Here is a 121789-nt window from a genome sequence, read left to right as displayed (position 1 = left end):
CAAAACCACAGAGCTGAAGGGAAAACTTGCTGTTAATCCAGTGATAAAAAGAAATGTTTCTGTGTCTTTCTATTTGGAAAGATAATACCAGACTAAACAGTGAAGGGCTTAAGACACTAGAAGTCATTGTTGTTTTTGTGGAAGCCTTAAAACTCCACTTTTCACTGAATAGGATGTTGATGCCTTTCGTAGTGGTTAAAATGTCAGCGGTACAATGTGAAACAATGAGATTTAAACCTTTAAACTGAAATGTTGGACACTTGGCGGCAGGCTGTGAACACACTGAAAGCATAGCTTAGCTTAGCACAAGATTGAAAGCAGCGGAAAGAGCTAGCTTAGCTCCATCAGAAGCTTCAACAGTTAAGAAAGATTGAGCATTTCTATTTCTTAATTGTAACTTAGAAATAGAGACATCCCTATAAAAAAAGCTTACTTGTGGTCTGTTCAGTAGTGAGCAATAGAGTTGCTTCTAAGCACATTATTGCAAAAAACAGGGAGTCTGTAAATCCACATAGTATTGGTGAAAGGAAAGACAACTGAATCAACTAGTTTTTCCCTGCTCTACAAAGCAAAGAAGGCAACATCATTACAAGAATGTCTGTAATGTTTTTTGCTTATTTGACATTAATCTAGAGTACACATTCCACGTATCGTGCAATAGAGTTGCTTCTAAGCACATTATTGCACTCTTGGAGAGACCCTGGCTAGCTGTAGCAGGTTTTTTGCTAAGCTAATTGGCTGCTAGTTGTAGCATCATATTTAAAAGAACGACAATAGAGCAGCATCAATCTTCTTCTAACTGTTTGGCAGAAAGCAAATCATGCTACTTCCCCTTGTACAACATTTGCTTCAAATACAGATGCTCACTGGTTAAAACTGTCACCTCTCAGTAAGAGCTGTATTGTAATTGTGCAAGTTCACCTCCAGTTTCCTCACCATGCTCCAGTGCCGCTCAGGCGGGCTGGAGTAAACTAACCTCAGCTTTAAATGTTAGTTTGTCCTTCTTCCTCCATATGCAGTTCAAATGGGGAGATCCGGCCACAAGTGACCCTTAATTACTTTAACACGGGTATAAAAGTGAAAACAATAATTAGCGAGTAAAGTGAGGTAACAAAGGGGAAAGAATGTGACATTAGTATGAAGGTTTCACAATACAAAAGAGACTGAGGGAAAACTATATTTCTTTGTGCCAAATTATCTCTTGACTTAAAAGTGCTTGAGAATTAACTACGAGACAGAAATAGAAACAACTGTGACTTTGATGGATATACTATTTTTCAGATGCACTGCTCTTAAGTTCTGGCTGTCAGAATGAAGTGGTTATGTCACCACATGAATCAGACATTTATTTTGCGAAGGCTCCCTCTGGAGGACGCACACAGAACATTAACATAATCACTGCACTCTGGCCTTTGTTCTTACAGTAAGTCTATTGAATATTAAAGCTAGCCTGGGCTGTTTTGTTAAGTTTAATCTTACTGCTATAAATAAAATGTTATTGGTGCAAAGTGTCCTAGCTTCAGCTTCGTTTTAGCTAGTTTTACCCAGTTTAACAATCCCTCTGTGACATTAATTAGCAATCGTCAACACAGGTAGTATTATCTTTTTTTGCGATTCACATAATGTCTATTAAATAATTACTGATGTCTCAGAAATAAGACAATAAGACCACATGGACACAACGATTTCTCTGCTCCTTAGTCTCTTTAGTTATTTATAGAAAGTGAAACGAAACAGGAACATCTTACAGTAAGTAAGCCAAGCAAAGCATAACACTGTCTTACATTTTATCAGTCATAAATATGAATAAAAACACTTTTAAATCACATCATAAAAGTTGGCTACTGATTTATTTTTGGTCCAATAGACTGCATGCTGTAACAGATCTGAACAGATTTGAGGCAAAACATTTCATGTTGGTAAGGCTGCTTGAACTATCCAATATTTGTTCATATTACTGATAAAAAAAAAGTAAATAATAAATCATAGAATTTTTTAAGATGTGATTAATGGAAAGTGAAGCTCAGTGCAGAGAGGAATGCAGATCTTGACAGACAGACCATGGGTCTAAATAGAAGCGGCCTGTAAGGAGAAGCGTTTGAGTCACGCAGCGTAAAGACCAGTCGACCGGAGAAGTAGCTCTCGGCTGCTCAGGCCGACCGTCCCGCCACTCGCCTCCAGCCACACTTTGTGCCCCGCCCCGAGCCCAGAGCAGCATGTCCCCTGCTGAATATGTGCAGACCTCCCAGAAAAACCTGAAGCTGCGCAGCGCCACCTTGTTGTTACGAATCAGGTATACATTTCTGAAACTGAGGAAAGATTTGCAGAGGAAAGCTGAATTGATAAACACCGGGGATTGACGCAGGTGAACTGCCCTTCTCTGTGCTGTATTGGCCCGGTTTGTTGTAGATGACCTCTTGGAAACGGATGACTCTCTCTGAGGAGGGGCTGTACTCGCCCAGGCGGACGGAGAAGGCAGAGTTTGACAGTGAAGCATTGCTGGGGAAGAGCTGGCAGCTGGTCTTTTTTGATGTTTGATTGTTAATGGATCTGCAGAGGAACAAGTATAGATTACTCTGCTTCCTTGGTGAATACATTTATGATCTGCTGCTATGTTATGAACTATCCAGAGGTGAATTGAAACATAGCCCCATGTATTCAAAACCTGTACTTAATTACCCTTTCGAGATACTTGAGTATTGCATTTGTCTACTACCTTAATACTTTTTAAAACGTTTGAATAAATGTACTTTTTATAATTTGTTGTAGTAGTTTTTTTGAAGATCATCTTATAAAACATGACACACAGTTCAGTTAAAGAAATCTCTCATAAAGACTTGAGATGTTTCTTCGTTGTCTTTTAGAATAGCTAAAGAACAATTACACCTTTTTAAATAAAAATGACAAAAAAAGAGGTAATTCACAGTCTCCTTTCTTTGCTGTGGCACTGTTGTTTCACTGGTAGCACATGCTGCGGGATTTCCTTCCTTTAAAGCCGATTTCTTTCATCAATAAATACAAATGTTCCTGACTTCCAAACATTGGCTGATCTGGGGCTGATAATTCAGTTCAGCCGTCAGAACTAAATTGAAAACGGCTGAGGATTTGTCTGTGCACAAGAATGTTTAACTCGACCACTGCCTGGGAAATGGTTTTAAATTGATCAGTCACGGATTGAATTGTTGAAATTTCAATGAAGATACTGAGGTTAAGTTTATTTATTTTTAAATGTGTTGGGTAAATATGTGTTATTTTCATTTATTTTGACTTGATGAGTATTACAAAGTAAAAATAAACAAAATAGACTACCTCGTTGTCCTGGAGTCCCCTCACATCCTGATGTGCCTGGGCAGACGGGGTATTTGAGGGTTCCTGGATACCTGGGCTCTGAGGTTCCTGATGTGCCTGGGGAGACTGGGGTACTTGAGGTTCCTGGGAAACCTGGGACTCTTGAGGTTCCTGATGTGCCTGGGAGGACTGGGTACTTGAGGTTCCTGGGAAACCTGGACTCTGAGGTTCCTGAGTGCCTGGGGAGACTGGGGTACTTGAGGTTCCTGGGAAACCTGGGACTCTTGAGGTTCCTGATGTGGCTGGGGAGACTTGGCTCTTGAGGTTCCTGATGTGCCTGGGGAGACTTTGGCTCTTGAGGTTCCTGGGGTTCCCGGGGTTCCCTGGGTTTCCTCTAGGTCGTTTTTACAGCCTGAACATCCAGACAATTTAGAAGTTAAACAAATATAACAGCATTAACATTTAAGGAGTTTTTTATTTATTTGCAAATGTCAGTAAACCCTGAATGTTTTTAGTTTTTTTGGAGTATAACACCTTCACCAAGATGTCAAAAAGTTAAGAACTACAGGTGTTTGCTTGATCTGAATGTGAACTTTCATTTGGCTTCATTCTGCTCTATAAAATATGACTGCAACATGTTAGTGCTTAAAACCAACCTCTTCTTCCCCGACACCTCTACAGTTATCACCCGGACCTGCAGGACCAACACCACATATGAAGAAGGTTAAGACAGAGTCAAGAAGAAGAAAAAAAAACACCTGGTTATAAAGCGGAATGAAAAAAATACAGTTAGGAGAAATGTCTTAATTCAGATTAGTAATTTGGACCCCGTGGTTGTTTCACCTCTGCACCTCTCCCTCCAGGCGGACAGGTTCAGGCGTCGGATGCTGGAGCAGCTGACACCTCTGTTGCGGTTTGAGATGACGCTGAAGGCGTCGGTGGTGACAGTCGAGATGCCGGTGTTGTCGCAGATGATCCTGGACATGGTGGAGGTGGACAGAGCAGCTCTCTGAGCCGGGGTGAACACGCCCTGGTTCTCGTACCACAGCCTGATGATATCAAACAACAGACTACGGTCAGCAGATCATGTGTTTGTAAAGCATTTATTTTCATGACATTTGATATAAATATATAATACAATTTATTATGTCAGACACATTTTTTTTATATGTATACATTTTGAAAATCTAATGCTCAACATAGGCATGAATTTAAGTACATGTACCAATTGAAACAGTTCATCAACAAAACAAAAATACTGTAACCTGTGACACTATATATACATGTAGATTGTTAGAAATCAGAACTAAATGTGATTCACATGTTATTATCTACATGGAACACTGACCTGTCCCCCTGGCGGATCCTCTGGAACTGTGTTGCGATGAGGCAGGCGAAACAGAGGCCCCACCCGGCCGCCACGGACAAACGGCTCCGCCACGCCTCCCATCCAGACGTCGATGTTGGCGGGGGTCCCGTAGAGTGAGCAGCTTACGGGCCAGGTCGGCGTTGTTCAAACCCGAGCGAGCTCTGCCTGGTTCCCTGGCTGAGACAGGCCACATAACTTGCGCCAGGCGTTGTAGCCTAGAAGGAGAAAACATCGGGTAAGCAAATAGTGGATGAGGACAATAAGAAAGAAAGAAACATCAGAGAAGGATGATATTCAATAGTGAGGGATTGTACCAGGCAAGCCGTGGTCAGCCCCCTCTCCATGTTGAGAGAACGAGATCCAAAGCCAGATGCTTCACAAACTGGACACAAGCGCTCCCTCAGAGCGTCCACCATCATGTGATCCTGAGTGTTCAGTTAGCAGGACGTCCAACCAGACCACGGAGCAGGGGGTCAATGCCCCCTGGAGATATTTAAATAGAAGTTTAGGGTGACAGATTGACAGGTTTGAGAAGCTGAAAACAGCATTCTCCGCCATTATTGCATGAAAAAGTACTTTAGCAGTAAATTGACAGTATTTTTCGGTCCTTTAGACACTTTTTTTTGGTTGACTTATAGTTGCATTTCTATTTGATAAGTTACTCCAATGCTCTCTGTAAAACTCACCCTCGAAGACGACCCTCCAGGGGTGTGAAGAAGGCCTCGTACAAAGGCACGCTGGGTAAGCGGGAGTTCTCCCTGTAGTTTTGATCCAGACGGTATACGAGTGGCGGATGGCCAAGTGGGCGAAGCGGGGTATAAGCTGCTGTAGCGAAGACGTTGGCGATGCTGGGGTCCACGTTAGCATTGTAGCCGGGGGTGGTAAACGGCCAAGCTGTCTACGCATTATAACAGGACCCACAATGTGAGGCAGATAGTCCCTGAACACAAACAACTGGGAGAGACAGAGGTCGACTTTTCAGTAAACATGTTGTTGTAAGGATAGGAATATATAATCATGAGTGACCATCAGGTTTTGCTACCTGTGTGTAAGCCCCCATGATTTTGCGGGCACTCCCTGGTAGAGCGTCTCGCTGTCCCACTGCGGGTTTATTCTCTTCAGCTGCCGACGCCAGGCGGTTGTGCTCACGCCATGAACAGAGTGTGAATAGATGTGAGAGCGATGTTCTCGTCCACGCGGGGCGTCACCTTACAGACAGAAATGTACCCATTAGATAGTTGATCAGAGGTGTTTATGTCCTTTTAAAAATATTGGCTTTATAAATGATTCACTCATGGTCCTAATAGTTCATAACATGGGCATGAAGAGGTTAAAAAAAGGGAACATTATTTACCTCTACTATAAATGACTTTCTATTTTTCTTAGCTCAGTTATTATATCTTTAATATAGTGAAACAATCTATGTTCTTTTTCTTTGATACTAGAAATTATTTAAATGCACACATGATGCATTGTTGTATAGTGAATACTTTATTTGTTAAGTCTTCAAGATACTTATACAGTATATTTATATATACCTTACTTATATGGACACTTAATTACAAGATAAGACACCCACCTCTGCATTACAATTATAAGTATTGAAAAAAAATTTATAAGACATTTATATCACCCTTAATGCGGTTGGTGATATGGAAAAGTGTTAACTAAGCTATTATAGTGTAGCTATTAAGCCATTAAAATGTCGCCTCTTTAGAGCCATTAGTGACAGGAAGAGACTTACCTGCGAGGAGGAAACAGGGGACCTCTATGGCTGTTGGTGTCGTTGGGTGACCCTATTGCGAGTGGGCGCATATATTCGCCTCCCATAGGGTGGAAGGGCAAGCAGCTCACGTCTGTTGTCTCTGAAACTCGGTTGTTGACGCGCAGCAAAACCGCCGTCAACTGTCGAGATCTCGGAGATTCTTGGCGAGCTGCTCATCAGAGCCGTTTATACCTGGCCCAGATCCAGGAAGGGCCGTCAGCGCGTTGATCTGCTCTCTCTTTTTAGGTTCCCCGCCAAAATTGTAGGCGGCAGTATCCTGAACCGCAAACAGAGGCCGATCTGAACGCAGGGATGCAGCTGTTTCGGCCGGTGGGCAAGCGGGGGTCGCCGGGAGGAATCTGATTGTAGGAAAGAGTCCAAGAGTTATGGTTGGAAGCTTTTTAAGTGAAAACAACATGTATATATTTATTTTTGAGCATTCAAACCAACCGGGATGGGTATGCATGGCTCGGTTAGCTCACAGCTCTCGTCACAGTTGATGCCGTTGCTGAAGGAGCGGATGCTGGGGGAGGAGGGCGTGGAGGTGAGATCGTGGTCGTTCCATTGACCAAATGTGGTCACCAGTGAGTGTATTCTCGGTCGTTGACCACGGCCTGCGTTCTGTTGTGCTCAGGATGTTGTTGGACACCTGTCGCACCTGAAGGTGGAGGACAACTTGGTTTTAATTTAAATCTGCATTTACGTATATTAATCAAGGTGAGTGTTTGCGATTTTGAGGTCGTACCAGTGGGAGCAAGAAGTTGTTGAATCTTCGAGTTCTGTCCCTGCCCTTCGGTTGGGAGATGGCGTCGTCCTACTCAGCAGGAAAGCCAGCGGGCGAAAGGGGTGTTGGAGGATCCGTGGCGCGGGTTTTTTCTAAAAGCAAACAGAAACGGTCATGGTTTGGAAACGCTGCTTGAGAAATCCTAGGTTTACACATCTCCTGTGGTGTATGGCTCAAGATGTTTAGGTTGTATTTTCAAAGAATTTCCTCTTAAAAGTAAGCCACAATTGCTCTCATAGACCTTGCAAGTTTCCACTAAATCAACACAGATTGCTTTTTGGAATGAAAAATACCATTCTCTTTTACATACATTGACAATGTATTTTTGTCCCCAATATGTGTTGTTTCAGAAGTCAAAATAAATTAAAATGGTTCTTAGATTAAAAGTGCATTTTTTCAAAAACATTTATGTTTCTCTTACATGTGTTGCAGACGCCGGTGGCTGTGCGATACGTTGTTGAGGTTTGGTGTTGTGCGGCATGAAGGAAAGTGACTTGACTTGCACATCCAGTTATTTTTTGACAGCTTATTCAGGTCCTCTTCAGAGAGCAAATCTGTACAAAATATATATTTAATAGAGTCACATGTCTGGTTCATAATTGCAGCCTCAGAAACTCAACAAAGACCAGGAAAAGTTGTGAGAAAACAATGTGATCTCTGTGTGTGTCTGCAGGTGTTCTCTTTGTTTGGTGCCACATGTCTGACCTGTCACGTTGAGTGAGCGTTTGTGCACATGATGCACCCTCTCCTGTAGCAGGCGGAGGGTTTGTGCCATGTAGTCTGCAGATCTCGCAGCCGAGCGCGTTCGACCGCGAGGCTGCTTCAGCAGGCGGAGAGCATCGTGAGGACGCACCACCTCTTTACGGAACCCGTCTCAGACTCCTGGAGGAGAAAAAGTCACAAAATCAAACAATGAAATTTAGTTATTTTTGGGAGAATCCGTAACTTTTCCCATACATTTTCTGAAATAATGCAAATAAATGGCTCTTGCATGCAAATGAAAAACTTCTTTAGTGTACTCATGATCGCAGAATTATATTAAATATAAATTACTATTTTAAAATGAACTCACTCTTCTCTTGAGTACTTGTAAGCATCGTCAACAATTTTCTTTGCCTCTCTCAAAACAGTGTTTGAAGAAGAGGACTGCCGAGTGTTCCCCTGCGAAGAACACATTTGTCAAATATCGCAATCATTTGGAATTAGCCAGTAATGTACACAAATGGAGAAATTGAAAAAACGCTGATTACGATGTAGCTTACCTGCTGGTTTGGAGTGAGCAGGAATCAGGCAGACGCCCAGCACAAGAAGGGCAGAGAGAAGCATCTCTAATAGAAAATAAGAAAAAGTCAATACAAAAACTAAATCTAATGTGGTTGTGAAAAGCTATGTTTTAGCATAACGTTACACCAAAATATCAAAACATCCCAATAAAACACAAATGTTCTTACCTGTGTCTGTGAAGACTCCTGTGAAGATTTGAGTTGCTCTTGAAAATGTGAAGTGTGTGATGCTGTGTCCTTCTTATACTCAGCGTGAGGCCTCGATTGCCATCGCCCCCCGCACTGATTAAGTGAAGATAATGTCGTAAAATGCAGTTCCTTCTTCCTTCTCTCTGTGTTGCAGCAAACCCTTTACCTTTATCAGTTATTGTTTCTGGTCAACTTAAAGCAAGGCAAGGCAAAGGCAATTTATTTGTATAACCCAATTCAAAGTGCTCTACAGGATCAAACAGATCAAAACACAATACATTTGAATATGGTCAAAGTGAGAAGAAATACATAACACACCAAAACAATTAAAAGAAAGAAAACCATGTTTAACAGTTCAAAAAATAGAACATTAAAAAGCCATGTTAAGAAGAAATGTTTTTAGACCTGATTTAAATGATTCTAAAGTGCTAGCCATTCTTAGATGTTCTGGGAGTTTGTTCCATGCATTAGGAGCATGAATGCAGAAAGCTGCTTCCCCACGCTTTGATCTCACAAATGGAACGTGAGCCGGCCTGCGCCTGAAGACCTGAGTGGGTCTGCTGGGTTCGTACCGGCTGAAAGAGGTCCTTGATATATTTGGGTCCTAGCCCTTTAGTGCTTTATATGTGTGCAATAAATCTTAAAATCAATTTCTATCACTCACTGGAAGCCAATGCAGCTATCTCAGCACTGGAGTATGTGATCTGTTTTCTTTTCTTCGCGGTTAACACTCTGCATCAGCATTTTGAATTAGTTGGAGTTGACGGGAGTGATTTTTTTTGTGAGGCCTGGTGAAGATGCTGTTGCAGTCAAGCTTGCTAAAAACAAATGCATGGACCATTTTTTTCAAGGTCCTGCATGGACATAAGGTCTTTAATACGCAAAAATATCTTTTAGATGGTAGTAGGCTGATTTGTGATTGCTTTGATGTGACATGTTAAAATTGAGGTCAGAGGTCTAAAATATACCTAGGTTCTTGCTTGACTTTTGGGTTCGAGTGATTCCAGGTGTGCAGTGACTTTATAACTCTCTCTTCTTTGGTTTCCAAAAACACTTACTTCGTTTTTTTCGTATTGAGCTGTAAGAAATTACGGCACATCCAGTCATGTTATTGTTTTAAACCTGTGATCAATAAATCAGTAGGACAGTATTCATCTATAGAAAGTGATATGTTAGATTTGGGTGTTCATACTGCGTAATTATTGATTGAAATGTTGTTATTTTCAATTATTTGAGCAAGTGGCAGCATGTAACAAGTTGAATAGAGAGGCCCGAGGATTACTGTATGTGAAAACTGTAATGTTTAATAAGTAACTGCATTATATTATACTAGCCATTTACAGTATTTTAAGTGGGAAGGTAAGTAAGTAAGCTGTTGAATACATTATTTTCTTATTTTGCATCGTTTTTTGTTTTTAAAGCATTTTTATATTCATTGGGAAAAAAGAGAAAGTCACTTTTTGACATTCTGTGGGCACATTTTTTTATTTTTTTATTTGGATCCAGTCTTTTTTTTGAACAGAGAAATATTTGTATCCCAAATGTTGGAAAAAATGTTTACAACTTTTTACATATTTTTGATCCAACAGTAAACATATTAGCAGCACTTGACAGTTTTTCTTTGTATCGCTTGTTTACTGATGTTGCCCATTTTGTGGCTGATGGCCCTCAGTGTTACCACACATCAACTGACTTCATTTCTCAGGAGTCTTTAAAAAGAGGAAGGATGAATCGACAAAAGATAACTAATTGCCATCTATTTTTTAGTAGTTGCAGTAAGTAGTTTTCCATTCAAAATAGTCACACGAGAGGATCGGAGGTAAATATTTTGTTGCGTGAGACGTTGTGTAATGTTCACTTTTCAACTGTATGTGTTGGGTTGTGTGAGAAGCCACAAGATTGCTATAGGTACAAAAGCCCTTTCATACTGTAGTTGTCACTCAAAACTTTAAAAACAAAGAACAAATGCTGGAGAAAGCCGTCGACCCGTGAAGAGACATTGCTAAACAATAACTTACTGACTGCACTGATTAATGTGATTTGCAGGGTGTTATATCAGGAACTATTTTAGTCCAAAAACACATCTTTAAAAAAATCTTTAAAATGATTCTATTCCAAGAACCTATTTTTATTTAAAGAAATATTTCACTTTGTATGGCCGTCAGTGCTACAGCAGACTGAGTTGTAGGTCCATGCAAAAAAGTTCAAATTTCAGTTTTCAATTTCAACCCAACATGTTATTTTATCCGACATTTGAGTTGTCATAATTAGAATAAAAATGGACAGAGACCTATAACACCAATATTGGTTGATCCTTAAGTAAACGTATGTGGCAAATTGAATAAAACATTTCATAACAATGGGACATTTCATAACAATGGGACATTTCATAACAATGGGACATTTCATAACAATGGGACATTTCATAACAATGGGACGTACAACCCCGGAAAGATTATTATCCTGCCGGAAAATGATTTGAAATAAAACTGTTAATCGATTACTAATGCCTCCTTTTTATTTGTCCGTTTACATTCTGTGTCACAATAATGTAATGTGAATCAAAATGTATTTATTGGCAAGTCTTTCCAGGCAAATATTAATGTATTCATTTCATTAATTACTCTATAAAATGTTGATCAATTGACAGATTTATCTTTGCACATCATGAATGAGCATCATTTCCCCCCCCCTTACTTTATAACGTTAAGGCAATGTGAAATAAGCAAATAGTCTTACCATGCAGGAGAAATAATATTTAAAAACCCTTTAATTTCATACATTTCAATGAGAGTTACATTTTAATGCTTTTTACCAAAGTAAAGGGTCACTTTTCTCTCAGAACATCATTGTGTTTGCAACATGCGCCACAGAGTTTGCTCTAATCATTAACAGTTCCCTCTTTGAAGGAAGTAAAAAGCAGAAATGTACAGCAATGCTTGAAACGCTATTAGTCAACTTGGGGGTGTGTTCAAGACCAAAGGGTGCTGTTTGGGAAATCCAGCATTTATTCATCAAGCAAAGACTCTGCACTGTCATGGAAAGAAATCGTAACTCAAATTGACAAAAGGCCAGGTTATGTATTTTCATCATTTAGTGAGCTGCAGCTTCAACAATGCCCCACAGTTTTCTTGGTTAATTCAGTGTAATTCCCCTAATCCAGGAAGCAGGAGTCCTCTCACGAAAAGTCACGATGTCACGGATGATTTATGATAACAATACAAAGAGATATAATACCAACCTCATAAGGAAGCTCTTGTATTTTGTACCGTGAGCAGTAAAATGATAGGTGTTTTTTAACAAGCCCGATTATGGTCAAAGGAGTTTCCACCTTGCAGAGAGGAAAACCTATTGCATATTAAAAAGCAAGCACATAACCTGCAGAAGCTTATGGTCCAACCATGTGCAAGGCTGAGGGCTTATTAACATAGATGCATTAGCACAAAACAAATTAATATGAAATAGTAGCTGTTCTTGACATATAAGATAAATGCAGCTTTCTCATTTTGAAGACATCCTGTCCAAAAACAATCCATGTTATCAACTATCAGCATCAGTTTCATCAGTAGAAAAGTTTCTGTTTCACTATAAAAAAAATGCATCTTATATGATCAGCTGTTTGTTATATGCACGACATCTCATGAGCTTACGAAAGCATTAAGAAATATTAAAGCCTTTCTTTTTATGACTCTAAAGAAACAGCAGCCAGTTCATTATATTTGACCCGACTGTAAGGTCAGCAACTGCGTGAGTTTAGTTTTGTAATTTCTTGCTAAACTTAAAGCCAGATTGAGGAACACAAGGTCAAATGTTGGTTTTCTCTCTATGTTCATTTCCTTTTTTCACAGAAAGCTTAATTCAGTTCAGTGAGGAATAAGCTTTACTGTATTTTTAAAATATAACATTTCACTAAAAAAGGACGACATATCTTGACTTTAACTTGCCCTATAGGCCCACTTCACCACTGTGTCGATTATGTGGATAAACACATGTAGTGAGGTCTTATAGTAGATATATGCGTTTCAGATTGGTTTTATATATTGTGCTGATTCGTGTTTTCAGCTAAGTCTAATAGACAACTAGGCTTGAGTATTTCCTTGTTGTTGGTGTATTATTTTTGGCAATAATTAATTAATAAATTAATAATTGTTCTTAAACGCGTAGTTTCTGTCTCAAATTCAGAGCCTGCAGGCAGCCGAAAAATGTTGCAAAATGCCAAAGCCATGACACAAGCTAAGCAGACACAAAGAAAAAGTACCAGGTGGGAAAGTTAGAAGGACAATAGGAACAAAATGTTGAAACACTGTCATGCAATCATGCCCATTACTCTTCCAGACAACTATTGTGACGCCAGGTGACAAACATACAAGATCACTCAACAGCACACAAATACAATTCCAGATCTTTCTATCCTCAGTCTCTTTCAGCACCTGTTTTACTTCCCCTGTGTGTTAAAGGCCGCTAACATCACTATATGCTCAACAGGAAGTACAATTCTATGTTGTATAATGTCTAAACAGTGGTAGAAGAAGTATTCTGACCTTACTTAATTAAATTACTAATACCATCCTGTAAAAAATGTTCTATTACTAGTATAAGTTCTCACTAACATGTTACTTAAGTAAAAGTAAGAAAATATAATTAGCAAAATGCAGTTATTAAACGGTAAAGTAAACAATACAGAAATATCTGAAATATATATATATTTTTAAAACACCTTATTCAATAAATTACTATTAACATTATTCAGATATTTATACTCGTAGATGCCAATTCAAAAAGCGGTTTACCATTTGGCTTTATAAACTTTTGTCTCAGATGAATAACAAAATATCATATTTTATAAACTATGCCAAAATCTTAATTTCTTAAGTAACTAGCAACTAAAGCTGAAATATTAAACAATATTAGAACAAATATTTGGATAGTAGTGGAGTAGACGTATAAGGTTTATAGTACAAGTACCTCAAACTTGCAATTCAGTAAAAATATTTGACTAAAGTAGTAGCACTACTAAGATCAATCTATCACCTGAAGCTTACTTATATCCCTGTAAAGAATACATTTCCAGTTAGGCACACTTATCTGAGGCGTGCTGCAGAGTTTTGAATTACTGGAATGACACACTGATACTCGCTACACCATAAACTGCTGTTTGTAAAGATAAGCCATGGGATATGTTTGGAAACCAGTTGAATGAAGATAAACGGTAAAAAGGCACAAATTGACAGTTCATCTTTCTATGGGGCAAAAATGATCCCTTTTGAACAAGTGACTGTACATCAAACATATTTAATCAGAGTTCACCATTAACCATGACCGCCAAGATACATCCGGTCTCTCTTGAGAATTGCAGACTTCAGACTTCACAACCAGTACGGCCCCTGGCAGACACACACAACAACAAAGACTAAAATACCCCTGTTGTACAATACCAATTGTCCTGGTTGCATCTGAACAATGTCAGCAGGCAGCAGGTAAAGGCGAGACAAAACAGAAAGGTGTCGAGGAAATAAAATGAGTCACTCACGCAAACAAGATTAACTTGAGACGGTTGACATTATGTTGGCAGCTTGGGTTTTTAATAACTACTGGCAACACCTTAGATACTGTAACTAGAAAATGCATTTCCTGCTGAAAATGCGTACGAATGCTGTAAACCAGGGGTGCCCAATACGTCGATCGCGATCGACCGGTCGATCGCAAGGGTAGTGTGGGTAGATCGCATGGCATTTAAAAAAAAAGAAGAAAAAAAACCATTTAAATTATTTTTAATTTTTTTAAAGTTAGCCTATCATCCATCCTTACTATGGCATTTGCCGCTTGATTGAAGTACAGGTAAGCCAGTCTGAGTGGTATTGTGCCATACGGGTTCATACAGTTATGAGGGGGCCTCACCTCCTCATCTGAAGCTCAAATGCGGCGCACTATTATTAGCTTATGCGGCGCAATTAGTGTAAACGCGCCACAGTTTATCCGCCGTGTAGTCCACTAGATAAAATATGTGGAACGTGTTGAAGTCAGTATGAAGTCTCCATCATTTAATTTAATTGTATATTTGAAGAGGGACAATGCACATTGATGAACATTTTTAACAATTAATGCTTCAAAATGTAAATATGCCGGATTTTAGCTTTTAGCTAATTTCCATCCGTAGTCCCTCACATACAACATTTAAGAACATGACATTTGTATACATAGCAAAAATAAAGACATGATATGCAGAAAGAGCATGAGCAGCAAATACAAGCATTAACCACATGGCAGTACAATGTAGCAGCTACGACATATAAAGTGCAAGAGAAGATACAAGAGCTACATAAAGTGCAAGAGGAGATACCCCTGTGTTAAAGTGCATTTAGCGGTGATTGCACGTTTGTCTGTTTCTCAACCATTCTTTGAGTTGACCTTTAAAACTGTTCAAAGTGGGACAATCCTGTATCTCAGTTGGGAGGCTATTCCACAATGAGCTGCCTTTAATTGATAGAACATTTTGACCGAAGGTGGTCCGTCTACGCTGGACTCCTCTGGTTTCTGACCTAGTGCAGCATCCAGTGTGTTTTTTGTGGATGAATTCCCCTAAGGGGGGGGGGGGGGGGCAGTCCATGTAAACATTTATTTAAAAAAGCACATACTTTTAAAAGACTTAAAATTGTCAAAACTCAAGAAATTGTGTTTTTCAAGGATGGTACAGTGGTGGTATGAATTTGGCTTTCTGTCAAACACCTTGATAGCTCTCTTGTACAGCTGTTCTATTGGTTTAAGGTGTGTGGCACAAGCAAACGACCAGTTTGTCAAACAGTATTCAATATGGGATAGAATCATACAGTGGAGGTATGACTTTGCAGCATTGACAGTTAAGAAAGGTCTAATTTGTTTAAGATTTTGCAAGTTGAATTTAATGGTGTTGGATACTTTCTTAATATGTTTCTTAAAAGTCAAGTTTGAGTCCAATATGACTCCAAGATACTTGAAGTGGGAGACTAGTTCTATTTCTGCTCCGTTTAAAAACACATTGGATCCTTCGATTTTGACTGGTCGTTTACTGAACATCATGCATACTGACAGAAAAGAATAGGCTGAGACAGTCTGTTAAGCTGGCTACACACCAACCCGATTTTGGGAGTCAGAGGCCGTCAGAGGCAGTCGGGCATTCGCGGCGCCTACTCAGGTTGGTGTGTCCCGCACCGTCGTCTCTTTACGGCACCTTTTCACACCTCCCGCGGCCGATTGAACCAACACACTCTCACTCCCTAAGCGTCCAGGAGCGACGCTTGGTCAGGGTCCCGTGGCGTCCAGTTGTGACGCGCCGAGGCTCCTTCAGCTTCATAAACGGATGCAAAGAGCTTTCAACTGATTGCAATGTATTCCCATCGGCGTCGGTATTTGACGCTTAGGGAAGCACGGCATTCGTTTGTGTCGGAGGCTGTTAAAGGCAATGTGAGCGTCCATTCCCATTGGATAACGGAGAATTGTACACCCGGAAGTAAGTATTCCCCTTACTGTCAATTGATTTGACAGTGATATCTCCACTACTCATCAACTCAAAAACACCAGATTATCCTTGTTAATTAAATAACATTGATAGGTACAATGCTTTTGTCACGTTTTCCCCTTCAATTCTGAGAAACAAGTCGTTTTCTATGAGTTTTGGATGGCCTCTCTACCAATTGGATCAAATATAAAAGTCAGCCGAATTAGTATTGATACTGCAAGGAGACGTATTGTGTGAAAAGAAATGTAAGATGTTGTTTAATTGCTTATATATTTAAGATCCACGTCAAGTTTTCAGTTTTGGCGGCAGTTCCTGTTTGTCTAGAAGTCTTGTCATCAGGGCAGAGTTAACTACGGCAGATATGTCATATTTAATGCAGCCGAAACGTGTATTACAATGCCGTTATGTGATGACTTTCAAAGAGAAAAGCAAGCACACTCGGAATAATGTATTATTTAATTGTTTTATACAGTCTATGGTTGCTACAGAGGATTGTGGGTAATGTCATGTCTTCGACCATCCAAAACTCATAGAAAACGACTTGTTTCTCAGAATTGAAGGGGAAAACGTGACAAAAGCATTGTACACACACTAAAACCTATCAATGTCGTTTAATTAACAAGGATAATCTGGTGTTTTTGAGTTGATGAGTAGTGGAGATATCACTGTCAAATCAATCGACAGTAAGGGGAATACTTACTTCCGGGTGTACAATTCTCCGTTATCCAATGGGAATGGACGCTCACATTGCCTTTAACAGCCTCCGACACAAACGAATGCCGTGCTTCCCTAAGCGTCAAATACCGACGCCGATGGGAATACATTGCAATCAGTTTGAAAGCTCTTTGCGTCCGTTTATGAAGCTGAAGGAGCCTCGGAGCGTCACAACTGGACGCCACGGGACCCTGACCAAGCGTCGCTCCTGGACGCTTAGGGAGTGAGAGTGTGTTGCTTCAACATGTTGAATCGGCCGAGGTCAGAGAAAGTCGGCCCAAGCAATCACTCTGATTGGCTGTTCACACTACCGCTGCCTGCTGGTAAGGACAGTTATTGCCACTCGTCAACTGAAGTATTTGCGGTGTGTTCGTAGGCGGGGGGCGTAGCCGACGCAGGCGACGTAGCTGACGTAAAAGTCGGGACGCCTTCGGTAGGCGTTCTTTGGTCTCAGGTGGGTGTGTAGCGGCCTTTAAACTCCAGTCTGTGTGTTTGTGTTTGAGGTGACGACGTTATCAAACACCTGTGTGTGAGCCCAGAGATCAAAGATTACCATGGAGATGTGCAGTGAATGGAGAGCCTTTCCATTGATCTGAATGAGAGATAAACCTCTTACATTTCTAACTATAGTTTAAAAATGGTAGCAGCTATCGGTAAAATGTCAACGTGTCAGGACCCTGACGAGCGTCTCAGTCTGCTTTTTGTGTACTTTCGGGTCAATAATGTGGCATTTTTGGCAGATTTACTAAAGGTGTGCAGCTGGTGCTCTGAGGAAAGATCAGGCTGAATTTACAATGGGCCTTAATGGAGACATGTTGAAAGTTTTTGTCACTTCATGCCCTCAAGAGGCATTTTGTTTAATTTTTTTGCTTATTTTATTTTATTTTTCAACGTAGGAGAGGTGTTCCTAAGTTGTTCATGAAAAATGATGTCCAAGGAGTGTCGGGTTCGGGAATTATGGCAGGTTTAAAAAAATGTAAGGAGAATTTCAAGCTCTGCTCCACTCTAGCTGTGACACCACGCACTCTAAGCCTTAACGAGCTGCGCAATTAATGTTAAAATCTGAAGAAGGCCTCTTTACCAAGCTCCAAACTAAGTTAAATATCTCAAAAAGTGTAAAATATATCAAAAATCTGAATACAATTTCAATAGCTGAATTTCTTGTGATCATTTTAAAGTTGGAATGAAGTCTCTAGCTGAAAGTATGTGGAAGGAGTAGCATTTGGCGCACAGTGTAGGTACAAGAGGATTTGAAGGTTCCTCCCATTGAGTTACATGTTAAAAAAAGAGTTTAAAAAGCTGAGTATTTCAAAAAGTATAACATATTTTGAAAAGGTTGAAAGTTTCCCATCATGTGCTGAAAAGGCTGAATATGTTGATATTTGAATCGTTTCTGTAGCTGAAGGTATGCTGAAGTTATTGAGAGCCAAACTATTTGGTGAAATAAGAAAAAGAAGATAAACAGCATTTGCACTAATTATCTGCAACAATGATGCTTAAATCTGTTATAATGAAATTATACCCTATGATGTCATTGCGTCTTCTTTTCCTGGATTCATGGCGACTAGGCAGTAGATGTGATTATTAAGAAGTTTTGTAATGTAAATTGCGTCTCTGGGACAATAAAGTTTAAATCTTCCACATACAATCCAGGACAAGTGTGTTCCAAAGATGTCGGATTTGAGGTGAAAGGGACGGCCTTACATGGTTTATTTTTATTATTTGCAGACACTACAGTTTCTGGAAAAAGTCGAGGGGATCATTTTTCAGCAGGGGGAGTATTTGTCTCACTTTAGGTTCTCCGACAACAACTAAGATTAGATCAGTATATGATGTACACTGTAAAGGAAATGTAAAGTAATGTAAATGCAGTATGAGATAATGTCGATATGTGCTGCTGTTTTCAGCCATTACAAGTCAAAGGAAACAACACCTTTTCACAACAACACCAACTCTGATTGTCCTGAGACCCACTTGACTTCAGTGAACGTTGGTCGTGGTTGATTTTTTTATGGACATTATAACTGCAAAATATATGGTAGAATACACAGCTAGAATAAACATACTATACTATAGTTGACAATGCAGCCTCGTACATTTGAATGTTGTAGCAGTACTTCTGTAAACACATCTGAGTTACGTACAAAACTATCTAAAGTCTGTACCCCTTTGTTTGAGGAACTGAATATGAAACTTCGCGAATGAAACTAATATTAGATTATTGAGCGGCCGAGAAAAAAACGGTTCTGCTTTGTTGATAACAAGTCTCATCACACTTACATGAAGTCTTAAAGCTGTTCGGGGGGGGCGGGGGCTACAGGTGCCCGATGGGCCCGGATAAATATAAGCTGCACTCACAGTTCCCCTGTGCAGACCTCAGGAGGGACATTCAGATAAACACCTGAAAATATCTGACGATGGCCATGCTCAAGATCGCTCTGCTTCTCGCCGTTTGTCTTGAAGGCTGTGGTGAGACTTATACTTTATTTTACTAAGATTATCCTAACAAAGTCAATCGTCAAAAAATGAGAGATAAGACATGTAACAATGAGGAAGATTAATTAAGAATATTTCCCCCTGCAGCTTTGGCTTCAGCTTTGCAAGTTGATGCTGTGCAAAGTGTTCCTGACGACCAGAGAGCAGTAAGTACATCATTTAAAAAACTTCTTGCAACAAAAATATAATTTGGAATTAAAACACACTTGATTATGATGTTGAGGTTTACAATATGTTTGCATTGCATATCCTACTGATTAAGAACTCTGAACACTCAGATATAGTTTATGCAAATACAAATTGTATTGTGTGGTTAAATTGTATGGTGTAATGCATTTAACAACCTTTTGCAGTGAATGAAGAAGTGTTCATATTATTGACATAAGTAAAAGTAATCAAAAATCAACAAAGTGATACTGTAATAGCAGAGTGAAAAACACTCAACAGAATAAATGTCCTTAAAGTATCGACGCAAAAGTATGTGTGTTGCCCCTAGGGCAGATATAGTAGTAAATAGGACATTAATAGTCAGTTAATACTGACGCATCAATACATAATCGTATAAGGTGGCAAATGTTGAGCTTATTATACCAGTATTAAAAACAGTTAGGTAGTTCAACCATGGCAGATTTTTAGAGTGATTATCATTCTTTAAAACAGGCCACAACTAGACACTGTCGAGTCACATGTAAAAGTTTTGATTTAAAAACTATACATTGTATTTCACTGACCTTAAAAAATGTAAAAAGAAATCTTAAAATGTAAAGTACTAATATGTATATCCACCAAATGAATGCTGTTGAGTAAAAGGTTAATTATTTCTCTGAATTGTAGTGGAATACAATTATTGAGGGTACAATAAAAAAGAAAAGTGTAAAGGAAAGTGCAAGTGCATCAACAATTGTACAGTACTTACATAAACATTAGTTACTTTTCAGCAATGCTATTTTGGAGGAGCTATGGTAGTGCTTCAGGAGGACAATATGATACTTCAAGGCCATCATTCCATTTTTAGCAAAAAATGTAGAATTAATGGAAATGTTCACATGAATTAAAAGCAATTAGACACATGTAAAGACGTGGTTGACTTCTTACTAAGAGAACTGAGATTTGCATTTCTTCAAAATCAGGAAGTCTCTTCATGGCTGAAGCTCCACAACTTTCACATGGTTTTATACTGTTTCGATTGTGACCATAGCGGAACTGATACAGCCATACACTAGTTATTTCCTTGTAAATCATACAAAAAACCTTAAAAATAACAAGAAGTGCCTTTCACAAATGTATCTCATGCTCACATCAACTTAGAATAAGGAACCTGGAATGTGTAAGTGTTCAAATCTATTTCAGATGTTTATATATTTTCATGAGGTGTCTTTACTTTATACTCAGACTGGGGATGTCTGCCAGGACTGCACTAAAATAATTGAACTCCTTGTTGACATGATCTCCAACGCAGACCTCCAGGTGAGTACACAAGTCAACTAAGCAGTACAAGTGTTCAAGAGGATTTAATTATATAATTGATATTAGTTTTGTCCATATTCAAGTCACGATTACACACAGTGCATCTCAAATGCTACATTTCACCCAATAATAAAACATTAACTTCCACCTGTTCTTTTATCAGTTGAAAATCATTCTTGACATTCAGAGATGCAAATCATTTGAGATCAGGCATGCATTACAGTGGTATTCAAGCATGCACAAAGTAAAGGTTCTCTTTTCTTTTTTTATGCAAAACCACTTCTCTTTTTTCTATTTCTACAAAAAGTTTAAATGAAATTTCACAGGTTTTTCTTGTTTCTCACCTGACCCCAAAGATCCTCTTTCCTCTGAGCTCGTTCTGGTCTTTGGAGATAAAACTGTAATTGTGAATAAAGAGTTCAGTTCAGTAATTATAAATACCCAGAAACATTTTGTTTACCAATATTGAAAATAATGCATAGTGCTTTATAAGGCAAAGTAAAGATGGAACAACAGGACGTGTACAAAATAGAACCTGTTACTTTGAGTGTCACATTGGAAAATTACATTTATAAGTCGAAAAACAATGTGAGACCTGTGGGGGAAACTTCTGAAGCAATTGGAAACAGGACTCAGAGAGCTGGAGCTTTGATGGCAAACACTGGTGGTTTATTTGGAGTTACAGCCGGAGAATTGACAAGACAGGTGGTGTGTCACGAGTTGACACAGCAGTTGCCAAACCAATTCTGAAGAACTCTTCTGCAGCTCGATGTTTTAACTAGTTCGGAGTGTGATAATCAACATTCTTTATCAGTGAGACTAAACAATTATGGACCCTGAATCTAACTAGAGCTCTCGTCCATAGAAAAGAATTTGTGCCAGGGAACCTACGTCCCTGAACAGTAAACTACCTCATGGCGGCTTGTGCTCTGTCATAGACTGGCAACAACAATGCGCCCAAGCTGCCCCTCCTTAAGAGAGATAGCAGCAATACCCAAGGCTGTAGACCTATGTAATGGAAAAGGAGACAGTGAGAAGAGAAAATGATGAACTGTGTCGAAGGTTGAATACCTAAGCAAATTATTCCCTAACAAGACCTTGCTGTAAACCAGGGGTGTCTAACTCAAATACACAGTGGGCTAACATTTATTGAAATGAACTTATTGCACATATTAAACCTGGAACTAACAAAGCTTAAATGATTGCCTATAAAAACAACATTAAACATTAAAGGGGACCTATCATGCAAAATGCACTTTTGTACGTCTTTTATACATGAATATGTGTCCCCGGTGTTCCAGGGAACTCACCAAGTGTCAGAAAACACAACCCTCTCTATTTTCCTCCATACCCAAATCTCTAAAAAAGGGGCTGCAACGGATCTGATAAAAACTGATCCAGATTTGAACACTTTACTGACGTCAGGAAAGTAGCGCTACGGCTATTGGGCCAACTCTCCACCTATCAGGGGAATGTGGGGTTGGGCCACGGCCGGCCATTGCCGCTCGAAAGCGCTGGAGACGCTGTAGTACATATGCCAGGCCTGTAAGTGGCGCTGTAGTCTGCCACAAAAGCAGCGAAGAAGACTTCCCGCGCATGGTTACCATGGTTACCCTTCTGTTTATTCTCCGCTGTGGTTTTTTTCTCCCTCCCATCTTCCGGACAAAATTAGAAAAGTGCCGGTCAAAGGTCTTCTTTGTTATTTATTGAGCTTTAAAACAAATGAATAACGACTCTATAGGCCTATAATAATATAATAAAACCATAGACTGTATATATAAATAAAACACGGAGGACGGAGATCTTTTTTTCTCCCCCTCTTGACTTGATCAGAGCACGGCTACCCTCTCCTGCAGGGGGGCGTGATCTCACAGAATCAGCCCCGTAGACAGCAAACAGCACATAGAGCGAAATGAGGCATGGCTAAAATGCATGATCTGTTTGGTATTTTGAAAACAGAAACGTATAAATATACCTTATATAGGTATGGCCCTACAATATATCATTTAAATATAGCATGATAGGTCTACTTTAAAGATGATACAAATGACAGTTGAAAAAATGTGGTGGTGTAAAAAGTTTTAAAAAATCGTAGAAGTAGTAAATAAGAGATACTCAAGTAAGTTGCATCAAGGTTTAACTTAAGTACAGTTGAGTAAAAATACTAGTTACTCTCCACCCCTTTTAAAGACCACACACCTAATGCAGAACTGTATTTCAGAAAAAGATGATGGATGGCATTGAACATGTGTGTGACCTCCTGCCTGGGCCAGCTACCACTGCCAAAGTCTGCAAAGACCAGGTGGAGAAGCTGTTCCCAGTGGCCCTCAACTTCATTGTTGGTTTTGTGGTAAGTAAACGTGTGTCATATAGTCTCTAGTTTGCCTTTAGTGTGTCTGATGCTAAAGAGAGGTTTATGTCTTGATCACATCTTTTGTAGAAACCAGCAGATGTCTGCAATGCGATCGGTCTCTGTGGCTCCGGTGACGAGCAGGAGAAGATGCGCAGCTTTTTGGTCAAGGAACTCCTTCAGTTGGCTCTGACAAACGAAAATGTCAGTAAAGTACAGCAAGTACTCCTCTAATAAACAGTATACGTTACATTAACACACATCTTGTTACATCTTCTGAGCCATTACTTATATGCAATAGTCTGAACCTTGCACATTTCTGCACAATCTTTAAAACAGCACAGCCCTGCTACATTGAAATTGTATTTTTTTGGACAATTTTTTCTTATTTTATCTCGTTTTAGATTTGTAAACAGTTTTTGTAACAATTCTCCAACTAAATTCCTTTTACTGTATTATGTCTGCACCATTATACACCAAAGATAATACCTTAAATGTGTAAACCTACTTGGCAAATATCCTAATTCTGATTCTGCTAGAATGGACACATTTGAAAAGATGATATCATATATGGACCATAGGTGTTGACAGGCTCTTTGGGCTTTACTCCCTCTGCTGTTTGTGTCAGGTGCAGCCCACAGTCACATGCCCCTTCTGCCTTCTACTCATCAAGACTTTGGAGGAAATGCTGCCAAAAGACAGGACTGAGGTGAGTCACGCTCATGCAGTCAAGGAACACACACAAACAATATCCCTTTGTTCTGCACACCCACACAGACATGCAGATAACTCTAGGCAGCACTGACGACTTTAGGACGTCTATGACTTTTGCAGGATGCTGTGATCAAGCTGCTGGGGGAGATCTGTCATATTTTGCCATCCAAGTTCAGACATCAGTGCGAGGACATCGTTGGCAAGTTTAGCAAGACTGTGCTGGATGCAATTGTGAGCCAAGCCACCCCTCAGACCATCTGCACTCTGCTCCATATGTGTGGCGGGCAGGAAGCTCCTGTTGTGGGTGAGTCTGGTTCCCCCCCAGGGATGTGTGCAGGGCTTCATCTTCAAACTTATTTTAACAAGGGTTCTCTAAATCAACCACATACAAGCTTGATGTTGGATAACTTAATATCAAAAAGTAGGGCCTGAATGCCTTATCTGGTTTTCAACGTAATGTCAAAAACGACCAACATCCTAAAAGTGTATCATAAAAATGTGGATAAAACTTGAAAAAGTCCAATTATGACACCTTCTTGCAGGAAACCAAAACACATGCAAAGGGGCTTTCAGGTGGCCAAATGAAACACACCATTACTTGACTTAAGTTTCCGATTTCCCATGTTTGACCATCTTTGGACACATTTGGTATAAGTAAGCACACAACTCAAGAACAAATACAACACATGTCTACTTATGTAGAGATTGCACATATTATATCTTTAAGTTATCCCAGTATTACATCTTACCCGTGGGAAAGCAGGAAAAAACCCAAACACAAATATTAACTTGATAAAGGATGACTAATCAATGATCAAAATTAATAGATTTTCTATCAACAAATAATTCAAATATCACATGTCCGTTTTTGTTGTCCCTCTCAGACCCATGCACTTTGGCAACATACAGGTGCAGAGACATGGAGACTGCCTTCAAATGTGGAGTAAGTCAAACAAAAACAAAACTCTCTCTAAACACGGTTAACTTCTGAATGCTAAGTAGTGATTACCTCTGCTTTCTCTACACCACAGACTGTTTTCTACTGTCAGAAATTTGCCTGGAATCGTTACAACACACTTTAAAATGTTAAAGTAAGTGGATTTCTACTAGAACTTACATTTGTGTTATTAAAAATAGAAAACACAGCAGCAGAAACATTTCTCCCTTTTCTCTTTTCAGGATTGGACTGATTTCAATGTTCCCATGGACGACCAAGATCTTTCACCAGCAAGCTGCAAATATTTCCCTTATTGCTCGGCCCGTGCCATTCTCTATGATAAATAACCTTTCCAGACACTGATCGATATCTTGTGCATTTTTTGATTTTGCATCGCCTGCCAGGACCTAGCTTGACCAAATATCATAAACAAGAAGGTGATTTGAATTGTAATGGCATTAAAAGTACTAACAAACAGATACAAAGCTCAACTCTAGGAAGAGAAAGTTGAATGATTAGGATATAAAAATGAAAGGTCTTCACAAATATTCTGTTTACTTGACAAGATTTTTGTACCAATCTTTATGTACATAGTTTCATTGCTTTGTCTGCTGTTTAGTTTATTTTCTTAATCCTTCATACAGTCAGATGATCGCAGGAGAATTATCTGAATAAATGTTTAAAATCACTTCATCCTTCTCCTCTTCTGCCAATAAACAGCTTAAAAAAAATGATGTTTCTACCGTAAATTATTTTGTCAGACTGTGAATGTATGGGCAGCTGTTTGGTGTAAATCAATAACTAGTAATACATGAAACCGAATGTAAGTACTGCAAAGTGCTTCACTTTCAAAGTGAAGTGAATTCTTTCATAAAACACAAATTATTTGTCTGAGTGTAAAGGTATGTATGGGTATTCATATGAAAGCCAGAATATTTCTACAATGCACCTCTGCCTCAGAAGGTGGTCCTCTTCGAAGCATCTGTATACTGTAGTTCATGTTTTAGTATATATACTTCAAACAACATTTTGTCATTTGTTGTTGTATGATCAATTCAATTGTTAAAGGATTATAAGAAAGTAAAGGTGAAGTCAGTGTAGAGTATGGTCTTAAAACTAAATGACCAGCATCCGTTTCATGATACAAAATAAAAAGCCAAAAGGACAGCAATTGAGCAATAGAGAAGAGTGCAGTTTATTTTTAAATGGTATTGAAAGAGGAACTCAACAACTCAGACTCATCAGTGTGAATTGTTGAAGCAGGAGATTTTACCACATCAGTTTAGAAGATCGGGCCGGATTTAATTAGGCAAGGAGTAGGATATTTTGGGGATAGGGATAAGGGCATTGCAGCAAAAGAGAAAAGGCACTTTTACACATCCAGCAACCGCAGTGAAACTTCATCAAGTTATACAAACGATTGAACAGTAAATAATGTTACCCAACCACAGGAGAGAACGTAAACAGGCTGGTTTCTCTGTACAACACCAACCAAGCATTTGTCTCGTCTGTGGAGGAGCAACAGGATGCAAACATATTGTTAACAAATATTTGAGAGGTAAAGTTATTACAGTGAATGATCACTTGGTTACAAGCTTAATTAGGAATGCTCTCAGCCCTTTCTGTGGTTCCTTTCTGTGTTGCAGTACACTCGAGGATCCACAAGGCGATGCTAGAGGAGCCAAACTGAATCAGTGACATCAGAGCAGAAAACAAATCTTTATGTCAGTATTATATGAGAAAACATTGCCACCTGGCTACACACTGAGGAAATTTTTTTTAGACACGCAGCTCAGACAAAATACCAAACGTGATGATCTAAAGTTGAAAACCGACTTCACTCGGGCTTGCAGCTGGCTTAGCAAATATATTGTGAAGATACTCATCCGAGAGTAAAGTCAAAGGGACGCATTGAAATGCATATACAGTGTATACACAACGTATTCGGGGTCAATCTGGCCAGGGTCCCTGGCACACATCACCCAACTTTATCTGCATTTCCGCACTAAACCCTCATTAAAGCCAGGACTTATTGGTTAGTTACTAGCTAATTAATAATTTTAAAAAAGAGACTTGTGCCATCCATAACGGTTTGGTATAAGAATGCCGTTTTAAAAACATAAATAATAAAGAAAAAGAAAAGCTGAATATTCATTTAGGAACTACTCTACAGTACACACAACATTGAAATAGAGGCCTTTTCCACTTTTGGTAACTCTAAGAACCAATGTGCTGTGCAATTCAAGTTAAACCGAACAGTAGCATATTCGGACCCCTGTCAGCATGAGTACAACACCAACTGCTGGGAAGACAAGAGCAGTAATGTAATGTCTTACATTCACTGTGCACTGTTTGTCTGTGGCCTCATCTTCCACCATACAAATCTACCTTTCACATTGTGTGCACGTGAGACTAAAGGTGTCGGGGAGCCATATATTTAGATAAAAAAAATATAATATTGTGGCACACATTAATCAGCTGTCCATCCTTACTGGTCCCACAGTAGTCAAAGCCATTTTATAAAACAAGATGCTGCCCTGGAATAAAGGCAGCTCCTGCCTGGAGGCGACTGAGCTGGGTTTCTCTGTAGCTACACCCAGAGTCGGCTCAGGCAAGGTGTGTAGTGTACCACGCCTTTATCTTGGAAACATTGACATGATGTGGAACATTCACATGAGATTTAAACCAAGAAAATAAATTACAAAAATGTAGTGATTTTATGGTGCAGTCCAACAAAACCACAAGGTCATTAGCAGCTTCTGACTTCTCTGTAAAACGTCAGAAAGACAATGGCCTGAAGGGACAGCACGAATGAGAAAATGATCTGATTTTATATCAAATCAAGTCATGTGATTGATCCTGTTTGTGTCAGCAGAATTACACAAACAAAGGGTGAGGTTATGAGGGGAACAGAGCAGAGATTTTTTGCAATACTTGACTGCTTGTTACCAAACACAGCAAGGGGAAATGACATGAAAAAAAAACTGAGCACGCCAACTGCCACTGATCACTTGTATGACTATACTACAGTGAGATCCAGTTTGAATAGATCCAGATAAAAGCTAGTAGTAAAAGAAATATCCTGCACACCATGAATACTAGCAAACACCCATATGGATCACTATGGAAATCTTCTAGAAATAAAGTTTAAATACATACCGCAGAGATTAAGTGATTCTATTCTTAACTAGCATTATCGGGGATATAGATGGCCATTATTGATTCAAAATGTGGCGAGCTGCCAGAATAAAAGATAAACAAAAGCTGGCAGCACTGCTCGAATCTGTACGCGCAATTCTTCCAGCATGGTTGTTCAACTTCATACATGCAACTCAAATACTCTTTATGTTTAATAGAGATGTGTACAATACTAACAGGTGGAGAAAGGGAATGGTTTTCATGACGTAGAAGCTGCGCTGATGTGGCTGTGTGTGTGAGGAGGAAGAGGGAGGAGGATGATAAAGGAGGATGAAGGAGGGAGTAGACGGGCACAGGTTTATCTGTAGTACACCTCGTGCCCGCTTAAAGATTAGAGGAAGGGGTTCAGTATTTCAGAGCCTTTGGCACCTCCCATGTAAAGAGGTCTCGACCAAAGTGCCCGTAAGCTGCTGTGCGCTGGTAGATCGGCATCTTCAGATCAAGATCCCTAAGGCAGAAATAAAAACATCGTTTTATAGAGACCAAAAGTATGTGTAAAATGGGATCTTAACTAAACGAGAAATTAAACACCACAGGATACCTCACGATAACTCCTGGACGAAGATCAAAGTTCTTCATCACAATTTCCAGCAGCTCCTTCTCGCTCTTCTCGGACGTCCCATAGTGGAAGATGGAGACGGAGAGTGGATGGGCAATCCCAATGGCATATGCTACCTAAAACAGATGAACCCATTAAGATGTTTTTGTGAAGCTGGAGAGACATTTTAGATACTACTAGATAATACTTTAGATTAGATGCTGAGACCACAGCATATACAATACGTTTTTACACAACAAGGTTTCTCACTTTTTATTACATTCTTTATGCATTAGCATTACTAGTACTACTAACAGGAACTCTGTGATGGGGTAATTGGAGTAAACGGAGTAAACCATTACGTATTTTATTCCACATGCCATAAGACCGTTTTTTGGGTGGGATTACTGTTATTGCATTTTTGGAAGCATCTATAAGCCTACATGTCTGATTCTGTAATAAATCGATTTGGGGCAAGATATCACTTTACTTTGCTGTACACTCACCTGGACCAACACCCGCTTGCAGAGCCCTGATTTCACCAGAGATTTGGCCACCCAGCGGGCAGCATAGGCTGCAGAGCGATCTACTTTGGTGTAGTCCTTCCCAGAAAAGGCTCCACCTCCATGGGCACCCCAGCCCCCGTAAGTATCCACAATGATTTTACGGCCAGTTAGACCAGCATCACCCTGTGGGAAGAAAAACAGGAGTTATGAACATTTATGACAAACACAACTTTCATGATTTTATTCAGTTTTAAAGTGCTCTTGTCTCACCTGTGGTCCTCCGATGACAAAGCGTCCGCTGGGCTGCATGTGGTATACCGTTTCCTCGTCCAGGTAGCCACTAGGAATGACCGCTTTTACCACCTGCTCCTTCAGACATCTGCGCATCTCGTCCAAAGCGATAGCCTCATCGTGCTGCACAGACACCACAACGGTGTGAACACGCAGCGGCTGCATGGCGCCTCGATCCTGTCTGTACTGAACAGTCACCTGAGGGGAACAACAAACACAATAAAGAATAAGATTAGATAATAATACATTTATTGGTTTACTATTTTATTGTCAATCTCAATCTGCAAAGTAAATTATCAAATATGTTAGCTGTTACAAAAATGTTAGGCTGTAAAAACGTGCATGTAGGACAAAATTCAACCATGGTGTTTTTTCAGGAGACGCAGTGCTTAAAACCAATTAGAGCCAATGGGATCATTTATAAAGTGCCATTTAGTGTTGACTAACCCTCGCACCCCTTTTACTCCCGGCAGCCCATCTTATCCCACCAAAGCAAACCTAGGGTACGCACTGCAAATGCATATATTAAGTCTATACCACATTTACCATAAGTAATGTAAACACACCATTGTAAATGATGTGTTATTTCTTTGTCCTACCTGAGTTTTGGAATCAGGCCGGAGCCACGGCAGCGTCCCATCTCGGCGCAGCTCAGCCATCTTGGCATTGAGTTTGTGAGCCAGGACGATGGTGAGCGGCATACACTCCTCAGTCTCATCAGTGGCATATCCGAACATCAGACCCTGTGAGAGGTGCAGTCACAAACCACAGCATTAATAGAGGTCAGAAAAACATCATAAACTTTGTAACACCACATTTATGGCTACAGTTACCCGGTTGTGGATCATGCTCAAACATAAATCTAAAAACCCTCTGACCTGGTCACCGGCTCCCACGTCCTCCTCTTTGCGATCCATGTGAACGCCCTGAGCAATGTCGGGGGACTGCTGCTCCAAAGCCACCAGCACATTGCAGGTCTTATAGTCAAAACCTGTAGAACAAGACCGTGAGCCTCAGTAAACTGTTTCACATGACAATCCTCAGCAAGGCCCTTTTAAATATTTACTTTTATTTAAAAACTCTGATCACTCATCATGTTGACCATATAATTGTGTACGTTTGTTTATTCAAAAATGTGTAATGTCAGGTAGTCAAACCTGTTTAAGACTATCAGTGTTTTCTTAGCTGCTATATTCAAATTCAGAAGTCATTCGCTCAATGTACCCTTTTTCAGTTTTCACGATGCAAAATTATAGTTTAGTATATAATATCACCGGTAGTGGACAATAGGGCTGTACCCGAATATTCTTTCGTTGGAGTACTATTCGGGTTTCAATTTCGTTATTCGGATATTCTTATTTTTTCGCAGCATATGTAGATATGACTTTTCTCCAATCTCCATCACGTTGTTTCCATAGCAACAACAACTTCCTGTCAACAGCGCTAACTCTCCTTCAAAATAAAAGCATGTCCATAAAAAATAGGAAGCCAAGCCAAATTACACTTAAGACATATGTGACCTGCTCTATCGAAATCAGTCGCATTGACCCGGAGACACATTTTGAGTTGTATACACTGTTGGAAAGAGGAGATTCCTAGCTTTCTAATGATATCAGGATTGTTTTTGTACTCCAAATATTAAGCAAAATATGTCACATTATATAATGACTGTCACCGAGTCATCATTTTGAGAAAAAGGCCTTTAAAGTTTCCTCTTCTCTGGAATCCATCGATCTGATTGATTATTAGCGGAGCAAATGATCAAAATAGTCCGGAGGGAAAATATTTCCGTTTGGATTACTGGTCTGGGGGAAGCTCGCGAGTGTGTGTGTGTGTGTGTGTGTATGTGTGTATGTGTGTGTGTGTTTGTGTATTTTTGCGTTTGTGTATATTGTGTTTATTTCCCGGGGAAAACACTCACGAGAAACACCGGCTGTTGTTATAACTGCTGTGACGTTAAATTACTCCGTTCTCCGCTTGTAATTATGCCGTTACAAGCTTCAAAGTTGTATTTATCATCTAAATTTGCCGAAACAAGTTTAATATTCTGAAAGCCAAGACTTTGTTTATTTGAAATCAGATGAAAACAAACTGTAACGGACCCTGCCGTGTTATCTATGATTACTATATGCCTTACATTCATAATTTCAGCCGGAGGGAGGGGGAGCGGCGCTGCGGAAGAGCAGATTGCGAGTGAGAGGTGCCTGTCATCTTCCCTTTACAAGCTTCACAAATGTATTTATCGTGTGATTTTGGAAATAAAAGTTTCATATTCTGAAAGCCAAGACTTTGTTTATTTAAAATCAAACAAAACACCCGAACCCCGAAAAAATATTTTTTTACGCAAATCCACGTTTATTTTGAAATGAGCCGTTGCGACTTCCGACTGATTTCGATAGAGCGGGTCACATATATACAACTGCAACGAAAGTAACAAACACAATGCGATATCCTTTTCAATTTCAAAGAACACAAATTGGGTTATATACATTAACAAATAACTATAAATACTGTAGAATAACAAAATGAATGCCGTGAATAAACCGAAATACACGTGAAGCGGTTTGCTGCTGATTATTACGCACCTCCTCCCGCGCGGGCCGAATATCCGAATATTCGCTGCTGATTACTACCGAATATCCGGAGCCCGAAAAATGGTATTCGGGACAGCGCTAGTGGACAATAACCAAGTACACTAAGTCAAGTACTGTACCTAAATACCATTTTTTTGTAGTTTTACAATTTTGCTGCTTATAATTGTTGACTTTTCACTTAAGTATGGATATTTGTCAGGGACTTTTACTTGTTGGAAAGTATTTCTAGACTGTAGTATTTATACTTTAAGTAGATCTGGATTTTTTGTACAATACTGAAAAGCATTCACTATGTGGGATGATTGCAGTCCAAAATAACTTTAATTCTCGCTACATATTCTGACAATACTGCTACTTCTTTGGAAACGAGGAAATCTTTAGGGTGAATTGATACAATCCTATGTGTAAATCTAAATACTCACATATTTTAAATAACTGCTATAGTTTGTATTTAGGAAAGAGGTTTTAACTGTTACTTTAAAACCATACCTTTGGAGGAGTCGTCATACCCAATGTGTTTGATTGTTTCCCTGACAATCTTCTGGTAGTCAACGCTGGCTCTGGAGGTGATCTCCCCAGCCAGCAGGATCATCCCCGTCTTAGCAACAGTCTCTGAGGACACAATGACATGCAGTGGATGAGAGTAAGACTAAGTAAAACGGATCATTAAGGACAAGGTGGTGAAGGTTGTCAAAGCCAACAAGGATTTCACTTTCGTACCACATGCTACTTTGGCATCAGGGTCTTGTCTGAGGTGTGCGTCCAACACAGCATCACTGATTTGGTCACAAATCTTATCTGTAAATAAACACAAAGACATTCAGTTTTATATGATACAAAACAGTAAAGCAGGAAACTCGTTTTGGCCTGAAAAATACTTTGATTGTTATTTCCTTATCAAACCAGTTAGCCAATTATGTTTCACTGAAAAGACTGATAAAATAATTGCTACAGCTGTACAAGGAATGTTTGCCTTTTTCCTTCCACAGCTCCCTAATTCCTAAACCCTTTGAGGCCTTCCCTCCCTGACATGTACTGCAATTATTACTGCAATTAATCCCCTAAAACCCAATTCAGGACTAGTGTGACAGCATTTCTAAGAGGATCGAAGCAGTTTGAATTTGTTCCAAATAAGTAAGCAGCTTTCTATTAATGCAGAGTAAATGTAAATGTACACTTAAACACACCTTTAGTAGAAATCTCTTTAGGTGCTTCTATGTTCCTGCAACTATAAACAATGTGTATGTGACTGTTACATCCACAGATGATCAGAAGCCCCTGCACTGCCTATAATTAGGACTACTGGTAAGCCTATTAACAATGAAGCTCGCCCAACTTAGGACGGAAACTGCAGCGTATTGTACAAGCTGCAGTAAAATGTTCTCAAATTGAAACGCAGTATGCTGAAGATGTACTGTACTGTTATTTGTTTAGTTTTTATGAACAGTTTCGAAGTTTAATGGATACTTTGGAGGCCGAAATGTGTATAAGTTAACATTTAGTTCAGCCTCACTGGCAGCACAGAACCACATACTAAAAGGTTTCCAAATTACCATAATGTTTAATAGAGTTCTAAAAAAAGGCTTCATCATAGAGAACATTGTTCACGTACGTTTTGTGGGTTTTGATGTGGACCTGGTTCTATTTAATCTAGATGTAGGCCTTTAAAAAGCAGTGAAATCTCCTTTTTTTTTTGCATGTTCACAAATACGACAAATACTTCACAAGTGGAACATGTATCTCTTGCTTATCTATGATAATATAGTTCAGTGAAAGTATGGACATTTTTGTAGGAGACCTCGTTCAATGTGGTCCAGGTTTTGGCAAAATAAAAAACACGTACTGACGTCTTCCCTTTTTTGCATTATTCATAACAGAATATAGGTTTGACAAAGTTGTAAGTGGGTTTCAGACAGCGTAAAGGCTTTACCTGCCTTTCTAACATGCTTTCACAACAGTATGAGACACAATGTAAGTCTCATTCAGTAAGTAAAGTTTACACTCTAGAGCAGGAGAACCAGAAGCTGGGAATCTGAACGAAACTTCAGCGTGTTAGCTTAAACAGTTAGCCACCGTTTGGTTAGCATTCAGCTACGACGCTCCAACTTAAATTTCATAAGCTGGCAACATTACCCCAGCATTTATGAAGTATGTTGTAACTTCAAGCCTCAATGACATGCAGCTGGGCTACTTTATAGACACTTGTTAACGGTGACGACACAGAGGAACAGAGATGATGCGCAGGGTACTTAATGGAGAGCTGACACACAACAACACGCTGAGCTACGTTAAGAGTAACAAGCAGCGTGACCTTGTTTGAGAGGCTAACAGGGTGCTATCAGGCTAATTATTATACAATAAAGGAAAACTACTTCCAGGAATGCAGTTAATATACATTACAAACTTACCGGGGTGTCCCTCTCCGACTGATTCAGACGTGAAGAGGAAGCAGTCTTCATCAATGTGCGAGTTGTTATGGAAACCGTTCTGATAGCCGTTCATTTTACCCAATAAGCAGGCGGGAAGCTAACAAGCTAGCCGTTCAGTTAGCAGTTTTAGTGAAGCCGTGCAGGGTTGTTAGAGCCTTTACCTGGATCTGCTGCTGTCAAACACTCAGTGAGCACGCTGCTTCACGTGTATCCTCAGCAGGGTGTAGTGCAGATTGAGTCAGACTGTTGCCTAAACAACTTCTTCAGGCCCTTCTAGTCAATTCTCTGCAGCCAATGTTGTTGTTGAGCACACACCATGTGGTGCAAATGGGCGTGCTCTAATTTAATAAAGTGAAAGTCCCTCGGAGTAAAAAAACTCCAGGAAGTGACGGTTAAGCATCCTTCTACCATGCCTTCTACCCATAGATATGCTTCTACCTTGACAGTGGTGTTCAATATTTGTACTTTTGCTTAAAGGTAGGGTAGGTAATTCACTTCAGAAACACTTGTTATATTCCATGGAATGCTCTTAACATCCCGATAGCAATACATTAAATGCTTTGACAATAAATACATAAGAAAAAATTCATCTGTGGAAGCCGTGGCGCTGTAAAAAGCACGACCAATCGTCTTTGTGGGATACGATCGGAGCCTGAATGCATGAATATTGCCGTTGTTTTCTTTGTACATCACCTCCTTTTATACTTTCCCAACAACAATAAATAACTAACACTGTGTTACCTTCTTGAATACAACTTTGTTTTTCTAACATGCCTCCACGAGGAACCAAGAATCTTATAACTGAGAAAAGTCTCAATTAATTGAAGTGAATAAGGGACGAATTTAAATACTACAAAACTATATCCGACTCAATTAATGCAAACATATGCATTTTCGCTCAAACCTTAAAAGCTTCCTCTATAAACAGCTTTTTATCCGTGCTCGTCTAAAGTGTATTAAATAATAAGGTTTTAGTTCAAATGCATGTGCTTGGGAAGTAGCCTAATGATCATACAGGATAAATAAGAATTATATTGCCGTTGTTTTCTTTGTACATAACCTCCTTTTAAATAAATACTTTCCCTACAAAACATGACCATTTGTAAATAAATAACTACTGTGTTACCTTCTTGAAAAAAACTTTGTTTTTCTAACATGCCTCCATGAGGAACCAATAATCTTATAACTGAGAAAAGTCCCAATTAATTGAAGTGAATAAGGGATGAATTTAAATACTACCAAACTATAATCTGACTCAATTCATGCAAACATGTGCATTTTAGCTCAAACCTTACTATTTAAAAGCTTCCTCTATAAACAGCTTTTTATCCGTGCGCGTCTAAAGTGTATTAGATAATAAGGTTTTAGTTCAAATGCATGTGCTTGGGAAGTAAATGATCATACAGGATAAATAAGAATTAGATTATACTGCACAAGTTGTTTGAGTATTTTTGTCAACGGAAATGTTGAAATAGTTTAGCTGTTAAAGTGTTTTAAACATTGTATCGTATTGGCTTATAAAAATGTATTTGGGACAAAGAGATGACTTAAAAGCAAAGTTACTATACATAAATAAATAAATAGAGGTAAATAATTTGAATAAGGTTTAAAGGTTAAGCTGATTAGCAGAGATTAACTCAAAGGTCTTAAAGTCAATACACTGAGTCCATGTTTAAACACAAATACACATCTTGTTGGAGTATTTGTCCAATAAACAGTATTGGCTCAGTTTACTCTTTTTGTTCTGGTTTTATTTGCACACTCACACAATTAAATGTCATTTCCATTAAGCAAAACAAACAAATGAGTACACCCACTCACTGACTCCGTAGAACAGGGGCTGTATTCACAAGGCTGCGAGGAAAAAGAGCATTGATCTAAGATTACTGTTCAAGTCACAAGGACACGTTTACATTTCATTACTCTGAGGACGTAAAATGCTCCTTTTTAGTTTACTTTTAAAATGTCAAGAATACAGACCAAGAACTACAGAGTTAAAAGTTTAAAACATCTGGTCCAAAAAAAATGCATGTTTCACACATTTCTGTTTTGAACACACAGGTCTGCACAAAGTCTCTCTCTCACATACACACACACAATCACACACTGATGTGAACTATGATACCATCTATGCTTCTGGTCAAGGGTCCTTATTTTCATAAAGGACTGTTTACATGGATCCATATTAGAGCTGCAAAGATTAAATGAAATGCCAACTATTATGATAATCAATTATTTGGTTTTAGAAGATTTCTAAGGAAAGATAATTCCGGTTTGTTTACTCTATGAGTTGCGGACAGAATAAGACATTTTAAGACGTCATCTTGGGCTTTGGAAAACACTCATTAACGTTTTTCACTGTTTTCGGACATTTAATAGATTAAACAACTATTTGATTGATCAAGAAAATAATCTACAAATTAACAAACAATAAAAAATAATATCTAGTTGCAGCCCCAAATCGTATTGCTGTAATTAACAACCGGTCACATTCATCACAGGTTTACTCTGACTTTGGTTTCACATTCAATATGTTTGTTAACCTATGATATAGCTTATGAATCTATAAATAAAAGCACTTGTCTTGAGGAGTCAGGACACATCTTTGACTCCAGGATACACATAGTGTATGAGGTGATGGTAGATTCAGAGACAGAGTACTGCAGTGCTACAACGGGAATGTTTGCAAACTACATTAGGAGTCACCGAATGTGCTGCTTCTACGAGCACTGCCACTTTGTGGGATATGATCGGACCCTGAATGCATGAATATTGCCGTTGTTTTCTTTGTACATCACCTCCTTTTAAAGGAATACTTTCCCAAAAAAATGACCATTTGTACATAAATAACTAACAATGTGTTACTTTGGGTTCTTGAATAAAACTTTGTTTTTCTCTCATGCCTCCACGAGGAACCAAGAATCTTATAACTGAGAAAATTCTCAATGAATTTAAGTGAATAAGAGGTATGCAAAACTATATGAAAAAGAAATATCTTTACAAACTCTGACTCAATTCATGCAAACATGCATTTTCGCTCAAACCTTACTATTTAAAAGCTTCCTCTATAAACAGCTTTTTATCCGTTCGTGTCTAGAGTCTTTTAAATAATAAGGTTTAGTTAAAATGCATGCGCTTGGGAAGTAGTGATCATACAGGATAAATAATAATTAGATTATACTGCACAAGTTGTTTAAGTGTTTTTGTCAACGGAAATGTTGATATAGTTTTGCTGTGTTTTATTTATTAGTTCCTTCATGACTTTAAAAAATGTTTTTGAGGTTAATGTAAAGGCATGGAAGCGAAACATTGTCTTTAATAATTCAAAATAACATAGGGTGAAATATTGATACACAAATGGCCTTTCTTTGTGTGAAGTATCCCTTTAAAAATAGATGTTCATATTCTATGTGTCTGTTTTCCCTGTCTTTCCTATGTGTTTGACCCCTGTGGGGCTAACCTGAGCTGGTCTGTGTTCACCTAGGATGGCAGCGATCAGAGCCTCGGGTGCAGTCACCCCCCTGCCCGGAGACACCGGGCTGCGGGGGGTGAGCGGGCTGATGGTGGGGGACAACACAGTGTCGGGCGAGACCAGTCGCTCCTTCTTAGCAGCAGATGAGGGGGAGAGAGTCTGTCCTTCTTTGGAGCGAGGACAGAGGCTGAGGCCCTGCAGGGAGGGGAGGGGGTTGGAGGAGAGAGCAGGGGGGGGCGGGGCTTCGGCTGCGGCGATGGCGGTGGTGGTGTTTGCCGTTTTTGGGGCTGGGGCTGCGGGAGCACGGAGCCAGCAGGACCAGAGTGCTGTCGTCTTCTGAGCTGACCTCCGAGCTGCTGGAGCGACGCGCGGTGGGGCTGTGGATGGGGATCCTGATCTGTGCAGGTAAGGGATAAGGGCATTCAATAGGTTGCAGTAATGGAATATAGCCCTGAAGTATGTGGGCACACATCTACATATAATTTCCTAAGTAAAAGAAAAAAACCCTGCATTATAAAAATACTCTACTATAAGTAAAATTACTTAATTCAAACTTTTATTGAATTCAAAGTACAGAAAACAGATCTTATGAAGTACTAATTGTATGCCCTTTCAGTGTTATTGAATCATTTGTTTTTCATTTTGGAGCCACATTTTAATGTTTTACATCGTTTAGGTGTAGCTAATTTACTTAATGTACTGTTATTCTATAGCAATACATCACATTTTGTACACATAGCACATACAAAAATCAATAAACAATATTTATTTGCAACAAGTAGCAATGGATGTTAGATAAAGCAGTAAGAGGTACATTATTTCCTTATATGTAATAAAAACATATATAAGCAGAAATACTAAAGTACAGGAAAGTATCATGCTGGGTCATTTTAATCCAAGCTTATATTACATAACATACTTGTAATTGTATTTGAACTGATTCGAGTTAGTTTTGGTTCATGGGTTTGCCGTTTTAAGAACTTTGATGTGGTTTGCATAATTGTATTCTTTTAGTGCTTTGTTTTTATGTGTTTATGTTCTTTGATTGCTAAGGGATCCCAATTGTAACTTCGTTTTGAGAAGGGAAAATGTAATATAAGCGTTTTAGGAAAATAAATATATTATTATTAAATGAAATGATTGAAAACAATACATTTGTCAATCTAGTTGCTGAATTATTTTGTGTCCATTGATTAACTTTGTTGGAGTTTTGAGAAGGTCCTGTCCTGTTTAAACAGGATGATGCATTCAGGCACACTGGTTTATCCAGTTTGTGTGGAAAGAACAATATTAATGATAAACTAGAACAAAGATTGTGAATCGGCCTATCAGTGTCCCACTTCACTAATACTCTTTTCTCTGCACCCTGGGCTAAAGACTTATGGAAAAATGTTCTCAAAGTGTGGATTTAACATAAGCACAGTAACATGGCTGCGTGCCTGGGAGTACACATACTTATGGCCTTATACTCTATATGGGCATATTCATTCATAAACACATCATACCAAGCCGTGAGTGGCTAACCTTTTGTCCTCTGACTTTTGTTACCTGAATTGGCATTGACAGTCCAACAATGCTGTTCATGTTGTTACTGTAGTAGCCCAGGATGTATTCACCATCATCTCTCGGCAGATCCTCATCTGAAAATGTCACCTGGGGAACAAAAAGAACAGAAATACAGTTACAATTTAAATTCAGCTGCAGCTCAAAGTAAATGGCATTTGAGTGTCTGACACAAACCTGTGTTGCATGCTCTCCCTTGGCCCATATGTATGCCTGGTAATCTTTGTGATGTCTGAATCCAACCTGTTGCAGAATAACAAATGGGCATCATTTCAAATGCTGAAACTGGGCATTAAATAAAAATAGATTTTTTTTCATGAGCTTTTGACCAAAATCAAACTGCGTGTTACCTTGTATATTGCTACCCAGTCCCACGAGCTGCGCTGATAAGTCGATGCAACTGTGAATCGAACTGTAGCTTCTGAGACTTTACACCACTCCTTGTTTACCTGCAGCTCCACCAGGGGCATATCCACCTTGAATGGGAACTAGGAGAACGAGAACATAGACGTTAAAGGGACAGTTTGGGTTGTTTTGAAGTGGGGTCGAATTAGTTACTCATCCTCAGTAAGTGAATGAATGTTGGCACGCCCCAAGTTTGAAGAAATAGACAGCAGAACCAGTAGCATTGAAGTAACCATATCAGTTTAAGTTTAATCTATATTGAGAATTGTTTAATTATTTGTATATTATTGTTGACTTTAGTGTTTGAAACAGGTTTACACACACACACACACACACACACACACACACACACACACACACACACACACAGCACCCACACACACACACACACACACACACACACACACACACACACACACACCACACACACCACACACACACACACACACACACACACACACACACACACACACACACACACACACACACCACACACACACACACACACACACACACACACACACACACACACACACACACACACACACACCACACACACACACACACACACACACACACACACACACACACACACACCACACACACACACACACACACACACACACACACACACACACACACACACACACACACACACACACACACACACACACACACACACACACACACACACACCACACACACACACACACACACACACACACACACACACACACACACACACACACACACACACACACACACACACACACACACACACACACACACACACACACACACACACACACACACACACACACACACACACACACACACACACACACACACACACACACAGCGAGGTAAAATTACTGGCTTTGACAATGGTGGCTTTGAAAAGAGCATTGATGGATTTGAAGTCATGTTAAGATTGGGAAAAGGTATAAAAATAAGCTATACAAAGATATCATTAATGCATTTGTATTGCTGTATTTAAGATAAGATAACATTTGAGGGAATATCGTCTTACATGCAGTGAAAACACAGCAGAAACAGGCTTGTGGTCGCTGATGGTGTAGCCCATGTGACTTCGGTACACATGCTGTGTCACTTTAGTCGCTCCACCCAGCCAGGAGGTCAGACCCCGCTGCAGTGCTGCATTGTGGGTAGGAACTGGGGAGCCGGTGCGACGAGTGCGCCAGAGGATGCGATCTGTCCAGGCCGGTTTCCTCTTCTTCGCACTGAAAAAATAAGAGTCAAAGAGGGGCTGAATGTCAGAGTGGAGTTTTTACAGGACACTGCTTATAGAAAATAAAATGTATGGAGTAAGTTTGGCGACTGGACCAACCTGGTGTCGTACGTGTGAGTGCCCACATCAAACTTATAAGTAGGAGGGAAATGTAAAGGTCCCTCAAGGAAGCCTTCAAGGACAGACTCTGTGTTTTTAGCCATGTTTAGCTGTAGAGAAGACAAATGAGGGGAGAATCAGAGCAGAGCAGTGCCCTCTGTTGGTTGTCATTGGTTATTTAGAGACAAACAGGTGGTGTAAAGCCTTCTAAAATAATTCATATGTGTGGGGCGAAATATTTTACAATGCCTCACCTGATCTCGCTCCAACAGAAGAGGAAGTTTACTGCTCTCGATGGCACATTTCACCACATGGATGTCATAGTCCTCAATACGGAAATTTAAATCCCCAAACCAAAAAACGACACTGGGGACAGAAAAAACACAGAAAATACATTTTCATTTCAGCAGTTGTTTATTTTACTCTAAAAGGAAAATGTAAAGGTTCAATTGAATATCTAATTGATTTTATATTAGATGCTATCCCAAGAAAGCTGTAGCATTGTTTGTCAAATAAATGGTCTAACTTGAAACCAAAGACACATTCAAGGTCAAATAATGAGACTTTAAAGCTCCATCAGGGGTGGGGAACCTCCGGCCTCCGGGCCGTATATGGTGCGCAAGACCATTTGATACGGCCCTCGAGGTAATTTATAAACACACGCAAAAAAATAAATAATTAAAGAAATCTAGACCGCAAAATAATTAAACAAGCGAGTGACTGTTTTTCCTGGCCAAGGTCAGGTTCCTTGAACACAACACAAGCCTAACGTGTCGTTTCGTGGTATGTGTCTCGTCTGACAGGGGTGTAGTGCTGACGGAGAGCAGTGCTTTTGAAGTGCTCCGGCACATAAGGAGCTCTACACATGCCACAGTTTTTGCGTGGCTGTAGTTGTAAGCCCAGTGGCGATCTGTTCATCTGACATACTGATCATACAGTCAATCACGCCATAGAAAAGAATAGGATACATTACAGTATGTGTGTGTGTGTGTGTGTGTGTGTGTGTGTGTGTGTGTGTGTGTGTGTGTGTGTGTGTGTGTGTGTGTGTGTGTGTGTGTGTGTGTGTGTGTGTGTGTGTGTGTGTGGCACGAGCGCATTTTGTTTGAGCGAGAGAGAGAGAGCGGTACCGGGGATTGTTAGCATCTGGTTAGCTATATGCTAACGAATATAAGGAGCTTTTTCTACAACCAGGTGGAAGAGAGCTCTCTCCTGACAGACTGAGAGGTTCAGATAACCTCAGCTCAGTGAGGTAAAGGCACACGTTTATATGATCATTATAGTTATAAAAAAATAAGAGAATAAATGAAAAACAGGTATAAAATACTATAGCCTATGACAGTAAAAAAAAGTTGTTACTAATAAACAAGAATACAGTTTGAAAGGAGAGTGATTTGTAAAATATCCATAAAGAAAAAGAAAATCTGCTTACAGTTCTGTTTCATATGGGTGTTGAGAGATGTATCCATAGATCTCTTAATTTGGCTCTCAAATTGCACCAGATTGATGCTTTTAACTTCAACATTTAAAAAAAAATCTTCCTGGGGGAGTAGCACCCGGACCCCCCTAGAGGAGGTTAGGTCCATCCCCCACTTAAATCAAGTTCACATGGATAGGAAACTAAATACATTTGCACACATCTTGTGTCCATATCTTTCTGTTTTGGTGGTCATGCCACAACTGTGCACGTGCATGCATGCGCGAGTCATGGTAAGATATCTGGATTTCTTTGCACAGCATGAAAGAAAGGCGAAATGAATGGGCTGTGATTTTAGTTTTTTTAAGCAGAGGTGGAGTTCAATAATTTGTATGGCCCTCGGAGGATGTTGTAAAAATGTAAATGGCCCTTGAGAGGAAAAAGGTTCCCCACCCCTGCTCTATCATGTAATATGCCGCCCCGAATATGTATTTATTATTGGTGAGCAAATTTGGTGCAGATAAATCTATTTTGTGAATGAACGTGCACATTTGTTTTATGGATAATCAATCTTGAGCTACATTCATTAAACTCAAATGTCACCCACTCGTGGTCCAGCACCCCCGTGGCGGTGCCTCCTTCAAACTGCTGCTGCTGCAGGATGCTTTCAAAGTCCTCCATGCGCTGCTCCAGGTTCCTCATGTGAGCGGGCAGGTGACAGTTGAGGAAGCACACCGGGTGGCCGAACATCGTCATCCTCGCACTGACGCCCCCTTTATTCCCCTTAGAGGGAGGAAAAAAAGGGCAGAGAGAGGACACAATGAGAAATGGATCCCTTATGTGTTACATTTTTATTCTTCCCTGGATTGTATCTGTGTTCAGGGACAAAGTCAGGATGTTTTTCTGCCCCTGAATCAAAGCACCAGACAGCCAGACAGCCTGCTGCTGCTGCACTGACCTCAAAGAGAAGGAGACTGCAGCACGCAGGGGTGATGCTGACATCAACACACAGGAAGGTCACGCATGCATCCACGCAGAGGAGGGACCACACACACCACCTTTTAACATCCTACCCCCCCTTTGATAGAAACCCACCACCACCAACGTTTCAATGTAATAAATCTCAGAATTCAGAGCAGCGCCCTTTGAAGCACGTACCCAATATCCCCCAAGACCTGTGCGCGTACTCTCTGTCTGAACACCTCTGAGGAAGGGAAGATGGCACCATTTGGAAAAAACCAGCAGCAGCACTCCCTGCATACGCTGGGACGCCACCTAAACGGATGAAAAATAATATATCAATACGGTGAACTGGATTTTATAATGGTCAAAAGAGGATAAGAGTTAAAAAATATATACAGTTTAACTCATATATCAATAACAATATTCTGTGTAATATCAGTATTTCATAGGTGAAGTCATGTGAATTCAAGCATTAAGTTGATTCACTTTCTTATTTTGAATATTTACCGTTTACTTATCTATTATATCTATACTGTTTTTTATTAATTGTATCTAGATTTTTTTGACTGATGCCTCCTGTTGCACTGTCCACTTTGCTGCTGTTATTACAAATGTCCGCACTGTGGGACTAATAAAGGATTATCTTGTCTTATTATGAGCAGATTTACTGACCAAAACATATCCAAAAGGACTGAGTGTATCCATGCAACGCTCACTCCACTGGTCTGAAAAAAGAGCCTCCTTTAGCCGCTTGTTTATCATGGAGTTGACTTCCTGGAATCTGTGCGGTGCCAGAAAAGTAGAGAAATGTCATTAACAAGTGGAATACAACAGCAATAATCAAAAGGAGAGTGATGGGCACATCAAGATGAACACAGATAACTGAGTGGGCACAGGCTGTCTCTCTGGCAGCGCTGAGCCTGTCGGATAAACTTGCTTACCCGATGATAAACATGTCAACGCTCCCATCTGAAACATTTGGTCCGAACAGAGAAGTGATGTCATCTGGCGGGACAGCTGACCCCACATTCCACGTGACGATGTACACCCTTTCAGAGGATAGAAGCATGGGAAATGCCGCATTAGATCCAAGTACTATATATATTATATAATGTAGGGTGTAAGAGGACATCATCTGTGCTATAATCCTCAGAGAAAAAGCTTTCATCGGTGTTGCTGTATTTAGAAAAAAGATACGCACAATTAAGCACCCCTTGTACCTTGAAGATGACTAAGGTGTGTGTGTATGCGTGTGTGTTCGAAAAGAGAAAGAGATGGAAATAGCAACACCAGCAACACTTTTTTATCAAATAAACAAACATCTCACTAGGGTAGTACTGACATTTATATTAATTGATTTTAAAATGTCAACAAATTATGAAAAATGTCAAACACAGGTTCCCAAAATACCTGGTGGTGTCTACTAATGTCTAAAGTTCAAATCCCGCACAGATTCAGTTAATTATTGTAGAAGAAAAGCAACACACTGTGACATTTAATATCTGGCATATTCACTTGAAGTATGACTCAAACGTTTAATTAGTATTCAAATAGTTGCCAGTTTATTTTCTTCTGATTCGCTAAACAATTAATCAACTATATTATCCTTAAATCAGGCCTTAAATTGTGCTGCTCTCTATCCAGATTTATGATTTCTGCAGTCACATGAAAACAGTGCAAGCTAAATATATATATATATAGTTATTTTAAACAGGATTTTCTTAAAGGACAACATTGGTGTTTTGGGATGTTTTACCTAAATAAAATGTTCAAAGGCATATAACATCTAAGATTTTTTCCATTGATTTCAGTAGTCTATAACACGAAAGTTAATGTATTGTACAGTAAAAGGAAATTAGTTTTAGACTGAAACTATCAGAGGCAAAATGTACCCTTCTTACTCTCAAATGTTTTTAGCGTTGTATTTCATGCATTTATATCTTGTGAAATATTGTGTGGCCTTGGTTTAAAAACTGACACATGAAAAGGTGTATAATTATCTTAATTTTTGTTGTTGTTTTTGTTATTATTATTAGTTTTCATCAATGTTATCATCATGTTTTATTTCTGAATACAGGCTGCTTTAAAAACTGTAAAAACTCTCCCTGTTGGTGCATTCCCGCCCCCATCACTCTGTGTGACTTCCCAGTAACTGCTGTGAAGTCTTTCCGCTTCCTGGGCACCATCATCGCCCAGGACCTCAAATGGGAGCAGAACATCTGCTCCCTCATCAAAAAAGCACAGCAGAGGATGTTCTTCCTGAGGCAGCTGAAGAAATTCAACCTGCCAAAGACGATGATGGTGAACTTCTACACCTCCATCTTAGAGTCCATCCTCACCTCCTCCATCACCATCTGGTACGCTGCAGCCACAGCCAAGGATAAGGGCAGGCTGCAGCGTGTCATCCGCTCTGCAGAGAAGGTGATCGGCTGCAATCTGCCATCCCTCCACGACCTGCATGCATCCAGGACCCTGAGGCGGGCAGGGAAGATAGTGGCCGACCCCTCCCACCCTGGACACAAACTGTTCACCCCCCTCCCCTCTGGCAGGAGGCTGCGCTCCATCAGGACCAATACCTCTCGCCACCTGAACAGTTTCTTCCCCTCCGCTACCGGCCTCTTAAACAAGGCCCGGCCCCCCCCGCTGACACTTTACCTCTGCCACATCATAGACTATATGCATTACATTAATGCACACAATGTTCATACTCCTTACTGCACATATTCTTATTTCACATTTCATAGTTTATATTCTAAAATTCATTCATAGCATTCTATTTCCATGTAAATTACTGCTTTATTTGTATTTTTATTGCTATTTAACTATATTATATTACAGTGTAAAAGATTTTGTTTTATATTAGATTTCTTGTTTTTTATATTTTATGTATGCACCATGACATCAAGTCAAATTCCTAGTATGTGCAAACCTACCTGGCAATAAACCTGTTTCTGATTCTGATTCAAGGACACTTTGATATTTAGATCTGAGTGTTGGCTCTAGAACAACATTTATTGTCAAGAATGGCCTAATTTTGGCCTAATTTTTTTACTTTATAAAATGTTCTTGTTTTGTCCTTGTTTGTTAACAAACACACAACATAAATCATAGATATGCTTTTCAGCAGAAAACTCTCAAATCTTGACATTCTGTCTATTCAAGTAAAAACTCTCCCTACTTACATCCCTAATAACTGCTAACATGCACTTGAATGTAATGTACTTGTGTATTTCTATATAATGATACATGTTTTGAGACAGAATGACTGGCTGAATCTGAATACTAAATCTAAGCTGAGTTTACACAGGCAGCCACTGTTGCCCCTTTCACACCAACGCGGTTCCAGGGCCGGTTCGGAGCTAGAGCCTGATAAGCACCGGTTTTTCCTGTTCACACCGCAGCGGAGCCGGCTCTAAGCATCAAAAAATGGTCAGTCTAGAAGCAAGGACCGCATACGTCACGCTTACGTCGGAGGGGGCGAGATTAACCTGAGCTAACAGTTTATGGCGAGTACGGCATATAAAAGTTGTAACAAGCAGTAGCACTGAGCAAAGTGACAGTGAATACTTTACAGCGGCCGCTGCCGTGTGAGTTAACGGGAGAATAAACTCCGGTGGAAGAGCAGCACTGGAGCGGTCGGTAAATGCCGCTGAAACACATTAATAAACAATGAACCACGGCACTCTGGAGAAAAGTATAAGGTTGGAGAAGTCGTTATTTAATTTAATCTGGCTTCGTATGATTAAAAGTAACACGATCATCGACCCGACGCAGTCCCCCATTGTTGTTGTTGTGAGCGCCGTTGGGGAGAAAATCAGCGACGTAAACGGTGACGTCATGACGCAGCAGCGGCAGTACCAGTCGGGCTCTGGGCGGTGTGAACAAAACGGGGGGCTCAAAAGAAAAACCAATTCCGAACCAGAAGAGCACTAGCACGGAGCTAGAACGAGAACCGCGTTGGTGTGAAAGGGGCATGTGAGTGAGCGGGCATCACAACTAAAATATGCCTCTGGGAAGCCTGCCAATAAAATGTGGCCGTGTCACTCTGTCAGGTTCACAAAGCTCTTGGCAGCATTGATGCATGTGACATGGTCTGGGACACATCAGTTTCCTTCCAGCCGCTGACTGCAGCTGCATTTAGACACAACAGGGAACATTCACAGTACTCAATCCTTTCTAACCACTGGATGAAGAAATGTCTACCTGAAGTCATTGTTCTCTCCTGGCTTCTTGGGCTGCTCTTGGCTCGGTGAGGAGCCCCCAGGTGAGGGGGTTCTCTGTGGCTGAGGGCTGAGGGTGTTGGAGGAGCTCAGGTAAGGCTGGCTGGTGAAAGGCTGAGGGCTGCGGGGGCTCTGAGGACTGAGGCGGCAGAGGGAGGCCTCAGTCTGCGAATGCGACGTGTGGTTGGCACTCTGAGGTCCTGGGATACAAACTGGGATCAAATCTATTTCCTTGGAGAGGTCCTCTAAGATTCTGGGAGACTTATAAGCAGGTTTTGTTCCCAAAGCGGTGGGTCTCGGCCGGCTTATGCTCATCAGTGCAGTGGACCCAGACTTTGGGTACCCTGACTGCATTTCGTTAGTCACTCTGACAGCCTGCATGGGGCTCAATGAAGACTGTTTCTTGGGCTCCTCTGATTGGCTGAACAGCATTGGTTCCTGGGTTGTGAGCTGTGGAGGTAAACCAGGACCGAATCCGATCAACGCACAGGGTCCAGGCTGCATGTTGGGCCCAAAATGGTCGGTGCTGATTGGTTGCTGCTGCATGATCAACCTGCAACAGGAAGTATGAGAATAATTATAACAAGAGGTGGAAGAAGAACTCAGATTTTACAATTAAGTAAAAGTAGCAATACTACAGAACAGAAATTACAAGTAAAAGTCCTGCATTCAAAATGTTACAAAGAAAAGGGCATCAAGATTTACTTAAAGTGGACCTATCACGCTATATTTGAATAATATAGTGTAGGACCATACCTATATAAGGCATATTTATACTTTTTTTTTTTCAAAATACCAAACAGATCATGCATTTTAGCCATGCCTCATTTTGCTCAATTTGACAATTTCTAGCTCTGTTTTTGCAAGGGCAGATTCTGTGAGAACAGCACCATCTACTGGCCTGGCATATGTACTACAGCGTCTCCAGGGCTTTCGAACGGCAATGGCCGTGGCTGTCTCCTCCTGATTGGTGGAGTTGGCCCAATAGCCGTAGCGCCACTTTCCTGACAGGAAAGTGTTCAAATCTGGATCAGTTTTTATCAGATCCGTTGCAGCCCCTTTTTTAGAGATTTGGGTATGGAGGAAAATAGAGAGGGTTGTGTTTTCTGACACTTGGTGAGTTCCCTGGAACACCGGGGACACATATTCATGTATAAAAGATGTACAAAAGTGCATTTTGCATGATAGGTCCCCTTTAAGGTTCCAAAAGTAAAAGCATTCATTATACTGAATAGCCCATTATTATTAATGATTGATGCATTAATGTGTTTATCATATTGATTTTGCAGCTGGTAAAGGTCTTATTTAAATACAGATGGGTAGCTTGTTGATTTTGTCAACTGGGGATGAATAAAGTCTTATCTTAAGCTAATAGATCAGAGTTGATTTGTTGATTATTATCAATAATCTGAGTCTGCAAAGTAACATGTTACACATTAAGTATGAGAAACTGTAAAGGACAAAAAAGTACAATATTTGCCTCTGAGATGTAGTAGAGTATAAGGTTATATTTAAATTGTCAAATACAAGTACCTCCAAAAATCTACTAGATGTCACTTGACACTGCTGATTACAGACATTCTTCTCCAAAGGGTTGTAAGGAAAAGACACATTTGACATTCAAATTAGATAGTGTGGCTTGCAAAAAGCTCCTCAACATCAATCAGTGAGTTGTTATTGGGAAACAGGTGTAACAGCAGAGCGGAAGTGACGTAAATGTATCACATCATATTGAGCAGCTGTCCTCTCCACATCAAGCTGCCCAGACATCACCGATGACGTTATCATGAGTAAGCACTCGGGCTGAGGCGGTGACAGAAGAAGTGCTCGGATATAATAATAAAGTAAAAGTGTGAATAATTATCAGCGTATAAATAATCTGTGAGTATGTGAATACTTCTATGTATTCTCAAGGTAAAGTACACAACACGTATAAGCATCATATTGATGGCATTGGATTAAAATGAAAATGTACAATAATGTGCAAGCATTTCAATTATAACTGGTTAAGGTGTGGCTATTTCTAACCACTTTATATACTGCTTTATTAAATCATGATTGATTATATGTTATATTTTGAATCTGTAAGGAACTGGTTGCCACAGCTGTCAGATAATTATAGTGAATTAAATGCACTTAGTTATTATCCACCCCTGATCTGAGGAAATAACTTTGTACCTCCGACCTGGATTATATCCTTGTTGCCTGGCAACATTAATTAGCCTCCTGACCCTTTTACAGAGCAATAGACTTTGGGTGCTCATTATGGGATGCTATGGGAGTGTACATCGCGCCACAGCAGCTCACCAACCACAGAGCTGCTGATACCGGAGCACATCAGACAATGTCAACACTCTCTGTAGGTCACAAGGAGAAGGAAGACTCCCACCATTTTGTGTGTGTGCCCTCAGAAATTATACACCTCTGTAAATCATTCATGACATGCAAATGAGTATAACAGAGAATCTCATGTGACCACAGTAGTAACCTGGAAAACAGAGCTCTGGCTAATGGTGGTCAGAAGGGGTTATAATGAATTCACTTTAAAAGTAGAAACTTTGATAGATGAAGTGCCACCTCACACAGTGATCCAGTTTCACATCATAGTCCATGATCCTGCAAGTCAAGGGAATGACAGCTTCATAACACCAGGCTGGACTCATGGAAAACACCACATAGCACAATTTCTCATTCAAAATCAACACACACACGCAGCTGCAATAAAAACATCCTCATGAAAACCTCAGTCTTACCTTTCATGCGTTTTCCTTTTTTACTTTCTTATTTCCAAGGTGAACCGCGAAGGTGATTTCACAGAGGGGATCAGCATCAGTCTCCTTTGTTTTTTCACACGTCTATCAACGCGACAGGGCTGTCACATAAAAAGGTTTTGGATTTGAAGATGTTCGGTCCGGACCCAGCAGCAGCCCGCCTGCAGGACCGAGGCTCCCCGTCGGTACCGCGGGCAGCGAGCCTGTCCGTGTCGGTGCAAAGGACTCCGGCTGTCAGGACAGGGGGAGGCGGTCACGGTTGATGTTTCCGGTGTGTTTCATGTTTATGTATAAAACAACGACACGACGGCTGGTTATAACTCATCCTACTAATCACTGTCTCTACCGTCTACAGCTGGCCGGAGCAGATGAGCACTTCTCGGTCATCCACCTCCAGCACACCGGCCGTTCTGCCACCCATCTCTCTCTCCCTCCCTCGCTCTGTGCACTCTGGGTAAAATATGAGGGCACCTGAGGGGGCGGGCAGAGCATCAAAGGCAAAACAAAAATCAGCTGCCAAAAAGGGCATCAGGCCAGAAATGATTGAACATCTGTCCTTTCACTGACGCACGCATTAATCTGGCACCAGTGCGTCACTGGAGGGGGGAATTGATCAGCATGCCAATATCTAAATTTCAGTCTGTGCAATCTTTGGTATGCAATCAATTAATTTATTCTGCAATTAAAACTTTTGATCTTGCTGTTTATACAGGGACATTTCTGTAAAGACATATATTTTTTGATTCGATGTGGTGTTTTTTTTATTTCATTGAGTTTTTCTTAATATTTTCCTGATTTATAAAAAAATATATTTACACTGAAATACCATCACATTTTAAACAGAATATGACCATCAAGGCGAAATTATCCGTAAAAGACTGGACCTATTTACCTAGATGTATCTTTTTGTCTCTTTTCCCCCGCTACATCTTTACATTTTGAGCTATTTTTTCCAGTTTTGAAACAGAACATTTCCCTTGGAAGTTACAATGTAAAGTAAACATTATTTAGCACATGAACTGTGCAATTTGTCAAAATGCCCGTTGCAATTATGATTACTAGTGCAGTGCCTCTTCAGGAGGTGGCTGTTTGGAGGCCGTGCCCATTTTGAGTTGAGCCTATTGTTTGGACCCCGGAAGTGCTTGACAAGTTGCCATTAACCATTTATCCAATCGAGTTGGCACTCAACACTGCACTCCCTTGGGTAATCAGCATTAAACATGTTGATTGGATCATCGCTTTTTGAAAAATGCCAGGGACAGTGATACATATAGAGTGCACATCTGGAGAAAGAGATTCCTTCCTTTATATTTATACGATGCTGCTACAGCGCCACGTGTTGACAAAATGACACAGAATTGATCATAGTCGCTCAGACAACATACTGTATCTACACTCGTCTCATAAAAATGGTTGCAGTAGCGCAAAACGTATAGGATATATGACGTTTATGGTTATAAGGGCCAGCTAGCAAAACAGTCAGGAACATCAAAAACACGAAACGATGACTTTTCCTGGTTTGGTCAAAAGATGTCCTGCATCAAAACTGGTGACCATTGCTCAAGATTTAAAGAAGAAAATCTAGGTGGCAATAGGTTCAGGCGAGGCTTTCACGGATAGATTCAACTTGATGGACAGATTTTATTTTTGAAACTTACGGTCCAAAAGTTTCAGGCCAATTTTGTTGTTATAATTTTACCATCTGGCCAAAAAACACCACATCTGGCACTGCACTCCCTTGGGGCCCCGGCAACCAAGTGTGAAGTGGAACGGATGAATGTGATGCACCTACAAACACACAGATTCCTCACATAATAGTTAGATTAAGAGTTATTGTTGTATTAAAAAGGAGTATTCCAGCCATTTTAGTATTGCACCTCCATAATCAGGGGCCTCACAAAAGGCAGAGGATAGAAGAAGAAGTGAAATAGTCTCTAGTGTTTGTCAAGCTCATAAAACACTGGATCCTACAAATTAAATTTCTTGTCATTGAACGCCTCTTTTAAACTAATAGTCCTACATTTCTAACAGGTTAGCCATTATAAATGTAAAGTCTGAAGCCCAAGCCGAACATATATCAAAGCTATCTATTACAAATTAGAAGAGTCTTAAATAATACATGCGTACTTGCTGAATAACGTCTCAAGGCAAATAAAACACTTAGTATCTACAGTACAATTAAGTTTAGCCATCAGTTATTTAAAAAAAAAGAAGAACAAAGTGAATAATGGATGGATTTTTATTAAATGCGTTTTTAATACTCACACCCTCAGGCCCTCAACAGCATCATGATAAAAAGTGTTCCCAGAGTCTCCATAGCTGTGACTGGGATTAATGCAGATGTGTAATCTCAGAGGAATGCACTTATCCCAAGCGCCAGCTGTCCACTGAGAGCAAGAGTCCTACAACCACACAAAGGCTTCACATAAGGCACTGTGCATTTACATAAGCCAGACACATTAAATACGTAATATCAACTCAGACGAAACGTAAAAGGGCACTTGGTATTATCTTTTTGATCTCAGCTTGTGCGTGTTGGTTGTGTGAATTATAAAATCACAGCTGATTATCAAAGCCTTTCTGAGTCTACAGTCGCTTTTTGGTTTTGACCAGGCCTTTCTCCACCAGGCAGCGGTAAAACTCCTGGATGTACGTGTACACACACTTCCAGTCAGGCTCTTTCATCCGGATTAAGTCATCAGGGTCCAGCAGGGGGGGGCAGCCAGCCAGCTTCCTGCAGACAGACACAGAGACAAAACCACTTGAGACAAACTTAGATAAATAACTTTGTTTTGAACTGCAAGACAGGGCTGGACTGTGTATCAGACAAGATGCTCCTGCTTCTTCATATAAGGGAAGACGGCTCACTCTGCGGTGCTGAAGGCCAACTCAAAGTTTTCCTTAGGCTTGGTGGGGTTTAGGGTGTAGTACTCGAACGCATCGGGGAAGAAGTGGTGCACCAAGGCGCAGAAGGCTATGCCGTCCTTCCAACTTGAGGAGAAGTTTCGGATGTTCACTCCCTGGGTTGTTTCAGTTTAGGAGAAATAGTGACAGAGAATGAAACGTAAGGGGCAGAGCTATATTTAGCTCCACTGTGCAATCATTTACAGACAAAAAGACGTAGGGCATGTTTACCTCATATGGCTCTGTTTTGGCCCTGCACCAGTCCAGAAGCATCTGTTTGACATTTTTAAGGTTGGGTGCTGCAGCGGGAGAAGGACATTTCTGGGCTGAGGCTAAAGCGGGACTGGCCTTGCTAAGGAGAAATGAAGACAACAAATGCTTTGCTTAATAAATGTAATTTTGTCCTTTTTTGGGTGAAAAATTAGGATTGACCTCACAGTTAACATTCAACTCAACTTTATTTATTCAGCACTTTTCATACAAGCATGTAGACCATAGCTCTTCACAATGCAACATTAAAACAGCACAGAAAATAAGTAACGAATGCAAAAACTACAACAAAAAAATGTATCAAGCAAGACTAAAAATTGCAACATTTAATAACACAATGTAAGATATAAAAAAGACATTAGAATAAATAAAAACAAGGGATAACAATTGTTTAGTTACTTAAAATACAATTTCAGTTGAGTTTTTTGTTGTGATTTACCTATACTCCATGTGAATATGAGTTTATATTCTGAGCAAAGTGCATCTGTTAATGAAATAAGCCAATCATTTAAAAGTATTTAAAAAAAAAAAAAGGACTGAAAAACAAAGGCATCAAATAACAACTAAATAAATAATTAAGGTCAGACTAGAAAAGATGTGGTTCCTTTTATCATTATTTCCAAAACATCAAGTAACATTTTGTGGATCTGGGCACTTAAAGGTACAGTGGTTGGATTTCGTGGCCTCGTGAGTTTGCAGAAAGCAACCAGCTGAATTCCCCCTCCGCTCACCACTCCCTTTCCAGAAAAAAGAAAAAGTGTGTGTGTGTGTGTGTGTGTGTGTGTGTGTGTGTGTGTGTGTGTGTGTGTGTGTGTGTGTGTGTGTGTGTGTGTGTGTGTGTGTGTATGGGCATATCTGGGATTAAATAAGCGCTTTACTTGTTCCCAGACATTACAGTTAAAGACACCAAACATGTCAAACTGAAAACACATTTGACTCACCTGCCTGCTGATGGAGAGGCCTGGCCTGACGTCTCTAGCCAGATGCAGAGAATCAAAAGTCAAGAATCTTCATTGTTCAAACAAAACATAGAAGTACAGTATCACCGAGTGTCTGACATCTTTATAAGCTCACTGTTTGTTGGAGGCTGCTGGTTCATGGATGCTCTGCCGATGCTAACAGCCCCCCCGGTGGTCCCTCCTTTACTCAGCCCCTGCTGCCTCAAGTCCTGCTGCCTCGACCCTCGATCCTGCTCTCGCTTATCTGAGGAGAGAGGAGTGGTGGGACATTTAGTTATAGAGCAAAACATCAGAAGTTCATAGCAGATTCTATCATGGTCATTTGCATCAGATTGTACCTCTCTTTTTCTTGAGCAGGTCCCTTAATGCAGCACGTAAGATCTTTCTCTCTTCAAAATCTTTTGCATTATCCAGCTTAAAAGACAATTTGAGAAATGTCCAGAGTGTCAGAGGGGTGAATAAATATCATCAGCGCAGCAAATACAAAGGGCTGATTCATTTCATTCAACATGCAAGGTTTTCTGTGAGTTTTGTTCCCCTTTACACAAAAGATAACTCTCTCCTTTTTCTTCCAGCACTGTGTCACACATCGGCTCACCATCTTGTTGAGAACTTCTTCATCTTCAATAGCAGACAGTTCTACCGTGGCCACTAATCCATCATCAGTTTTTGATTCCATTTCTTGAGAAGCAAATCAACTGGTTGGGGCAAAAACACACTTAGGGTTTTGAGAAGAAAAAAAACATATTAATGCAAAAACTTGTTCTAAATAACTATTGACAAGGTTTGGATTTGTTCCACAGACGAGATACTTTGTATTGTCGCGTGCAAATGTCACGAGCAGAGCATAAAATCACACTGTGATCATTCAAATATAAACAGTTGTGTGAGTCACAAAGTGAGCAGCCTTGGAAGGAAATGTTTGTCTTACTGGAGAACCTCATCTCAGGCCCAGAGTGCACCAGAGAAGGGCCAAAAACAAGTACAAATATAGTAATGTGGCGGAACAAGACCCTAACTAGAAGAATCTGATAGCAGCGTACAACTATGTGCTCAGACACAGGGGGAAAAGGAGAGGCAGGAAGCGTAAAGCAAAACATGGGAAGAATAAAGCAATACAAATGTGAGAAATAGACCCTGATGATGTGTGTGATGAGGTGCAGTGTCACCCACCTGTTTCCAGGGTGCAAACCTTTGTGGCTCCTTAGAAAGTGTTCAGCCTGTCCTGGGTGTCTTCAGAGTTGACTGGAGAGCTGTGAGATCTCAGCCCTGACATCACACCTCACACCGCAGCGCTTCATAAGGATGCATGTTTGGAGAGCGAGTGGAGGCTGCTTACAGGAACCACCCAAGATGGGAAGGAGAACGAGGAGGAGGAGGGGAGATGATTCTGTCCCCCTCAGCAGTCTCTCCTCCTCTAGTCCCTGCATCCTCGATGATGTCATGTGAAATGTTGTGGGGCAAAACCTTTTTCTTTTCTTCACAGTTTTTACCGCTTCATCTGGAGGCTGCAGCGTGAAACTCCTGTGACTGGAAAACAACGGGTTAAAACGGTTGAAAAAAAATTGAGGAGCACTGCCTTATTCAGGCAAAAGTCTGAGCAGTGACCACTCTGTTTACAGAAACAGAGGAATCTGAGGACAGGGGCGTACACACACTAACACACACACACTGAAAGAAACACAGTTAGCAAGTGACACTTTTTAACTACATCAGTCAGTATTTAGTATTTAAATTCATGCAGATTTAGAGAATAATCTAATAAATCAGAATTAGACAAATTGCTCCACCTAGTGGTGAACATGCACAGCTGCTTAAAAATAACATTTGGATGTCTAACAACAAAATGTATTTAACAAAGAAAAAGTACTATGACAACTGTTAGTTAGGTTGAACTGCAGGAGATTTTTTCACGTTATAAAGATTGAAAGTTTAATCTGTAATAAAAATAACCTTAAATTGCAGCCGTAATTTGTACAGATTTCATCAACTCAATGTGGTAAATGTATGCAATTGAATAGTTTCACTTGTAAATGGCAAAAAAAAACGGAAATAATTAAAAGGTAAAATAGCATTTAACACCATCATGCCATACACATGTATTTAGAAGTTAGATATTTCATTGACATTTTTGAAAAACTAGGATAGAAATATGAATTTAAACTTTAACTGTAAAAAAGAAAGAATATTTGAGTCAAAGAGGTTGTTGGTTTGGTAATTGTTATTGTATTTTTATTTCAAGCATCTGCAGTGTTTATGAAACGCCCATTTCTTTACCCCTCAACAGAAGCACCAGCCGCTGTTGGCATTCAAAGTATGGATCAAAATGGCAAATCAAATAACTTCTGTCTTATCTACATAATGTCCAAATAAGGCATGAGGCAAACGCTTCATTCTTGAATCAGTTTAGCTTAAACCAGCCATATATGACTATAAAATACACTACTATCATAAAATAACTATGTACACCAAACTAGCTTTTCAAACAGTTTAAACCAGTATTTACACAGGAACCGTAGGCTTTGAAGGCAGCGTCTTCGTAACCTCTTTAAGTGCAACAGTTTCTTTGCCCCACACTCATAATCTACTCAACATGATGTACATGAAGACAAGCAGCCACACTCCCACAAGTTAGTGATTGTTAAAAGAGGTAAAACTAAAAGATGGAGTCCTTGGACACAACATTAGAGAGTTTTGAAATATGTTAACATCTGTGGCCTACTGGACACAGTGAAATCATTCACATGCTGCAGTTCTATTGTGGTGGGTGTCAAGCTGCTTGATCTCAGTCTAGTAGTTAATAATAAAAGAACACAGGGCATAATAATTCCTATTTAACATCTGAGGTATTCAATCATGTAAAACCAGTGAAATGATCTGCTGTACACAATCTTTTAACTAGTTTTGAAATATTACACCCACAAAACTATTCATCAAACTGCAAAAGAAAATCTTTTCATGTGTATTCTCCCAATAACTGACTGTGGAAAAAGTGTACATATGATGTTATGTAATTGCATGAATGGCACCCTTGACATTTTAAATATGCAATAGTAAAATATTTAAGCAAACAATGCTTCCTGCAGTTATTTGTTATGGCAAAATATAGAGAAAACGTGGCGGGTGTCATAAATAAAAAACCTTGACGTATGGCTTTGTTGTTGTTGTCGTCGTCTTGTGAGAAATCAAACTGCCAGTGAGCAATGATCGTGTTGGATTGATGACAGAACAAATATTTCGCACAGTGGTACCAGAAATCTTATGGAGACATTTGGCACAACGTACATGTCGGAGGGATCGTAACAGACTTCACTGTAATGTTAAAACCTATGCATGTGCAAGACACTTCAGGACCTAAATCTACAGCATCACAAAGCCAGCGACTGCTCTGGGCGTTCCAAAATACATATTTTCTTCCAAACAAATATTAAAAGCGGGATAAAATGTGTTTTGTCACAAAATAAAATAATGTCAGGAAAATGATTTTCAAATACTGAAAAAAACTAAAACATAACACTGTCCAGCAGAGGTCAGTTTTTCAGGAAGTGTTCCCAACTTTAAGAAGATGTCCCCGGCAGAGAGGGGAACATCAAACCTACAGTAACTGAAGATTGGATTTAAGAAGCAACCTTTAAAGGACATCTTAATTGTCTTTTCCCTTATCTCTTCCACAGGGACACGGCAGCTAAAGTTGAGTGACACTCCTTAGAGAACTCGTGAACCTAATTATTGAGGAAAGCTACAGCGAGGAACGCAGTGATGGAAATAATTGGACTTATTCTACAGAGACTGCCTGAGAACAAAATCTAGGCCTTAACTGCAGCCACACTGAGGGTGATATGTGAGAACAAGACATGCAGACCTCTTTAAGTTAAAATGTGCTTCAGTAGAGGAAAAGAGTTGTCTCATTGCACAATTATGTTGGCTTTGTCCATCGTTGTAGCTTCTGCCTCTGAATATAACGTTTAGTGTCCTTATCTAACAAGCTGCCTGCTTCACATAACAATAAAAAGAAAAAAGAAAAAAGCTGCCAAAACCCCAGTCCCTCACGTGACAGGTGAATGTCAGGTAACAGTACCATTCAAATATAGTTTTAGTACAAATTGTGCCGTTCAGATTTGACGGAGTGATACACACCAGGCTCTCTGCAGGATCCACGACCGCCGCCCAAAACACGCTCAGAGGGAGGACATGTTCACAGTGGAGGAGTATGAGTGACAGTGTGAATACCTCATGAGGTATCAGACAGTTTGGTGTGCTCATGCATGCATATACCGCTACAGGCTAGGGTTGAGTGATCTACAGATGAAGGAGAGAATTCAACCGTCACCATAAAGGCAAGCTCTTCCTCTCTAAAGACTCGTCTTCGGTGTGACCAGAGAAGAAATTAAAGGAGGATGTTAAGTAAAATAGAATAAATCTGTCACATCATCAGTGATTATGGCCTTATAAGGTCACACTCCCTCTGCTGCTGCTCTTGACCACTTACAGACACAAACGGTTAGACAACTACAGCAAGAGGCTTTTCATTTCATCCTTCAACTTGTTTTATTCTCTCCTTCATCCTCTCTGTTCAGTCTATCTTATCCTCCCGTTTCCCGTCTGCTCTCGGCTGAGGGTGTGTCGGTTCAGATTCACTCGTTTTGTCCACGTCCTCTCCGCTTGTCGTGTGAGAATCCACATGTTCAGACTTTTCAGCTTTGGCTTTGCGTGCGTCCATGAAGCTGACGATGTACTCTGAGTTCTGATAGATGAGCATGCCGGATAGCGTGAGCACGGCGCCGGCGCAGCTCAGGGCGGAGAGCTCGCTGCCGAAAAGCAGCTGAGACAGCAGCATGTTGCCCACCACGCTCAGGTTGCCCAGGATATGCAGAGTGACGGCGGAGGTGAGCGTGATGACGCAGCAGCTGGCCAGGTTGTACATGACTGAGCCCAGGCAGCTGAGCAGGATGAAGACCCACAGGTGGCAGTCGTAGTGAAACGGGGACTCCAGCACGGCCCAGTTCTCTAACGCCAGAGCGGCCACCGCCAGGATGCAGAAGCTGGGAATGGACATCAGGTAGAGCAGGAACACAGAGTTGATCTTCTCCTCCTGGAGTAAGATGCCTGAGGAAACAGAGACATGTTTTCAGCCATTACAAAACATGACAGTGTTGATTGACATTGACAGTGTCATGTGTAGACTTTGAACAACTCAAGGTCTGTTATTTTTTCCTCCCCTGCTATTGTGAGGGTTACTTTACATTTCTACTGGCCCCTGTTACTTCTAAAAATCTATGTAGAAAGCGTTTGATTGGACACAGTCAGTGGTAACATACAGTAGAAATAGGTAATACATGTATTTAATGAAGGTTTTTTTATCCAAGGTACTGTCTTATAAAATGGATATATAAAGAAAATGTATCTGCTGTGGTTGCAGGTGACCTATTTACCCGATAGTTAAATGTACACTGTATTTGACAGATGAGAGGCACTTATGTAATTCCTTTACAAAGAGTAGTTAACTAATAAGGTAAACTGTAACAACAAGTGTGAAAGAGGATTGCTAATATGCAATTTTCACAACCTTAGGTAAACACAGAAATAACTGTGGCGGTTAAAAACATGAACGTGTTTATTGACATGGACAGTGTCATGTGTAGATCAAGTCTGACTGTAAGATGTCCGTCATTCACTCAGGGTCTGAACTTAAGTTTTACCTCCACTGCCACTGTGGAGGTAACGGGTGTACAGGTGTGTGTGTGTATGTATATATACAAATATGTATATCTTGTTATTTAATTATATATATATATATATATATATATATATATATATATATATATATATATATATATATATATATATATATATTTGTATTCTTTTTATCTTCATGATTGTGGGAAACAGTATTTCGATCTCTCTGTCTTCACACACAAACTGAAAGATTCACAATAAAGTTGGCTTGACTTTGAACTGAACATTTCTCCTGGCCATTTCTTGTTTTTCATCTGGTGCTTCCAAAATCAATGTTGAAGGTTTTTGTTCTTTATACACATTATGACTTAAGTTTTTAATGTTTCTTTAAAAAATGACATTTGTAATTTAAGGATAACATATCAGCCATTGTGGAAGGTGACCTGACAGTCAAAATGTACAAGTGCTGATTATATTCTTATATTATAGGTTAATACATGTTACTTTATTTTTTATTTGACTTGTATTCTTTTTATTCTTGTGTATATTCCATGTGTAATATCTGTGTTTCTGTTTATTATGTTGCTGCCATGACAGGTGATTTCCCTGCGGGGATAAATAAAGGCCCATCTTATCTTATATTCCCTGCGTGCACTACAAAGCGTGCACTACAAAGCGTGCACTACAAAGTGTGCTCAAGAGAACTAAAATATAAGATATACTGTAAGAACAAAATGTCTTTTACAGAACCTTAGGTAAACACAAAAACATATGCAGCAGTTACAAAAATGATCCAAAAGACACAGAAAATGTCAAAGACAAAAGTATTTTTTCTTCAACTGCATTTCCTACTTCGAAGAAATTGTTAAGCCACTTAAAAGCCTGTAAAATACCCGAAATACCTATATTTTAGTGTAATAATTACAGAGGGTTCCAGTGTGCTTCTAGTCAAAACAACAAGGACAGACTCTTCTCTGTGAACTCAAGCCAAAGCTATGAAGTTGTCTGATAAGCAGGAAATGATGCAAATCCAGTTTGGAACCTTACATGTATCATGGGTCTGGACAAGTAGCACATCTATAAAACCTCTTTATGTTTCAGTAAGAACTCACGTCACTGTTAACACTTCGAAGTGTTCACAGCCAGTGGCAAACCTGGGGAATTGCGTTAAACAAAAACATGTGCACTATCAAAGTGCGTCAGAGAAAAGTAAACTTATAAGGGAAACAGTTACAACAACATGTGGAGATGGAAATAGATTTTGGAAACTTGAGACAACCTCTAGATCAGGGGTTTTCAAAGTGTGGGAAGGTGAGCCTCCCCCCAGAGAACATGAGAACAGTCGCGCCAATTAGTATTGCTATTATTATTATTATTGTCGTTGTTGCTATAATGCAGGGGTATTCAATTGCATTTCAAAGAGGTCCAGTAAGAGAACATGTCATTAAATGCTCTGTTTTCGCTGTCTACCTTCCTCTTTTTTGAGCACGCCATTTGAAATGACTCCGAGTGTTTCTCTCTTCTTGTCTCGTGAGTGTGTTTGAATCTATCGTGCTGACTCACTGACTGCACCCATTTGATAGGCCGAGTAGCGTCACCTCCTTAAAACATTAAACAATCACTTTTTCAAACCTTTTTATCTTTATGTTTTCGCCTGTCAGCGCAACTTAAATGATGCCGTTTCAAAACATAAAAAATAAAGAGCGGTGCCGGCCGTCAGCGAACCGAGCCGGCCGTCGACGGACCGCTGACGACCGGCCGTTCTGTGATTCTCCAGAACTCCAAAAGAGGTGAAGGGAATTGGCCAAAAGTGTGCACGTGACACTTTACTCATCTATTCCTCGTTATTATTTTCTCACGCTGCGCCTCCCCTGAAGCTCTTTGGCGCCCCCCCCCCCCCCCCCAGGGAGGCGCGCCTCACACTTTGAAAACCGCTGCTCTAGATAGTTTGGCAATTCAAATCAAAAGGTAATGTGCAGCAGCTTCAACCTGCTGGACCTTGTTTACACATTCTGCCTCCAAATCCAAAAGCAGGACCTCCTTTTTTAACTTTATTAACTTTTTTTGAAGGCAGAAGTTACATTGCCTGTTAGTGAAGCACATGTTTACAGTCTTGTACTGTGTGTCACTGAGCAGCTACACCGGATTATTTGAACTGATGACCCGATAGTCACAAGCCTGCCTCAGTAATCGTGACGCGAGGTGCCCCCCCCCGGCTCCTCGAGGTGCCCCCCCCCCCCCCCCGGCTCCTCGAGGTGCCCCCCCCCCCCGGCTCCTCGAGGTGCCCCCCCCCCCCCCCCGGCTCCTCGAGGTGCCCCCCCCCCCCGGCTCCTCGAGGTGCCGCCCCCCCGGCTCCTCGAGGTTCCCCCCCAGCTCCTCGAGGTACCAAGTATGTAGCCTTACAACCTTCTGGGAAAAACTGAATAACTGCTTTAGTGTTACATAACCATTTAATACAGGAGCTCTATATATACACCTTGATGTATGTTTAGAAACTCATTACTTCCTTTTTTTTCTCTGGTAACTACAATGTTATGGAGATTAATTACGTGAGAAAACCTTATCCTCTACAAACTAACTTTGAGGCAAAACCTGCTACAAAGGCTTTACTGAGAACACAGAACATTAGATACATTAGTACATTGGATAATTGGCACTACTCAGCCTTAATAACATTCGTTCAAGAAAGGAATCCTTTTCTTTTTCAAGAATCACCAAAGCTATTGACATACATGCAAGGTCAAAATGTTTGTTTAGTAATCAAAATCCTCTTTGTTTTTACCAGGATTATCCAGCAAGTAAAAATTAAACAAAAAAAAGATTATTAATTGACAATGAATAAATTGTCGAGAAATGTTAAAATGTTACCAGATCCTATACTCTACAGTGATTCTGTGCGTCTCTTCACCAAATGCAGTATGTAACAACAAATAGTGTCCAGAAATGTAGGGGACAAATAAATGAACCTCTATCTAAGCTTAAAGGGGACCTATCATGCAAAATGCACTTGTGTACGTCTTTTATACATGAATATGTGTCCCCGGTGTTCCAGGGAACTCACCAAGTGTCAGAAAACACAACCCTCTCTATTTTCCTCCATACCCAAATCTCTAAAAAAGGGGCTGCAACGGATCTGATAAAAACTGATCCAGATTTGAACACTGTCCTGACGTCAGGACGGTGGCGCTACGGCTATTGGGCCAACTCCACCAATCAGGAGGAGACAGCCACGGCCATTGCCGTTCGAAAGCGCTGGAGACGCTGTAGTACATATGCCAGGCCAGTAGGTGGTGCTGTTCTCACAGAATCAGCGCTTGCAAAAACAGAGCTAAAAAAGTGCAAATTGAGCAAAATGAGGCATGGCTAAAATGCATGATCTGTTTGGTATTTTGAAAAAAAAAAAAGTATAAATATGCCTTATATAGGTATGGTCCTACACTATATTATTATAATATAGCATGATAGGTCCACTTTAACTGAGCTTCCTTGAATTAAAACAGCTGATGATGACTGAAAAAGTTCTTCCATTTCTTTCATAAACCAGCAATGCCAGTCAGACCACGGATCAGCATGTACAGTCTGTCTATTGATGTTTGTATAACGTTCCCCAAGTAACCAGAAATTATGCCAGTGTGACTTTCCACTTTAATGTAAGGGTGTGTTACTGAACTGAGAAGTGAATCAAAAAAGTTCCAGGACCATGTAGGAGGGGGTGAGGCACTAAAATAACCTCTGATGTCTGTGGCATGAGATGAATTTTCCAGTATAAAAAGAGTATTAAAAGATGAAAAAGGAAACTTTCTATAGTGACAGGAAAAAACACAGAAAACTAAATGTTAACAGTCTGAGGCAGGAGAATGAAGAGGCTCAGTTGTACTTACTCTGCTGAATGGTCTTGACGCCCCTCAACATGGTGGCTGCAAACACAAAGAAGCAGCCGGTCCGGTCGTACTGGACCTCTCCCATGATGCTGAAGGAGGCCCCCAGGCAGATGGGCATCATGGCTGTGTACTTGAGGAAATGGTGTTGCTTGCCCAGGATCAGCGTAGAGATGGCCAAAGTAAAGATCGGGGTGGTGGTGTAGATCATTTGTGCAAACGACAGCTGGACATAGTTCAAACCCATGTTCCCAAAAGCGATACTCGCACAGAAAGTCAGACTCAACAGGAACACCTTACATTTTGCACTGTGGGTCAGCACCTGCACTCCAGACTCTTTATGGCGGATCACTTGCAGTTTGATCAGCCCATAGTCCACCACTATAGCTGTCAGCATGTGCAGCGCTGACAGCAGTAGAGGGTACCTGAAGTTGTACACGGCAAATATCCATTTGTTGAGGCTGGAGATGGTGGTTCCCGTCACAAGCCAAACAATAACAGCTGACAGCAGATGGAGCATCTCTGCGGGTGGCCTCTTCCTTGCTCCCTCTGGAAGAGTCGCCTCGCATTTTGAGAAGCCATCGGCGCTGATCATGTTCTTATCATTGTCCTCTCTGGAAGGAAAACACATGTCATATCCAATTAAAATTCATGATCAAACCGGCATGCTTGTGGCAGTAAAAACCGGTGAAATAACATGCGACACAGCTATTTGTCCGTCCTCTCGGGTGTGAGCCGGTCTTTGTTATTCAGTGAACCTGTATTTTTCAGCACCGCCTATAGACACGTGTTTCTATTTTGCATGACGGGGTGGTTGTGTAACTTACCCCGCGCAGGCAAAATGACATATGCCGGACCAGCAATGCAGACAGGGGGGAGGACTGAGGAGGGCGGGCTGGAAAACAGTACGTTCCGTCTCCCCATAAGAGGACCGAGGGATTGGTTACTATCCTGACATTCAGCAATGGACTGACGCGGACGATTTCACGGTGTTGCACCAAAAAACCCAGCACTGAAGTAAACACCATAGGCAAACTAATGCAATACATGTAGGAAATGTAATAAATACCAGACAGTGCCGCCGCCGCAGCTGACAGAGGTGATGGTTAAGGCTTTAAATAGCAGCTTACTTCATTGCCCAATGAGATCGTGTGATTCATTTCCCAGCACTGACTGTAGCAGAGGGAAACCCTGACAACTCACTGTTGTTGTTCATAAACACAGACTAGCTCGGGGTTTATTTTGACACAGCATAACATGTAGCTAGCGGTTTCCCGTTTGGCGCCTCAGTAACCGTTAACACAAGAGCACAACATTTTCTTTTTGAGACAGAATATGATAAACAAGGTTGATTAGGTTAGCTCACCTCTGCTACAGACTGTCACTGGACTCTAAACATGTATAAAGACAACTGGATACTGAGTCGGAGACGGGCTCTGTTCATTCCTATGAGAGTCGCTCAGTGGCGCATGAAGCCTAACATTGGAGCGACTTTAGATTCAGAAAGTACCCGGATAATCCGGGTACTTTTGTTTACAGAGCATGCTCACTTCAGTTTTCCTTAAACCCCTCCTCCGATCTCCCGCTCTCGGCTCAGTTCTTATTTATATACCCATGAGTCAAATGAATGGAGAGGTAAAATAACCATGGATTCAGCTTTTGGCGCATTTTAAACCCTAATCTTTTAAACAAGGGCCATGAAAGTGTTCATGCATGAAGTTTAATTGGCTTAAAAATAAATGTTAGACTGGGAACTAGTCTTTTTGGGCCAACATGACGTCACGTTAGTTGTAGTATCACCGTTTGGCCACAATGGCCATTCCAAAAATCGGCTTCAACGACCAGCGCACTTCTGAAGGCAGATGTATGACTGCGGCTAAAGCTTACAGCTAGCAGTAGGTTGCTACCACAAAACAACACCAACCTTCACTCTGGCTACCTGACACGGTGTTGGCTTACATTTGTATAGTCAACATTAGCAAAACTACAACTGCGGTCACTGACATTTTCTTAGAATATATGAGGTTTTTACCTTGTTCTTCGACGAGTACCTCCACAACACTGTCAGCAGCAGCATCCCTCATAAACCTCCGGCTGTGGGTCACCGTGCTGTCAGGCTGGTCGAGGCAGCGGACGCGCTTCAGTGTCATTGGATGTTCGTTTTAAAGGGCGATGCTGCTCACTTCGTTGCTCAACCGCAAAATGCAAATATCACCACAGAAAATGAAAACATACAGTAGCTAGCAACATCTGGGTTTAATTTACATAATGCTAATAATGACCTATAACAGATGCATGTGTTCTTTGTTTGTTTAAAGTAATAACAATAATAGGCTATGATAATTACCTAAACAAATTAGAGATATTAGTGTATTACCACACCATCCAATTCAATATTCCCTCAACTTTACACAGTGTAATGACTTTTAGGACATAGTTTGTTGAGGAAACAGGTTTGTTAATCATACTGTTCAGGGCGTTGAGTAAAGCTTAATGCAAATATATGTTCACAATTCAAATGTTCATGTCGTTTATGATACCAGTTCAGTCAAGTGAAAGTATAAATCATCACATAAACCACGATGAATGCAAAATGTGTTTACTTTTTCTTGCTAAAATTCACCAGATGATTAATTATAAAAGAAACAACTATTACAAAAGTTCAGAAAAACCTAAGTATGTCTGTAACATAATGGAGAACAAACCTGAGTTAACATTTATGGGATGTTTAGATATCCTTATATTCCTTTAGCATATCGTAAACATGAGTTAACACACATTTCTGGTGTCTTGTTTCTTTTTTTGTTGTCTGACATTTGACCTCATCCCAGAATAGTGACACTGTCCCAAGATAAATGGGTTGTTGTTCTTGATGCATCATGACAGACACAGTTTCTCTGGAAAGCTTCATTTACATGCACATGAACAACAGTGGTGTGACAGTATAACAACAGCACAGCTTTATGTTTTTATTGAGCTAAAAAATATAACATTTTTCAGGTCATTGGGCACAAAAGGTGAGTTCACATCATGTTTCAGTAAAGAGTCCAAACAATTAGCTAGGTGAAGAGGCTTCCACTACAGAAATGCACTCTAAAACCATGCATAGCTATATGTTGAGATGATGTAATATGTGTAATTACCATGATAATTACCTGCAAGGAAACATAACATTGTGCTTTATTTAAACAACACCTTATTTCTATCATCTTATTATATATATTATAATCATCATTGAATTCCTCCAACATCTCAGTATAACTGGTATACAATCCTGACTCCATTTAAGATACACAGATAGATTTTAAGAAGTGCCCAAAATGTAAATGTTCAAGTAATGTGAAACAATATTTCCTTACAGTGATTCTACATTAGGCTATTCTATTCTTGCTATATAAAGGCCAAAAGCAACCGGCTAAATGTACATGTGCATCATGCCCTATTATAGTACACCATTTGATGAAAACTATAAATACAGAGGTTAATATTGGTTATAGTATATATATTTACTACTAATGTACACACAAAAAAACTATTGCCAAGCCTACTTTAATAAGGTTTTCTGGTCCTGACCGATGTGTTTGAATCTGATTCCTTAACATAATGATCCTTCAGCTAATTGAATGCCAAAACATACTTTTGTGCTGCCTAAAACACGCCTCTGACCTGGGAGTATTTTCTTCTTATGTTACCGTGCAGTTATGTTATAGCTGCCATGTCCAAATAAAGCCATTTTAGGATTGACACCAATACAAAGCTAGCATCTTCTACACTTTAAACTATTGGGAAACAAGTTTGTTACTACTTTAAAGTATGATAAATCCAGTTATTTGTGTACATTTTTCTTAAAATAAATCACCCTGAATGTTAATCCCCTCAAACAAAAAATAGCTTGACGGATTTCTATAATCTGTACACAATCTCAGAGTGTGGGATGCAGTGACTACTTGGGATTTACTACTTCATTACATAAATAAGGCTAAAATTACCATTAAGCACCAATATAATTCTTTGCTGAAAAAAATCCCCCAGGCTAAGCCGGTTTAACGTTCGCGTTGTGTTCCTGCAGTTAATTACTGTTGCGCTTGCATTAAGTCTTAAAGACACATTTAAAAGAAAGTGATCCAAATATATTCAACAAAGGTATCCTGACTCTCACTGGTCGAGCTCAATGCTGCAGCCTTCATTTCCCATAATGCAACCTAATAGTGTTCTCAGAGAGTACTCAAGTGACGTCACTTAAGTGATTTTCTCTGACTCGACACATTTTCTGCAGAGCCTGTGAAAACATCCAACTGTACAACTGTTTCCACATGCTGTGTAGTAATCTTCATAGCTAATAGGGGAGGTGCTCCTTTAATGTAGTCAAACAGAAGCTTGATTTCAAGATGTGGGAAGCAGCAGTGTCTGTAAAACATCAGTGTATTCAGTCATTTGTCCGTCGAAAGAGAATGACTTCTACTTTGGTTTAGAGGTCCAGTAGCTGCTTGTCAGCTGTCAGTCAGACTGGACAGTAAACTCTTCAAAATACAGTTTGGGCATTTAAATAAAAATTCCCAAGAATCAGCGGGATCAATAAATGGTCTGCTGTGAAAAAGTCTTTAAGTTATGAAGAAAGCGTAGTCCTGCTACTTTCCTTTAAATCCCGGTGCCTCTGTCAGAGCCCAGCATGAAGAACATGCTGTTCCAGCTTTGAGGAGAACAAGACATTCCGTACCAAAACTTCCCCGGCACGATCCTCCCCTCTCAACACACACAGACACACATGAGAACTCTATGTACTCCCATAAATCAGTTCTTTGCGGTGCTGAATAAGCATACACATACAACTCACACACACTGAAGCCATGCGTTCGGAAAAGATAAGTTAGAGTATATCAGGAGAGAGAAGGAAGTAGGAGCTTGTTTTGTGCTTGAAATTCTGGGAGTGACGGCTGCTTTCAGTACTTTGTTCATTCACTAACTCACACACACACACACATATCCACATACACACAGCTGTCCATAAGTCATGGAGTAACCTATACGGAGGAACCTCTCAGCTTTCCTGATGCCATGCTGTAAGGGGAACCTCTTAGAAGATATCAGGGCATATGCTCCAGTCCTGTCTGTCTTTGGCCTCCCAGTAGCCTCCCCTGTAGATGTAGGTGCTTTCCCCCGAATGTTCCGCCCTCTTCTCGAACCACAGCGGCTGGTAACCCTCGATGTCTTGCCCTAATGACACAGAAAACATATTTTTAAGGCAAGGCTTTAATATTTACTATTTTTCAGACTACCACAATGTCTTTTCTTGTGTCTTTTGCTCTGCTTCAGTTGACTGTGCTCTTAAGTCAGAGGAAAGCTGAATACAAATGAATGGACCTTACTTTTCAGAAAGAGCAACATTATATGCACAACCCTTTTATTATCCATCATTTATTGAGCATATTGAGATATAAAAAATCTCTCCTTCCACAGAGTCCTGGTCCAGATGGCAGCACGAGCAGCTTCACATAAAACCATTAAAACACATCGTACATTCATATAGGTAATAGGAGTAAAAGAAGAGCGGCATACAGGCCCTGCCAGCAATATCCACATCTCATTCCACCTGAGTTCATGATTATGTTAGACAGCAACATGTCCCTTCAGGGCAGAATGCAAAAGGTATTTCAGAAAGGCGTTTTTTCTAATTGCGTTTTAACAATCTCTGCGCACACCCTGTAGACAGCCATTGAACCTGTAATGTGACTTTGTCTATTACTACCTATTCTGCAGTTTAGAAGCAGTTTAACTTTTACCTGTCAATGGAAAAAAAGTACAGTTCAAGGTTATAGCAAAATTATGTTTGAAGATTAGTAACATCTATTCTTCTGAAATACAAATTAAGTTTTGGCCTTTGCCCACAGCCAAAAACACGTTTAAAAAGTGGTTTAACCCACATCTGTGTCTCAGTAGTTTGAATGCCATGTCAGAGGTAAAAGAAAGAATATTATCATGAAGATCAACTCCAGACCTGATAACAAAACAATTATTATTTTGTGTCTGACAGAAAAAAAAGTAAAATGTAACGGTTAAAACATCTTTAAATCAAATATATCTCTTTTTATCTTAATTTATCTTTAATGGTTATATTACTTTTATTTATTTAGTTAAAGTGGACCTATCATGCTATATTTGAACAATATATTGTAGGGCCATACCTATATAAAGTATATAAATATAGTTTTTTTTTCAAAATACCAAACAGATCCTGCATTTTAGCCATGCCTCATTTCGCTCCATTTGCTCTTTCCAGCCCTGTTTTTGCAGGGGGCTGATTCTGTGAGCTGCAGCTGACCACGCCCCCCTGCAGGAGAGGGGAGCTTGCTCTGAACAGCTGCTGGGCTGTCAGAAGAGGGGGAGAAAAAGAGATCTCCGTCCTCCGTGTTTTATTATATTGTTATATAGAGTTGTTATTCATTTGTTTTAAAGCTCAATAAATAACAAAGAAGACCTTTGACCGGCACTTTTCTAATTTTGTCCGGAAGATTTAAACTTTAATGGACATCTTGACCGGCGGAAAAAAATCGAACTGAAACTCTGCCGCACGGTCCCCTCGTTCCTTGGAAGAGGCGGAGAGGTGGGTGTTTGTCATCTGCTGGTGGACTACCCGGAGAGAATTACAGTGCTTGCCTCGACGGGGAGGGATTGCATTGAATTAAAGCAGCGGGAGCAAACGCTTGCCTCGGGGAGGGAGAAAAAAAGCCACAGCGGAGAATAAACAGAAGGGCAACCATGGCAACCATGCGCGGGAAGTCTTCTTCGCTGCTTTTGTGGCAGACTACAGCGCCACTTACAGGCCTGGCATATGTACTACAGCGTCTCCAGCGCTTTCGAACGGCAATGGCCGTGGCTGTCTCCTCCTGATTGGTGGAGTTGGCCCAATAGCCGTAGCGCCACCGTCCTGACGTCAGGACAGTGTTCAAATCTGGATCAGTTTTTATCAGATCCATTGCAGCCCCGTTTTTAGAGATTTGGGTATGGAGGAAAATAGAGAGGGTTGTGTTTTCTGACACTTGGTGAGTTCCCTGGAACACCGGGGACACATATTCATGTATAAAAGACGTACAAAAGTGCATTTTGCATGATAGGTCCCCTTTAATATATCTTATATGATCTTTTATTGCACATTTTCACTCATTATTTATATATTTGAGTTTGATTTTATTCTATTTTATTTATTATTAAATGGAACAGCTGTCACGAAAACCAATTTCATTATGTGTGTTTAAGCTCAGATATGAAATGAACACAGCGTAACTGCGTATAGATAACATGGTCGAACTCAAACATCTGTGTGAAGTCACAGCAAGTTGTTGTCTTGTTTCCTGTTTGTCACCTTCCTCCAGAGCCTGGTTGGCTTGCGCCTCCCTCTTCTTCCTCTCCAGCCTCTGACACTCCTCCAGACGCTGCTTCTGGATGTTTGCTTCGTCCCACACCCCCGCCTCCATCAGCCGCTGGTCCGGCCTCAGACGACTGTCGGTGGGCGCTATGCCATCTTCCTGCTCATTGAGGGTCAGAGCCAAGGAGGAGAAATAGTGCATGTTCTCTGCATTATCTCTGGAAATGGAAAGAGAGAATTAAGAGAAGACAAAAGGGAGTATGTTTCAATTAAATAAAGAAAGCTAAACTTACGGGAGAGGGTATTTTTTCCACAGCAGTTTGGGCTGAAGAGTCTGATAAACTGTCTTCTGTTTGCCTTCAGAGCCTCCACATCCTTGGCTGCTGTCCACTATTTTGGCGCTCTCCATCTTGTCGTCCCAGGTTCCTGACAGGATGTAATTGGCTGTGCCTTCTCTATCCTCCACCACTCCTGTCACCTGCAGGCACCACAGAAGAAGACACACAGGAAGAGATCAGTTACATGTGTGCTCCGACAGATTGCAATACCGGTGACATATTCACAGCTGGGTACTACTTCACTTATGCTGAGGTAGGATTTCTCCCAGTTAATATTTCCAATTCCGACCTATAAGCATTCCAGCTGCAGCATGCCTAAGGTAAACAGGAACCATTTGCTGACAGTGACAAGCTGATGTTTCTTTGGCAAGTGTAAACACAGTTGAACTCCCAGCAGTGCAGCCTTATGACCATTTTCAACACATTCTTGACTACTGCTTACATTGAAGCACTTTTTTTTACATCAATATACATCCAGAACAGGGTGTAGTAGTCTATATGATAATCTATACAATGTTATCATTTAAAAATGTGCTTCTATTGCGATGTATTGACCACTGCTACTTCGTGAAGTCAGGGTAGATAGATTTTGACAAAGTTTACAAATAGGATTACAAACATTTCAGTGCTGTTTCATTCTACTTGTTCTGTTCTAGCTGCTGTCAGTTCCTCATCTGAAATGAACCCTGAGAGAATAGAAAGATACTTACTTTTCGTGGGACATCTCTGGAGAAGTAGCTGTAGGGGGAGAATTTGAGACGGCAGGTGTCCTTGGTGGTGTTGTTTACAACGTCAATGTCCCCAGACTGCAAACGCCAACAGACAGGAAAACAGAAAGAAAAACAGACGTGTATATCTGTTTATTTATCTGTCTACGTTTGCTAATTTGTTATTTTCTTGGGAATTAACTGTTTTTAGAAGGTTGCTTGTTCAACATTGCGTTAATACTTTCACTCTTGGTTTAAAGATAAGCGCAAACTCACACATGACATGTTATTCTTAATCTGATAATGAAAGTAGAGAGGGGCAAACCTGATCTATCCAAAGTTTCCCGACAATAATGTTGTGAACCGTTGAGGTCACTTTGCTCCACACGTAGTGATTCCCGCTTGAGTGGAAATGCAGGTGAATGTTACCTATAGTGAAGAGAAGGGAGAAACACAAACTTAATAAAACAGTTGAATAACAAGTAATAGCATTATTGTTATTGTAAAAAATATGTTTGTATTAAATTATCTAGTATTATTATTTATTTTATTTTCATTTAAATTGTTTTCACCTTGATTTATTATTATTATTTTTGTATCATTAGTTTATTTTTTTTCTTTAAGAGTGTTCTTGAGTTTTTGAAAATGAAAATGATGCAACAAATACAAAATTGTGAATTTGTGTGTATATGAATGTGTTTTTATGGGTTTGTAGTGGTATATATTGCCATCATGAACTGAGTGAATTTTCTTGTTTCTTACCTAATGGCATGACAGAGATATATTTCCCGCGGAACTTGCTATCAATAGTGATATGCTGCCAGAGGGTCCACCCCCGCTGTGAGGTCACATGGTGGGCAGCAGCTGGTGGGTGATGACTGACCTGAGGGGGAAGGGTATCAGCTGGAGGCAATGTGTGTAAATTATACCTGTAGGGTCATGTGTCTGTGTTGGTCTTACCTGCTCAGAGATGGAGCGATACCCATACTCCTCCAGCCGGTCCAGCTCGTAGGTCTCCCCCAGCAGAGGGTTGAAGGGCTTGGCTGTGCGATGGACTGTGGTGGAGTACGAGGACACGGAGAAGGCCGCCACCAGGCACATCTGCTCCAGAGACGAGTCGCAGCGGGCCGCTCGGTCCAGGAGCTCGCTGTACTCCAGATCCTCCGTCAGACGCTGCAGCATCGACAGCGGCTCGTTGAAGTTTACCTGAAATCACAGGAAAGGTTTCTCCTCAAGTCACTCAAGCTTAAACGTTATATAACAGCTAATGTGTACTGTATGTTTTTCATTTACAGGCATGGGTATCTTGGACAGGTCTTTGCCAATGCAGTTCTTCATGATGCTCCACAGGTTAAGGGAGTAATTTGGTTTGTCAGGAATACGACTGCGTCTTGTTCTTCGTAGCTGGATGTGGTTTGTGCCTGAGGTGTCCTGAAGAAAAAACCCACATTCTTTTTATTTGAATGTCAGAGTTATAAGAGTCGGTATAGCAAGAAGAGAGCAATGCTCAGGACTTACATTCTCATTGTGAGTCCAGTCATTGGACATTCTTCCACTCATCATACTCTGATTACTCCCTGAGCGCCTGAGAGGAAGCACCACCGTTATAATACAGTTTCAAGTGATGCCTGATGGATAACACAATTCCGAGACTATTATTAGCTATTAGAGGTCATTTCTCACTTGTGCTGTATGCTGCCAGTAGTCACAGTTATGAATGCACGGGAGTCCTCCATGGCATCGAAGAACTCTGCGTCGTCATTCTCATCACTCGCGTCCCCCTCCTGAGGCCGCTCTACACCTACAGTGGCAAGGGGATGGATTATTTATTTCATCATTCTAAAAATCATGCATGTTTTGAGCTGCTTTACAAGGTATGGCCAAATAACATTTATATTATACTGTGTTTTCAAACAAACAGTCACAAAGGGCATCACCTAACCCTAACCCTAACACAAACAAAACAATTATTAAAGTTAAAATAAATGACAACATGAAACACAAAACATGACACAGATCAAGCTAGATGGAACTAAAACATATGACAGGGATGGATATCTATTAAAAGGCTTATCCATAAAGATGTTTTTTTAATAAGCCTCTTTTATTTAACATTCAAAATAATTAGCCCATCTAATAGAAAGTAATAATACACAGTAACTTAAAAAAAGCCTTGACTATATTTTAGACCATTTTAAGTTCTGTAAACTGCTTCATGTTGCCATGAAAACAAACATTTGAGAATATCTCCTAATATACAGTTCAGTTTGATGTACAGTAGATGCAAAGATTACAGCTACACTTTGCAAACTTTGTAAATTATTGTTAAGCTAAAGAAATGATACATTATAAGAATATGTACCAAACAAAAAACCTTTGCTGACAAAGGGGAACATTTGTCAGAAAAGTTCCTTTCCAACCCTTATTGGAAGATATTTAATACAATATTTACTTCACACTCTTATACCTATGACCTTCTTTAATTCATACATAGTACAATGTAAACAAAACATATCTGTCAGTAAATAGGTAGTTTGGGAGGGCTTCTTTGTAGTCAGGTGTTTCTCTACGTAAAAATACGATCAGTCTGTCTGAGCCACATTTCTGTTATACACATGCATCTCTACCACTGGCCAGAAGAGGGCCATATTCTCATTCAGTGAGACTAAACTGAAGTGTGCATACCAAACTACAGAGAGTGGATGAGAGGGATGAGTCTCACCTGTGTACGAGGTGGGGTTCTCCTTCCAGGCTCTCTCCAGGCTGTTGTGCTGTTTGGCTAACTGTTCGATGGTCTCCTCCAGGTGGTGACGCTGCTCTCTCTCATACTGCAGGGTCTTCTGCCATCTCCGGCTCTGAGACTCAGCTACGTCCAGGAAGTCACGACAAGCCTGAGGTGTGAACACAACGCACATGAAAACATGCAGGCAGAGTCTTTCGACTGCTCGTTAAAAGAGACATCTGACAAGTGTCCTGTTTACACTCACATTGATCATAGCATTGGAGGTGATGCGGAAAAGCGTGGCTCGCTCATTAACGGCTTTCACTTTGTCCGAGCTCTCGGAGGATCCACGTAGTTCTTCGAGCTCGCTGAGTGAGCGCTGGAGGGCGGCGCCGTGCTTTCCTATCAGCTCATTACAGGTGCTCAGGTCGTCTAGCTTGCTGGCCAGAGTCTTGAGCACCCCTTGGGTTAGGGCTCGATACTCCTGAGGTACAGGGCCTTCATCTCCTGAGTCATCTTCACACACACACACAGACAGACAAATAAGGTCATTGCAAGAATTACATCATTTAGAGATCATGGGTATCATTTACAGGTGATTATGTGTGGAAACAAATGATGTGTCTCATCATCAGACATTGGAAAAGCAATTCCATCTATACAAATCTAGATTAAAGAGCGTTTGAGAAAGGGTTTGAGGATGGAGGTAGGTAATTCAACTTCACACCCTGTTCCCCCCAAAACCCCTTCCTCTACAAGATCAGGAAGCTGTGAATGAAAACCGTTGCCCTGGAAACGTAGGCCTGTGCAATCAGGAGGCTGAGCTATTTTTAGAATAAAAGGGAGAAAAAGGATGACGCACTACCCCGTTTCCTCCTCCTCCCTTTCCTCCTCTCTATCCCTCTCTTCCCCTTGTTGTCATGAGCTCCATCAGTCTCATGGATTTTAGACTGGACTGATTTTCTAGCATCATAAAGGAACATTTAAAATCCTTTACTAATTGAACCCTTCAGTTATACCTTTATATTGGCTCTCTTTTGGCTTACAATCTTTTTTCAAATCTACTGCGCCCTTTTTCTATTGAAGCTAATTCCCTATAGCGAGCAATTAAAACAGTTTTGGTAGCATCTTGAAATGAAACAAGGACACATCTTCTTGTAATTCCTCCTGACATATTTGGTACAAAGCCTTAGGGTTTAAATATACTTTTAAATAAATAGCAACTTTGTTTAGTGCTTGTTCACACAATATATTTGTAATAATGGACCAATGCCAAAGTGTGTGTTAGTTTAAGAGGGTAATAGTGAAAAGGACATTGGTTAAAAGATGAGGCTTTATTCTAGACACCTAAAAAGGTTTTCTTTTAGTAGAGGCTTGTTTATCGATCTCCAGACTGATATAGATGCCGACACAAATAACCCATCTATTAAATGCAAATGACTGCCTCCTATGCAGAAATGAACATTTTCTGGGTCAAAACATTTCTTCTCTGCTTAAAGAAACAGATTGTGTGTGTTATCTAAAAGAAAAACTATGACTGACCATGTTAACTGAATCTAGGCCAGTGTGAGGAAAACACAGGAAGACAAAGGAACACTATGAGAGGGGAAAAGGAATACAAATAATCGGGGCAAACTGGAATGACTAACTCTCAGAAGGAGAAGATTAAAAATGAAAGGGTACAAGAAATCCTGCGCGCATCTGTTAATGGTTTCATGACCTATATACAGCCGGGAGAAAAGGGTCTCACTTGTGTTCGAGGTGTCAAAACATTTGAATGAGATCTACCAGCTGTTCATATAGAAAGTGTTCTTTTTATAGCCATACAATACATCAGTGGGAGTAATAACATACATGAAGGTGGGAGGCTTGCTGGTGTGTATAAATGTTTATTTTAAATGCAGGACACCAGAGGGTCTGAGACATATTGGTGACTCATCGTTGAATCATGAAAACACACCCACATGTGATAGAGAGAGCACTGGTATGGACACAGTGTGGGACGTGAGAATCACATTTAAAGATCATGGGGATGCACTGGAAGCTTCTGAAATATAGATGAAGTCTGAGTGTGCTGAGAGCTCTCTGTGGCACAACATGAGCTCCACTGTTCTTCCCTGTGAACACTCAAACTATCACTATGGATGTATTGATCTACATGTTAAGTCACAGCATAGGCATGTGGTGCTTCTATGATAGCTGTTACAAGATACTGTGTAGGTGATGGATAACTTCCGCAAAGGTCCACTCAATTACTTTGTTTGAAATCCACTTCCCGCCACTTAATCTGCCCGGCTATTACTGCAACTGAGCCAATAACCCAAGGCTCATGATATAATAAGCTGTAATCACATCCCACACACCAGAGCACATGAGGACTTGTGTGTGTGTGTTTGCACGTGGATGAAAACACATTTGTTATTCTGTTTAAAATAGTGTGTAGCAGACAGTGTAATGGCAATCAAACAACAATAAACGCCTCTTGAGGAAATTGAAGGCATTTGGAAAGCGTTGAGGTGAAATAAATGAGGTCCCAAATGGCATATCCAAATAAATGCAGGATCTAAAAAACGGGTGCCATAATTGAGTGAGAATTAATGAGCTAGTTAAAATCCAATTTACCAACGAATAACAACTACATATAACACACTGTTAAAAAAAAAGTTCTCACAGCTGTTCACCAGCTATGTAAACTACGTAACGTGACCGGTGTTGTTACCCTGAGGTGGTGACCTAGCAACAGCAATATTACATACCGGTAATTTAACACACAAACAACAAAGCACTCACCAAAAGTGGCAACAACAGACAGCAGTACATGAAATAGACAGTAGATAAGTAGGATAATAAAAAATATATGATGAAAATGAATGAAAACAATACAAAATAAAACCTGAAACATGGGAAAATTCAGAAACAAAGTAGAAGAAAACCCCTTCTAAAATCTGGTTTAGTATTTTGGCTGTAATAACTCCCAGTGTGGCAAAGTCCTTTGTTCTACAATGGTAGATGCAGAGATAGAGCATCAACACCTCCCACGTGACATCATGGACTCCATATGTTAATGGTCCAGAATCCAGATTAACAGAAAACATTGATTTACTGCAGGTCAAACCTTTTACTCAGCAGTTCATGGTGCCTTAAGGTGCAATGACACTTCAAGGTGTTGCATTTACAGTCATAATCCCGAGAATGAGGAGACAAATAAATACTGCTCTGTTGTTCGGCAATGAAATAAGGTTCCACAGCCATTTTGTTAACTTTAAATCAAATTCTGTCCAATAAGAAAATCCAATTGCCATATTTACACACACTCCATAAACAGATCCCATCGGCAACATTCACAAACCCACACATGCATGCAGGCACGCGAGCACACCCCTTCTATTTTAATCTCAGTTCTGCTCTCGGTAAAATAATGAAAGGTTACTTACAAGGTGACACTCATAGATGAGGCTACACTCGTGTCTCTCTATTGTCCACAGAGTGTATGGTGGAAAATATTTTCAATGAAAATTCTCACACCCTCTCTCTTTTGTACCCCTCCTGCTACCAGAGCGGGAGGAGTCTGAAGGAAGGTCATTTCATTCAGCTCTCACTGTCGTCATACTGAAGGAGATAGGGAGGGAGAGAGGAGACGGAGTGGGAGGGAGGCCAAGCTGCTGCATGTGTGTTTGTGCACATTTGTACAGAAGAGGGAGAAAAATCCACGGTGCATCTTTGCAGGTGTTTTAATAGACAAATAAGGATAGACAGTAAAATGTCTCCCAGACTCATAGAATACAACATATAGTGTGAAAGGGGTAAGGAATAGGTTATTTTAAATTAAATGATTAAACGCAGATTTTGCATCAATATTGTACCATATATCCATCCCATCCTATGGTACAACACTGCCCTCTTGTGGTTTGTTGTTGGCATTACATTAAATGCGGCAAACTGATAAAATGTGCATTTTGGTATGAGCCTGCATTCAAGATACAGCTAAAATTAGTTTGACCTACCTTGGACAATCTCAGGTAAACCATGTTGTTTTTCAGAACTAACTGCAGGTCTGCTGCAACTTTTAGACATTTTAAATCAAGCCGCAGACTTTCCTGTTTGCCTTTTATTCAGTCATATAGTTATTCAATTATACGCAGCGATTTTAACTTTTCTTCTTGTATTTTAAAACCCGTCTTATTCTGTTTTAGCTTGTTTTTTGTTTTTCTTGGCTTTTTAATGACTTTTTTAATCTGAAGCTAAAGTCCTATAATGTCTTTTGCACATTGTGTCAGTGCTTAGATGTTATATGCTTTTTGTTAAAGCCCTTTGAATTGAGCTTAAAAGCAACAACACATTCAGTTAATCCACAAATGAAAAAAGAGATAGGTTTGTTTGCCTACATGAAAGGACTGCCAATTTTAAGAAGTCACATTATTTCTCAGCACCAGGACAGTATTATGTGTGAACATGAATCATTACACATTTTGAAACCCAGAGGGAAGTTACCATTGACATTTAAATAGGTCACACACACACACCATAAAAGAATATCCACCTCACCTGAGTGATGCATCAGCAGAGAGGAGCTAGCCTTGGCCTGCTGCAGGGCGGTGACCCAGCGCTGACACTCCCCCTCAGAGGTCGCCTTCATGTGGTAGCTTCGCCCCCTGCTAGTTAACACCAAGTGACAGGTGTCCCCCACCTCGATGTGTGTTGTTGCCAAAGGAATGGTGCCCCGGCAGGTGTGTGCCATTTCAGCCTGAGTCCTGAAGGGAAAGAGAACAATAGAAGGAAATGTGAGCAAATTATGCAGCTCCTTTTTCAATTGAAGTTGTTGTGTTGAAATAACACACCCAAATCAATACAGAACTGTATTTATACACTGGACAATTTTGTTTTGGTCTACCTTCTTATATGAATATATGCCGATTCAGAAGTTTTACTTTAAAATTGTTTCACCCCATAATATTTGTTTCAATTAGAGGGTGGTCTAAAATCCAATAATCAGAATTGTTTCTTATATTTCCAGTGTAGTGCTTCAATGCTGCATAAACACAACAGGAAGCTATGGAAAAGAAAATAGAATATCCAATAAAGAAACTGCTGAAATGAAATACAGTGTAGCAAGAACACTGTATGTAACTAAGGATAGCTGATAACTGGTTAAATATTCCTGAATCTTCAATATCCATCTTATGAATATGACTCAGGTGATTTTTGGAGCTAAACTGGCATCAGTCAGGGCACAGCTATTTGGCTACATAATCAACATAACCTTAAACGTTAAAAAGTTGTATTTGCCAACCTGCTGTTTAACAATTACAAAATGTTGACATTTATCGAATCAATACAGGCTATTTAAAGCGACAGGAAGTGGTGTAAAGTAAGGTACATTTACTCAAGTACTTTGAGGTACTACTCCACTTTAATTCAGAGGTAAATATTGTACTTTTACTCCACTACATTAATATAATACCTGTCACTTTGAAGATTTAGATTAACCACGTGAAATATAATCAAAGACTTTATTTACACCTGCCTAAATTCACAAACTCCAGCAATAACACCTTTAGGCTTTACCAGTTATGATAAACATATGAATGTATCAGTAATTATAATCAATACATAATATCATTCTGAAATGGGCCAATCTGCATAATGAGTAGGCCTACTTTTGGTCCTTTAAGTATAATTTGATGCTAACACGTTGGTACTTTTACTTGATTAACATCTTGAATGCAGGACTTTTACATATAACAGAGTATTCCTACACTATAGTACTTCTACTTTTACTTAAGTACAATATCTGAGTACTCCCATCTGTTGGGACAGGTGTACACCAACGAACGGTCGCTGCAGTAACCGTTAGTTACCGTTACCTGTAGTAGGACAGCAGGCCGTTGCTAAGGACGAACCACCGCCGCTGATAACCCTTCAGGTAGTTGGTCCATTTAAAGAGCCAGCCTTTGTAGGTCCCGCTGTCCAGACAGGTCAGGTGCAGCCCCGGGAGAGTCGGGGACGGCAGACTCTTCACCAGCTCGTTCATTTGCTCCTCTTCTTCGGCAGCGGGATGGACGGAGAGTCGGTGGAGTCAACAGCTGTACCGTTAGCTAGCTGCACTGCACCTCAGCTAAAGCTACTGTTAGCTTGCAGCTGTTGGCTCCTTACCCTGAGATAGTTTAAAAATAACTACGTAGATGTGCTAAACGTGTCAGCTAGATACACAACAAGCACATTATTACATAAAATACATGAACTGCACTACGGTTATTAATAAAGCCTGTGGATGAGAGTGAGAGAGAAGGGGAGATCATGATGACGTCCCTATCATCACAGGACTCACTGTAGCATATGGGTGCAGGTCTGTTTGTGCGCGTGTGTGTGTCTTTATATATCACACATGACATTCACTGCAGTTTTCCACATCATTGCAGGATTCTGAAAAAAGTGCTGAATCGAATACAAGGCTTTTCTTTTCATTTTAACAATGAGGTCATGACCAAAAATAATCATAAAAGAAAATGCATTAATACAAATATTTGATAAATCGTGTCTTTAAATGAGAAAAAACGTTCCGATATAAAATAAATATGTGATTTTATTAAGTATGTCCGTATTAAAACAGTTAAAGAAATGTATTTCAGAATTTTCAAAAATGATGTTCTCAGATTTAACACATCATTTTTTATATAAGTCAAGTTTTACTGTGAGGTAAAAGCCACCAGAGGGCATCTCCATAGAGGGCTAATAGATATCACATTAAAAATACATTAAATACTAGTTTTGAAATGTTAAGACCGTTGGTTGCCTTGCATTGAGATATTATCTTGGAGGTTTTAAGATTGATCCAACAACTTGCTCACAAAAAGTAACATATTTTTTCATTTAAGGTCTGACCTTCCTTTTCAAAATGTCTCTGAGAAATGAGATACAAGTGAAAACACATAACTACCAATGGTTTAATTTCATACCGAAAAATAGACTGAGGCTTACTTTGATGCCTTGTCAAAATGAGACTGTGACAAACTTTGCACACTTGCTCATTCACCCAATTGAGATTCTGACAAACCAGCCTGTAAGTGAAGAGGATGGATTAATGATTACTTAAGTCGTTGGTTGTAACTGGCCACCAAAATCAATGAATAAGGGAGCAAAAGACACATGAATGCTTTACTTGCTTGCATTTCTTGAAACCTTTATTCAACACATCAAAATGGTAAAATATTGGACTCTTGTACAGACAATAATTTAAATAAATACCAAGATTAATTATCATTAACAAACGCAACAAGCAGTATCGTCAGAGAGGCCTAAAGCTTCTAGACTTCTTCAGGAGTATTTTTCTATCGATTACAGGGGAAGTTATACGCTTAAATAAATGCATTAATAAGTAAATAAGCAAACAGCTAGCAGTTGAATATTATTTCCATTTGGCATCATCACAGTCATCAGTGAAACGTTTTAATTGTACAATCATTTATGCAAAGTGCTTTGTGACAATATGCCTCACAATGTGTTTTTTCTTTAGATTTCGATACCTACAGGGTTTCTCTCCTCATGTAGAAAGCAGTTTTAAAAGACCTCAAAGCATCCCCTAATCATCAGAAATAAACCTCTATGGCACTACACGAGGATGCTTGATGTGGTCTTGTAACTTTACATTGCACTGTTTAACGGTTTTTAAATACCATGTTGTAAATAATACAAAACCAGTTTACACAGCACAATGCAAATTAAAGTTTAAAACTCACCCAACTGGTGTAGCAAGTAGTGTAGAGCTCATCTACAAAATTAAATAATTATCAGAAGAATATTTTCCAACCTCTGTATGCTCAGGGGTTTGCTGGGTACATTAGTAAGGCAGTCAGCACAGCCGATAACATTTAAAAAATCGTCATGGTGAAAAACGTTGCTACAAGAGTGAGTTTCAGTCCGTTGTGTTGAAGGTTTATTGTCGTCATCACAGTGTAAATTGTTTCCAGCATCCTTCCCAATTCTGAAGTCTGCTTCCAATCATATGCAAAACGTCAGAGTCCATTTTTTTCTAAAGCAGGCCATCTTGTTCAAAAACGGAGGGCAGGAGGGAGAAGTCGAAGGGCAAAAACTTTACACCGGTCCCATGGTAGAACTTATTCTGAAACTCCACCCTGAAATCAAATGGCCAAGTGAGCAATGAGGGAACTTTTAATAAACGATGAGGGAAGTAAATGCAACAGGAACCTGAATAAAGCTTAGCATAATCACACCAAATATTATATAAAAAAAGAAGAAGAAATAAATGTCTTTATATTAAACATTTTTAAAGACCCATTATTTAAGCTTAAATTGAAAAGGCAATATTTCATTAAATAAATAAATTGCATCATTTAACTAAATGACTGCCTTAAAGAGCAGGGAAATGTATCATTTGAGCTATACCATGATATGATAATTATATTTGATATGATGCATACATCGATGTTGTTGTGTTGTTTGGAAAATCAATCAATTATTTGATTAATTATTTAAAAGGTGTTCACAGCATTATTTTGTTAATGGAAATTATTTGGGTTTTTGATTGTTTCTTCAAAGAAAGCAAGTATTTTTCACTATTTTCAGACATTTTATAGGCTTAGTGATTCATCAATAAATTGAGAAAACAAATGACTAATTAGAATAGCTAAAATCCCAACATTTCTTCAGATCAGTCGGTACAGGAAGACTCACCAGTGCAATCTCAGAGCGTGGAGGAAAGCTGATAAACCCTCCATCACCAGCAGGATGGACACGGTGAGCACAGCGAAGAGGCCGAACACGGGAACTAAAAACACCACCCCCACCCTCGTGGTGATCCTCAGGCCCAGACGCATCACCATGCCCCACAACACCTCTGACAGCTCTGAAAACAAAACAGAATACGTCCATGGGGATGCACTAAGACACAGAAAATGAATTAATATCCGAGGAAAATAAAGTAGTAGTAGTTATTGTGACTGCACTCACGGGCATGGGCCAAGCTGAGCGCCCACAGACGCAGGTATGATGCAGTGTTGGAGATGCAGCCCAGGCAGAACTCTATGGTGTGAATGGACTGGTACAGCAGCACATCCCCAAAGTCAAACTGAAAAACAGTTCAAATAATACATATTATAGCCCTGATGATGTTATACTAAGGGGAATGATGTCTGCGGTTCTCCTGTTCAATACATTACATATTTATTTTGAGAGAATATCTTTTAGTTCTGGAAAATACAAGTCCTCTCATGCTATGGGAAACATAAGCAACATTTTTCATAAATGTCTGATATTTTATAGACCAAAGAGCAACATGATAAATTGATAAAATAATCAACATTTAATTTATTAATGGACGATTTAAAGATTCATAAGCTGTCGCCCCTAAAATACACAAGACAACTACACACTTTTTCAAAAGGCTGTAACTAAATACAGCTCAAAAGACAATTTCAGGCACAATGCAAAATCTAGCCATGCATACACAGGATCACCGACAGAGGCAGCCAGACAGTGTACAATTTCAGGTCATTTAAAGTGACATATTACAGCTTTCCAGATCAAAAGTAGCTGGGAGCATGACCATTGTCATGGTGAATGGCAACTGAAAGAAATCTAAATATCAGCTTTTTCTTTTTAAGGGCTGTCAATCCACATTACAAATTGAAATTAAATTAAAACTAGGATATACTATCTATTACAAAAAAGGGAAGTAATGGCTATAATCAAACCAAAGCTGCAAATCGTACTGTATAACTAAAGGCAAATTGCGCTTATTTTATAAATTTGTGGTGCATCTTGTTTCTATGATATTGAAAGCTCTATATATTTGACTACAATGGAAAAGCCTTACTAGGTATACAATTAGAACATGTGCAATAGCTTTAAACTCTGTGCAGCACATCAGTTTCATTATCTTAAATTGCATGAAATAAAATACATTTAAATGCAACATTTAAAAAGGCATGGTACTTGTGGATCTCTGACCTCTTTGGGAAGAGCTTCTCTGCCCGGCGTTTCATCAAGTCCCTCCTCTTCATCATCATCTTCATAGGATGCTGCTGCTGAGGTGTCGTCCTCACTTACACGCCTCACCCTCTCATAACCCTGAGGTGAGACAACACCATTACAGTTTAATGAAAAATTACTCATGTAGAGTATAAATATGTATTTAAAAAATGTTGGATCAGACATACTCTGCGTCTGCGCAGGCCTTTGCCTCCTCGGTACAGCCAATACAAGTAGAGCGGTTTTCCTAACAGCATCACGGGAACTGACAGCATAGCTATGACAATTAAGAAGATTTGCAGCCCAGTCTGTGGAATCAAACCAAATGCATTAGCACAGGATCAAATACAGCCAGAGCTAAGAGTGTTTGAGATAATGTTGTTACCTGTCCTGGGTAGAGAGGAGCGAGGTCCTTCCCCTGCATGACGAACATGTTAATGAAGTGGATGAGGATGCTGGGAGCCTGGCTGGAGTCTCGAGCCCCGAACGCCAACCACTTGTAGACAATCATGAACACCAGGTAGCCAAAGAGACAGAGCAGGAAGAGCAGCTCAGGAAGAAACAGCAGGTAGATGTTAAACTTCTGCCGGAAGTGCCTGAGGGGAGAGAACAGAGTATGGGAATACAGGAAATGATAAGAGTGGTTTTAATGATTGCACCCTTTAAATGCTCTTCAAAACAATATATTGTTTTTGTAGGCAATAGAAAGATTCAGGATTTAAAGGCTTTACTGTCATATGCCCAACAGCTAGTTTCAGTCCCAAGCTCCTCCAACAATTCAACATACATATGCTTAAGATAACAAGAAAAATAGTGCAAGAAAAAAAACTGGAAAAAATGGTGCAAGTGACGAATATAAAAGTAAAGTCAGAAGAAGGTAAACTATAAACGTGTAAAATAGTTTAAGATTAAATAAAGGGTGTAAAATGAAATTCAGTACAGTGGAACAAAAATACTGCTACTTGAAAAAATAAAGAAAGAAATATGTGAGCTGTAAACATATGCGTGAAATAAACATGAAGTTCTGTGGTGTGTTATTGTTTCATATTCCAGTTTTATTTGTGACATTTATGAGAAGCTGCTGGTACAGCTATGATAGAAAAGCTATGGGCGCTGTGTTTTTGAATTGATGGAATGCATTGCTGTAAGAATACATAAATAAAATGGATATAAGGTTCCTGTCAGGGACTGGAGCCACTCACAGGTGATTGAAGATGCTCAGCACCACGCCAAAGCTCATGTGGATAACACCGATAACCACTGACATCTTCATCTTGTAGGAGTTGAGGAAGGACAGCCGGTTCACTGCCAGGTTCCATATCTGATAGGATATTAAAAAGCATCTCAGTGAAAATTACTTAGAGATATGAGTCAATTATGTTCTGACGGTAATGCCTGAGTGCATTTACTCACAGGATCGATGCCAAATGGGTACGGTCCAGTGAAAACGCCAGTGACGTTGGGGTCTAATGTGAGCAGAGAATTCGTTTGGAGGGTTTTATTTCTGCAATGTACAAAGAAGAAATGCATCAAATACAAAACCCATGAAACACCACACGCTGTATACTGACAGCTTTTGTTATAGATCATAAACTGAGCTGGAAAACACATTAAATGTCAATATTACACAAAACAAAAGACATCCGCAATCTAAATTCATTACATATGTTGCGCCTTTCTTTCATAGTTTCATACATTTGGGGAAATACATTCATGACAATCACAAATATGATTTTGATGCTACAAAGGAGAGTTAGGAGAATTGTAAACAGAACTGGTTATTACAAAACAACAAATATATTATTTATAGTTTTAAATACAAGGTGTTATACATTTGATAGATTTGAAAAGAACCATGAAAATAAGGTGATTAAGAAATATACAACCGGGGTGAACAATAAATGATTTGATGTGAGGAACATAGATTTTATTTGGTTTCTTTATTTCATTTCAAATGTATACTTTTAATGAGAATTGAGGATAATAGAAATTGTAAAAAGGTAGGAACCATTTAGTCTGTATACATTTGATTTGTCACTATTTCAAAATGAACTAAATTAAACTGACAGATGAAATGGTGTGTATTTAATGCTAACTCACGTCCACTGCTGATTTGTGAACATGGCCTTGACGCTCCAGGCTGAGCCGAATATATTCAGAGACTTAGAGAAACAGTCGTTGTAAATCAGCCCGGTGTAGATGGAGAAGATCCCCATCATCAGGATGATGTAACGTCCGCTGAAGAACGTCTCCCATATCTGAGATCGACAGACACACAGCCGTCAGATAAAACTCACTTACAATCACTGCATTATGGATGAGACTCATTCCTACCTCATTACTGGATCGCTTCTTCTTCTGCTGTTTTTCCGTCAGCACCATCCACAGGGCGAAGAGACTCATTACTATGCCGTGCCCGAGGTCGCCAAACATCACGGCGAACAGGAAGGGGAATGTGATGATGGTGTAGGGAGCTGCCAGTGAGAGAAACGCCCTTCATTATGCTTGTTTACTCTCCAAAGCAAACAATAAGACACTTTAAAGTTGGTTCTTAATGAGCAAAGAGTGGGTTCTTACCTGGGCTTACCTCGCGATAATCCCCCACCCCGTACGCCTCCACGATGCTCTGAAAGCCAGACGTGAACTTGTTGGTTCTCAGCAGCGTGGGCGGGGTGTCGGAACTCGGGATGCGGTTCACAAAGGACGGAACAGTGGCATCCCCTTTCCGCTGTGAAGAAATGAAGACAAAAATGTAAAGGAGAATTCTGGAAGCGGAGTTATATATTCCCAGAACACGACACATTGATGATGTTTGGAGCTCCCAGTGTTGTGTTAAATATTTACAGGTTTGAGTGATTCTCTGACCAGAACGTTTACCACTAAAGCATTCTTGGTGGGGAATGTAATCTTAACATAAATAAAAAATAAACATTGAAACATAAATGCAGCCTGGAGCAGTAGGACTTACTGGCACTTACTGCACTGCAAACACAGGAAATGCTAACCAATAAAAAACAGGAAATTACACAACCAACAATAATACTAGAAAGCAATAAAACATTAGAAACAGTCGTTCAGAAACAGAAGTTATTCTGCTGACAGTATTAATAGGAAAAGCATTTTTAAAAGACTCATTGTGATACACCTGAATTAATAGGTCAACATTTATTTTTAAACCAGCTCAAAGGATTAAAATAAATCAATCTTTGACTCTATACCCTTAGCTAAATACTCAGTGTAAACAGTATTTTGGCTTACACAAAGATTCTTAAGTAATGATAACATCTTAATATGAATATCAATACTTGGTGTTTATTGAGGATGTTTTATTAAATGTTAGTAAGTATGTACATTTTATTATTTTAAACTAGGGCTGTCAGTCGATTAAAATATTTAATCGCATGATTGTCCATAGTTAATCACGATTAATCCCGCGTGTGTGTGTGTGTGTCGGCGCAGTTGTCGGCGAAATGCCGCTCCTCTGTTTTCATAACTGTCAAAGCATGAGACTGAAGTTCTCATGCTACTGTGGGTCAAAAGAATGCGCTGTGACCCCGAGGTAACTGTCATTATTAAGTCCAATAGTCTCCGGTGAGCGCAACTGTGGAAGTCTTTCTTAAATCCTCCCCTACTTTCGCTTTTTGGACTTCAAACAAGTTGTGTATTTTCGACACAGTGGTGGCTCTGGAAGGCAATTCATAAGTGCAGTCGTTGGATGCGACCGGAATTATATCACGCAGCCCCTCGTCCTCCACAATGTTAATTGGCCTGCAAGCTGTCGCCACCCATTTAGCGATCTTTGTTGAAAGTTTGCTGCTCGTAGACGTGTCCAGGCGTCTCCCCCGCACACTTTCAAGTGTGGTCTGCCGCAAGCGGGCGGCAGGAGCGGGGCTGTCGGCATCAGCAGTGTGCTTGGATTGTATAGATGGTATTTTAAACTCGTAAGAAATCACTACGGATTATCAAAGACCCCCCCCCATCACCCCAGCCACAAACTGTTCTTTCTGTTGCCGTCTGGCAGACGTTACCGCAGCATCCTGGCAAAGACAAGAAGATTCGGAGACAGTTGCTTCCCGCGGGCAGTGAGACTGTTAAACAATTGAACTGTTGAAACAACTTCAAAACATTCATCTGCTACTCAGTAATATGTATCTAATATATATCATTCCAATAACTTGTATATAGACTCGTACTGCACTATTCCACATGCTCACTTTATTTTATAACTATTTTTCTTTTTGTATTGCTCTTGCTATCTGTATTGTTATTATGTTGCATTGTTGGAGAAGCCTGTGACATAAGATTTTCAACAACATAATTACTCTGTAGCTATGTCAGTTTGACAATAAAGAACCTTGAACCTTGAAACCTTGAACCTCGATGCGCTCTGAAACTACGGGGCGGCCGAGGACAAAAAATGCACATGCGTTAATCGCGTTATTAACGCGTTAACTTGACAGCCCTATTTTAAACACAGCTTTTTTTTCCACTTTTGTTAAAAAGTATTGTATTGTTCGAGAGGCTTTTGGGCATTTTTTAAACATGTCATTTTAAAGTTTATTGAGCATGATGGCAGTTTTCTGTTCCCATAAACAAAAACCCAGCCCTAATAATAATTTCCCCTCACCGCTCCTTCTTCCAGCGCCCCCCGCAGGTTGGCCAGGTCGCTGACGGGACACCACACCTCGGCGATCAGACACTTGTTGGTGACGTCGAAGCTGCAGAGGTTCAGGATGTGGTAGATGGCCTTCATCTTCTTCACCTGCACCACCCAGCTGAAGGCCGACTCAGAGGCCTTCTGCAGAACCTGCCTCAGGTACTCCTCAGTGCGGTGCAGCACCTGGGGGAAGACAACAGTTACTACAAACTCACTGAGAGTGTGTGGACGTGTTTCATGTGTCCATCTTCCTTCATTGATCCTACGTTGTTCAGGTCTTGGATGCGTGTCCGTAAACTGTCCAGCACATCCGCGCGCTCCTCATCGTTCTCAGGGTGCGGGTAAAGGTGGCAGTGGTAACTAGAGAGGACAGAGACAGGACATGTACGCTGATTAATGAAGGAGAATACAAAGATACACTGAAAGATTAAGCCATGTGATGATGGTATTCTTACCAATCGCAGATTTTTTGTACTTTCTGTCCGATCTGGTCTCCCCAGAAAGAGATGAGAAACACAACACTTTTGCTGATCTCGCCCTGAAACAACAAAGATCAGGAAAGTTATTATTACAGCTTTTTAAAAATATACTTTTACACCTACCTCTAATACTATACAGCACTTTGTATTTGAGTTTGTAGACAAGTAGGATTTAAATGTCATCATTGTGTCATAGTGTCCTTTTTTTGACATGCCTAAATCCCAGTCATGAAGTTTTAATTTAAGAACCCAAAAACGTTAAATTACCTCTGTTTCTAAATACATCTAAATATTCATAAGCTTATAAGAGCAATGTGCCTTCTACTGTAATTCACAAACGATCTTTGGCTAAATTCAAGCCAGCTGCAGAGAGCACACTAACCAGGGAATAGCAGACACATTTTTAGTTTAGCTGTTACATTTACCTGTGATATTTGTCCAGGTAAGTAGTGACAATCAGCTAGAAATATCTGTCAATATCTTTATGTTTGCCATGGCTCTTCGCTTAAAGACTTCGCTTACTTTGCTTGCTTCATTAAGCCTAAATGGAACCGGCTCCAACATATCCCTAGTTTAAATGTGGTTGAATCAGATTTACAGAAGCCATATAAGCCAACACACCAATAACTTACATCATATTTGAAATCCAATGTTTATAACCTGATTGGTGCACAACAATGGTTAAAATGTTAACAGGGTAACTTGTAATCTGTAACCTATTGCATTTCAAAAGCAACCTTCCTAACCCTGGAAATACAAAATCACCTCCAACTGAGCTTTGCCAACCCATAACCAATATGAAAAGCAAGAAGAAGCACAGAAAAGCTAAATAAAGGGAAGCTAGACATTGTGTTCATGTGTTGCTCATAGTAAGGAGCCGATAGAGATAACAGCTCTTCATGGGCCTTAAATAACTAAAAAAAACAGCAACCCCCGTTTGTGTTGACCTGGCAGAATGAATGATACAACATCTCCCATGCACCATGCAGTAACTCACAGTGTCGAGGTCAGTGAGATTCTCGTCCACCTCTGCGTAGCTGAGGATGGTGTAGCCCTTACACACTCTCCACAGCATGCGCTCGAAGGCCTCCACCTTCACCCGCTGGATGAGACCGGAGACAAACCTGCAGCCAGGAGAGATCAGCAGAGGTTAAAGGTTCATTTCTTTATGATAGCACACATTAAGATGTTGTGTTGTGTGGATGTTAGTGACAAGTATTGCCGCGCCGCTCACCCCAGCTTGGCTCCGAGTCTCTGCATGCCGGTGCATCCTGACACCGAGTCCGTCTCCATGGTGGGGAACTCTTCATACTGAGGACCAAGAGCCTCGTGCTAATTATAAAAGGAAACATGTAAAAGTATTGACATTAAAAAATCCACTACTTGTCAAAGTCTGCTTTGAAAACCATATTTAATTAAAATAATGTAAGCATTATCTGCAAAAATATTTATTGAGAATTCAAAAGTAAAAGTCCTTTTCTATTAAAATGTCCCCTGAGAGTGTTTTACTATAATAACAGTTTTGTAAGTATTGATAAGAGTGCTGTATCATTGTGCTTTTTTGCATTTGACTGCTGTAGATGTTTATGGTTGTGATCATATTAACTCTTTTATATATTGTATATTCAGCTCTTTTTTCTTCTTTGGGATAATGCATTTTCCAGGTTATCCAGCCCATAAAGAAATACTTTATCCTGCAGTTTATTAAAAAAAGTTAATTTCAAAATCAGATAATATGGAGTTATATGGAGTTAACTGGACAGGAAGAGGCTGAAAAATGACTAAAGCTGTCAGACTTATGTCGTGGGATGAAAACCAAATGATTTCCTATTAGATGTAGGGACACATCATTATAGATTAGTACAAATGTGAATGTACAGTACTTGAGTAAATGCACTTAGTTATATTTCACCACTATCCTATACTTTGTGGTGTTGGCAGATTCTCACATTGACACCATCGTTGCTCTTTGCCGTGTCTCTTTTTATCACAGCAGTCTGGATGAGTCATTTTTTAGCGACTGCACTGTGACCGTGTCTTTAATCTGAGCCTCTGTCACCACGGGAAACTAAACACGTACGTGACAAGAGAACAAGCTGGCGAGGTTAAGGGAAGCGTTTCACCTGAGATGTAAACAGAGTGGGAGGAGGACAAAAGCAGAACGTTAGGAAGCACACTCACTCTGGAGCGGCTGTGGATGAAGGTGCGTGTGATCTTCAGCATGTGTGTGTACTCGGTGAGCTCCAGGAGGTTCCTCTGCAGCTTCTCTTTGTTCCGAGCCACCTCGCTCAGCTCCATCTCCAGCCTCTGAAGCTGCTCCTGCACACCAACACACATCCAACACCACCTTTAGTCTGCATTTAGTTAACTTATGAAGAGGAACAACTGGGAAAATAAAGCAACAACGCCACAAGTCCACACATTTAAAACATTAAACTGTAAAAGATACATTGACCGATAGCAGGTAGACAAAAAATCCTGACAAATTAAACTAATTACATGAACTATCACTGGATAAATACCAATATTTAATACACATTTAATCATTTGGTCTATGAAATGTCTGAAAAAAGTAAAATTGTGTAATTATGTTTCTCAAAGTCCAAAGCAATGTCTTTAATTGTCTTGTTTTGTCAGTCTAAAAGCCAACACATTTGGTTTAATAGGTTATTAAAGAGAGAAAAGCAGGAAATGTCAATATTTGAAAGGCTGAAAACAGCATTTTCTGCCATTTCTGCATGAGTAATTACCATTATTTGATATGATGTTTTTACACTATTTTGTCAACCCTCCATAAAGGGAAACTATGCATGATACCATTAGACATGGTTACAAAAAGCATCAATTATTCCACCATGTCGATACTGAAAATATGGAAAAGATAAGATAAGATGGAACTTTATTAATCCCTGTGGGGAAATTCAAACTGTAGGTTTGTAGACCTGAAGGTGGAAGGACATGCTCAAAAAACTTGTATAATATTATATTGTTTACATATAAATGAACAGCCAGGATCTCTATGTTGTCTATAAATAGTTTATCCAGAAGTGATCAGAACCAGGACACTAGTGTTATGTGTAAACAGACAAAAATAAACACTATGAAAGTGTACAAAATGGTTAATTTTGCAGTAAAATGTGGCTGTTGAAGTAACACTTACCATGATCTCGAGCACCTGTCTGGGCGGAGGAGCGAGCGGGCTCTCATCCTCCTCTGGAACAGCGATGTGAGTCTTCTGAATCTCCCTCAGAAGGTAACCTGTCCAGGAAAAAATGCTGACTGTTTGCTTCGAGGTAATTATTCCAGGAGTGTCGGAGCTAAATCCCAGAGGGACCGTTTTAATAAATCAGCCGTGAGTTGCTTACATAACCCTGATGATATATCATTGAGGTGTACACTAAAGACTACACCCACATGAACCACCCCAGGTGCTCTCTCTCTTACCCAGAATCCTCTCCATCTCCTCACATCTCTTGATTTCGCTGACGAAGCGCCGCTGGAACGAGCTGACACTCGGGTTGAGCTGAAACCAGAGGAGAAGCACAGGTTACTGCATCAGTCTGGGCAGGTGCTAAAACAATCACAGCTTAACACTGTCCCTAATATTTAAAATGATTTATTGTTGTTAATACATATTTGATTTAAATATTTAAATATTGTTCATTTAAGTAAAGTACAATGTGGAATAATTTGACGTAAACCTTGAAGAAATAAATACATTTTACATTCAAAGTCAGTCATGATAGATAGATAGATAGATAGATAGATAGATAGATAGATAGATAGATAGATAGATAGATATAAAATAGCAGGAGGTTCCCCCATACACCATCCCTCTTACATATCCATGTTTACCAAGAGAAAGACAGAGTCAAGTAAGGTATCAGTTTCTTCTACATTAAACATAAGATAACGCATATGAATAAGCATAAAGACTACTTCTATACGAGTGTTTTTGCATCCTCTCTATACTTACATCTCGAAACTCGACCAGCCCCAGCTCCCCCAGCTCACTAATGCAGTCATATTCTGAGCCGGACTGCAGGAACAGTTGCGCCAGACACATCTCCTCACTCCGAAACACCATCTTTATCTGCCTCAGATCTGCTGCGCCGTTTAGTAATCTGTCTGTAGCCCAATGAAGCTGCACACCGAGCCTTTCACCACCCGCCAACACAGGACATCACAACACGTAACGAGTCGGCGCGTGCATTTAATCAATTAACACCCCCTCGAGGATTAATTATCGTCAAATAAAAAAGTCCCATTCCAGATGAGGCTTTGTTTCTCATTCCGAGTCTGTGGACAGTTTTATCGTCGCCTGGTGTCTATTTAATAAAGAATATGAAAACAAAGACAGAAACCTCCCTGATGCACAGGCTCGTGGAGAAAGGCGTCATCCCGCGAGCGTTTTACCTCCGACACCTGTCATTGTTCCGGCGCTAAAACACGGAGACGACGCAACGCTGGCTGCACAGAAACGAGCAACAGGCAGACAAAAAGTTAAATGTTTAACCCGCCATGATAACAAACGCGGCTGAAGCCAGCATCACGCGTTAATAAGAGAAGCCACAGTCAGAAATAGGCTCCGGCCTTTATTCCCACTACGTCGCCCGGCAATTTGACACAGATTGCGTCGCCAGGTTGCCAGGTAGGCTCGCATCCTCTGAAATAATCGTTGTTTCTTGAATAGTAGGATTAAAAGAGGCAAAACAGGTTTGGTGTAGAATAAGTATATAATTTCTGTTTATAAATGTTATTTTACTTACGTTTGCCTTGTGTTGACATTAAAACTGCAGGTATTTAACACCCTGCTGTATCAACAGCGTTTATTTGCTCTACTAAAATATATATTTGCTTAGGAAAATGCAGCTCAAGAATACATTTAAAGCCTGCACGAAAGGCTTTTGGGACGAGGAGACTGTAGTCAACAAATTATGAACAATAACATTTAATTGTAATTATCCTAACTTTTGTATCATTGAAATGTTTAATGTCTCAAGTTTTATTGGAAATTAATAGCTAGCACTTTTGCCATTATATCTTCCATTTTGAATAGTTATAAATAAAGGTCTATTTTCATATTTATTTTAAACAATTTAGTTAATCCCTTTGTCTCGAAATGGAGCGTTTTTAAAAGGGGGGTTATCTCGCAAACCTGGCAACCACCGCATCTTCTTATTCTGTTCCGCCACTGAAAGAGGGCCGACCATCTGCACTTCTTTGTGTTTGAAATCCGTTATGGTGTTTTATTATTTGTTTATTTTGGTGTCAATAAAACAAATCTTACGATGTAATGAATAAAAAGTTATTAAATTATATTATTATTGATGAGACTCTGGCTACATGCCGTTACATAGCTACTATAAACCACCATGACTCAACACAAATGTTACTTGGGATTAGAGAAATCTGGATGTGGTTCATTTTATTTAATTGAAATCAGGAATTTAACAATGGGATGTTATCTCAGCATCTCAGATGATTTAATCCAGGGGGTTCACAGCTGTGTTTAGTCAGCTAAAGGTGCAAGGGGAAATCTTGGAACCTGAAGGTTGCCAGTTCGATCTCCAGGCTGGCAAGATCAGAGCATTTTTCCCACCATTAGTTTGAGCAAGGCCCTTAGCCCTCAACTGCTCCCTGGTCAGTCTGGGATTGTACTGAACAGGTGTGTAAAACCTGAAGCCTCCTGAATTATTATCTTTCATTTGCATAAATGCTAACAAGCTCCCGCCGATTTGTGTTTTTCCCCCGGGCCACATTTACATTCACATCATGGCGCTGTATATCTGTATGAAGTTCACCAGATCAATGTCTGATGACCAAAACATTGTTTTAGGAATGTTTTGATTCTTTGACATTAAAGGAGTAATACACACGCTTGTGCTTTGCCAAACCTTATGAAGTAATTGATGTTAGCACAATGAAACAGCTATAGAAAAATAACACCATCTGAGTTTAGAGTTTGCTTCCTCTTTGCTGCTGGGTCCGGTCGCAGTGTGTCCTGTGCAGTGTCCCCAACTCTTTTCATAGAAAGAGGCTAAAGTCGGACACCTATTTGCATATTCGGCATCATCACATAATCATTTGCATAAAGGTCAGTGGTTCAGAAGAAAATCTAACTTGTATTGCATTAGTAATGAGAAATATGACAATGTGATTTAAATCAATCTCGAACCATCGCATCAGAACAGACGAGGCAACCACAATGCCAAATAAGAAGTCATGTGGGAGCTTCTGTGTCAAAGGCAACACCTAATGGTGAAACTTGGGTCTGTTCCGGCATTTGGCTTCATATGAAATCAGCTACAAAAGTGTTAACATCAACCCGACGGGGAAAGTTGAGTCGGTGAGAAAAATGGAAAGTGATCTGGTGGTCTTTGCAACAGCAGTGCCAACAACAAATAATACCACAACACAACGCTAGGGGAAGGGAATGAAAACCCTTTAATGCAACAGTTCTATTGTCCAGAAAATACGCTTATTATATATAAAGCTAACATTTTAAGACTTGAGGCTCTGTGCCAGACTGTTGAGCTCCTGCGAGAGCGCTGTGACTGTATCCAGGATCCGCTGTTTGTCCTTCTCCTCTAAACGAGCTTCACAGCGCTGAGCAAACTTGTCAGGATGCCACAGCACTTGCTGCTTCAGGAGCATTTTACGGAACACCGGCACGTCGTTCCTGTCCACGCCGTGCAGCATCACATCCAGCATATCCTGCACGGTGCCTCGTGGAGCCGGCCAGGGGATGTCGCTGTAGCTCAGCTTTGTGTCTTTAGATGAAGAGCCACCATCAAAAGTAGCCGCGCACTTTTCATCGTACGTGCGCTTTTTACCCAGTTTAGTCTCTTCCTCTTTACGTTTGGCTCGTGCCAGGTACTCTTCGTGTTCCCTCTGCAGCTTCTCGTGCAGCTCCTTGTGGCTCTGCGCCTCCTGCTCTCTCTGTTGATCACTCTTCTTTTTCTTTTTCCACCCAGAAGACGAAGCTGCCAGTCTCTGAGTTTCAGCGATCTTCTTATCATAATAATCTCTTCTAATACGGTCAGCCCAGTCCCCAAAGTCTTCCTCATCATCATCGACAGGAAGATAATCATCAGCTGTGAATCAAGAACAGCTGTGTTATTATCAAGTAAAAACTGCTAGAATCAAATCCAGCCTTAAAGAAAGACATGAATGTGTGTGAATCATACACACCAAAGGTTTCATGGAACTCATCCACGCATTCCCCAAACAGCTTTTCGATCCACTCCTTCTGCGGGTCTTTTTCAGATGGACGACTCATGTTTTCAGCAGCCTGAAGAATATAAGGTAATATATGTCAAAATGATCCTTAACTAACAAACATTGTGCTCTTTAGACATCGGATAACACATTTAATACAGTTTAATTGAATTGTCTTTATTACCAATTACATACATTGGTGTATATTATGAAAATAAACACAGAGAGAATATATCTTTGTCAAATAAACTGAATTGTCATGGGAAAATTATGTCTGAATACTAGGGCTTTGCGATTATAGCAAACATCATAATCACGATTATTTTGGTCAATAATTGATATCACGATTATTAAATACGATTATTCATTGACTTTGAAAACATCTATTTATTGAACTTTTAAATACAAATAATAATTTGAACAGTATCTTTTTAACTGTTGATTTCCCTGAACGTATAATTCAACTGAAAAACCAATACAAAAATAAATAAAATAAATTATACATTTATATCTACATTTAAATAAATAATATCAAAATAATAAATACCAATAAACAAGATCAACAAATATTTTGGAGCGCACTTCATCAAGCTACTAAACATATATAAATATGATAAATACAAATACATTTGATCAAATATGTTGCAGTGCACTGTCACAACCTAGCAAAGCAAAATAATCGTTTTTTTCGATTATGTTGTTTTCGTAATTGTGGCAGGCCAAAATCGTAATTGCGATTAAAATATGATTAATTGCACAGCCCTACTTAATACATTGCTAACCAAAATAGATTAATCACATGAGCGTTATAGAAAGTATCAATAAAGATACCTTTGCATTTTGGGATTTTGATCAGGAAAAACAAGCTATTTAAAAATCTGGCACTGTGACAACTTTTAATAGCAACTATCAAAACACAGCACCATAAAATGGTTCTAAATGTCTAATTTACCTTTGTTTGTTTCCTCCAGTCCAGCAGGTCTTGAGGTGTGACTCCAGCATTGTTGGGAGTATCCAAAGCTTCTGGACAACTGTTTTGGAGAGGCTCTACTAGGTCATTATACGCTGCAGGGAAAAATAAAATGTAAGATATTTAGGTTGACATTCTTAATCATCATATACACAAGAATTACATTAAAGCCCTAGTTTCAGAATGTTAGGCTCCAACAATGCATAATATATTATGTTAATAAAAACAAATAAAAAAATGAAAATCACACAGGAAATCAAATCCTGGTTCTCCTACAACTTCCTCAAACTTAACAGTGATAAATCTGAGGTTCTCCTCATTGGAACCAAATCCACCCTCACCAAACCTGACAGTTTCTCCATTTCCATCGACAACTCCTCAGTCTCACCCTCCCCTCAGGTTAAGAGTCTGGCTGTCATGCTCGACAGCAGACTTTCCTTAAAAACTCACATCAGTAATGTCATTCGGTCTGTTTATTATACGTAACATTAACCTCCTCCGCCCGTCCTCCACGCATCGACTACAGCAATTCTCTTCTCTTTGGTCTCCCTCTCAAGTCCATCTACAACCTTCAACTGGTCCAAAACTCTGTTGCCACATCATCACCAGAATCCCCTCCATTAACCACATCACTCCTGTTCTTCAGCAACTTCACCGGCTGCCTGTCAAATACCGTAACGATTTTAAGAGACCGCTCCTCACCTTTAAGACCGTAGCCACACGGAGACGGTAACTAAAACGAACCGAATTTGATATAAAAAAAGTCTTCCGTCCACACACAATCGGCACCAGAAACGTGTCCGTCCACACGAGACCGCTCGACCCGCTGGATAGTAAGTGGCGCTGTACTTCCGCCACAAAATACACCAAAAGCAGCGAAGAAGACTTCACGAGCATGCATGGTTGCCATGGTTGCCCTTCTGTTTATTCTCCACGGTGGATTTAGCAGCAGAGGTGGGGAGAGAGGCAGGGGCCAGGGCTCTGGCTCTTTTTCTCCCTCCCCGAGGCAAGCGTGTGCTCCTGCTGTAAATCTCTCCGGTAGTCCACCAGCAGATGAAAAACACCCACCTCTCCGCCTCTTCCAAGGGACGAGGGAACCGTGCGGCAGAGTTTCCGTTAGAATTTTTTTCGCCGGTCAACATGTCTGTTAAAGTTTAAATCTTCCGGACAAAATTATAAAAGTGCCGGTCAGAGGACTTCTTTGTTATTTATTGAGCTTTAAAACAAATGAATAACGACTCTATATAAATCATATGAGAATAATATACAGAGTCTCTCTTTTCCTCCCCCTCTCCTGACAGCCTGTCAGTATTTTCGTTATCAGGAAATGATCGTATAGAGGGCGTAATCACGGAGCCGTTTGGCCCTCCAGAGCGTTGCGTCGGCAGATCTACCCACCTTGGGAGCCGCTATCGTTATCTGCGTTTCCCTGTCGGCCTCGTGTGGCCGAACCGTCTATATGATAGAGAAGTGTAGCGGATACGACCCGTTTCGTCTCTGTGTGGCTAGGGCATTAGGCTATCCACAACCTCACTCCTCTGTACCTCTCCGACCTCCTGCACATCAACACACCCTCCTGCACTCTTAGGTCTTCTGCTTCCATCCACCTCACTGCACCACCCTTCTGCTTAACCACCATGGGGTCCAGAGCCTTCAGCCGCTCTGCACCCCGCCTCTGGAACTCCCTCCCCACTGGACATCCGGAATATTGACTCTCTCGATTTTCAAATCACGTCTAAAAAGATATCTCTTCACACTGGCATATCCACCCTGATCACTACTCATGACACCTCAGAATCCTCTGTTCTTATTGATTATATTGTCTTGATTTTCTGCTGGTGTTTTGTTTTTGTATCTTGTACGGCGACCTTGAGAGCCTTGAAAGGTGCCTATATAAATAAAATTCATTAGTACTATTATTACTTTACAGACTGCAGTGTAGCTTAAGCTATATATATACACACACATCATAATATAGATGTTTAATACACTACATCTGCAAATAAACTAGTAACTAAAGCTGTGAAATAAATGTAGTTAAGTTCAAATAGGCTCACCTCTAAATGTTACTTAAGTACATTGGATCTTCTTTTCTCAAGTAAATAAGATAAGATATACCTTTATTGATCACTGTATAGAAATGCAGGTGTTATAGCAGTAAAAGAACAAGAGAGAAACACAGATAGTACACATTACATTACATTACATTACATGTCACTTGTTAGACACTTTTACCCAAAGTTACTTACATAGGCCTACACTCAATATTGTGGGAAATTGCCACAGGAGCAATTTGGGGTGAAGCTACAGCCTCATACACAGAGATAATTAAAAGAAAATAAGAAGAAGAAGTAACACCATGTAGTAACAGTATTAATAAAAATAACAAAAATGAATTTGGTTACATCCAACAATAAGAAATAATAGATGTATGTTAACAGAACGTAGTAAAGGTAGGCTATATGTAGAGGTAAACAGATACAGTTATAAATATATGATATAAGTCAATCACAGCTTCTTCACCGAGTCTCCCTCACCTGTATTGTTGTTTTTCAGAGCCTTGTTGACAGCTACGTGTAACACCGTGTCTCCTTTGCGGTTCTTCTGGAGGACATCGGCTCCGTGTCTGAGCAGCAGCCGCAGCGCAGCGTCGTCTCCCAGGCAGCAGGCGAGATGCAGCGGGCTCCTCTCCCTCCGGCCGTGGGAGAAGTTCACATCCAGGTCCCGGTGCCTCCGGAGGTACGACTTCAGCTTCAGCACGCTGCCCTCCTCCACGTATCTCCACACGCGTTTCTGCTTGCGAGATAACATGAGTACTTCAGAGCAGACTGAAATAAAGGAGTTTAATTAGACGTGTTAGCTTCTGAAGGCCTAGCATCGCTTAGCATTGGCTAGTGGGGTCCTTCTCATAAATAACTCCGAAGATCGCCTCAGCTGGGACACTTAGGTTCCGGGGACAGAATGGTTCTGTTTTTGTCACTAGGTGTCAGCATTTACTATCTTTCTAAATCAGGAATTATTTTTCGTAATTACTTGTATACATACGTTTTCTAAAAGCATAAGCCGATCATATTAAACACACATTTAAAAACACAACAGACTTAACTGTATAACCTTTTCTCTTCGAGCTAATAACACAATTCAAAATAGGCTAGTATGTTGAGTATATTGTATATTTTATTTTTAAATTGAATAACCTGTGTTTATTGACTTATCAGGCCACTGTACCTGAACATTATGCCCTAAAATACTCTTTCCGTCTCTTAAAGCTGGTCAAAACAAAGCCACCATTCACAGTATGTATTTTGTGAGTGGCGTTCTTCATTATTTCAGGACTCTGTTGACATCAGCCAGAATCAGATTTATTGGCTATTTGTACTAATTTAAGGTATTTTACCCTGCGTCTGTTGATTTCAATTAAGACTACATAAACAGAAATAAAAATGAGGCAAATAAATTAAGTTAAATTAAGCTAAAAATTAGGACAAAAAGCTGAACAAAGGTTCAACAAATCACAAGTATTGACACTATATAAAACCACAACAATATATTGAAACAGTGTAGCAATCGTGCTTAAAGGTTTGCAAAGGGTTGTACATAGCTTACTCAGTATTCATAAGCCTGTCTCTGGGTTTCTGGGCCTCCTTTCAACATGCCACCTGTCAGGAGGATGTCATGCAAAGAGTCGTCTGTGTGCTTCTGTGTGTGGGTTTATACATCAGGGGTTAAAATGGTTCACTTCTACTTTTTATTTTCTTCTCCAAAAATGCATTCCAGTTACTCACAGTTAATCTTGTACATTTCAAAAACGTGTTGGGTCAGGAGGCGTGTGGCGCAGTGGATAGAGCGTTGGTGTTCAGATCAAGGGAGCACAGGTTCAAACCCTACTGCAGTCAGCATGTTGTTGTGTCCCTGGGCAAGACACTTCACACCAAATTGCTCCTGTGGGGATTGCCCACAGTATTGAGTATGTAAGTCACTTTGGATAAAAGCGTCTAACAAGTAACATGTAATGTCATTACATTTCTTTTTTTAACAATTACATGTGTTGTTGTGACACTTTGTGGGGGTGTAGTGAATGACAGCTGTCTGTAATCAAACATGTAAAAATGTCCTGTACTATAGAACAGAGTTAAAATATTCATAAAGGGTCTTTATTTTAAAGCTCAACTTGAATGTATTCAAAGTAGAGATTACATGACATTCGTTTGTCTTAATGTCTGACAACGTGTCTAGAGGGGAAATTGAGGTTACACATTTCAGAATCCACAACCATCAACACATCAACATGATGTGATTAAAAGACACAGACACACAGATAGAGTCTGTGTGTGGCTGCAGGTTGTTGTTTAAGATGTGGCTGCAATAACAGAGCAATTACTTTATTGTCTTGAATTCAGGGAAATTGCTGCACCAAACATCCCACATTTGCATCATTTACAGTTTCTAGAAAGTCTGCTCAACCCTAAATGATCACTTTAAGATTACACTTTAACGCTACGCTCTTCGCTACAGTGATTGTCTAAATCAATGCATCATGCGCCACACAGCCTCCCATGGTCGTGTTCTTGCGTAATCTCTTGCATGTGTGCTCCTCTGTGCAGCTATCTACCTGTGATGCTTAAGTGAGTGCAGCTGAGCTTCTGAACTGGCTCGCTCCTGCTCCAGATGACAGGGCATCCATTTAGGCTCGAGGGAGGGAAGGATGCACAATGGAGAGGATAGAGGAGGGAATGAAGGGACACTCTGTGCTCTGTGAAGAGGATGATCTTCTCCGAGACTCACAAAACCCAAGATCCGGAGTCACCCTAAAAGCTTGGGCACTTCCGCTCCTTTCTGCTGTCGGAAACGACGTGTCTCCACTAACGATGGCCGTCTTGTGTGAACGCCTTTGAAATGTTTGCCATCTCAGGAGAGAGAGTGAGGAGAGAAAAAGAGACATCTGACGAGTCACCTGTTTGCCACTATGTCTGCTTCAAGCTCTGGTGTTATTTGTCAAACATTCCTTATTGCTCCCCTTTGTCGCACAGAAGTGAGCCTCCATGTCCTGCAAGACCTCAGGAGGAGCAGGCGTCTCTATCTATCTCGCAGAGGGCCCTAAACGCAGGGAGAAGCCTCTGAAAGACAGGATATCCCCATACTTTTCCTTTCCTTCCTGGCCTGCGGAGTCCTATCCTGTCCGTGTGGTCTGTCGTCCTCCTGGGACGATGCCGGGAGGAGCGCTGCGAGAGAGGGCGGCAGGAAGCTGAGGGTCCTTCAAGACGCTCCAGGGGTCAACACCTCATCCTATCACACTATGCTTGACCAGGCTCAAGGTCCGGTCTGATGGCCGTGCTGCGCAGCCTCCATTGTTAGAACGGAGATGAAATGTGTGCACACTTCCTGTGTCTATTTTCTGCCTGTTTATTGGGTTCTGATTTATGTGCTGTTACACACAGGAGGCAGGGCTGCAAGCCTGATTTAAAACAAGACAAAGGCTATCTGATTTTCCATTGACAGACAATGAATGAGATAAGGTGGGCACTCCTATAGAAACTCGGCCTTCAAGCTTCGCCTGCGGTTTCTATTGATATGCGTTACACTGTAAACAAACAGTGTCCAGTCTGGGGATGAATTTGGGTTTGGCTTCTTTACAGTCTGCATTGTGCTGTGATGATAGATCACCTCCAAAGACCGATAGGGCTTTTCCATACATCTCTGTCCAGACTTAAAGGGTCAGTTCAAGAAAACAAGACCAAAATAACTATCAGCACGCATATTGCATAAATTCCCCTAGTTGGATCTGACTCAATGTGTTACATAATGAATTATGGTTAATGATATCATTACATTGCATATATTCTTTATTCCTTATACTTTTAATGTTTTGCACATTCTTTAGTCTATATTTTTCATATTCCACCCTCTTCTTACAAACCCAGTACAGCTTTTGAAACTCACAGATTTTTACTGTACATTTTTCTATTTTGCAGGGTTTGCTTTATTTCGATTTTCTCTTACTATTTGAATTGTTATCCACCAAAACACGAAGGCATTGTATGTGAGAACGGATTTGACAATAAACAAGATTCTGACCAAATAATACAGTTTGCACAGCTTACTCACACAGAAAAAGGACTATAGTGAGTGTTAGATTGTGCATTACCATTACATATGCATTTAGTTTCAAGCTTAAAGTGTGTCAATGTGCAATCTAAAATCATAGCAACATGCCAAATCTGGCCACATACACAGTGCATGCCATGTGGAATGAAAATCACAATTTCCCTCAGAGTGGTTGAGTAGAAAGCTGAAGAATAAATTACTTCAGTCACAGTTTCATTTGAAACTCCAAATATTTCTCATGAAAACTGAGATTTTAGAACACTAAAAATGACCTAATTCAAAGTGTGTTACACATTTAGTATGGCATTATCATTAATTGTTGAGTTAGGCAGATTTATATTCAAAGAAGCGCTTGAGAAGACCGTTTTGACAGGTATTAACTGTGCTGTCAACAAGAAACTATTATAGATATAATTAGTGGTTGGAGTTTGTTATCTTTTGACATTTTATGGAGCTTTGATACATTTTCTTAGGGGGTTTTCAGTGAAACATCGGTGCTTGTCTCTGCAGATTCAGAACTAACTGTTGATACCTTACAGATGCAGAGCACAATATCTCAGACACATAATCAATATGAAAAACATATGATGTTTTATATGTTTTTTAATGCTTTACAGGTTAAATGCAAGTATGCTTGTCAATGTCTGTTTTAAGAAAGAATTAGTCATTTCTTATTGAGGCAGAAGGAAGAGTGTTTATATCCTCAGGATTCCCCGAGGCAGCATGCTCCCCGTAGACACATTACATTTTCACACTCTGTTATTACAGAGGAATGAAAACATTTGTGTTATCATTTCTGAACATCATCTCAGACAAACCTATTTAGGATCAAAGGTCATAAATCCCTTTTATTTTATTACGTATACAAGTTAGTTTTCAAGCTTTGGCAAAGTTCCTGCCATGAAATCTCGGTAACATGATCACATTAGCTTCATAAAACTTGAAAACCCATGACATGAATCTATCCAGATTATCTTTCACAGCGGGCTTTCACTTTGAAGCTGATGTATGGAGGGTAATGTGACAAGACATCGACTAAAAAAATGCACTGTATGCTGTTTCACTAATAAAACATGTTGCTGTGCAGACACTGGAGTGCATGGATTGTGCCACTAATACACTTTATATTGGACTGTTGTTATTGTTCTATGAGTGTATCGGTGTATCTAGTTTTTCCCCACTTCTAAACATACAAATTCTAGACCCAATTTCGAGACATATTTCACACATCTTTGAATGTCTTTGTGTCTTGGCTCAGATGAGATTATAGAGCTGAGACAGCGATGAAAGAGACAGAGTGAATGTCACTGCAGCTGTTGGATTTATTTTCCCTCTGACAATGACATTTTCCCATTTCACCTTTATTAAACTAAATTAAAATGTACTTTTTCAATGAACGTTCAGCTTTTGTCACATTTTCTAAACCTCTACTTACCATAAAGGCACACTGTAGCAAACTTTAATTGTAGGTAATTTAATTTAGACTAAGCCAATCTCTGTCACGGGTTTCAGGGACAGATAGTCTCATTACAAATCAGCACCCATGGATTAGTCCAATCCCTCTGTCTCCCTGCTGTTGCTGATTACATCCTGTAAAAAGCTCTTTACAGTCAATATCGTTAAGTTCTAATGTAAAGCTCAGCAACCTGTTGAAAAGGAACAACAATTCATTGAACTATTCTCAATCGTGATACACTAACGACCCAGGATCTCATTTAGAAGTATTTTTGGATGCATTGGTACAGAATAAAGAGTCTAAAGTTATGGTAATTAACCCTTGAGACTTTAAACTTTGCTGGGAAAAAGCTACATGTCCTCTGGTTGATCCAATTTAGAATCTTTTGTGCTCAATAATTGTTTGTGTGAGCGAGTTGTAAAGAGGAGGAGAAACAGGCGTGCGGAAAGAGGGAAACAGAAGTCAAACTTGCATTTCCTGCTGACAAATGCTTTGATTTCGGCCCTGCGAAACACAATGGGACGGAGACTGCCTCCTGAAAGCAATGCACTAACAGGAAGAAGCACATTCACTGGATGGGAGAAAATACATTCCAGCAGCGAGACATAACAAGCGATCACAAGTGACGGAGAGAGACCAGACTGAGAGGATATTTGGGTTTTTTCAAATGACTTTTGTTTTTATTACAAATCATAAACAATCAATTCAAAATGACGTGTATTCACAAAATGCTTTCATGTATTTGCAGGGACAAATTCATTGTCATGCTGACGCTCATTGAACAGACTCATTCCTTCACAGACACACACACACATACACACACACCAGCAGACTGTCAAAGCAGCCACCTTTTAATTGGGCCCTCTACCAGCCTGAAAGCATTTGTCAGCTGCCATCTGTCTGTCTGTCTGGGGCTGACTGCCACCCCCTACCACTACCACCGTCTCTGCTTACAACACTCTTATCAGACTCAAACACCTCTTAGCGACTGGCACACCCATTCTACACACACACACGTAAACACGCACACACATACGTAACACTGCTGGCGGTGACACAGATACTACTACAAGGTTGTCTGGTAGATTTCACACCTCAAGTGCTTACGAATGAAAACAAGAACAGCAGGGACAAATGCATGAGTAACACACTTCTTCACTGGGACTCGATGAGAGGATGTAAGAGTTCAAAAGCTCAGTATTTTGCATAAAAGTCCACAGGAGAAAACACATGAGCATTTAGGTCCTCTCAAAATACATTCCGCTTTTTCAAAAAAGCCAGCTTGGTCCCTTGTATTAAATAGTTCAGTTTTTGCTTCCCTGATCCTGAAAGTGAGGCTGAAGTTTGAATGTGGTCGGACCACAAACCTGTCTGCCGTTTCTCAGGCAAACCCCCACAGTGTTTCAAAGTCAGAGAGGAGCAAACGTGACGCCCCGAAACTGACCCGCAGACTGTCTGTGAGCAAGCACCCGGTGCTGTACAGTTTTGATTTATCTGCATTGTTCTGCATTGTTCACCTCTTCCCCAGTATGCCTCTGGGCCCTGAGCTGTCGTCACACCTTCGTGGCCAGAGACTGAGCCTCTGTCTTCTGAGAGGACAGGGAGCAGGCCGGGCTCGCATGCAAAGACTTCTTGAGGTTCAGCAGGCAGAGACACTGGGATCTGAAGCGCAGGTCGAAGAAGGCGTACAGGAAGGGGTTGAGGCAGCTGTTGACGTAGGCCAGGCAGGTGGCGTAGGGGTGAGCCAGCAGCAGGAAGCGCAGGAAGGCACAGTTGGCGGGAAACAGCTCCAGGTAGGAGAGGGCGTCAGCGCTCTTCACGATGTGGAAGGGCATCCAGCAGGCGGCGAACACCACTACCAGCGTGGTGATGATCTTCAGCAGCCTCCTCTTGCGCTGGTCCTCTTTGCGCAGGGAGTTGAAGTGCCGGGTGACGGTGCAGCCGATGAAGCCGTAGCACACCATCATGGCCAGGAAAGGCAGAAGAAAGCCCAGAGCTGAGGAGGAGATGCTGAGCCCTGCGATCCACAGGTTCTCCTGCTCCACTTTGGTCATCACCAGGCTGAAGTCCATGGCGCAGGAGGTGCGGTTGCTGGTTGGATCATACTTGGTGGTGCGGAAGATCAGAGTCGGAGCAGCCAGGAGCCCGGACAGCAGCCAGATGGCGATGAGGCAGGCTCTGGTGTGGCCCCGGGTTCTCAGCTGAGTGCTGGACAGGGAGTGGACGATGGCCAGGTATCGGTCGAAGCTCATGCAGGTGAGGCAGAAGACGCTGGCGTACATGTTGAGCAGCACCACGTAGCTGCTGATCTTGCACAGGGCCACTCCGAAGGGCCAGTGGTAGCCCATGGCGGTGTAGACGGCCCACAGAGGCAGGGTGACCACGAAGGTGAGGTCAGCCAGGGCCAGGTTACCGATGTAGACGTCAGCCGCTCGCCGCTTACCCTGAGCTCTCCACACCGTGAAGATCACCACCCCGTTTCCAGAGAGGCCGAGGATGAAAATAAGCATGTACAGCACCGGGATGACCGAGTATGACGGAGACCACTCAGAATAGTCACACATGGTGGAGTTCTCTGACTCGTCGTAGTCGTAGTACTCATAAGGACCGTCAGTTGCATCCATCTTCTCTTCTTATTCCTTTTTTCAAGAACAGGAAATCTGTTGCAGATAGATCCACAGTATAACACTCTGAAGTCTGTTGCTGCATGTGTAATCTGCCCACCCTTAAATACCCCCTCAGACTTGTGCCCTCCCAGGACGCCCCCTTACTCCCCTCCCCTCCCCTCCTCCCCTCCCACAGCCCTCCTCCTCTATTGCTCTTTCTCTATGTACACACCCACTTCTCTTTCCATTCATTTGATTAGTACTCAACATAATGTATAGTGGAGTCACTATAATACATGCAATATGGGTTTCAATGATTTTTTTCTGGTAATAATAGTATTTATTTTGATTATTCCTCACATTTCATTCATAAAATGTGGGTTGTATCTCAAGTACACAATTAAACTATAAAACTGAATATTTGTTGCCCTCTAACTTCCCACAGATATTATAGCAGAGGTTTGTTTTACTTTTGTGAAATTTGATGAGACATGTTTGGACAGCACCCATGAGCAAGCCTGGGCATGACAGGTTTCATGAAGTACCCCATTACAATATCAATTGAGAGTCCTTCTGGCACCGGAGCACTCTGCTGATGAGCTGCACTATTTACATTTCTATCTCTGTTATCTTTTCATGTCTGAACATGTTTATCCAGGTAGGAACCAAAAACTAAATATATATATGTTTAAATGTAATAAACTGCAGCTTGGAAAAACACAGCCTAAACCTCAAACCTTTAATTTGAATATGCAATACTCCAAAGTATTAAAACAAAGACAACATGCTTAATAAAAACATGTTTAAGAATCTTTAGTTATAGTAATACATTATATTTCAATTCCATTTTTAAGTCACCCATGGGCGCTGTCCAAACATGTCTTACAAGAATATGATTTAGGGGAGATTTATTTGATCATATTTTGAATTTCCTTCATAATGTGTGAGAAAAATTGTCATCATTCTTAGAACAGTAAACTCGATTGGAATTTTTCAAAGTAAATTAACTATCTTTTTAATTTGGGGTTATTTTAGTGGTATTTAGCCTGTTAAGCCCTAGAGCCCCCTGTACAGGGGGCAGTGGGGTGTTTTTTCACGAAACTGTGTCTCAGGGCTTCTTAATATTTACAAACCTATTAATGTGTCATACCCATTTAACGGGAAGAAACTCAGCTAACTGACAATATGAACCATTTTTACCGAAACAAAACACAAGTCTCACAAGAAGCGTCTAAATGAGCCCTGAGCGAAAAAATGCTAACACACTTACCACAGAACTCAAGGTAAAAATACCCTTATTACTTATCGTAACTGCAAAAACAAGATATCACATTAAAGCTGAGATTCCACAGATTCTATAGGTATAAGTATCATCACTGAGCGATTAGAACTCGTGACAGGGGAAGCAAACACAGACGTCACAACACGTGAATTACGGAACATTCACGGGAAATCGTCTCAAATTAGCTGTTATTCTGATGAAAAGTTGTGTTCAATGGCATTAAAATGATAAAAACGCAGCTGAAGGTTAATCCATAGGTTAATCCAATGTGTCTGTGTCACTTTGAAAGGATTACTGATAATCCATCATTGCTTTTTAATGTAAAAAACGGAGATTTCATATTATTTTTATTTTTATAAATCTCTCTAAAGAGGTCAAATGTCACTTGTTTTGCATCAATCTTGATACAGGGTACTTATTATATGTTGTAGTTTGGATTCCTAAAGCTTTTAGTCTACCATCCCATCATTCAAGGGTGGTTTTCACTATAAGTAATGGGTTTTTTTTAGGCGGAGGTAAGAATTTACCTTTTTTTACAATGTTCCATCTGAATTTACTCTGACACAGAAACATCTATATTGATTCTGACACTTCTACATCCAACCCACAGGTGTAACCTTGCTTTGAGAAAAAAGATTATTAATTTAACCCTTTTAGAAGTGAAGTTATAGTCATTTGTTCTGGGCATGTCCTTTTCGAGCCTGAAACCTGAAAAACAGGCTCAGGGCTTAACTGTTAACACTGTTCATGTTTTATTGGTTTTATGATATAACTCTTTCTGTTTGTTTATAACTTGCTTTCAATTATACTCCTCACTCTATATGTTGTCTTACTATGTAAAGCACTTTGGTCTGCATCTTGCATGAAAGGTGCAATAAAAATAAAGTGTATTATTATTATATTAGGTATCACTTAAGAAAATGCCAAATGAACAACTAAATTGAGTAGGATACACAATACAAAAATAAAAGCAATGCAAAGCACATGTAAAATATTAATCAACAAAAACGATGAAATAAAATTATAAAACTCAAAAGCCTCCTGTGATCTAATAATGTCGTTTTATATTTGTATTACTATTTTGGGACCTATTTTCTATATACACAGGCAAGCTAATACTAAGGGACTTGTATGGTGTAAAAGGATTTCAATGTAGTCAGCCCAAAGCCATGCAGTGCAGCCAAACATCGTTTTAAGTTGCAAAACTTTATATTACATTCTAGTGGTGAAAGTTTCAAAAAGAAACCCAAGGTGTCAGGCTGGATTTTAGGGAAATGTGTGCAAAATAGTGCACAGGAACATTTCTAAATGATTGAATGGTGCCACTTGGAGTATTAAACTGCAACACTGTATGCACAGCTTTAATGAATAGCTGAAACAGAATATTTGATACTGCCACAGTGTGCATTTTTTAAAAGTGTAATGCTACTTAAGTGAAACAATAGCCATGTTAAGAAGTTCAACAAATAGCACTCTTCTTCTCTGTTTCTCTTCTTTCCTGTCCCTGGGGTGCATTTGTTGGCCCAGGTGGGTCGGCTCAGTCTTCAGGCGGTCCGTCTCTCAGCAGTGAGGCAGCGGTGGCGCCAGGGCAGCGACCTTTAGACACAACTACTGTATCACTCAACAATCTTTTCCTCCACTGATCCCTTCCTCCACCCTCCATCTTCCTTTCCCCGCTCATCTCCGCCTTTCTTCCTCTGATTATGAAGATGAGGATTGATTACAGGTTTTCCTCCGTCATTTTCTCTCAGTAGTTGTTGCCAATAATGGAGATGCCATCTTGCGGTTTTTGATCATGAAAACTGATTGTGTGCCTTCACCCAAACTCTGTCCTCTTCCACTGGTGTTGATTGTCCGTCCAGCTCTTTGTGCGTCCGGCCGGCAGAACAGGAAAAAAAGCATAAAGCCAGTTTCCTATCTGTGCTCTGGTGGGAAACTGGCTTTATGCTTTCTCTGTCCCAGAGGTCTGTTTTTAGCAGAGTACGCTGACAGGGATGTGAATAAACAGCTAAATTAAACATCAGGCCTTGATGAATACATCAATCCACCCACTCACTTTTTCCCAAAATCCCCTCATCAGACAGGATAAGCAACACAACACACTCAATTATGTTTACTTCAGATAAATTACACATATCCGGCAGGAGAAATATCCAAATGTTTAATCTTTTAGTCTTTAGGAGTGACAAATTCCAGTTGGACTGTGAACCTCCTTGCAGGGTCCATTTAAAAAAAATTCAGCATGCAGTAGACCCTGTTTCCACCACAGCTTGTGTTTTTCCTGTAGATTGCCCACCTGTGTCTCAAATTGATTGTTGTTACTGTTGCTGTTGTTCTCTCATGTGTGGCCTTGTGCTGTAAACCACACACCATGAAGACATTCCTCATGTTTGTGCACTCTTATCTAACCAAACATAATCTCTCATCCATCCGTCATTTGACTGTCATGCAGCAGTGATGACTGACTAGCAGACAGCATCTCCGGGGGATGCAGGAATGGATGAGTACTTGCATCTCAAAATAAACACAAAGGCAGAAACACACAACAACACACACTGCAGTGACAGTCAGTCTGCACGGCCGCAGATCGTCTCCTTGATCTTTTATCGGGACTTTGTATGAGTTTAAGAGAGTGTTTTTGGTGATGCTCGCCGTGCTAAAAGAGCGTTAGGTGTGTGTTCTTGGTGTTGAGGTGTGTGTGAGGGTTGGCGGGGGTCTGACAGTTGTTTGATGTGTGAGTTAAGCTGTCGCAGACCACATGCACGGGCCCCCCTGTGCAAAGACAGCTGGTTCCTTCAGGCTTTGTTTGGAATCTGACCAACTTTGAATCAGACTCGATCTCATCTTAAAATTCATGATATTACACGACTGTCCTGATAGTAGCTCGGCAGCCCTGATGATAGACAGACCCTCCGGCAAACACTGCCAGCAGCACCATTTACATTTCCAATCACATCACCAGTCTGATCTGCTCTTTTCATTATCTGAATGCTGTCAAAGCTCACACTTTCAGCACGGCTGGAAAGTTTGAACATTTGGGCGTCGTTGCCTCTGCTGTCCCCTCTTTTCAGCAAAGACGGTTAGGTGATTGACACCAGCTTGTTAGACACAAAGGCCACCAGGACGGGAGAGGTTCACACCTTTTCTTACTGTTCCAGTAAAGATTGTGGCTTCAGCCAGAGCCTTTTGCATGGATGAAACAGATCTGTAGTAGACTTTGAGGAGACTGGGACTTGCTATTGGCATGTCAGACGGTGTGAGAATAAAACATTTCGGTGTCTCCTTACTATGAAAGGGTTGTCTAGGCTGACGGATTCATGGCAGATTTGATGAATGAACTGTACCAAAACTCAGAAGTGGACTGCTATTTAACGCGAGTAGCCGTGGGCAGGTAGAGAATTTCTTAACACTGCTGTCCTCCTCTAATATCTGCGAGTGAGCATCATGCGTTGGTCTCATCGCTAGAATAGGTGATAAGTAGGAAGGCAGGCAAGAGGATTGTTCTTAACAAAAATATAAACAAAAGTAGGCATAATGTGAAGGTTGAATTTAATGTACGGGCTTGGGATCGTTCAATTAGCTTTTCTACTCTTAAACAAACACCATAAACAAATGTAACAAAGAAAATGATGCAAGTGTTCTTCAGCACAAAACAACATTGACAATGCTAAGTGTGGGAGTGGTCCAAATGGGCCTACACTAGTAACAAAGCCAATTCTAGCAGCTTTCAACTAATGGGCTGGATCTCTCACATTTGGTCCCCTGGTGCCAAAACACACAAGTGAGCTTCAATTGGGTCATCCTAACATTATAATGTATTAAGCAATGCCCTATAGATACATTTATCTACCGTCTCCTATTTTTATACAATCGCCCACTAATGTCCACTTGTCTCCTTCAGGGACATGGCATACAATTAGTAAAGTGGAAAAAAAGCTTCCAGGACCTACGTGTTGCTCTGTTTAAACTTCAGGAAGCAGCTAGACTTCTTGTTCAGTTTGTATGATAACGTGTGTTTTCCTAACCTCAATCAGCACGCGCACAAGTTGTTTTCCTGAACATACGGACCTGATGACCCCACTGCACTGCATCCAGAGCAGCAGCAGCTATTATTAATTAGCAGCAAACACACGGCTGTCCAATTTATGTTTTTTCTGTGCGGGTCAGGCAACCGGAGGACTCTGTTGATATGAATCTTCCTGCTTTCAAGATGTTGTTGTCTTCTTGTGCCAGACATGTTTATCAAATATTAATGTGAGGACAGGAGAGGGAAATCCCAAACAGTTTTGACTCAAAGGTATAAATAACTCAATACCAGCGACAATATAACTATTAAAGAAAGGCCGGAGAGCTCCATCTCACGCAAGACAGCCAAGGAGAGTTTAAATCAGAAGGCACAAAAGGGAGTGGTTCATTCATTTATAGAAGCAGTGAGGTAAAACTATGTCATGGCAACTGGGATTTGTTTACACGGTCAAAGAGTTGTATCAGAGTTTGTTTCCACTTCCTGTCTGGCAAAGGACAAGATGATGAACATGGATTTGTATTTGTTAGGTGATGGGTGCTATCTACAGAGGTGAATAAACTTTATTTATAATATGTGGGGAAGAGAAGCTGACACGGAACAAGCGCCTTTCATGGAACTCTCTTTTATCATAAAACTGGTCACATTCTACATGTTTTTTTGTATTTACTTTTGGTTTTAAGGACCATGCTTTGGAGTTATGAAGGAGTAGCTTTCTACTTACTAAAATGGTGAACATAAAACAATGCCTGCTAACATCAACATGCTAGCATTGTTGACATTAGCAATTAGCTTAAAATACAGCCTCACAGAGCAGCTAGCATAGATTATTATGCTAAGTACCCAATAAAAAGCCTCAAAGCAACTGTCTAAGGTGCTGTTTACACGAGAATGCAAACGGTTGTATCCGCTACTTTTCTCTTTCGTATAGCCTTGTTCGTTCACACGAGGCCGTAACGGAAACGCGGAAACGGACCCCGCAAACGATAACGGGTCCCAAGGTGGATAGATCTGCAAACGGAACGCTCTGGGGGGCCAAACGGCTCCGTGTGTACGCCCTATACGATCATTTTCCTGATAACGATGAAGCCATAGCCCCACCTCTGCTGCTCACTGCTGTAGCATGGTCAGTAGCTATTGCTACTGACCATGCTACAGATGTTAGCGCAAAATCTACAGCTCCTCTACCACAACCATCAGCAACAAGTGGACATGGAGAATTACATGAACTACATGTTGCTAAATCCACCGCGGGGCTTAAACAGAAAGGCAACCATGGCAACCATGCTCGGGGGTCTTCTTCGCTGCTTTTGGTGTATTTTGTGGCGCCACTTACAGGCCCGGCATATGTACTACAGCGTCTCCAGCGCTTTCGAGCGGTCTCGTGTGAACGGAATACTTTTTTGATATCGTATTCGGTTCGTTTGCATTTTGTATGCGTTTGCGTGTAAATGGGGTCTTAAGGTCATTTGCAATGGAAGTTGGCATGAATCCACAAACTAAAGCCATTTCGCTGCTTTAAAAGGCATGTTTTGCTAACCTGAACTTGTACCAGTAGGCTACTCCAATGAATCGGCATTAGATTTTGACAAGCTAAAGAATGCTAAGCTAAGCCACAATAAGCTAGTGGTCGTACCGGACAAAGCAAGGCTTTAATTAGAGAAACCTCTTAGTGTACTAAAGGCATTGTTGCGTTTAGTGCTTATTCAACCCAGTCTCACGGCATTTCGTGTTATAGTCACAAAATTAATTTAATCTATTGATTCGTATTCACCAACACGATTTTCGCTTTTTTTTTGTGTCCCACTGAACGATTTTAAACAATTTCTATTGGTAGTATGTTTACGTCTTTTTGTCCGGTCGGGTCTTGGAAGACCGGAAGCTGTGTGGTTCATAAAAACATTTTCTTACTCAATATCTTACCCTAAGCCTAACCCTATCCCTTTTACTTTAAATTGTATAATGTCTGAGTTTTTTTGCCGTCCGCGAGGAAAGGACATGGGGCAAAGAGCCTCAGAATACTGAAATCTGTATTTTATGTCATCTTTTTTTCCTTCTAATTTGTTATTAATTGGTGCAGGCACGAAACATACTACCAATAGAAATACATTGCTTCTAAAATCTGTGTCAGATTACTGAAATCTGTATTTTTTTAAATCTTTTTTTCCTTCTAATTTGTTATTATTTACATTGCTTTTAAAATCGTTCTGTGTGACACGAAAAAAATTGCGAAATCGTGTTGGTGAACACAAATCAATAGATTAATTTCGTGACTATAACACGAAATGCCGTGAGACTGTGTTGGCTTATTCATTCCATATTTACAAAGATTACTTTCAAAAGGCTTTTAACTTGAAATGTTAAACTTTACAGGATGCAATGTCATGAGGTTATAGTTTGTTGGGTGTAAATACTTTTGTCCTGCTTATCACTCTATATATGGATGGGATATAATGATGGCACAGCAAGCTTTATTGCACAACATACTTCATTTAAAGACATTCCACGTGCTAAACAGAACTAACCAGGAAATGCTTGGAAATAATACATTTAAACAAGACCACTCGTGGGGAACACAGATAGAGTATATCCTCCCTGCTGTCTAAACACCAGAAAACTGCAGTAAAACCTGCACCCACATTTCCTGTATGGAACGTCCAGCATGCGAGAAAATGTCCTTTCTGAGGGGTCAGAGAACAGGAGGAAGCCTAAAGAACTGTGTGAAATATTCTAAAAGCACTGCAGGATTTACAGAGACTTTTATCCTGCATGTAACATGAACTGTTTCATAGATTCTTTATGGCTGTCTCAACTTCACAGAGTTTTGAAACACTAGCCTTCAGTTTAGTTTGAGCAAGGCTGAGAGACGTACACACACATACACACTTGTGCACAAAACACACTCCACGATACTACAGGTTCACACACCCTATGTAACACCCATGACTACTCTGGACGCAATACAATAAGCTATTGTAACCTCAAACCAAAGGTCTTGACGCCCATATGCTTTTGTCATTAGTCTCAATTATAACAGGCTATGAGGTCAGTGATACATCCTTTACTCTCTCTCTCTCCCAAGCACGCACAAATGCACATATAAATGCAAAAAAGGGTTATATTGCAGCCTAAGGTTGCAGTTGTAAAAACCCAATTGATCCTCTTTTTCTTCTGGAATTGTTGTATCTGTGGAGCTTTCCTGCATGCATGCATTAATCATTATTTACGCCGAAAAACCTTTAATTATTTACATTGCTAGATGTTTCTTCAGACTATTTCTCTAAATGTTATCACAGGCTGCTTGTGCTTCTCCTGCGCACCATCAATATCAGCCGGTCGGGTTTATCAGAGTTTTAACACACACACACACACACACACACACACACACACACACACACACACACACACACACACACACACACACACACACACACACACACACACACACACACACACACACACACACACACACACACACACACACACACACACACACACACACACACACACACACACACACACACACACACACACACACATACACACACACACACACAGCATGTGTATCCTCTCTCAGCTACCGGCTTCCTTGATGGGGATAGAGGGGACTCGATGGACGGGAAGAGAGGAGACAGTGGGGATGTGGCCACAACAATGGCAGGAAGTGACTTCAGATCAATTTAAGATTAGAGCAAACACACCAACACAGAAGCACTGAGCTAACAAACATCCCCGTTGAAGAGATAATCATGCGACACAAACACAGTGCCAAATAAATGTCCCTTCAACCCTTTAAGACTGCACTGATAATGAATTATGAGGATATTTCTCCTTTTTTTACCAACAAATATATTTATCATAATAATAATTCTGTAATGCTGTTCTCTGTCTAATAAAAAAAATGTAATAATGATAAAACTGCATCAGAAATACACTGGATAAATACCCTTAATTACTGTAATCACATGTTAAATCATGAATGGTTTAACCACTAAGAAAAGCCGCTGTAGTTAGTTTTGAAAAGCTATAAAGCATTGCTCTGTATTTCAAATGTGCTGATTGATAATACACACTGAGCTTCACCAACAACAAACAAGCCTGGTTATGTATCCCTGCCAACTCAAAGTGAATTACGATGCTGCAGATACAAATAAAAACCATGCACATTAAAGTTGAAGACAAGTCAAGAAACTTCCAAAATAAAAACAAGTAGCTTGCAGGAAGTTGAAAGAGTCAACATTGGAGTGTGTGCAGCTGGCTATTCAACAGTTCAGAGGTCACAACAAGGTCCCTGAAACAGAAAACCTGAGAGGTCTGGGGTTGTATAATGTGTAATCAGGAGCATGCACAACTTCAAACAAACAGAAATCGAGTGGAGAGAAGCGGGAAGATTATCTGTATTCTGGATCAGTTGCAAACAGTAATAAAACCGACAGTTTTGTGGTAATCCATGTTTGAAAGTTAAATAAAAAGGATGACTGAGTGTAGGATTTAAAACAGCAGTAAACAAAAGCTCTCTTTTAACCCACTAAGCACTGCATATCATTCACTGTGCAGCTCCGGCAAAGGACCATTTACATTTTAAGGCAATTAAAAGGAACTTGCATTGTGTGTTAATTTTGGTGGTTTGTCCGCAAAGTCATAAATTAAAAACACACATTGAATATCAGTCCAGACGAAAGAGGGATGATTCAGGTTCACTTCAAAATGCTTTGAAATCCAGCAAATCCCTCTATCTGTTGAAGGGATGACCAGACCGATCCTGTGATTGCCTGTCACTATCCCTTAAAGATTTGTATCTTTCTAAGTTAGGGGTTTTTAAATCTACTCTTAAGACACACTTCTTCTCCCTGGCCTTCTAGTCAGAGCGGAGCACGACTCCTGACTTTTCCCTGTGTTTTTTATATATCTGTTGTAATTTGTCTTTTATTGTGATTGTAGTAATGTGTTTTTATTACATGTACAGCACTTTGGCTCGACCAAAAAAATCGCTTTTAAATGTGCTTTATAAATAAAACTTGATTTGATAAATAAACTTGAAGTTCAAAACTTTGCCTGTAAAAATAAGAACATAAGCTCTTGCTGTCACTTCATCTGATTTAACGTCTTCTTAGCTTTAAAAGGCTTACATTTCAGTTGGAGAAAAAATGACCTTAATATCTGACTTGAGTATTGCTATACATCCTTTTTTAGCCGAAAATGACCCTTTCAGGGACCTTAGAACGGAACAGTAATTTGGATATGGATATGAAGTTACTTTGCAGAAGCTATAAATCAGTCTTATGTTGATTCATGATTCTGCTTGGACTGTAAGGGAGACCCGGGAGATCCCCGGCTCGTACCAAACAGGTGTGCGTTATCATTTCCTATTACGAATCATAACCTTGTGTCAAAACCCTGATGGATTTGAGATGGTTACAGCTTCATGTCCAGCTACTGTTATCCCAGAGGAGAACCATAAAAGGACACTCACACATCCTGTCCACTGTCCATTGAATGAGCATCTGTCCGACCCACAACACCTTCCACTATGACTCTACTTCCTGTCCCACAGGTGCAGCTCCGCTACTTCAAACTTTTCATCAAAGCGCTTCCTCCTGAACATGGAAAAGTCTCAAATAAGAGCGACCATGAGCTATCCGTCCCACATTTACATGGTAACTGGCTGATGGTTTTGTCTTATTTACCTAAAGACACATTCAATTATTGTAAAATATTGCATTAGACAACATCATGCATAAAACAAAGCTGCAGAGAATGCATGGCAGCTGCAATCCTATTTAACAAACCAAACCATTATCAAGAGGTTGCGTTTTTTGGTTTTGTGGCCGTGACCTCTACCCCTTCTAATCCCTTCTTTAGGCAGAGGGCATGATGGGGGATGGCAGAATGGGGATAAAGGTGCAGAACCTCGGTCCCTGTTACCAAAAAGCTTTAGAGGAGATTTTCTGCTTGTGAAGCCAGACTTTAATCTCCCAGACGCTTCACACATATGTTCTCATGAGATAATCCACCTAACTATACTCACCCACCCCCCATAAACAGCTACAGTATATAAACAGACATCACATGGGTGGGGTGTCTGTTTACTCTCACGTTCAGTGTAGCTTTAGATATAGTTGTCCTATCTAAAAATACTGTAGATGTGCAGTCACAACGTCTTTTAACCTAAACAAATCTGACTTGAGTGGAGATTAAGTCTTAACTTCATATAATGTTAAAGTATGAGTTTTATGATCCACTATAAAAGATACTGGATATTTACTGGGAGTTTGGCTTGGTATCATTAAACTGAGTCAGTGTTCATAGTACAGAAGATACCAAGATGGATCCAGTTTTGTTGATCACATTGTGTGTCCGCATACTTTAGGTTGCATTCTCCAAACAAGATACACTTTTAAATTGCCACATAGGGAAATTCAATTGCTTTCCTCATGGGCAATCATTGTATTTAGTCTGCACTACTGACCCTTGCAAACATGGGCAGAGGGCAACATTTTGCGGCAAAAAGGAAAAGTCTTATTTGAACTACTATTCTGTCCACACTGCCCTCTCTTCTTATGTCCTCAAGGAAGCAAGAAGGAGTCCCACAAGAGTATTTTATGAGAAAAATCGACATCTTTGGTCATTGCAATGAGACCACTGTGTTGCAACAGCTTGAATCCTAGTAAAAAACCCACCAACCTAGGGTCAACTGGCAAAACACTTGAACCTGGATGTTGTGTTTAATCAATAGAGGACAAACTACATTTGGGGAAGGTTTATGATTACCGATAGCCCAGAGGCCGCTTTGGCAGGTCCATTTCATCCAGCAACACCACCCAACAACAGACTGCACAGGCCAAGCAACTATTAGCCCTTTCCTGGTATATTACTTTGTAATGTGAACCTTGCAATCATTGAGATGGAGGATAAAAAGTTTGCAGCCGTGACCATTTTCCAGAGCTGTGAAATCCTGTCACTGTGTCTGATGAGTCTTAAAGCTCATGGATGTGTGTATCATTCAAACTGGACTTCCTGGATCATATTTCCTCTTCTCAACACTAGTTGAAGCAACACACCCCACCTAGTGTTTTTTTCCCTTTAAACACAGACCCATTTTCAGGCCAAACGTTGCTTGTCAAGCAACATGGACTGAGAGAAATGGCTGCTCCAAATCGGGAAAAAAAGAGGGAAAGGCAGCTGAACATGAGTGTACTTATTTCCTGAGTCTTGTGAGAGAGTCTACCATGATGCTCTTGGTACAAGTACACAACAACTAGCTACAAATACTGCTCTTTTCTGAGTGTATGATTATAGGGGCAAGTCTGGGTCACGTCTTTTCTGCAGACTATAGCCATAAAGCTGTTCTCCCATTACATCCTCTCTGTCGGAGGCTCAGCACAGCGAGACAGGTGGGGCTAGGGAGAGTCCACTGGGGCGAGGTTGGGTTGAGGTGAAGGGTGGAGTTGGGGTGAGAAGCCAGCATTGTTTACACATAGCTAAAGGCACAAGAGAGACGATTAGAGTAGACCGAATTACAAAAAAATGCATTAATGACAGGCGTCCTCAGACAAGTGACACACAACATCCTTCCCAGAAATAGAAAAGGCCGCTGTGACGAAGACTCAGAAATGTGGCAT

At 40.3% G+C, this 121789-nt stretch overlaps 10 protein-coding genes across 15 annotated transcripts; 1 reads left to right on the top strand and 9 right to left on the bottom strand.

The window, feature by feature from the left end:
- Positions 1-1773: 1773 nt before the first annotated feature.
- Positions 1774-8382, bottom strand: mpx (myeloid-specific peroxidase). The gene is given in 28 exon segments (XM_034123321.1): positions 1774-2550; positions 3310-3700; positions 3945-3982; positions 4132-4337; positions 4637-4686; positions 4688-4872; positions 4972-4989; positions 4992-5096; positions 5099-5140; positions 5344-5365; positions 5367-5537; positions 5540-5611; positions 5700-5732; positions 5735-5785; positions 5787-5807; positions 5809-5865; positions 6406-6498; positions 6501-6566; positions 6568-6696; positions 6698-6781; positions 6873-7043; positions 7045-7080; positions 7168-7248; positions 7250-7298; positions 7628-7760; positions 7912-8071; positions 8073-8088; positions 8279-8382. Coding segments are annotated over 27 exon segments (2211 nt in total). The 3' UTR covers positions 1774-2550; positions 3310-3682.
- A 10803-nt stretch (positions 8383-19185) lies between these two features.
- Positions 19186-25583, top strand: LOC117476726 (prosaposin-like). The gene is made up of 10 exons (XM_034123439.1): positions 19186-19356; positions 19471-19529; positions 20776-20850; positions 23072-23200; positions 23291-23404; positions 23829-23909; positions 24035-24218; positions 24799-24857; positions 24946-25005; positions 25094-25583. Exons 1-9 carry the CDS (start codon positions 19305-19307, stop codon positions 24994-24996), a joined length of 804 nt encoding a protein of 267 aa, XP_033979330.1. The 5' UTR covers positions 19186-19304; the 3' UTR covers positions 24997-25005; positions 25094-25583.
- Positions 25584-26022: 439 nt separating this feature from the next.
- On the bottom strand, positions 26023-34710 carry mat2aa (methionine adenosyltransferase II, alpha a). Of its 2 annotated transcripts, none has more exons than XM_034123309.1 (9): positions 34387-34710; positions 32699-32776; positions 32468-32590; positions 30263-30375; positions 29984-30127; positions 29364-29582; positions 29094-29276; positions 28591-28724; positions 26023-28497 (listed from the first exon to the last, which is right to left on the bottom strand). In XM_034123309.1, exons 1-9 carry the CDS (start codon positions 34478-34480, stop codon positions 28395-28397), a joined length of 1191 nt encoding a protein of 396 aa, XP_033979200.1. In that variant the 5' UTR covers positions 34481-34710; the 3' UTR covers positions 26023-28394. The 2 variants fall into 2 exon arrangements, with proteins under 2 accessions (XP_033979200.1, XP_033979201.1); XM_034123310.1 differs by having other exon boundaries at positions 34569-34710.
- Positions 34711-36136: 1426 nt separating this feature from the next.
- Positions 36137-50993, bottom strand: LOC117476318 (inositol polyphosphate 5-phosphatase K). Its single transcript, XM_034122752.1, is given in 14 exon segments — positions 36137-38111; positions 38113-38276; positions 39428-39532; positions 39620-39685; positions 39793-39930; positions 40878-41088; positions 41196-41305; positions 41450-41561; positions 43217-43392; positions 43768-43884; positions 44245-44353; positions 44514-44621; positions 47776-48345; positions 50546-50993. Coding segments are annotated over 13 exon segments (2277 nt in total). The 5' UTR covers positions 48339-48345; positions 50546-50993; the 3' UTR covers positions 36137-37813.
- A 1810-nt stretch (positions 50994-52803) lies between these two features.
- Positions 52804-56069, bottom strand: smtna (smoothelin a). Of its 2 annotated transcripts, none has more exons than XM_034123298.1 (8): positions 55870-56069; positions 55295-55394; positions 55035-55110; positions 54812-54940; positions 54679-54712; positions 53699-53819; positions 53432-53583; positions 52804-53297 (listed from the first exon to the last, which is right to left on the bottom strand). In XM_034123298.1, exons 2-8 carry the CDS (start codon positions 55373-55375, stop codon positions 53150-53152), a joined length of 741 nt encoding a protein of 246 aa, XP_033979189.1. In that variant the 5' UTR covers positions 55376-55394; positions 55870-56069; the 3' UTR covers positions 52804-53149. The 2 variants fall into 2 exon arrangements, with proteins under 2 accessions (XP_033979189.1, XP_033979190.1); XM_034123299.1 differs by having other exon boundaries at positions 55295-55390.
- An 833-nt stretch (positions 56070-56902) lies between these two features.
- Positions 56903-66375, bottom strand: slc35e4 (solute carrier family 35 member E4). 4 transcript variants are annotated; one of them, XM_034123426.1, is made up of 3 exons: positions 66283-66375; positions 64254-64864; positions 56903-59802 (listed from the first exon to the last, which is right to left on the bottom strand). In XM_034123426.1, exons 2-3 carry the CDS (start codon positions 64843-64845, stop codon positions 59270-59272), a joined length of 1125 nt encoding a protein of 374 aa, XP_033979317.1. In that variant the 5' UTR covers positions 64846-64864; positions 66283-66375; the 3' UTR covers positions 56903-59269. The 4 variants fall into 4 exon arrangements, with proteins under 4 accessions (XP_033979317.1, XP_033979318.1, XP_033979319.1 ...); XM_034123427.1 differs by lacking the exon at positions 66283-66375 and adding an exon at positions 65617-65711; XM_034123428.1 differs by lacking the exon at positions 66283-66375 and adding an exon at positions 65078-65169.
- Positions 66376-66833: 458 nt separating this feature from the next.
- Positions 66834-81411, bottom strand: osbp2 (oxysterol binding protein 2). Its single transcript, XM_034123359.1, has 14 exons — positions 81245-81411; positions 79926-80131; positions 75646-75896; positions 75381-75549; positions 74342-74459; positions 74177-74243; positions 73952-74089; positions 73619-73864; positions 73421-73541; positions 72984-73087; positions 72662-72757; positions 71907-72091; positions 71611-71831; positions 66834-69464 (listed from the first exon to the last, which is right to left on the bottom strand). Exons 1-14 carry the CDS (start codon positions 81409-81411, stop codon positions 69325-69327), a joined length of 2229 nt encoding a protein of 742 aa, XP_033979250.1. The 3' UTR covers positions 66834-69324.
- Positions 81412-82531: 1120 nt separating this feature from the next.
- atp6v0a2a (ATPase H+ transporting V0 subunit a2a) lies at positions 82532-95109 on the bottom strand. Its single transcript, XM_034123358.1, has 20 exons — positions 94480-95109; positions 93948-94026; positions 93664-93761; positions 92685-92822; positions 91738-91835; positions 91501-91627; positions 90480-90562; positions 90291-90384; positions 89995-90207; positions 87945-88095; positions 87702-87841; positions 87468-87625; positions 86781-86871; positions 86570-86688; positions 85753-85963; positions 85556-85675; positions 85347-85466; positions 84348-84465; positions 84072-84243; positions 82532-83512 (listed from the first exon to the last, which is right to left on the bottom strand). The coding sequence occupies exons 1-20, from the start codon at positions 94588-94590 to the stop codon at positions 83410-83412; spliced, it is 2544 nt and encodes an 847-aa protein (XP_033979249.1). The 5' UTR covers positions 94591-95109; the 3' UTR covers positions 82532-83409.
- A 1499-nt stretch (positions 95110-96608) lies between these two features.
- nfkbil1 (nuclear factor of kappa light polypeptide gene enhancer in B-cells inhibitor-like 1) lies at positions 96609-101593 on the bottom strand. The gene is made up of 4 exons (XM_034122694.1): positions 101232-101593; positions 98677-98789; positions 97698-97797; positions 96609-97600 (listed from the first exon to the last, which is right to left on the bottom strand). The coding sequence occupies exons 1-4, from the start codon at positions 101503-101505 to the stop codon at positions 97008-97010; spliced, it is 1080 nt and encodes a 359-aa protein (XP_033978585.1). The 5' UTR covers positions 101506-101593; the 3' UTR covers positions 96609-97007.
- A 5320-nt stretch (positions 101594-106913) lies between these two features.
- Positions 106914-108966, bottom strand: LOC117476255 (apelin receptor B-like). Its single transcript, XM_034122647.1, has one exon. The coding sequence runs from the start codon at positions 108877-108879 to the stop codon at positions 107809-107811; it is 1071 nt and encodes a 356-aa protein (XP_033978538.1). The 5' UTR covers positions 108880-108966; the 3' UTR covers positions 106914-107808.
- Positions 108967-121789: the final 12823 nt, after the last annotated feature.

This window comes from Trematomus bernacchii, unplaced genomic scaffold (genome assembly GCF_902827165.1).
Source record: "Trematomus bernacchii unplaced genomic scaffold, fTreBer1.1, whole genome shotgun sequence".
Taxonomy (NCBI): domain Eukaryota; kingdom Metazoa; phylum Chordata; class Actinopteri; order Perciformes; family Nototheniidae; genus Trematomus; species Trematomus bernacchii.
This window is presented reverse-complemented; position numbering and strand designations above follow the sequence as displayed.

What these genes read in the sequence shown, in the direction of transcription:
- LOC117476726 (XM_034123439.1), top strand. Translation starts at nt 19,305, where the DNA reads ATGGCCATGCTCAAGATCGCTCTGCTTCTCGCCGTTTGTCTTGAAGGC. An exon ending in CGTTTGTCTTGAAGGCTGTG is followed by an intron (nt 19,357 to 19,470) that starts GTGAGACTTATA and finishes TTCCCCCTGCAG; the next exon opens with CTTTGGCTTCAGCTTTGCAA. An exon ending in TTCCTGACGACCAGAGAGCA is followed by an intron (nt 19,530 to 20,775) that starts GTAAGTACATCA and finishes CTTTATACTCAG; the next exon opens with ACTGGGGATGTCTGCCAGGA.
- LOC117476255 (XM_034122647.1), bottom strand. Translation starts at nt 108,879, where the DNA reads ATGGATGCAACTGACGGTCCTTATGAGTACTACGACTACGACGAGTCA.
- atp6v0a2a (XM_034123358.1), bottom strand. Translation starts at nt 94,590, where the DNA reads ATGGTGTTTCGGAGTGAGGAGATGTGTCTGGCGCAACTGTTCCTGCAG. An exon ending in TCATCCACAGCCGCTCCAGA is followed by an intron (nt 91,836 to 92,684) that starts GTGAGTGTGCTT and finishes TTTTATAATTAG; the next exon opens with CACGAGGCTCTTGGTCCTCA. An exon ending in GTACAAAAAATCTGCGATTG is followed by an intron (nt 90,385 to 90,479) that starts GTAAGAATACCA and finishes TGTCCTCTCTAG; the next exon opens with TTACCACTGCCACCTTTACC.
- osbp2 (XM_034123359.1), bottom strand. Translation starts at nt 81,411, where the DNA reads ATGAACGAGCTGGTGAAGAGTCTGCCGTCCCCGACTCTCCCGGGGCTG. An exon ending in CCTCCAATGCTATGATCAAT is followed by an intron (nt 75,550 to 75,645) that starts GTGAGTGTAAAC and finishes TTCACACCTCAG; the next exon opens with GCTTGTCGTGACTTCCTGGA. An exon ending in TGTCCAAGATACCCATGCCT is followed by an intron (nt 73,865 to 73,951) that starts GTAAATGAAAAA and finishes CTGTGATTTCAG; the next exon opens with GTAAACTTCAACGAGCCGCT.
- smtna (XM_034123298.1), bottom strand. Translation starts at nt 55,375, where the DNA reads ATGGAATCAAAAACTGATGATGGATTAGTGGCCACGGTAGAACTGTCT. An exon ending in CCTGCTCAAGAAAAAGAGAG is followed by an intron (nt 54,941 to 55,034) that starts GTACAATCTGAT and finishes CTCTCTCCTCAG; the next exon opens with ATAAGCGAGAGCAGGATCGA. An exon ending in CCAAAACAGAGCCATATGAG is followed by an intron (nt 53,584 to 53,698) that starts GTAAACATGCCC and finishes GAAACAACCCAG; the next exon opens with GGAGTGAACATCCGAAACTT.
- mat2aa (XM_034123309.1), bottom strand. Translation starts at nt 34,480, where the DNA reads ATGAACGGCTATCAGAACGGTTTCCATAACAACTCGCACATTGATGAA. An exon ending in AGTCGGAGAGGGACACCCCG is followed by an intron (nt 32,777 to 34,386) that starts GTAAGTTTGTAA and finishes GTTTATTTACAG; the next exon opens with ATAAGATTTGTGACCAAATC. An exon ending in ACGTGGGAGCCGGTGACCAG is followed by an intron (nt 30,128 to 30,262) that starts GTCAGAGGGTTT and finishes CACCTCTCACAG; the next exon opens with GGTCTGATGTTCGGATATGC.
- nfkbil1 (XM_034122694.1), bottom strand. Translation starts at nt 101,505, where the DNA reads ATGTTATCTCGCAAGCAGAAACGCGTGTGGAGATACGTGGAGGAGGGC. An exon ending in ACTGGAGGAAACAAACAAAG is followed by an intron (nt 97,798 to 98,676) that starts GTAAATTAGACA and finishes TATATTCTTCAG; the next exon opens with GCTGCTGAAAACATGAGTCG. An exon ending in TGAGTTCCATGAAACCTTTG is followed by an intron (nt 97,601 to 97,697) that starts GTGTGTATGATT and finishes CTTGATTCACAG; the next exon opens with CTGATGATTATCTTCCTGTC.
- slc35e4 (XM_034123425.1), bottom strand. Translation starts at nt 64,881, where the DNA reads ATGTGTTTTCCTTCCAGAGAGGACAATGATAAGAACATGATCAGCGCC. An exon ending in CGTCAAGACCATTCAGCAGA is followed by an intron (nt 59,803 to 64,253) that starts GTAAGTACAACT and finishes CTGTTTCCTCAG; the next exon opens with GCATCTTACTCCAGGAGGAG.